Raw genomic sequence first — 109,269 nt, forward strand, 5'->3', positions numbered from 1 at the left:
ATGCCTCTTTTTTTTTTTTCACCAATGCCTCTTAAGACATTTTACTAATCTGTTCCTTTTACACAAAAATTCAGATTCCATGAAATACAAAAATGAGGAATTTATACAATTGCTCATATTGCTTTGAATATACACTTGAGAAAACAGAAACCAGATTAGACAGAATCGCCTAAAAATTAAGTAACTACAAAGATATATCTATATATCTAGATATATATATATATATAATTATTAGAGCAATCTAGATATATAGATATATAGATATATCTTTGTAGTCACCTAATAGTCAGGGCTGGGGAAGACTGTATATATATATATTCCATACATGACCTGTGTTTTTTTTTAATTTGACAGAGTTAGCAGTGAGTGAGAGAGACAGAGAGAAAGGTCTTCCCTCCATTGGTTCACCCCTCAAATGACCTCTACGGCCTGAAGCCAGGAGTCAGGTGCTTCCTCCTGGTCTCCCACGTGGGTGCAGGGTCCAAGGACTTGGACCATCTTCCACTGCCTTCCCGGGCCACAGCAGAGAGCTGGACTGGAAGAGGAGAACCCTGCGCCCACATGGGATGCTGGCGCCACAGGCAGAGGATTAACCAAGTGAGCCACGGCGCCGGCCCCCCATACATGACCTGTTAAGTCGGTACCCTCAAGTCTGAGTAAACTTTGCTACTCAGGATTACAAATCATTGTCATGGTCCTCATGGGAATTCTGACTGCTCTCTTTGCCTTCTAATTAATCATGATTTGTAGTTTTAAGTGTTTACACCAGACTGCAGCTAAGACCATGCTTCCATGGTATAGCTGCTCTATTATAAATGTGCTGTTCTTGTGTGACTCTGTGTGCCAGATGCAACAAAAGGTAACACAAGCAGGAAATCCGGCCTGTGCTAGCTAACCCGAGGTGCAAGAACACAAGGATGACACTGTGGTGGTCACGGTATACAATTGTAAGTTGACAGATGACCACAAGGGGGAACTTATGGGCTTAGTGACTGCAGGGGCCTAAGAGCTGAACGGGATCCCTGCTGCGAAGACCAGCAGCTGGCTTCCAGGAAACACGACCTTTCAGTAACTCTGGGCCGTGGGCAAGGGAACAGTTACTGTACCTTTAGAAGTAGTGAGCCTTACTTCTAGGGCCACTGTAGGGAAAGAGACTAATGACCCCATTGTTTGGCTCTCCATGCATATAGAGAACATCCAATGTGGGAATCTTGTGTACCCCCTTCTTTCTGATCAGTCATCACATCTCGTAGCTGTGAGAACGTAGTGTTTCATTTTCAATGAGGCATTCTTCAATCTTCCATGTTATTAATAACCACACATAAATCTGCATCGTATACGCCTGACTCAATGAGTATACCCCCCGTGTAAGAGAAGTGTGAAACTGTAAGCACAGTTCGCCTGTGGAACAGCCAGCTGAGGCAGCTGACTGGTTGTCCCCAGCTTTAAATTGTCAGTTTGAGCATCTGAACAAGCTTCCAACCAAACACTAATTATTTCAGTCCACGGTGCTTGTAAGATTATGTTTCTGTATGGTACCCAACTGTTTGTGTATGGAAGAAAGGTTAATTTAAATATCCTAGGCCCCACTGCTGGAATTTTGCCATCAATTTTTAAAATATATCAAATGCTTCAAAAAATAAGCTCAGGTTTTACTGCTAGGGCTCTGGATTGAATCCAAGTTGCCGAGGAAATGAGTTGGGGAAATCAGTCCCACCATTGTGAAAACTGTCAAATTACTACACATATGGATTGTACTATCAATACAGAATTTGCTTTCTCCTCTTTCTTAAGTCGTGCTGCATGCCATAAGGTCAAAAGCTTCATTCTAAGTCTAACTTTTTTCCTTTGAACACCCATTTGGTAACTAACACACACACTCACAAACTTTACTGTGGAAAAGATAATCAAGCAGCACCATATAAAATTAAACATCAATTATTTTTACTATGCAGTATGAGGAGTCTGGTGGGCAGATAGACATGTGCGTATCGGCCAGGAATTGAGCTAACTAACCCCTAGTGGGAGTCAAGAATGCTGCCACAGAGCCACCAAAACCAAAATGTCAGTTTCAACTTTACCTGGAGGAATAAGATGGCATAGCCTAGCTTCCTCTCTAGCTAGTGTGGCTCAACGCACCACAGAGTTCTTCTCACATTTAGCTTTTACCTGCAAGAGTCTGAAGGAAAGGAAACCATTTGTCACATTGTTGTCTGATACAGAATGCCCTCCTGGTACTGAATCTTTACCACCTTTAAAAAAAAGAGCCCCTCCCACCCCTCTACTGAAGATCACCCACAACACAGCCTTCTCTTTCTCTTTTGGTAAATACATCTGCATATGTGGAAACCATCTTTTTTTTTATTTATACAAATTTAGTTTGTTTAATATATGTTTCCCATCTGGTAGGTATGTTGTCCCATTAAAATAATGGAAAGTGTTTTTAATATAATATTTTTATTTAGCTATAAGTTATTAAAATATAAGTTAAAATCATTAAGCAAATATTTGGGTATAAGACATAAAGGTGCAGAAAGTTCAAGCACAAACTCTAGCAAGTTTCATATTTCTAATTGTGATAGAAGCTGACATTTGGTAACACCACAAAGGAAGAGAAAAATGTGACTAAGTCATGTGTTTATTATAAAACACTTATTGATGATTGCCTTTCTAAAGCAAGGTACACATAAAGCAGGAGCAACTACTCTGTCCCTAAAATGCTCACGCTCCAAAGGGAAGTGAAATAGATCAGGCTGTGTGAATCTGCGTTTCATTGCTATAATGAAATACCTGCTGGCTGCTCAATAAAGAAGTCCATTTTGTTTCACAGTTCTGGAGTGCAAGGACCAAACAGCATGGCCCAGGCTCCAGTGTGGGCTCCCAGTGCAGCACAGCAGTGCGGGAGCGCATCTGTAACTGTCTGCCTCTTCTTTCCCCCTCTCCCTAAAAAGCCACCAGGCTTCAATTATGGAAGCCTAATTTAATCTAACTGTGTTCAAAGGCCTCCACCTCTAAATGCCATAGTTGGAATGTGTCTCTGCCTTGCAAATAAAATGGAAAAACAACTGACAGCACTCAAAAATGCCCAAGATTAAGTATGGGATTTAAAAACTTAAAGGGTCTGGTGTTGTGGCACAGCAGGTTAAAGCTCTGGCCTGCAGGGCTGACATCCCATATGGTGATGCTATGGCCTGAGACAGCAGTACAAGATGGCCCAAGTCCTTGGGCCCCTGCACCCGCGTGGGAGACCGGGAAGAAGCTCCTGGCTCCTGGCTTCAGATCGACTCAGCTCTGGCCAGTGTGGCCATTTTGGGAATGAACCAGCGGATGGAAGATCTCTCTCTCTCTCTCTCTCTCTGGCTCTACCTCTCTCTGTAACTCTGTCTTCGAAATAAATAAATTAAAAAAAAAATTAGAAAAGGACGGGATAGCTGCAAAGAAAGCAGGGAGAATAAGATTAAAAAGATACAAACAAAAATAATTCTGCCACTTGGGATGGATGCATCCCATATCGGAGTCCCAGTTAGAGGCGCACCTTCTCTACTCCCAATTCAGCTTTCTGCCAACATGGGAAGGCAGTAGATGATGTCATGAGTGAGCCCGGTGGCGGCTGCAAAGGAAAGGTTCAGGAGTGAACTGATCGCGACTGCAGCGTGATGATGAGCGAGGGAAGCAGCCTTAGCGCTGGTGGAGAAAGTTCCAGCGGTCTGGACAGACGGCGAGACCGACCACGCCGTTCCCTGAGGCCGAGGCATAACGCAGAGCGAGGCCCAACTCCCTGCATTCGATGAAGGCTGAGAGAAAGGCGCGGAAGCTGCGGAGGAGGCACTTGGGGCTGGCAGCGGTCGGTCCAGAGCTTTAGGAGCGGGGCCTCTGGGGTACAGACGGTGAAGCCGCAGGTGCCCCCGAAGAAGCCCCAGCGCGCAACCCGGAAGGTGGAGCTAAGGCGATGGGTGAAGGCTTTTCTCAATGTGGATTTTCTCAATGTGGGCGCCACCGCCTTACGATGGAAGCCGCCATCTAGGAAGGTCAGAGCTGGAGACGAAAAGCCAGCGACTGGCTTCAGAGCTCCAAAGCACAGATGATTCTCCTGTTAGGGGCTAATGCAGCTGGCGGCTTTCAGTTGAAAATGCTCATCCGCCACGTGAAATGCCAGGGCCCTGAAGAATTACGCAAAATCTACTGCGCCCGTGTTTCAGAGACAGCCAGAGTCTGGCTGCCAGCGCGCAGGTTTAAGTGGGGTTTGCTGAATTATGCTGCTCAGGAGAGAGAAGATTGCTTTCACTGACAATGCGCCTGGTGCCCCAAGGGTGCTGATGGAGATGTTCCGTGAAGTTAATGTTGTTTCCATGCCTGGGAATGCAACATCCACTCTGCCCTCATGGGTCAAGGACTCCTTTTGACCTTCAAGTCTTCCTGAGAAATACATTTTGTAAGGCTATAGCTACTAGATAGCAATTCCTCTGATGAATATGGGTAAAGCAATTTGAAAACCTTCTGGAAAAGATTCACCATTTTTAGAAAAGTTTCATTTTCTTTATTTGAGAGAGAGAGAAAGAGAGAGGGAGGGAGAGAGGGAGAGAAGGAGAGAGGGAGAGAGAGGTCTTCCATCCACTGGTTCACTCCCCAGATGGCCACAACAGCCAGAGCTGGGCCAATCTGAAGACAGGAGCCTGGGGTGCAGGGACCCAAGGAGTTGGCATCTTCTGCTTTCCCAGGCTATAACAGAGACCTGGATTCAAAGTGGAGCACCCAGGACTCAAACCAGGACCCATATGGGATGCCAGCACTGCAGGTGGTGGCTTCACGAGCTGTGCCACAGCTCCAGTCCCAAGATTCACTATTCTTGATGCCAATAAAAAGAGAGGGGATAAGAGGTCTGAGAATTGGAAACACACACTTCACGAGCCAGGGATGTACTTCCCAGAAAAGGACCATGCAGGACACGGTCAGAAGTGGCAGTTTCCTTCCTCTTTCTAATCTTGGCTCCAGAGCCTCTAATCAAGCGTCTTCATTGGTTTGCCTATTACAGATTTCACAGCCCTCGCCAGCTTGGAGACAACATGTGGCTGTGGACAGCTCTACTCCTATGGGGTGAGTTGGGTTCAGAGGGGGCTGGAAGGACATGGGCTCTGGTTATGCGGAATCAAGATTTTTTTCTTCCTTGGGTATATTCAACCTGAACCCTTGAATATGGAGATGGCTATATCTGCTTTCATAATTTAGTGGGACTTATTATACTGAAGGGATGGGGAAAGTGGCCTTGAATTAGCATTAAACCCAGAAGCCTCAAATCAAAACAAATCACTTGTAGGCTGTTTGGTTCTGCTGGTAACTGATTTTTGGAGTAGGGGGCCAGAGAGTATTCCAGGCAGCGAGGCTGGTGTCTCTGATGCCATGCTGATTCTGTCTTCCTGGTTCTTCCTTCCTTGTCACCTGCTGCTGACCGGCTGACGTCTGTATTCTCTGGTCTCTTGCAGTTCCAGTTGGTGGGCAAGAGGGTGAGTGATTTCTTTCTTTTTTTTTTTTTTTAAGATTTATTTATTTACTTGAAAGTCAGAGTTACAGAGAGAGGAGAAGCAGAGAGAGAGAGAGAGAGAGAGAGGTCTTCCATCCAATGGTTCACTCCCTAATTGGCCACCCCAATTGGCTGCTATGGCCAGAACTGCGACAATCTGAAGCCAGGAGCCAGGAGCCAGGCAGGAGCTTCTTCTGGGTCTCCCACGTGGGTAAAGGGGCCCAAGTATTTGGGCCATCTTCCACTGTTTTCCCAGGCCATAGCAGAGTGCTGGACAGGAAGTGGAGCAGCTGGGTCTCGAACCGGCACCCATATGGGATGCCAGCGCTTCAGGCACAGGCTGCGCCACTGCGCCAGCCCCAAGGATGAGTGATTTCTAACTCAACTTCTCCCATGTCACTTTCTCACTTCAAAACATAGATCCTGTTAACCTACAGCAGAGAGGAATGAGGGAGCTGATAGAAGGGGGAAAGATTTATAGATCGTGTAAAATCCCCATATTCAGATGTTAGTTTGATGAAACTCTGAGTTTTAAGGTTTCTTGCTAACACTTTCTGACTTCTGGAATAAATGCTTAAAAGCACCTGAATTGTAAAACAAACAAAAAACACAGAAGTAGTTCTGCTGTGTTTTCCAACATCCTCCAAATCAGTCCTTTCACGAGCAAGCTTAGCTGGATTTTCCCCCCGGGAGCGAGCCAGGCTGTACTGATGGCTCCAGGGGACGGCCTGCACCTCTGTCTCCACACAGAAGCTCACGTAGCTCTGGGCTGCGCCTGCAGATTCAGGCAGGCACTATAGGTAAGGAAAGCAATTCCAGGTGGCCCTACCTTAAAGCCCTGATTCATTGCTCACCAACGGGGGTGCCTACAGGAACCCCAGAGCCCAACGCCCAGACCTAGGACTTAACAGCCCGAGCAGAGCTCTCTGCAGTAGTCAGACACCCTCACCTGCTTCTCTAATGACCCTGAACACAGTCTCTCCTGTCACCCACAGAGCTGTGCCAGGGCGTAGAGTCTTAAGGACTCCCTTTGCTTCCTTGGCTGCTTTTGATTCTGTCTTCTCCCCAAGCAGACCCCACGAAGGCTGTGATCACCCTGCAGCCTCCGTGGGTCGATGTGTTCCAAGAGGAAGCCGTGACCTTACAGTGTGAGGGGCCGCATCTGCCTGGGGACAGCTCTGCACAGTGGTTTCTCAACGGCACAGCCATTCGGACCCTGACCCCCAGGTACTACATCATTGGTGCCCAGGCCAATGACAGTGGTGAATACAGGTGCCAGACGGAGCTCTCAGCACCAAGTGAGCCCATGCAGCTGCAGGCGCACAGAGGTAAGCAAGGCCTGGAGCAGACGGCCTGGAAACCCCATGGTCTTCCTTTGTTTTCTCTTTGCTGGATGCAGAAGTGTGTGTGTTGCTTTATTCGGGTCTGGATCTCAGCCCTGTGTGCCACCACGTAAAATTAAATCAATGCACTCAAACATCACAGCAGTCTTAGCCTGTGCACCTGCAGCGCCTCAACTGGGTTGGATGTGAGTGGAGCAAGTGGAGCAAAACTCAGGCCCTGCAATTTTATCATTATTCAAAATGAACACCTGAACAGAGTAAATAACAATCCCGGCAAATGCGAATGCTGAACAATGAACATCCCCTTCCCATTCCAAAATCCTGATCCTTCGGTTACCTGCCACAGAAACAAAACTGGGAAGCTTTTTGAAACACTGAGGTTGGTAGGATGCTCTATTTACTGCCCCACATCTTAGTTTCATTCCTTGGAAAAGAAGTCTGTGTCTATCACTAGACATGTAGTGTGAAATGTCTACTAGATGAGAGAATTCACAAAGTTCATTGAAAAGTGGCATTAAAGTTAATGCAGATTTTCAGTGAGCTTTCCTGTATCCTGTTCTATAGCTGTACCATAATTAGTGTCTTCCATTCTGCATTAGGAAACTTCCCATTCATTTGTTTTATAAACAATGACGCAACATCTTCCAGCAAGTTGTCTTAAGAAGCGTTCATAGTATTCTGAATTGCTGAGACTAATGATCAGAAGCAGAAAAACAAAGCCCACCACCCATTCACATCTCTAAGTGGTTTCTACTTGTCAAGAGATGGAGAGTGCAATATTCTTCTTCAGGGCAAAACTCTTTCCTTGTTCAGCATAACACATCCCAGTGCATTACTTAGTTATTGAAAGGCAATGGCTCAAACTCCTCTGCCACTGATAATGGCCAAGTTCATCCACACTGGATGCAGAATCACATTTTGTGGACTTGGCTGCTTTAGACTCACAGGGCTGGGAATGTCTGGCCCACAGACCATGTAAGGCCTGTGAGATCACTTGCTCTAAGTCATTTGCTCTGGCCCTGACAAGGCAACCACTTGGGAAGCAAAAATTCAGTAAATCAATAGTAGGCTAATTTTCAAGTTGATAATTTTGTATGGCTCCTGAATGACATTATAAAAATCCACATGGCCTTTAGCAGAAAACGGGTTCTCACGCCTTCAAATGTGTTTTAGCTAAGGAAATGCTGAGAATGTTTGCAGGGAGGCAATGGGTTCCTCATGCATCGCTCGGGACTCTACCTTGGTGAGATGGATAGGAGAGGGGAGCTGACAGAGCTGTGCTAAAAAGAGACTTCACATCATCTGAGCAGAAACAGAAGTGTTTCAAAGTTTAAGTGGCAAGAAACAGGGACTAGCACTGTGGCAAGCATCCCAAAGGGGCCACTCTACTTCCAATCCAACTCCCTGCTAATGTGCCTGGGAGAACAGTGGAGGATGAACCAAGTCCTTGGGCCCCTGCACTCATGTGGGAGACCCAGAAGAAGCTCCTGGATCCTGGCTTTGGTCTGGCCCAGCCATGGCCCTTGCAGCCATTTGAGAAGTGAACCAACAGATGGTTTACTATCTCTGTGTCTCTCCCTCTCTGTCTGTAACTCTGCCTTTCAAATAAAAATATATATATATATAGTAAAAAAAAAGACAAGAAATCAACCAGAGCTGGGAGGATGCCATTCTCTTTACCTCTGCACAGACTCTAGAACACTTAGCGTTGATGATTCACTAAGAATAATATCTTTTTAATAATACATTTAATGGGAATTTTGATTGAAGAACAACTTACATACAGCAAACCCTAAGTGTCCGTCTCAGTGAATGTTCCCAAGTAAACAGCACCCTAATTAGGAAATACAACATTTCTAAGACCTCCTTCTTGCCCATTACTAGTCACAACCTCCAACAGTGGCTTCTAAATCACAGGGTTTTGCCCATCTGTGGACTGAATGTAAATGGCTGGCTACTTTTTTCTTGAAAGAGAACTTGTGGTTCACTTGTTCTGGATACTGTTTAGCATTCTATATTTTCTATTCTACTGGTGGACTCTTGGGCTGTTTCCACTTCTGGCCTCTTACAGATGGCACCGCTGGAAAATGTCTACATTGTTCACCTGTGTTTGGTGCACACACCTGCTGGAAGATGTGGAGGAGCCATGGTTGTTACTGTTAGCAGATACTGATACATAGGGTTTTTTTTTTTTTTTGTTTGTTTGTTTGTTTTTGACAGGCAGAGTGGACAGTGAGAGAGACAGAGAGAAAGGTCTTCCTTTGCCGTTGGTTCACCCTCCAATGGCCGCTGCGGCTGGCGCGCTGCAGCCGGCGCTCCGCGCTGATCTGAAGGCAGGAGCCAGGTGCTTCTCCTGGTCTCCCATGGGGTGCAGGGCCCAAGCACTTGGGCCATCCTCCACTGCAGTCCTGGGCCACAGCAGAGAGCTGGCCTGGAAGAGGGGCAACTGGGACAGAATCCGGTGCCCCGACCAGGACTAGAACCTGGTGTGCCGGTGCCGTAGGCGGAGGATTAGCCTATTGAGCCACAGTGCTGGCCAATACAGTTTTTCAAAGTGGTTCTACCAGTTTACATGTCCACAGAACATACATTTTGATTGCTCTTCATCAAATCTAGATGTTTTCTGTATTTTTATTCGTGCTATTCTGGTGATGTGCAATAGTATCACATTGCAGTCTTAATTTGCATTTCCCTCATGACTAAGATATTGATTGACTGTTTCTTACACTTTTTTTGTAACCTATTTGGATATTCTCTTTTGTAATATACACAGTAAGATCTTTCTGCCAAGTTTTCTATCATCTGCCATTTTCTTATTGACTCACAGGAATTAGTCGATGTGAATCCTTTTTCAAGTGTTGTAAATATCTCCTCCAATTGTGTGGCATGCCTTTTTTTTTTTTTTTTTTTTTTGACAGGCAGAGTGGATAGTGAGAGAGAGAGAGACAGAGAGAAAAGTCTTCCTTTTTGCCGTTGGTTCACCCTCCAATGCTGCTGCAGCCGGCGCATCTCGCTGATCCGAAGGCAGGAGCCAGGTGCTTCTCCTGGTCTCCCATGCAGGTACAGGGCCCAAGGACTTGGGCCTTCCTCCACTGCCTTCCCGGGCCATAGCAGAGAGCTGGCCTGGAAGAGGGGCAACCGGGATAGAATCCAGTGCCCCAACTGGGACTAGAACCCAGTGTGCTGGAGCCACAAGGCGGAGGATTAGCCTGTTAAGCCATGGCGCTTATGCCATGGCATGCCTTTTACTATCATATGGTGGTTTATTGGATTTTTTTTTTTTTTGACAGGCAGAGTGGACAGTGAGAGAGAGACAGAGAGAAAGGTCTTCCTTTTGCCATTGGTTCACCTTCCAATGGCCGCCGCGGTAGCGCGCTGCGGCCAGCGCACCGCGCTGATCCGATGGCAGGAGCCAGGTGCTTCTCCTGGTCTCCCATGGGGTGCAGGGCCCAAGGACTTGGGCCATCCTCCACTGCACTCCCTGGCCACAGCAGAGAGCTGGCCTGGAAGAGGGGCAACCGGGACAGGATCGGTGCCCCGACTGGGACTAGAACCCGGTGTGCTGGCGCCGCAAGGCGGAGGATTAGCCTACTGAGCTGCAGCGCCGGCCCTGTTTATTGGATTTTCATTGAACAGAAGCTGTTAATTTTACTGCCATACAATACATCAGGGTTTTTTTGGTGCAGTCTATGCTCTAATTTAAAAAAAGTTTTGCCCCAGTAATTCAGCAGAGGAGGATTCATTTGCAGCCACTCAGATTCCCAGTTACTTCATTTAAATGTGTGAATGCTGAGACCAAAAAAATACAGCTGAGGGTGGACCTAATCACAAGGCTTAGAATGAGTTTTCCCTTCCTACTCTGAGGTCATAAAGATGAAGTGAATGGGTTTTGAGAAGCAAATTAGTTGGTAAATACTGATAGCTACATCCCACAAGTTTTGATATGTAACACTCTGTTATCATTTCATATTAAATTTTAAATTTCCATTACAATCTTTCTACCTCTCCCACCCCATCACTGACACTCATGAATTATGTAGAAGTTTTTTGGAGGGTGGTTTTTAAATTTGGTTTCTAATTTTATGGCTTATTGGTAATTATAGCATTAGTTCTTTTGTATTTATTTGTGGCTTCACTAGAATACTCTCCATTCTTATAACTGATGGATGCATTTGGAAAGTATATGAATTTTCTCTAAGGTACTACATTCCACAAACTCAAGTCTCTTCATGTGCCATTCAAATATTTTCTAGCATTGATAGTGTTTTGACAGTGTCCGATGAAGACATGTTAAAATTTCTCATTATGCTTTTGCATTTACAAAGCAGAGATGTGTGTGTGTGTTGGAAGTGCAGGCATCTCTGGCTTGGGGGTGTGAATGAGGGAAGGAAGAGTGTTATTTATATTTAGAAGCACCATGGCAGGATCCAAAGCTGTAAATACCATGCTGCTCATAGCGCCACAGACCTGCCTCCCTTTCTTAGGTAAGTTTTGGAGGGGAGAAAAGTCCTACTGTCTCTTCTCCTTGGTCCCCAAATCACCCCATCTCCGTTTGGCCAAACCAACTGTCCCTGCAGAAGGAAGCATTCTTGGTTACGTGCAGAGATTGCATCAAGAGGAAAGGGCCTTTTCAGTAACAGCTTGTTTTTGCTCCCCGTCACTGATCTGCAGGTGTTCCTGTCAGCCTGGTAGGGGGTCCACATCTGGATGGTTGCCTTTCTGTGTGTTTGCCTCAGAATGTCTGATCCTATTAACAGTTGTGACAGGAGTTAGTGCATATTGGTTATCTATTGCAGCATTCCAAATAACTAAAAACTTAGTAGCTTAAAACAGCATACTCCCCTTATGTCCCAGTTTCCATGGGGAGGAGGTGAGGCACAGCTTGGTTTAGCTGTGGGTGCTCTGCTCAGGGTCTTCCATGGTTGCAATCAGGGAGCTGGCTGGGCTGTGCTCCTTTGGGCAGCTCTTGCAAAGCTCATTGGCTGAGTTCAGTTCCTTGTGGTTATAGGCCTGAGGTCCTCGCTTTCTTGCTGGCTGTAAACTGGGGGCCACTTTCAGCTCCAAGAGCCCTCTGCCATGTGGCCTTCTCAGGGACCCCTGACAACATGAGAACTTACTTCTTCAAGGCCAGCAGGAAAGCTTTCCACCCAATATGCTAAACAGAGTCTTATTTAACAGCTGTTAAATTTTGTCATATTCTGTTGTCTAGAAGCAAGTGTTCTACCAACACTCTGGGGGATGTACAAAGATGTGACTCTTTGGGGGTCATCTTAGAATTCTATCACATAACTTGTCTTCATCAAAACAACTTCTGAGATTTGGAAAGGTAAAGTAAGAATGGGCTGGGTGTTCAACTGCTGGTAATAACTACTTTTCTTCCTGCCAAATCTAAAGATATTTGCAGAATAAGACATGGGGTGGAGATTCAGCAGAACTCTGAGTTTTCATGTGCAAGGCAGGAAAGATAAGAGTGTCCCGGGACAAAGCGTTGGCCTCCTTGTACCTGCTCCTCCGTATTCCTACATTTTGGGTCTGTGTTTTTCAGATTGGCTGCTGCTCCAGGTCTCTGGCAGAGTCTTCACTGAAGGGGAACCTCTGACCATGAGGTGTCACGCATGGAAGAACAAGATAGTGCACAAAGTGATTTTCTATCAAAACGGCAAAGCCTTTAAGTATTCTTTTCAGGATTCTGAACTCACCATTCCAAACACCAATGTGAGTCATGACGGCATTTATCACTGCTCGGCCATGGGAAGGTATCGCTACACATCAGCAGGAGTGTCTGTCACTGTGCAAGGTACGGGTCTGTGTAGTCAGAGCTGCCAGTGGTCAGGCACACAGGGACCATGGCAGAGCCTCCAGAATCCTCCAAAGAGGCGAACTGCCCTGCTGAAGGCCACGGAGACCAGTGGCCAGGCTGGAACCAAAACCGAGGCACAGGGTCTGAGTCCATTGCTCCTTCCAGTCATTACAGTGCCTCATCAGCGATCACAGGGTCAACTCGGAGTCAGGGCACAGTCAAGATCCAGTTCGTCCTTTGCTGTTTTAGTTGCAAGGAACAGACATCAAGCTAGCTGGGAGAATAATTAGAAAGTAATCCATTTTTTTGTGTGTCTTCTTCTATTTCTTTCTCTAATATTTTGTAATTCTCATCAGAGATCTTTGACATCCTTGGTTAAATTTATTCCAAGATACTTGATTGTTTTGTGGCTATTGTGAATGGGATTGATCTTAGAAGTTCTTTCTCAGCCATGGCATTGTCTGTGTATACAAAGGCTGTTGATTTCTGTGGGTTGATTTTGTATCCTGCTACTTTACCAAACTCCTTTATGAGCTCCAAAAGTCTCTTAGTGGAGTCTTTTGGATCCCCTATATATAGAATCATGTCATCTGCAAATAGGGATAGTTTGACTTCCTCCTTTCCCATTTTTATTCCTTTAATTTCTTTTTCTTACCTAATGGCTCTGGCTAAAACTTCTAGGACTATATTGAATAGCAATGGTGAGAGTGGGCATCGCTGTCTGGTGCCAGATTTCAATGGAAATGCCTCCAACTTTTCCCCATTCAATATAATGCTGGTGTGGGTTTGTTGCAAATTGCCTTAATTGTGTTGAGGAATGTTCCTTCTAAACCCAATTTACTTAGAGTTTTCATCATGAAAGGGTGTTGAATATCCTACACAGATGATTTCTGTGAGACCTCAGAGGAAAGAAAGGGTCATCAAAGAATGAGACACTCTTCTCTGAAGGGAGAGGAGAACATCCACTTTGCTTATGGCCGCGTCCAAATACTGACGGAGTCTATGGTCACAAAAGGCTTCCGTAGCCTTGGCAGCCGATGGCAAGAGCCTCAGATGATAACTGACATCATAAAAAAAAAGAATGTTAACTGTTAAAGGGACAACAGTAGTCATGGTGCACTTGCTCCCCGTGTAGGACCTCCATCCCTGTTGGATAGTAATATGAGAAGCAACTGCAAATTCTCTCCCCAAACTGTACTCTATATGTTGTGTGTGGGTGTGGGTGCAAATTGTTGAAGTCTATGCTTACCATAGAGTTGGTCCTCTGTATATAAAGTCATACTAAAAAGATCCATAATGAAGAAGGAGATGGGAGAGGGAATGGGAGGTGGGATGGGAGGTGGGGGGGGGGGGAGGAAGAACCACTATATTCCTCAAGTTGTATCTATTTAAAAATGCATTCATTAAATAAAAATTTTTAAAAATGTAAAACAAAATAAAGATATCAGTTATACTGTAAAAAAAAAAAAAAAAAGAAGGTTATCTGATGTGTCCAGTGAACACTCCATTGAGGCGGAACCCAGGAAGACATTGGGAAATGCTCACAGCCCCGCCTCTCTCTCAAGGATGATGTGGCCTCCGTGGTCCCGCTCACCTCTGTCCCCTCATCTTTCTCTTTAGAGCTCTTTCCGGCTCCAGTGCTGAAGGCATCCTCCCCACTGCCCCTCCAGGAGGGGAGCGCGGTGACGCTGAGCTGTGAGACGAAGCTGCTCCCGGACAGCCCCGCCTTGCGCCTTTACTTCTCCTTCTATGTGGGCAACAAGACCGTGCAGGCCAGGAACGTGTCCTCCAGATACCAGATACCACGTGCCGGAGGGGAGGACTCGGGCTCGTACTGGTGTGAGGTGGCCACGGAGGACGGAGGGGTGCGGAAGCGCAGCGCCACGCTGGAGCTGGGGGTGCTCGGTGAGTGGGAGCGCCGGGGGCCGCGGGCAGCGGGGAGGGCTCCGTCTTCTCCCGCGGGGCTGAGGGGAGTCCGTGGCCCAGGCAGGAGGGGGGACCCGCCCCGGGAACGCCCACCAGTCGGTTCCCACCTCGATTCAGGACTTCACCCTTCTCACAGAATTCGGTACATCTTTCTTTTATTTTCCTTCCTGCCTCCATTTCTTACCTTGCCATCATCTTTCCCTTTTGCTTCTTCTCTTCTCTGTTCCCCTTCCCCATAACCTCTCTGTTTCCCCTCTCTACTCTCTCTCACACTCTCCCCTGCTCCTTCCAGCCCCACCTCGCCATCACCTGCTATCTCTACCAGGGTAGACTGAGTTCCTCCCCTGGATTGTCACAGATCCAGGGACCTGGACACTCTGAGCTGCAGACTTTGGTTGAGGCACTCAAAGTGTGTACTGCTGGGAGCGCCACTGTGCGGGCTGCACATCACTTCCTGCCCAGGTGTCTGTCTTACTGGTGCCAAGGGCCTGTGAGCACCAGAACAAAGGGTTAATCTTCAACCCAAATTCATTTCAGGCATTAAATAATATAGATGGCAGTCATTTCTGTCATCCCCTGCTGGGCCCCTGCAGGTGAAGTTCTCATGGGCCCAGCTGTAGCTCCCTCGGGCTCCCTGAGACTACCCAGGCCCCCATGGTGGGCGGGCACATCAGAGCTTGGCCAACCTTCTCTTCTGAACAGAATGTGGCCAGGACCCTCTGGCTTCCCAGTAGTAGCTCCTCTCTTTGTGTTTTCCTGTTGCAGGATCCCAGCCACCGCTTCATGTCTGGTTTCATGTCCTTCCGTTTCTGGTAGTTGGGATATTATTTCTGTTTGGCACCATTCTCTGTTTGAAACTACGTAAAGAATGGAAAAGAAAGCAAGGGAGGACTTTAGAAATCCCCCTGTCTTCTGGCCCTGTGAAGAATATAACTTCCCACCTTCAAAACTACAGACATTTGGAGGAAGAGCTGGGGGGCCAGGAGCAAGAAGAGCTGGAAGAAAGGGCGCCCCCGAAGCTCCAGGAGACGGAGCTTCCGTAGCCCTGGATCTGGACTCCAGGCTCAAGCCCTGCCCCTCTGGGCTAGTGCTGCCCACAAGGCTGAAAGCTGAATGACACTCAAACTGCGGCTCCCATGGCGTAGAACTCTTAAACAAAGCAATAAGTAACCTGACTTTAACTGACATTAATTTGGGGGGCCTGTGCTGTGGCATAGTAGGTTAAGTCTCTGCCTGTGGTGCTAGCATCCCAGTTTAAGTCCCAGCTGCTCCACTTCCCATCCAGCTCTCTGCTATGGCCTGGGAAAGCAGTAAAGGATGACCCAAGGCCTTGGGCCCCTGCACCCACGTGGGAGACCTGAAAGAAGCTTCAGGATCCTGGCTTTCAGCGGATGGAAAACCTCTCTCTCTGTCTCTGCCTCTCTGTAACTCTGGTTTTCAGATACAAAATAAATCTTTAAAAAAAATTGGAAGTCAAGCCTAGCCTGATAATTTGTTTGGAAAATAGTATGCTTTTGAAGACAGGATAAAAATGTGAAGTCCACGTGTGCATACGTACAAGAGAATCAGACACAGAAAGAATGAGAGAGGAGTCACATATGGGGGTGGGGGCAGAGAGGAAGGTTCCATCTGCTGGTTCGCTCCTCAAATGACTGCAACAATGGCGCAGGGTTGATCCAAAGCTTCTTCTGGGTCTCCCATGCTGGTGCAGGGTTCCAAGCACTTGGGCCAGGTCTCAAAACACTGCCCATATGAGATGCCAGCACCGCAGGCAGGGGCTTAACCTACTACACCACAGCGCCAGCCCTAAAAATCAAATATAATAAGGAAAAACTGTATGAGGAGGCTTTCCATCTTACTTTTTTCCTGAAATTCCCAAATCTCTCCCCAGACAGGCAGCACAAGGGCAGATCAGCTCAATCCAGTCCACAGCCCAGCTCACGGGAAGGGGCAGTCTCTCTGTTTCTAGGCTGTGGCTCCCTAGGCTCCCGTCTGAGACACGCCTTCCCTTTGGAGGGTCCTGAATTTCCACTGCTAGTTCCCCTCTCTCTCCACCACGCCAGTGAAAAGCTTCACTGGCCGCCCTTGCAGCATCTCACCCACACAGAGCTGACTTTGCAGATGCCCGGAGGGCAAAACTTCACCCAGTGTCCAGCTCTCTTATCTCCAGGATCTTAATTTTCAGGCCTGAATACCTGGGCAGTCCTACATGTCTCCCTCGCTCTCGCCCTCCCCATTTCCACTAAGCTACTCAAAGTGCTACTGTTTTTTAGTAGTTGTCTCCTCCCCAACTTCCTAGTCACTCTTCCTTTGCCAAGAACTAGCAAATGCCCCGAGGGGAAAGTCAAAGTCCTTTCAGTCTGCTGAACCTCTCGCTTTGGATCTGGCCATGCTGATTTGAACCCCAGGTAGCTTTCCAAAGGCTCCACACAGAATTTCTTTGAACCAGAATTCATTGACTTGTCAGAGCATGCGCCGGCTTGCTACACATATTCTCACATAGCAGAAAGAGGAAATACTCTACAAATTCCAGGTAAATTAATTTTCCTACTTTGATTTCTTAAAATTCTAGAGAATTCAAATTCCTAGAGGTGGAAAACGGAATGGTGCTTGTGGTGGAGAGAGGAGAAGGTGGCGTTGTTGTGTAATAGGTGTGGGAGTTCGCTCTGTGTGGTGGAGGGAGTGACGGTCCCACGGCAGCAGGAGCGTGCTGAGTGCCAGACAGTTCTTTTTATGGGGTGTGGATTTTACCACAGTGTTTGAAACATTTAAAAACTATCAGGCCTACCGAACCCTCAGAACTCAATGAAATAAAGAAGAGGAGGAGAAAGAACAAGCCACAGGATTGTGCCTGCCCCAGGCCACATCCCTCAACTACCAGTGGTCATGACCGTGGTTCTTCTTAATGGTGGAAGCAACAGTGACAGTGTCTTCATCACTCATACTTGGACTTAGATCAAGGAGAATTTCTGGAGTGACAAGTCAGAGTGATAGCCCATAAAACAGCCCGCAATCATGTTTTGCAAACTGTGTGAATTCGCAAAGCACATTCCTATCTGGCCGTATCCATGTAACCATTGCTGGAGATTACTTAATGCCCTCTTTACATTGATTTACTTAGGAAAAAATTACTTTAAAATTTAACTTTTATCGCTATCAAAACAGGAATGGCTGACTAAATTGTTATAAGCAGGATCTAGGTATATAATAACCTAAAACATTCAAAAGTACCAGTGAAAATATACAGAATTGTCAGAAAGTAGAACTGATTCAAGGTAAATATTGCCATTGTTACAGAGGAAGAAAATGAAACAGAAGCAGTTCAAAGTTTGACTGATATAACAGAGTCAGGATATGGAAAAAGCAAGGTCCCGCCCATGTTTATGGGATGCCAGACTGGGAAATCAGTGTCTCTGAGATTTAAAGATGTTGAATTACAGTGATTGACAAGTTGATTTTTCTAAAATAAATTTTTTAATTTTAAGATTTGACAATTTTTAGTATTTTGCCACACTCACTTCTTACGTAGATATTAATATATATACATATATATATATAATTTTTTCCTAAAAGAGATATATTAAGAGCCCAAAATGTGAGATTCATGACAATGATCATAATGTGGGGAAAGAAGTGAAGCAATATTTATAACTATATACCAAATAATCTGACATCTACACAGTTTTTATACTGCCTATATATTAACATCCACAATAAGTGAAAACTTGTGATATTTGTCTCTTTGGGTCTGGCTTACTTCACTTAGCCTAATGATCTCCAGTTCCATCCATACTGCCAATGTCAGGATTTCATTCTTTTTTTGTGGTTACATAATATTCCGCATGTATGCATACCACCTTTTCTTTGTCCAGTCATCAGCTGATGAACATATAGGCTGATTCCATATCAATCCTACAGTGAATTGGGTTGCAGTAAACATGGGACTGCAGATATCTCTTTTACATTGCTGATTTCACTTCCTTTGGATAGATTCCCATTAGTGGGACAACGGCATCATATGGTAGATCCATTTTTAGTTTTCTAAGGACTCTCCATACTGTTTTCCATAATGGTTGCATGTAATTTGTATGTAATTTTCCACAATGGTTGCATGTAACTTGTATGTAATTTTTATAACAGTTGTATGTAGTCTGCATTCTCACAAACAGTGTATTAGGACACACTTTTCTCTACAACCTTACCAGCATTTGTAATATTTTTGATTTTTGGACCATAGCCATTCTAACTGGAGTGAAGTTATACATCATTGTACTTCTTTTTTTAAAATTTTTTAATTTTAATTTTTTTTTAATTTTTGACAGGCAGAGTGGATAGTGAGAGAGAGACAGAGAGAAAGGTCTTCCTTTGCCGTTGGTTCACCCTCCAATGGCCGCCGCGGCTGGCACTCTGCGGCCGGCGCACCATACTGATCTGAAGGCAGGAGCCAGGTGCTTTATCCTTCCTCTTACTATCTGTCTTATGGTGTGCGACAGTGGCCTTGGAAAGACTGTCCTACTTGGTCCAGAGGGCTGCTCAGGTCATCCAGTGGAATGGGCTGGAAGCCTTGTCTGATGACCATTTAGAGTTCGACAGCTTTTAGTCTGTTAGAGACAAAATGAACAAGGGCATTAAAAACACACAGTCCAAAGAGAAGCAGCAAGATTACAGAAGTTATTGGGTCAATGAGAGGAAATAGCCAGGATTTCCATGACCAGATGTCAGGCCAGAAATCCCAGCCCTGCTTGGTCTGTTCCTGGAGGTGCTTGGCTTTGTCCAGGAAAGTACGAATTTGGGTTTGTGCCTGTCCAGTCTGATTGACCCAGAGACAACATTCTTCCTGGGACATGACACAGATACCTCTCGGAGCAGCAGTTAGCATGTCCAATATTTTTTTTTCATGACCTTTTGTGACTTCCACACACCCTCTTCAACTTTTCCATTCCAGTCTAGAGTAAACTAGCCATCAGGATAAAGTCATTCTTACAAACCATGTCCTTTCTCCATGCAGAGTGAAGGGCCGGGTTATTCCTAGGGCCTTACAAATCCCTTGTGTAACCTGGGAGATGAGGGAAGGCCCATTGTCACTTTGTAAAGATTTTGGGAGACAAAAGCGTGGAATAACTTCCTTCAGGAGAGTTTTGGTTACTTTCTGAGCTCTTTTAGTTTTGGTTGGAAAGGCTTCTACCCATCCAGTAAAGATGTCTATAAGTACAAGCAGATCTGTGAGCCAGTGAGAGCCCTTTTGCTCTAATAGAGAATTTATTTGATGTGATGTATAAAGGGCGATATTTTGCCCCAATGTAATTTTAGAAGCCTCCTTTGCCAGCAAGGCTGCTGCTGCTATTATCCTTAGGTAGTGAGGCCATCCTTGTGCAACCATGTCCAAGGTTTTAGAAAAGTAGCCCACAGGTTGCTTAACAGGTCCCAGATCCTGAGTTAGCACTCCTAAGGTGACTCCCTGCCTCCCAGTGATGTACAGTTGGGAGGGTCTCTCTGGGTTTGGCAGTCCTAGCACAGGGGATTTAGTCATAGCATCCTTTAGCTGAGCAAAGGCTGTGGTTTCCTTTGCCCATTTCTTAACTGGATTGTTTGTTTGTTGTTGTTTCTTGAACTTGTTATACATTCTGGATATTGATCCTTTTCAGATGCGTAGTTTGCAAACATTTTCTCTCATTCTGTCGGTTGTCTCTTCACTTGGTTGCTTCCTGTGCTGTGAGGCAGCTACTTAGTGTGGTGTAATCTCGTTTGTCTAGTTTTGCTTTTATTGCCTGTGCTTTTGAGGTCTTACTGAAAAAAAAAAAAAAAAAAGACTTTGCCTAGGCCAATGTCTTGCAGCATTTCCCCTGTGTTTTCTCTAGTAGTTTGTTACTTATACTTAATTTCAACTAATTTAGACTTAAACAGTCATATATGCCTAATAGATATGGATAGCACAGCACAGGTTAGAAATCACCATTATATTATAAAATCATGTTTTAGTTCTGTATAGCAATGAAAAGATTTACTAAGATGCCACATTTAATAGCCATACTCAGTGGCTTTCCCCACTTCCTGGCTGCAGCTGAGTGCCAGTTCATGCCCAGGGGCCGCCTCCCTTGCAGCCTTTCCTTCCTAATCACATCTTCATGCCTTCACTAGTGGATACCCCAGCCAGTCCCACTCTCTGGCGGTGGACTCCCACCTGCTTGGGTTGGTCACAGAGCCCTGCGCAGGTGGTGCCTTTCTCCTCTCCTCTCAAGTTTGACTGGCCCCGCTGTGATATGGTGTTAGCTCAAGCATGATGGGCTGCACATGCCGGGAGCATCCATGTTTTTAAAGCAGATTGGGACAAAGGTGAAAATCCAGGCTCTGACTGGTGGGAGACCACATAAGGCTATGCAGTATTTGGGTGGCTTAGGTGACATAAGAGTAATGCAATCGTGTGGGCAATGGTGGGTCACTGACAGAATTTGTGTCCCATCCCCAGGACACCAGATTCGATGTCCAGCAAGGCCATTTAACTGAATATTGCAAAACTAGTTTCTTGGTTGTACAGATTAGACTGCAGAATAGGGATGGAAGTCACAGACGCAAGTGCCTCAAAGGACAGAGAAGACAAATCATTGAGGGGAGGATTTGTGTGGTGGTGATGAGGCCTAGACCGTCAGCAGGAGCTGAATGGCAGAGCCCAGGGAAGCACTAGGCCCTCAGGTCCATTAGCTCTGCTGCTCATTTCTGCTTCAGCCCCCAGGCTCCTTCTGAGAGCTGAAGAACATCCTGGAGCAAGGCAGAGGAACTGCAGGTCTTCCAGGTGTCTCAGAGCAGGGCACAAGGAGCGAGGCCCCCAATGCACAAGCAAAGAGGTTCAGATGCAGTACGAATTCCAATGAGTGTGTAAATCATTCGCTGATGGGAACTGGCTCTACTTAAGAATAAGATGGAGCCATCTTCCAGTGGGTCAGGGGCTAAATTTTCCATAGAAGTGTCTCCTTCTCAGACTAAATTCTCACATTGGCTACAATGTGGATACAGAGGTGAATATGAGAATTACATTTAAATACTAGTATTAAATGAAAAACTTTGCATGCATTCCTTCACACAAATATACTCCTAAATAAAAAGAGCTCAGTCATTAGAATATGGTCAAATAAGCATAAAGCCAAAAGTATGAGGATACCAAAAATGACACAGTAAATATTGTGAGCCTACTTCTTGTTTTGGAAGGTTGCTCATTATTGATTTTAGTTCTTTCATATGCTACTAGGTACATATAGTATAGATAATCTACATACACAGCAGATTATGTCTCCATACAGGAGTTTTGGTAGATGGTGTCCTTTAAGAAATTGTTCCATGTCATCTAAGTTATCAACATTGTGGGCATAGAGATTTTCATAAGACTCCTTTCTCTTCTAATGTCCATGGGATCCAAAATGATGGTTCCTCTTCCATTTCTTATTATTAGAAATTTTTGCCCTCTCTCCCCCGCCACCCCGTGTGTGTGTGTGTGTGTGTGTGACTTTTTGGTGTTATGCTATTTAGAGGAGTTGACCGTAGAGAACTAAGACACAGAAGGGTTTATTTAGGTTCATTTAGAGCTGCAGCCTGGGAAAGCACACTGTTCAAGCCCGCTTGAATCTGGGCTTCAAGGTCTTGCAGGTTGTGGAAAGCACCTAAAGGCAAAGACTGCGAGTGGGGCTTGCCAGGAATTTAGACTGGTGCACGAGGCCAGCACTCGCCCTGGTAAGCGGTTGCATAACTGAGGGATGCATGAAAAGCAGCGCTCAGTCGGGAAGGGGGAAAAGGACAAGGACAAAAATCTCCCTGGGCAACTCCCTGGGCTGAGGGACAAAGGGTTGCTGATAGGACAGGAATGTTCTGCCTCAGTGAAAACTGTAGCTCCCAGCACATAGCTAACAGCAGGTAGAGTGTGGGGCCTGGCAGGGCTCATGTATGCTGGGAAGGAAAAAACATCGCACGGGGTCAAACCCTCTCAGATGTGTGTGTGGCTGTAGCCTGAAGTTCTGTGGGTGTCTCAGTCTGCTTTTTCTTTTGATCTTTAATGATTTTACAAGCAGCCCTCAATTCTATTGATCTTGACAAAAACCACTTTATTTTGTTGATTTTCTCTTTCCTATTTTCAGCTTCATTGACTTCTTCTCTGATTTTTATTGTTTCTTGCCTTCTGCTTACCAGGATTAATTTGCTTTCTTTTTCCTGTTTCCTAAGGTGATTTTATTGTGCAACCTAGCATAGGCCTAACCAGGAGAGTAAGTTTCAATAGCACTTTGGCAAACCTTAGCATATCAAGTAGCTTTTTAACAACTAACTTTTTAATGAATCTTATTCAGTTACACCAAACATAAAATACACTAAGTATGCAGTAAAATAAATGACTTTACTGGTAGAAACCCACTTGAATAACCAACTTCCAGACTGAAATATAGAATATTTTCCATAGCCCAGGAAGCCTCCTCTCAAAGCAATAGTCTACACAGGCAACTTTTCTATTCCTGAAACTTATCATCATAGGTTAGTTTGGCTTGTTCTTTGGTTTCAAATAAGTGGAATCTAAATGTCGAGTATCAAGGACTTTTTATTTTTCTTTTTTGGTTAGGAGGAACACAGTCTCATTGCTTTCATTCAAAATTCTCAAAATTATGTCCATGCAGTTCATCTATTTTTAATGGGCATAACTGTATTGAACATATTTATTCTATGACTGCTGAACACTGGAATCACTTCCAGATTAAAGCCATTAAAATGTTTATTAATAATGAATGTACATATTCAGTGCAATAGTTCATACACATATATAAACTGCATACACACATTTAATTTTGGAAGTGATTACTACTCTCTCCATACCATTGCAGACAGAGCCTCCTCTGAATTTGTAGAGGCCTAATTTGTCTGAACTTTAGAGGAAGAGCAATCCCATCAATCCCTCAGGAAACAGCTTATATTTACACAATGTAAGAATTCCTTAAAGTAGGCAGTCTAAAGGAACTAATTGTATAAAGTGACATCACTTAAAGTGGAGAAGAGGCGATGCATTGAAATGCTTTCCCGTGAGGGCAGTAAGAGGAAATGATTAAGTGTCATTAGGTGTCTGGAAAGCGCTACGATGTCTTTTTCAGCTCAGCAGGACTTTCTCAGAATATATTACTTCCTTACTTGTTCTGGAATCATTTAAAAGATGACTAGATCTTGAGTTAACTACTTTTCCGAGGCTTTCATTTTATTCTCTGGAATACAGACAGGATGCTAATTAAGTGCCTTATTGCAATGACATAAATATTTTCCCCTCCTTCTTCAACCTGATTAAAGCAGTTATAAAAGTATTAAATCACTCAAGAATTGCAGCATAGCAGGAAAGCAGAGCACTGGATTCCAGAAATTCAGTTTGTTTTCCCGGTGGTAGAGCAGTTTGTTGGAATCGGAGTTCTGAAGGGAGACTCAGTATCTCTGCAGACGGTCCTTGTACAGACACCTGTGCAATAATCACAGCTCTTGCCACCTCCTGCACCCAGAGGATCTTAGCTGGTCATTTTAGACAAGATCTGAGCCACTTCTCCCCACAGCAGGCTCAAACACCAGGAAATACCAAAAACCTCAGGACAAACAAATAGCCATCCTAAAAGCTGGCATCCACCGCCTAACAGAGAACAGGTCCCTGTTAACCACTTCAACAGAGACCATCTCCAGGTGTTCATTTCATGATGTCAGAACCAGAATTCCACACTGAGACCACTGATGGGAGAAAATAACTGACAAGGTCCCAAAGAGGGATTTAAACAAACCTGTCTAAGAACTACACTTAGTATGTACACATCAAAGAACTCCATTTCTGCTTATGGGATTCAACAGATGAACTGAGGGCATGTGAGCCCATAGCCCTACAGATCCAGTTCTACATGGATCCTTAGCTCAGGTGGATGACTTTTTGTTGAGATAGCAAAAAGCAAGCAAGCAACAAACAAATCTCTTTAAGGAAAAATATAGACATGATGTGTCAATTTGGCTAGACCTCAGTACCAAGATTTGGGTAAATGTTATTATGGATGCTAAATGCTTCTGCAAAGGTATTTTGAAAATGAGATCAACGTTAAAATCCGTATGCTTTTTGTAAAGCAGAGTGCCCTCCACAAAATGAATGGATCTCGAGCAATTACTCAAAGGCCTAGATAGAAGACTGACTTTCCCAGAGGAAGAGGGGATTCTGCCAACAGACCAACTGTGGACTTGAAATGCATTTCTCCCCTGCATCTCCACCCTGATCACCTCTCTTGCACAGTGTGTGCAAGCCTCCATGGTGGAAGTCAATTGCTTAACTATCTTTAGATTGCTAGATGTAGGTCTATAGATTGCTGGTCCTGTTTCTTTGTAGAACCGTAGCTAATACAGACAGTGCACTAATTCACCCTTGCATTTATAGAGAAAAGGGAGGAAAAACCAATGGAGTTAGTTCTCTCTTGCCTAGGGTGAGCAGCTTGGCACAAAGCTAAGAAAGAGGCCACTGTGTCTAGCCTCCTCTGACTTGGCTGACCAGGTCAGCACAGAAATCAATTACAGATATATAAAATATTGGAAGTTCAGCCTAGGAGCAGATGAGGAGATGCCCTAGTACTAACCACTATAGGAGAGATCATAAAAATTTTGTGGGAAAATCATATTATGAAAACACTATGGCCGGCGCCGTGGCTTAACAGGCTAATCCTCTGCCTTGCGGCACTGGCACACCAGGTTCTATTCCCGGTCGGGGCGCTGGATTCTATCCCGGTTGCCCCTCTTCCAGGCCAGCTCTCTGCTATGGCCCGGGAAGGCAGTGGAGGATGGCCCAAGTGCTTGGGCCCTGCACCCGCATGGGAGACCAGGAGAAGCACCTGGCTCCTGGCTTCAGATCAGCGAGATGCGTCAGCTGCAGCAGCCATTGGAGGGTGAACCAACAGCAAAAAGGAAGACTTTTCTCTCTGTCTCTCTCTCTCTCACTATCCACTCTGCCTGCCAAAAAAAAAAAAAAAAAAAAAAAAAAAAAAAAAAAAACCGCTATGCAAAACCCTTTTCCACCATAAGAAACTCATCTTTTCATTCCATTTTCCATGGATTTTGAAGTTACCTTGGATCATCCATCACACCTCCCCCAAATAGAGTCAGGAAGGTAGCACTCCCTTCCATAGAATGCCACAGATGCATGTGTAGAGAGTTTGTTGTGCTAGCAAGTAGGTAAAGAAAAGGACTCTCTGCATTGGAAAAGCAAATTGGAATATTAATTGGCAACCACCCCCAGGGAGGGCAAATTTACAGAGTTTATTACTTAACTAAAAAAAATTCTATAACCAGTATGACATAGCAATTATACTTCCAATATACTACCCTATATAATTCTTTGTATACAACAATGACAACTAGAGCATTCTTTGTGATCATAAAATCTTGGAATCAAGTGAATTTCAAAACAATATGTAAAGGGTTAGCTAATGGTACAAACAAAAGAAGAAATGCTTTTTTAAAAAATCATGCAGGGGCTTGTTGTCTTGTGCCTCTGGGTGTGCAGCCTTCTGGCCACCCCCTGCTTTCCTGCCCGTGCTCCGCTACCTGTGGCTGAACCTAACTCCACGTGGCTCCTAGCCTGCTCTCTGCCTGGTCCCCACAACCTAAGGGACATCTACCTTTCATCATCTTCCTGAGAAATATACACTGGCTGGAGAGGAGGTAGAGAAGACATGGATGCATTGTTTGATCAGAATCAGCAGCAAGGTTCAAACTGATGTCACACACCTTGCTGGACTCATGGATGCGTGTGAGATGGAATAAACATCAGCATCAAGAAGACAGGTTTCTCATGAAAGATCAATGGAGTAACCAAGAATTTCCAGAACTCTGAAAAATAACACATTTGTGAAACTGCTAATAGAGATCAAACAAGAAAAAAAAAAAAAAAAAACTTTGTGCCGAGTGCCTGTCAGAATTCTACAGAACAATTCCTAGTGAGGTAATGTTGGCCTGATGCTTGGAGATGATGGCTCTCACTTGCAGAAGTGATTAAGGTATTATTAGTGATGGACTCCAGCATGGGACCAGATAAGATCCAATAATGGACCAAGTTACTCCTGGCAACAGGGAGCAAAGAGAGCCTACCTGCAGAGTGACTGATCAACCTTGTTTGCTAGGAAAAAGGTAACAAAGGGGGAATATAGGAGTTAAGGTGGAGTCAAGCTGAAACTAAAACAAAACTTTAGAAGGAAAAGCATTGCCACCAGCTACCTGTACCCAAAAGCTTAAACTCGTGGCCTTGCCCACATCTTATGTTCTTGAAGAGGTGAAACAGTGTCAACATGTTGCTGCTTTCATTATCACTGTGAAATGATGGTGCACCTGCAAGATAAATCATGCAGAAATGACCCATGCCAAACTCCCCTTTCCCAAGGAGCTGGTGACTGGTTTTCAAATTCATTTTCCTGGATACCATCTGGGACCAGGTCTATTTTTTCAAGGAATTTTAAAATTAGGACTGATATGTTAATAATATTATTGGGAATCAGGGTTTAAAGTCATTACGTTACAGAAACTTTGCAAATGGACATATAAGCTAGCTGCTGAACAAATGCCTTTGCCTTTGGGCAGCAAGCAGCAAGGACCTGATTATTTGTCTGAGAACTATCACTGCGATTTGAAAGACTGCTGTGCTCTCGTTTGCAAAAGATTACATATTCTCTTTTCTTCACTCCCCCTCACCAGAAGAAAATAATGCAGGGAATAACCATAATGATGATCTTGAGTTTATGGATTCCATTACCCATCAAGCAATTACTGAGCCAAGTACCTTATTATGGTTGAAAAATTTTGAGGTACAAAAAATGTATTACTAACCTAACGCTACACAAGAAAAGAAGCAAGATCCCACCCTATGGCCGTGCTCTTCAGCACAGGTGACGTCAGGTTGTCACTCATCTCCCCCAACCGCATGATCTTCTGATGGATGGAAGGGTGAGAAGTACCCACAGGATGACAAGAGGGTAGGTGAAGTAGTTGCCTTAATGAAGGCTAATCTACAGGAACAACCAGAGAAGTCATCCAAAGGCTAGCACATCCCTGGGTGGGCTCCAACCACCAACTTTCCAGTTAACAGCTGAATGCGCTAACCAATTGGGCCACAGAGACACACGTGAACATTTCTAGCTGCCCAGGATCACCCCACTTTTGCAGTATGTCTAAGTAAGTTGCAAAGACTCAGAGGAAAAATGAAGCCATTAGAGCAAGGATTGAAGCTGACATGTTTGAAATTCATGCATTAGGTGACATTAGGAAGGGCAGGCCAATGACCTTTGCCCCCACCCTACCCCTTTCCTGCCTCAGAAGCTATGGCTCTGGGGACACTGGTCCTCGGCCCCATGGGACAAGATGTTCTCAGGAGGCTCAGTTAGGACTTGCTGAATTAATATATTTGAGAGACTGAGTATGCCAACAGGCAATGGCCAGGTGATCTTAACAAATACCGGCCTCATTCACAACCTACAAGCCGGGCTTGTAGGAAGTCAGACTGTTGTCTCCAAGAAGCTGAAAAAGAACTTCTGTAGCAGTTGGCTCCGAATGTGGCCAGAACATGCTAAGTGACTGACAGCCTCCCAAATGTGTGTCCTCACTTGCAACTTAGGACCAGAGAAAGCCAAATACGCACACCTAGTCAATGACTCAGGATGCCCACCAGAGGGAGCACACCTGCGGCTTTCCCTTGCCAAGGGTCCCCATCGAAGGGATACTGGAAGCCGTCCCTTGGTTTCCACTCTAAAGCTTTCCAGCTTCTCTTGCCTGCCTTGGGGTCTGCCAAAGTCCACACCCAAGTCTGGCTGGCTCCCTAGCTCTAGCAAGCTCTGAATAAGGAGCCTTTCCTTGTCTCCTTAGATTGCTCTTCCTTTATTGCCATGCAGGCATGGTTAGCTTTTAGCTTTGAAAAATTTTGAGAGTGGAAAATGAAAAGTTTTGCAAGGGGAGAAATTCTTTCCTAAAAGGCTTTATTCTGTTCCATTGATTTCTAAGCCTGTGATGTGCTCTGGGGCAGACAAGAGGGAGCCTGCAACGCATCATCTGTGCTGCTCGAACCCCAGGTACCCAACTGAGATGAGATCCGAAGGATCCACTGGGTCCGTGGATGGGAGCAGTAACCGGCACCCCCAAAAGGGAACTGTGAAACTGTGAGGAGGAGGAAAAGAGCATGGAAAGCTTGGACAAGGATAAACCTTCCCAGGAGACTTACGGAGAGACACAGGCCACATTCTCATTGAAGAAAATAAAAAAATAAAATAAAATAAAATAAAGGACATGAAAAGGAGAAAAAAACAAGAGCCTGTAGCAATGCAAGAACAAAACAGGAAAATACTGTGGGTGTCTCCACGCCAAAAACATTAAAGGAAGCACAGTGGCTGTGAGCAGGCTCGTGGGGCCCATGATCCCTTATGGTTGGTGCTCACACTTTGGGCTGCAACAACACTGTCCCAATCTGAGCTGTGCCACTGTCTGGGTTCTTTCTGGGTTAAGAGTTGCTATAAGTTGGATTTTCTCTTTTTTCAGTTCTTGAACTCTCTATGCCCCGAGTTTGTGGCCAGAGAGCAGGATTTACCACGAGTGGGTATGATATGGTCATAGGTCAAAGAACCCCTCCCCCGCCGAGTGCATAACCTACTGCCCAGTCTGAGCATGCGCAGGAAGTACCCTCAAACGCAAAGCGCCCACCCTCTGGGGACTTTGCCTGCCTCTTGATCTTGTAATGGTGAGGTCATCACGGTTTTTCTGGTTGAGATATTTCAGTTGTCAGTGAGCACTTTTAGACACAGCGACAGCGCTCTTTTTATGAGTTCACATTCAGCAGGGTGTTGTGAAACAAGCAGAACCTAATGCTGAAAAACCTAACACGAGGAAACCTGAATTCTATGCCATCCCCCACTTCACCTCAGTGTTTATGCTGCTAGTTCATTATTGAAGGATAATTACATAAAATGCAAAGATCTTAAGTATACAGCTGGATGGATTCTGGCAAATGGAACCAGCACCTAGAGGTAATAAATGTGAGAACAAGTTCATCACTCCAGGAAGGTCAGTCAGCCTTTCCAGGCAATGCCACTCGCCTGCCCCTTACTTAAGCAGACTTTGCTTTCTATCATCGCCCTCACATTAATGTCACTTTTGGAAGTTCATATAAACAAATACATTTTTTGTATCTTTTATTTTGTGCAACATACAGTTTTTGAGGTGCCTCCATGTCATGCCTTGTCTTATGTTGGTACTATTGATGGTGTTATTCCGGATGTGGACAGAGCACCACGGATGGACAATTGGGTTATTCCTACTTTTGGCTGTGAACTTTGTTGTGAACCTCTGTGATGCCAGAGTCGCAGGTGGATGTTTAAGCATCCGATTCTTTTTATTTTTTTTAATTACCAGTTGCCCCCTTGGGCTTCCTAGAAAGCACGGGGAGAGCTCTAGCCCCGCAAGGTCAAGCGCTGCTCAGCCCCCGGTGAGCAGGCCCTGCCTCCTCGTGGCCGCGGCGCCGGAGGGCGGTTGCCCTTCCCTTACTGGTCGCTCCCTGCCCGGACGTCTCCCGAGCTCCCACTGGCCCTGGACGTTCCTGAGGGCACGGGGGACCCAGGGGAGCCGCGAGCGCTGCGCGCACCGGGAGGGGCCGCAAACCCCGGCCGGCGGCCCGCGCACCTGCAGAGCCACAGCCAAGTGCAGCGCGCGCCCCAGCCCTGATGCCGCGACCACGGGCCCAGATCCCAAGAACTGAGCGAGCAGTAGATCCGAGTTGAACCCATCTCACACCTCTAGCAGCAGAATCGCTCGCCAAAATGCAGAGACCCAAACCGAGAGGGATTGTGCCCCTCGAAGTCTGCAACTAACCAAGGAGGAAACGCGATCTCCTAACTGAAGGAACGTGGGTTGTGCAGGAGCGGGGTCGAGTTATTGGTGTGAACACACACGCAGTCTCCAAAATTTCATGGAAAATTCGTGTTGTAAAAATGCATGGATTTCTGAGCTTTGTGGTTTTTGCACGAAAACACTTTTAACTTTACTTTTCCACGAAGCTTTTGAAGCGTCCTCGTATAGAATGATGCAGTTGTCGTTGACTGCGGCGCCCGCTGCTCCCCGCGCCGCCTCTTGGCCAAGGTGCAGCTGCAGGCGCTCGCTCCGGAACTTGCAGCCTCCCGGAGCTCCGCCGCCTGGGCGAGGGCTGGGGCGCTCAGGGTGCTTCCAATTTGGAGAAAGCAGGGAGGGGACGGACTTCTGAGTAATTTCCCGGAGCAGCGAGAGAAGAAACCGCAGAAGAAAAGGTTGATGAAAATTTCAGGTAGAGAATGTGAAGTTTATCCTATGGGGTGGATAAAGATAACACAATTCTGTGTGTTTCCCTGGTGGTCTAGTGGTTAGGATTCGGCGCTCTCACCGCCGCGGCCCGGGTTCGATTCCCGGTCAGGGAAGTCTTTGTTTGCTGCTAAGGGTATGTTTTTCTCTGCATGTTTGTTATCTATCAGCTACACTCCAGTTGGGAAATGGGAGACCAGCATAGCAGGCTGAGCCTGCTAGGCCACAACGCTGGTCCTCAGAGGAGGTTTTTAAAAATCATACAGAGGGCCGGTGCCGCGGCTCACTAAGCTAACCCTCCGCCTTGTGGTGCTGGCACACCAGGTTCTAGTCCCGGTCAGGGGGCTGTTTAAATTCTTTTAATTTTCATTTCAGTGGGCACTTCTTTTTGATCAGCACATTAGTGGAGGGAATCTTCTACACTTCACCATCAATCTCTCTACAACTTTTTGTCTCTCTTAAGGAAATTAATAATGTAATAAATAACAAAAAATATGACATTTCAAATCGAATACCATTCACACTGATTTCTTTTAAAGCAAAGGGCCAAACTTTGTACATGCAGTGCCAGTCTGTCATGCAGTGGTGGCTTCTGTACCAGATATACAGTCCTTGACACCTTAAAAGACATAGCTTTTTTTTGCTTTACTTTGCTTTGCTTTTTGTCCACCAGAGGATAAAAAGGAAGTGAGCACCATGAATTCATCAACACAGTCCTAAGAACGTTGCTCAGCAAGTGAGCTGCTGGGCTTGGTGAGGTTTATCCGTCTCCTAGCAGAAATCTGAGAACATGGCAGCCAGAGCTCATGAGAGTTCAGGTTCTGCCTTTGCAACCAACAGACCACGGTTTGTACAGTGAACCTTAGGCATCACAGGCTGTAGGCACTCATTCCGGATTTCAACCCTCCATTGTGGCAAATGTTAAGGGAATTGACCCCTTTAGTGCGTTTTATATGTGACAATGCCCTGAACCCAGGATCCCTTCTGATACCTCAAGCGTTTAACTCTTCAGTTGCAATCACACATTTCCCAGCTACACACTGAATGGGCTCAGAGGCCTCATTCGTGCCCTGAACCTTTTTCCCTTTCTCACCAGTTGTATCCAGGCTCTGCCGGTTGACGTCACTCTGTCTCACACAGAGCGGACACAGGCCGGGGAGCTTAACGTGCCCTTGAGGAACGGCAGCATCAGCTGCTGGGTGGTCACTTGATGGCCTTTACTGGGAGCCCAGGTCAGGCAGGGGTGTGTGGGCAGGCATGGGGTCAGCTGGAGCAGCCTGGGGGCTTCTTTCCTTAAAGTGCCTAAGTTCTGATGAGAGAAAGGGGAGGGGTGGAGACCCAGACCGGGGGCCACTCAACAAGGAGCACAGCTGTACAACTGCCCTTGGCTTCAAGAGGCCAGTTGTTGCTGTGGATTTGTTCTGAGAGGAGTAGCACAGTGGGTGCAAGAGGCGCGGAGTCACCACACAGACCCCAGGAACTGGGTGAAAACAGGCCACAGGTGAGCAGCTTGCAGACTCTTTCATTTCATTTGGTACAGCAGCTTATATAACCAAGGCAGCCAATCCGGTCAAGGGGAGGTTTATGCCCTAACCAATCACAGCCTGTTGCCAGGCAGTTTCCAAAGCCATCCAATCACAGCCTGTTGCCAGGCAGGCTCCATTGCCAGTGGCCATCTTGGCATGGCCTTCTCATTCCACCACAGCCAGCTACTCAGTTTCAACCAAATTTTAGCAACTGCTAAAGTGCCATTGTCTGATTTCAATCCTCATGTGTCACCTTTTGTCTTTCAAGGGTGCAGGACGACAATAAGACCCCTACTCCCTGCACCCCCCCACCACTGAGGGGTGACCATATGGAACTGAACCCTGGAAACCTTTGTCATGTCCCCTAACCTGGCCCACACAGTACCTCGAGTCTCTTCTCTAGGAAGGAATGGTGATGGGGCTGCCCTGACACTCAGCACCAAATTCATCCATGGGTCAGGGAATCCCTAAGCCACAGTACAACACCAAATGCACCTGTCACACTTCCATGGCCTTGATGGGCAAGGAGCGCCAAGGCACTGAGGCAGCTCATTACTCATACACATGGCATAAACAAGATGAGCGTGTGCTCAGCTCCCCACACCGTAATTCCACAGCAGAACACCAAACTAGAGGCACCAGATGACTGGGCGACACAAGTGTTGGGTTGTCCCCTGGTGAAAGAGCCAATTTGATATTGCAGCGATGCAATTAAAGAGTCTGGAGATGTACCCCAAAGAGGAGAGGCAGGTTGCGTTTTTCCATGGTGTACTGGAACCAAGAGGACAGGTGAGAAACTGCCCGCTGGTAGCCTGCTATAAGCCAAGGTGCCTCCTGCAAGAGATCAGTGAGAAATACCCCTCTGACAGCTCCTCACACAAGTGCCCACCTTCCATGATCCAGGGGGGCCCCTCTGCCAACGTTTGGTCAGTCTATGGTTATGTGCCCATGTGCAGAAGTTCAAGGTCACCAGACCACAAGAGCCATTCCTTTACCTTGAACCTTGGAAAGAGGTGGACATGCACATTCTTCCCAACAGTTTCTTGAAAATGCGGCCCTCCTGTGATGTTGCCTTGGATGTGGGTGCCTATCTGATTCTGTTGCTTCTGTAACTTACTTCACAGCACTTCCTGGACAAGTCTCAGGTGTTTTCTGTATCTTTAAAATCTAATAATGTTACTGTGATGTCACCTTGCCATTGATCGTCTGGGTTGATTTTCCCTAAAACCTAATGGGCTCTGCCTGTGTGCCTCTCACATAAGAAATCTATCAATTTTGTTTTTGTAAGTCAAATCTCCTAGATTGCTCTTCTAAGCCTGATTCCTGTATAGAGGAAATGTTTTAAAGAATAAGAAAGTATGTGTCACATTACAACTTTTATTCAAGAACTATAAAGATTCCCAAATAAGTTAAAACAAAATAGAAAACAATTCTGATGATTGAAACACAGTATTGCCAGCAGCTAAAGACTTACAGCATCATTAATTTGCAAACAAACTGTAGGAAACCGCGATTCCGGAAGAAGGAAACCTTTAAACGTGAATAAATGAATGTATTATTTAAAACAGAAATGTCGGCTTTAATAGAGGCTTAGATTTTATCTATTCGCAGCCAAAAAAAAGGGGGGGGGGGAGAAAATTATTCTTTCTCAAATGCAGTAGCACACACATTACATTTCAATTGGAATCGTTCCCAGGAGGATTCTATGCGCCAAGAGCCATAAAAACACAGAACAAGCAGTTCCCAGATCATGTAGTTCATGTTTCCTTATTTTTAAAACCTTTTGAAATTCATTGCCAGGAACGCGCAATCCTTCCTAGCAGCCGCTTGTCCGCTGAGGCCAACAAATCGGTTTCACCGGGTTTGGGGCACAGGCCCCAGTTCCTGGACGGCTCCGCGCGGGGTCCTCCCCAATCCCTGCTTCCCGGTTGGCCTCCAGGACCGACGGCTGCTGCCCCGCCCCGCGGCTCCTCCCAATCCAGAACCTTGTGAGCTTTTCTGCGTCTGCGCGGTCCGACCAGCCCACGGAACAGCCAATAGGGGACCTCAGGCTTCTTGGGAGTTTCAGGGATCCGCTCGGGAGTCCAGCAGACGGTTGACAGCGATTCTAGGACCCAACATTCAAAACTGCAGCGGACTCTTGAGTGACTGAGATTATCTTCCATTGCAAGTGGGACGTGTCCTCGGTATAGAGCCGCCTCGACCTAGGTCCCCAACGCTTACCTGAGCAGTGCAGTTTCGCAAAGTATAAGCGTAAAAACCCTGGGTAACTCAGGAAATTGAAAAACCAAATCTGCATTGGCCGGGAATCGAACCCGGGTCTCCCGCGTGGGAGGCGAGAATTCTACCACTGAACCACCAATGCACATGTAGGGCTTGGCTCCTAAAGAAGTATACAGTAGAAATAGCCCCAAAGATTAAAATTGTTCCACAAGAGGTTTTAGGTAGTGCTGACTAAAAGCTCACAAAAGCAATCAAACAGTTTTTATAGGAGATTTATACAAAACAAAACTGTACATATAAAAATAGCTGATTTGCCAGGCCCTCTCCAGTTTGCAAAACAGATCTCTATAGTAGAAATCAGAAATGCGTTCAGTTTGCTTGCTTCTCACGGTCAAGTTCAAATTGTTGCCTTAGAAGGTTCTTAGAAGGTAGGGTTAGGTAAGTAAAATTCTAACCCAGGGAAGAAATTTAAAGCATAAACAGAAAAAAGGAAGTAAACAGAGATAAGGAAGAAACAAATTTTGGTCCATGGAGCTGTACTTTGTAGTTTGTTTTTTTGTGTGTGTACCAGTAATGATGAGTCTTACAATCATTATAATAATATTGTGTCTGCTTTAGAAGGTGTATAAGATGTTTGAATGGGTATGAGGTGTAAAAAGGTCAATAATGCTTGCACTCAATGTTTGATCATTCAAGAGAACCCAATTTCTCAAGTTTGTGTGCTTTGATTTGTTAGCTACTGAAGAAGCAGACTACTTGAAAGAAATATTGATGAATAAAATTTAGCATATTGGTCTTTTGATGTAGTTCATATGTGGAGAGATTTATTTTTACCAGTTTTTCTTGAGAAAATAAAGCGAAGAGGAGGACCTGGCGAGCTGCCCTACATGTCGGGTTGGGGGCATGATGGTTTTCTGAAAGGCAGGAAGCTGAGGTGTAATCGTGCGATGCTTGCTGAGAAGCCAAACAAGGTCCACGTTGAGTCAAACACCTGAGCTCAAGCAAGGAAGTCCACCTTCACCTTGAGCTTGCACAGCTTGGCTTCTGGCTGACCCTGTCCAGCACCCAACACACACACCAGCTCTGGCCGGTCCACCCTCCAACACCGTCCATGTGTATCAACAAGATCTGTTTATCCCCACATCTCTCTCCGAACCACAAACCTGCACTTCCTACTCTCAACTTCTAATCCTCAAGGTAATGGCTCACAAGCGTGTCAGAGTCACATCAGTGAGTTCCCTGTCTGCCTGCCACACACCACCGTCCCCATCAACACTCCATGGCCAGACTCAGGCACAGACAGCATCTCCTGAGGACTAGTGCACCGTCCTCAGGGTTTCAATCACTACAACCTGTTCCTACACTTCTCCCCTCCAGCCTTCCTGCTGGCCCAATCAGGCCTTCCTATCTTCTTTAAAGCTTGCTTGCAACCTCATCCAACTATTTATTTTCAGATAATTAACAGTGTTTAAGGATAAGTGTTTGATCCAGCAGTTAAAAGGCTGTTTGGGACATCCACATCCCACATCAGAGTATCTGGGTTTGAGCCTTGGCTCTGCTCACAATTCCAGCCTTCTGAGAGGTAGCAGGTGATGGCTCAAGTTCTTTGGTCCCCGCCACCCACTCGAGAGACCTTGACTGAGTTCCCGGATTCTGGCTGTGATCTCATCAAGCTCTGGCCCAGGCTTGGATATTATGGGCATTTAGGGAGTGAATCAGCAGATGGGAGCTGTCTGTCTCTCTAAGAAACAAAGTATTAAAAAAAAAAAAATGAGGCCAGCACTTTAAAAGTAGTATTTAAATTTACTGGACTCTCCAGGCCAGTGTTGTAGCACAGTGGATTAAGCTGCCACCTGCAATGCCGGCATCCCATGTGAGCAATGGTTGGAGTCCCAGCTGTGCGACTTTGACCCAGCTCCCTGCTTGTGTGCTGGAGAAAGCAACAGGAGATGTCCCAAGACCTTGGGCCCCTGCTACCTACCTGGGAGACCTGGATGGGGGTTCTAGGCTGCTGGCTTCGGCCTGGGCTTGTTGTGGCTATTTGGGGAACCTCTCTGTCTGTCTCTCCCCCCCCTCTCTGTAACTCTGCCTTTCAAATAAGTGATCTTTACAAATTAAATTATTGGGCTGTCTACAGTCACTGCCATTTCACACTGCACCCTGCCTTCCTTGATACACAGGTACATATTCGAGATGCTCAAGTTACCAGTAGTTCCTGACAATCAGGAAGTAAGGACAAAAACAAGCCACTGTGCCAGCACATGTGGCCCGCGTACGTTTCAGCTTTGCCCCGTTGGTCCCCTGGGTGAAGGCCACCAACAGGCCCCTAGGGAGTTTTCTCGAGCCAGCATTCTGAGACTGGGTCTTGGAAGAATTTTAGTGGCCAGCACTCAGAGGTGTTCCAAGAGCACAGAGGCCTCCACACAGGGATTCCTCAGCTCAAAATGTGTAGCTTTCAGAGGGAATTAGGCCCTGACTGCTCCCAGACCGATTCCAGACCCTGCTTGAGGTACTCAGGCCCGGTGGTGTCATGGAGACCACAATGGAAAGAAGGCTGGGAGTGGGGGTGGGGGAAAACAGCACCAGGGACTCTCAGATGTGCTATGAGCTACACAGGACACCTTAACGGAAGAACATTGGCGCTTCAGTAGCAAACCTCTATAATCTCTTACCTGAGTTACCCAGGATTGATAGCAAATGACTGTCTTCTTCTCTGATCGCCTCCAGGGTCACCTTGCTTACTATCTCTGCTAAAGTCTTTATCGTAAAGTTAAGTTTGGCGGTGCTGCGGTCAGCTAAGGAGAAGGGAGAAAGAATAAGCCGGGCAGCGTTTGGGGGACACAGGCTATCCGTGAAGGGTTCGCCCTCACGTTGCCTCGGCAGCCTTGAGTCTGGGTCCGGGCGCTGATCGCGGAAGGATCAATGCTGCCAATGAGCAGCAGCAAACACGCTTCCTCCGAGGTGGAAGTGAGCGCCGCGTGTGTCTCTGGCGCGGAGCATTTGGAACTCATCTCCTTGCTACGCTGCCGTGTACAACCTTGCCACGGTGACCGTAGCTGTAAGCGCAGGGTCCTCACGTATGGAAAATAACTGCAGTGTGTTTCTGTCTTTGGAAATGAGTTTAGAAAAAAGGCCAGAAGATTTCTATTCCTTATTATGCCAGAGTCAGCTGGTTTTCTAGGGTCAGCACGCATATGAATACACCCCTGGTAGGAGACTTGAGAAACTCAGTCTTACCGTCTCCCTTAGGTTACCAATCCATAAATCTTTCTTCTACACAGCACACTGGACCAGAAAGGAGAATAGTGCTATCCGTACAGCCTCACAAATCGTCAAAATGAGATTTTAAGGTATCTTTAGGGACCTAGTATCTAAGAAGTCAATTTTTCTTTAAAGATTTATTTATTTATTTGAGAGGCAGAGTTACCGACAGAAACAGGAAGAATCAGAGAGCTCTTCTACCCGCTGGTTCACTCCCCAAATGGCTGCAATGGTCAGAGCTGGGCCAGTCTGAAGCCAGAAGCGAGGAGCCAGGAGCTTCTTCTGGGTCTCCCACATGGGTGCAAGGGCCAAAGCACTTGGGTCGTCTTCCAGTGCTTTCCCAGGCCATGAGCAGGAAGCTGGATCAGAAGTGGAGCAGTCAGGATTCAGGGGAGGCTTAACCTACTAAGCCACAGCACTGACCCTTAAGAAGTCAATTTTTCTTTTGAATACTAATTGTTAACCTTTTCTAACAATCAGACAACTGCAAGTGACTTCATAAAGAGAATATTCAGAACTTCTGACTTAGAGGGAGTAGAAGCTGTTTGGAATGCGAGAGAAGCTGAAGTGCAGGGGGAGCCCTGGGGAATGCTCCAGGCAGTGGGGAGCTCATGGGGTTTTGCTGCTGCTCACTCAGAGCTGACCTCCGCAGCTGCTGGGCCACAGCGGTCACTGTCCGCAAACGTGGCCATATTGAAGTGGAGACTGTGTCCCCTTATCTCCAGCCACTTTGTCCAAATTTGCTCGCTTCAGAAGGTTGAGGGTGCAACAGGAAGACTCTGCAGCTTTGGCGTTTGCATGGGAAACACAGGAATTGAGGTGACGCCAAAACACAGAGGCCAGGGAAATGGTTGTTACCTTCTTGGGGTTCTGGGCAAAGTCAAGAGGGAGAGAGGCCCATGTTTGATGTCTAGCAGGGTGGTTGAAACCATTCATTCTGTTCTAATAGCTCCTCCTGTTGACCGTTGATAAGGAAGGCATTTGGCAACTGAGAAGTCACACGTGGGGGTACTTCAAAGGTTCGTGGGGGAAATGGAATTAAAAGAGAAGCTTATTTTGGTGCACAAAATTTTTTCGAAATCCTGGGGCCCACATTGTTGCACAGCTGGTTAAGCCGCCATTTGCAGTCCTAGCATCCCATCTCAGAGTGTTGGCTCAGGTTCCTGCTGCTCCGCATTGGGTCCTGCTCTCTGCTACAGCACAAGGGAGGGCAGCAGACAATGCCCCCAAGTGTTGGGCCCCTGCCACCCATGTGGGAGTCCAGGATGGATTTCCTGGCTCCTGGCTGTTGTGGCCATTTGGGGAATGAACCATAAGATGGAAGATATCTCCCTCTCCCTCTCCCTCTCCCTCTCCCTCTCCCTCTCCCTCTCCCTCTCCCTCTCCCTCTCCCTCTCCCTCTCCCTCTCCCTCTCCCTCTGCCTCTCTTTCTCTTCCTTCTTTCAATAAATAAATAATTATTAAATTTTTCAGAATCCTTGTATATTTTTTCACAAAAAAAGAAATGGAAACAAAAAGGCAAATCAGAATCATGTTATTAGACAATTAGGATGAGCTATAATGCATTTTATAGTAATCCATAGCTTGGATCTCTTCGTGTTCCAACTATGTGTAAGAGCAAGAGCACAAGAATGGCACCCATTGGTGGTCACGGCATGCAGCTGAAAGTTGACAGCTGACCACAAGGGGGAGCTTGTGGACTTAGATAGTAACTGCAGGAGCTAAGTCAGCTGGGCTGCTGTCCTTGCTATGCTGATGCCCTGCAGCTGGTGCCCAGAGAGCATGACCTTCGGTGAGCCTTGGGCAAGGAAGCATCTACTGCACCCTAGGAAGCAGTGGTCCTTGTGGTTCAAGTGAGTGGGGACTCCACTTTTGCCTCTCCCTTTGGGTAGATAGCATTCAATGTGGAAATGTAGTGCACCCCTTTTACATCAACAATCAAGTTCCTTAGCTGTTACATGGTAGTGTTCCAAGGCATTCTTTACTTTTCCATGTGATTAATAACCACACACACATCTGCCACATATAAACCTGATTCAATGCGTGCACCCACTGTGTGAGACAGTATAGCACCCTTAACCAAACTTGGGCTGTGTGCATCCAGCTCAGGCAGCCCACTGGTTGTTTCCAGGTTTAAATCCTGGTTGACCAGTCAACCAGACATTGACTGTTTCAGTTAACAACGCTTTTAAAAATGTTTTATATTTTTTGTCCAAGTTTTATTTGTTTTCAGAAGGAAGATTAATATAAATATCCTAAGCACTATTGCTAGAAATGTATCATGAACTTTTAAAATATACCAAATCCCTCAAAAGAATAAGGTCATGTTTTACAGCTGTGACTCTAAACCAGCATCCAGTTGCTGAGGAAAGTAGCGGGAGTACCAATCAGTCCCACCACTGTGAAAACCCCCAGATCACTCCAAATACAAATTCTACTTTCACTGTAGGATTTTCTGTCCCCTTTTTCTTAAGTCATCCAGCTGCTGCATAATAATGTCAAAAGTTTCATCCTGAAGTACAAATTATTCCTTTGAACTCCCTGTGTGGTAACTAACACACACATACACACACACACAAAGACCTTACTTTGGAAAAGATAATCAAGTCACATCATATAAAATTAAACATTACTTTTACTATGCAGTAGGAGGAGCTGGTGGACAGATGGATGTGTGCATATTGGCCAGCAATTGAGCTAAATATCCACTAGTGGGAGTCAAGAATGCTGCCACAGAGCCACCAAAACTAGAACATCAGTCTCAACTTTACCTGGAAGAATGAAATGGCATAACCTAGCTTCCTCCCCAACTGAGAGAACACTCTGATATTTTTCAGTGTTCTTAAAATTTCTACCCACCTATAAGAGACAGGTCACATGGAATTCATTAGCAGTTTGCATCAAGTGTCTTCAAGTGAGAGGAGCAGGGATTTAAAATAACCCAAGCTGGTCTGTCACAGGAAAGTGGCTGTGCTGTCAGTGTGACTTGGAGGCATCAAAGCTCAGGGTGAGAATGGTGAACTTTGGCTTTAAGGAAGTGATAGAGAAATTCTCCATCATTTTTCATTCTAGAGCTACTTTGGTGGTTCTGATCCCACAGTTAGATAATCCTGGGATTATCTTACAAAGGACCTGAGAAATCTAACACTTGGCAACCCTGGCCATCAGCTACCTCCCACTAGTGGAGGTATTTTAAAAAGTTCAGGGAAAATTGATTTAAAAGATAAATTCAGTGAGGGCATGTGACACCATTGTTAAGCTGCTGCTTGGGACAGCTGTACCCCATATTGGAATGCTAGGGTTTGAGTCCCATGAGCATTTACCATCCAGCTTCCTGCTCATGCACACCCTGAGTGGCGGCAGAAGATGGCTTAAGTACCTGGGTCCCTGACACCCACACGGGAGACCAGGAGTGAGTTCCTGGTTATTGGCTGTGGCCTCTCCCAGCTCTAGCTTGTGTGAGGATTTGGGGAGTGAACCAGCAGATGGAAGGTTCCTCTCTCTCTCTCTTTCCCTCTCTCTCTCTCTCTGTCTGTCTTTCCCACATTCCTACTCTGCTTTTTTGAATAAATGAAAGTAAATACAGAAATTTTTTAAAATGTATTTTGGGGAAAAAATTTAAATCCAAGCATAAAAGACATCATAAAAATAATAGAAAATGCATACTATGAAAATACTATACATTATTTTAAAACCGTTTTGCACCAAAATAAACTCATCTTTTAATTCTATTATTGCATAAACTTTTTGCAGTACCTTCCTATCTAATGTGGAATCCAGGAACAGTCATTGCCATTGTTTCCTATGTGCATGGCTGTCACATTTCCTGCTTCAAAATGATATGCGTAAATTTTGGCTTGGGGCCACGTTCCCAATTTTTAGGTGGCAAGTAGTCTTCAGAGCAATCAAACTTAATAAAATACTTAGACATTGTGCTGTAGTGGAAATCATAACTTCCTAAGGAAAAAGAGTCCAATCTAGGACTTATAGACGGAGGACGGAGGAAGATCCCTCAGGCAGTGAAGTACATGGACTGGGAATCAGAAAAGGTGGGATAGTTCCTTAGGACACCAAGAATAGATACAAAGAGCAATAGAAATTATGCAAGCCACCTCTCATAGCAGTGCAGGAGGGAATCCTTGCCTTACCTAACACAGAGCCTCAAGCAATGGGGCCACCAAAGTGAGAAGTAAATTATAGTCCTTTTCAGTTCTTTTCTCACTTAGAATCTCCTGAAATTATGAAAATATCTCAGGTTCTTTTCTTTTTCTTATATAGTGTTCAGTATATACACATTTCTTTTGATCTATCTTCAAGTTCATTTCTTAGGCTAAAACTTGTGAAATAGTGGCAATTTCATAGGACTCATCCTACTCTATCAACCTATTGGGCAAAGTTCAAATTTGTTTATATCAGCTAAAAACACTTTCCGCAAAGGCTTTGCCAATTTATTTATATTGACAGTGTATGAAATTATCCATCTTCTTTCATTTTTTCCAACTTTATATTGTCATTATATATTGTATTATTGATTCTGTTCACTTTCCTTACAGCACTTACCACTACTTGATATGTTTATTTAAATTTTATATGCTCACTTTTTAATCTGTTAATGTTTTTAATTTCCCACCAATAAGTACCCATGAGAGTATGAATCCTCTAGGAGGGCTAAGTCCCGGCTGCAAGAGGTACTTACGCGGCAGCAGCACAAGTGAGAGTCCAGCTACAGGAGCCCTCATCCAAGTTACCCAGCTCCAACAGCCCGGCCTCTCTGCTTCTTCCCCTACCCCAGGCTGAGAGCTGCGTCCTGCAGTTCCTGTCCCTCTGCTGCGTCGGTGTCGCGTTTGTCTTTTCAGACCTCAACTGCCTGTCTGATTCCTTGTGTTAGGTCCTCTCTGCTAGGTCCTAATGACACAGGACTCTTCCCCAGTGACCTGACCTGCCTGGCGCTAGCCGGGGGCTAGCACGTGAAACAGCTCTGGGCTGCCCGCCGCGTTGAGATGAACGCCAACAGCAGGCTTGGCCTAGGCGCGCCTCGCATGGGGGATGGCCCTGGTGTGGCGTCTGTGCAATCTGCCCTGCATGCTCCCCTCTCAATGCCCTACGGAGTCTTCTCGCATTTAGCTTTTACCTGCAAGAGTCTGAAGGAAAGGAAACCATTCGTCACATTGAAGTCTGATGGTGAATGCCCTCCTGGTACCGAATCTTCACCACCTTTAAAAACAGAGCCCCTCTCACCTCCGTGCATTGGTCACCCTCCACAACTCAGTCTTCTCTCCCTCCTTTGGTGGACACTATGCATCCTCATATGTGGAAACTACAGCTACCTACTTAATTTGGTTTATTATTTATTATTTTAAGATTTACTTATTTATTTGAAAGGCAGCGTTATATACAAAGAGAGACAGAGTCAGAGACACAGAGATCTTTCATGCACTGGCTCACTCCACACATGGCTGCAATGGCTGGAGCTGGGCCCATCTATAGCTTGGAACCAGGAAAAATTTCTGGGCCTCCCACGTGGGTGCAGGGACCCAAGCACTTGGGCCATCTTCTACTGCTTTCCCAGACACATTAGCAGGGAGTTGGAATGGCAGTAGAGTAGCAGGGTTTCAAACTGGTGTCCATATGGGATGCCAGTGTCACAGGTGGCAGTGTTACTAGGTGCACCACAGCGCTGGCCCCTGTTTATTATTTATTTTAGTTTATTTAATCTGTATGCTTCCCATCTGTTAGGTATGTTGGGTTCATTGTTACAATTAAAATAATGGAAAGTATTTTTTTTGTAGATTTTCACTCAGTGATCAAGTTTTTAAATACAAATTAAAGTCATCCAGCAAATATTTGTGTACAAGACACATAGATGCAGAAAGTTAAAGCAGAATCTAGTCAGTTTCACACATCTAATTTTGACAGAAACCATCATCTGGAAACACAATGACTAAGAGAAGAGAAAAATGCGACTCAGCCCTGTGTTTATTAGTTTAGGGGTTTGTTTTAAAGTATTTATTGGTGATGGGGTGTCTTTCTAAAGCAAAACACAAATAAAGCAGGAGCAGTGTTTTCCTAAAAAGCGCTTGCTCTCCAATTAGGAAAGTAAAACAGATCATGTTGTGTTAGGCTGCTTTTCATTACTATAACAAAATTCCTGCAGGCTACTGTATGAAGAAAAGAAGGCGAAGGTGCAAGGAGGGTCCACGCATGGCGCGGGCTTGAGTGAGGGCTCTCTTGCTACGTCACATCATGGCAGAGTGCATGTGAACTGTCTGCCTGTTCCTTCTCCCTCTCTTATAAAGTCACCATGATTCGGCCGGCGCCGCGGCTCACTAGGCTAATCCTCCGCCTTGCGGCGCCGGCACACCGGGTTCTAGTCCTGGTCGGGGCACCGATCCTGTCCCGGTTGCCCCTCTTCCAGGCCAGCTCTCTGCTGTGGCCAGGGAGTGCAGTGGAGGATGGCCCAAGTCCGTGGGCCCTGCACCCCATGGGAGACCAGGAGAAGCACCTGGCTCCTGCCATCGGAACAGCGCGGTGCGCCGGCGGCAGCGCGCCTACCGCGGTGGCCATTGGAGGGTGAACCAATGGCAAAAGGAAGACCTTTCTCTCTGTCTCTCTCTCTCTCACTATCCACTCTGCCTGTCAAAAAAAAAAAAAAAAGTCACCATGATTCAACTGGGGGGCTCCATCCAAACGACCCACTAATGGCCCAATTCCATCCAAGCACATCCCAAAGGCTGCACATCTAAGTTTCCACCTTCTTACTACTTTTTTTTTTAAAGACTTATTTATATATTGGAGAGTCAGAGTTACACAGAGAGAGAAGGAGAGGCAGAGAGAGAGAGAGAGAGAGAGAGGTCTTCCATCTGCTGGTTCACTCTCCAATTGGCCACAACAGGCCGGAGGTGCACCGATCTGAAGCCAGGAGCCAGGAGCCAGGAGCTTCTTATAGGTCTCCCACATAGGTGCAGGGGCCCAAGGTCTTCGGCCATCTTCTACTGTTTTCCCGGGCCATAGCAGAGAGCTGGATCAGAAGTGGGGCAGCTGGGACACGAACCAGCACCCACATGGGATGGTGGCACTGCAGGCAGCAGCTTTACCTGCTATGCCACAGCACTGGCCCCTCACACTACTGTTAACATAAGACTTAGGGGACTAAACCCCTGCATAAATTTGGGGGGACAACCATATTCAAATCATAGAAACATGTATAACACATGAGCTACATTAGAGAAGGCATGATAGGCTACACCACGCTCTGTGTAAATAGGAGAATAACATAAAAAGGATTGGCCAGGCTAGGCTGAAAAAAATAAAGAGTTCCTCTTGAGCAAGATTCTGAAGAAATTTCTGAAAATGAGTCCTCCAAGGAAACAGAAGCATATGAGGAAAGTGAGCAAGATTACCCAGTTCTGTCTCCTAATATTTCTCCATCACCTCCCTCCATCTCTCCTAATCAACCCACAGAAATTGTTCTAATTGTTGAATTTTTATCTAAACTTGAAAGGGGATAGAGAGGAAGGGAATGATTTCTTTTTCAGTTAGGATCCATCCTAGCAGTGATTATATTGAAACAAGCGCGTTTGCCTAAAGAGGGAAGCTTGCAAATTCTGAGGTGAAGTCAGAAGGGGACTAGAGAGTGGACAGTGTGAGTGTGTGTGTAAGAGAAATCACCCTTGAACTCACTGGCTTAGGCAGGCAAGGGCCCCACGCATCTGCCGTACAGAAAATGGCCTTTTCCCAGGGTGAGTTTTCGGAATTGAACCAACTACAAGCTATCTGAGGTAGGAAGATACTACTTCTGAACAACGCATGAATAGTAATACAAACCTGGGAAGCCCTTGCACTCCTACACATCTTGTCTCTGTTGTTTAGTTTGGTACCATAGACGAAGGTTCTTGAAGTTGTAGACACAGAACTGAAGATTGGGCCATGGCGAGGACAGTGATGTCTCAAAGGTCAAAAGAACCAAGGCCTGGGACCAGCAGTGGTGTGGATGGGAAAGAATAGGATTGGACTTGGGAGCCACCGCTGTCCTTTCTGGCGTAGCAATGGTCACCCCCTTACTGAGGCTGCTGCTAAGGGATTCTGCTTAAGTCTTTGTGACTCGGGAGTGGGCACAAACCCAGCCACGCCCTGACTGCCAGGAAAGCCCCTTGACAGCATGCCGTGACTCCACCCTTACATTGTGGCTGTGACATAGCATCCTTTGGAATCAGGAGAGAAGGGAGAACAGGAGACCTGAACTGAAATACTGCGTCTTGAAAAGCTGTTTATTGAGTGCTGCCCAGGATCTTAAATCATATTCTTTATTTTTAAAGATTCATTTATTTTATTTGAAAATCAAAATTACAGAGAGAGAGGGAGAGACACACACACACAGAGAGAGAGAGAGATCTTCCATCTGCTGATTCACTTCCCAAATGGCCACAACGGCTAGGGCTGGACCAGATTGAAGCCAGGAGCCAGGAGCTTCTTCTGGGTCTCCCACATGCATGTAGGGGCCTAAGCACTTGGGCCATCTTCCACTGCTTTCCCAGGCACATTAGCAGGGAGCTGAATCGGAAGTGGAGCAGCTGGGACTTGAACCGGTGCCCAAATGGGATGCCAGCACTGCAGACAGCAGCTTAACCCGCTGGACTGCTGGGCCACAATGCCAGCTCTAAATTATATTTGTAAAAAGAAAAAAACATCTCCCCTGTCCCCTTTGACTGCAAGAAGCCTGTGCATACTCTGAAAAAATCAAAAGCAGACATAAAACATCTACTACCCCTACCAAGTGCTAAACCACAATGAAGATGCAAAGGCTTTATTTCTTGACTTTCTCCACATCCCTACTACAAAGGACCAGTCTTCCCCCAGGTGGGCCTGGCTTTGACCGTATTTCATCAGTCCCCTCTCTTTCCACGTGATAAAGCTGCCAAGGGCCTGAGAAAACACTGCTGAGTGACAGCGCAGAGTTAAGCATACTCAGTGTCAATTAGCAATAATCTTGCTTTTGTTAAATCTTACAACCATCACTCCTCACTAAATCAGGCTTGGAGCCACTTTGTATCTCTCTGCACTGTTTATTAACTTTTTGTCTTTATTAACCGTGAGGCTATTACTTGACCTCTGTTAGCTTTATTTATCTCATGTGCAAAAGAGGCTGTAGCTAAATGTTCTTTCGGTTTTTAAAGAATATATGAGAGGCAGTGCGTACTCCCATCTGCTGGTTTACTGCCCAAATGCTCACAAGAACCAGGACTGGGCTGAGCTAAAGCCAGGATCTGGGAACTCAGGCCAGATCTCCCATACCAGTGGCAGGGACGGATTACTTGAGCCATCACTGCTGGCTCCAGGTCTGCATCAGCAGGAAGCCGGAGTCTGGAGCTGGAGACTTACCTGCCAGGCTAACCCCCTGCCCTCGTGGATGTTCTTAGCTCAGCAAAATGTTGGAGTGTTCGAGCCTTGTTTTGATGGAAATATTTATTTTCATTTCTGTTACTTTGCCTTTCCAAATAGTTTCATTTTCACTTCCCGCTGAGAATTGGCACAGAGGCTGTGGGAGGAAGAGGAACTAAGTTTCGGTGGCAAGGAGCAGACCTGAGTAAGGGTCAGCCTTCCACTACAGGTTGGCTAAAACCCTAATAAACACAGTCCCCGTGCAGAAGTTGTCATGCATAAGGGTGACTGTGTGCACGCCTTCTGATGCCCCAAAGGATGAGATGCTGTCTTGCTAAGCCCATCAATCCACCCCCAGCCCTGCTTATTAGCAATGTGAGCCAAGGGCTCACCAAAGTTCAGAGACGTCGCTCCGGCTGCCACAGACCTCAGTCACCGAGTGAGAGTAACTGACTGCCCGGCTTGTGTGCCCGAGGAACTGCAGGCAGTGGCGTTGGCGTGCAAGCGTCTAGCTGAAGCAATACTGCACTGTAAGTCACACTCAGTCAACTGCACTTACAATGGAGTTCCTCGCCGCTCTCCAATCTGCCTCCTCCCATAGCTGTTATAAGAAAAAAAAAAATCACCACCTTTATTCAGTCATTAATCCCTAAGAATATTAAGGAATAGAATTTCATTAGCAGGCAGAGAGAGAGAGAGAGAGATCTTCCATCTGTTGGTACACTCCCCAGATGGCAGCAACAGCCAGGAATAGCCAGGCTGGCCAGGTGGGAGCCAGGAGCTTCGTGTGGGTCTCCCCAGTGTGTGGCAGGGGCCCAAGCACTTGGGCTATCTTCTGCTGCTTTCCCAGGCATGTTAGCAGGGAGCTGGATTTTAAGTGGAGCAGCATGACAAGAGCCTTGGGTGATCACTGATATCATAAATGAGAGTGTCAATTGTTAACTCGACAACAGGAATCACTGTGCACTTGCTCCCCATGCAGGTCCTCTGTCCTTAATGTGTTGTACTATGAGAATTGACGGTAAAACTAGTCTTTATATGTTGTGTGTCTGTGTGGGTGCAAACTGTTGAAATCTTTACTTAGTATAGAGTTGATCTTCTGTATATAAAGATAATTAGGCCGGCACCGTGGCTCACTTGGCTAATCATCCGCCTGAGGCGCTGGCACCCCCGGGTTCTAGTCCCGGTTAGGGGCGCCAGGTACTAGTCCTGGTTGTTACTCTTCCAATCCAGCTCTCTGCTGTGGCCCAGGAGGGCAGTGGAGGATGGCCCAAGTGCTTGGGTCCCTGCACCCACATGGGAGACCGGTAGGAGGCACTCGGCTCCTGGCTTTGGATTGGCGCACAGCGCCAGCCATGGCGGCCATTGGGGGAGTGAACCAATGGAAGGAAGACCTTTCTCTCTGTCTCTCTCTCTCTTACTGTCTAACTCTACTTGTCAAAAAAAAAAAAAGGATAATTAAAAATTAATCTAGGCCAGTGCCGTGGCTTAACAAGCTAATCCTCCACCTTACGGCGCCAGTACACCGGGTTCTAGTCCTGGTTGGGGTGCCGGATTCTATCCCAGTTGCCCCTCTTCCAGGCCAGCTCTCTGCTATGGCCCGGGAAGGCAGTGCAGTGGAGGATGGCCCAAGTGCTTGGGCCCTGCACCCGCATGGGAGACCAGGAGAAGCACCTGGCTCCTGGCTTCAGATTAGCGAGATGTGCCAACTGCAGCGGCCATTGGAGGGTGAACCAATGGCAAAAAGGAAGACCTTTCTCTCTGTCTCTCTCTCTCAATATCCACTCTGCCTGTCATAAAAGAAAGAAAGAAAGAAAGAAAGAAAGAAAGAAAGAAAGAAAGAAAGAATAATCATATAAGGATTGAAAAGGTAAAAATAAATCTCTAAACATTTGCAAATAATACAAATATCTACAAAGAAAACATAAATGAATTGGCTAGGGACTGGCACTGTGGCATAGTGGGTAAAACTGCCACATGCGGCACTGGCATCCCATATGGGCGCCAGTTCATGTTCCTGCTGCTCCTCTTCCTCTCCAGCTCTTTGCTACAGCTTGGGAAAGAAGTGAAAGATGGCCCAAGTTCTTGAGCCTCCATACCTGTGTGGGAGACCCGGAAGAAGCTCCTGGCTCCTGGCTTCAGATTGGCCCAACTCCAGCCATTGCAGCCATTTAGGGAGTGAACCAGTGAAAGGAAGACCTTTTTCTCTGTCTCTCCCTCTCTCTGTCTATAACTCTGCCTCTCAAATAAGTAAATAAAATCTTTAAAAAAAAAAAGAATTGGCAAATAAATTTGAAAAAAGAAATGTGAAAGACTTCAGTAACTTACCTGGATACAAAATCAATACTCCCTAAAGCAACTGCATTTCCCTTATACCATAGCAAACAATTGGAAAAGACAAATTTTAAAATACTATTTAATTAGAAAAAGACATAAAAACTGTTTTATTTTGCTTCCTTAATTGTATTTCACAAGTATTTCCCTTTTTTCAAATTGAAGGTTTGTGGCAACCCTGAGTCTGGCAAGTCCTTGGCATCATTTCTCAACCCTGTGCTCCCTAATGCCCCTGTGGCCCATTCTGGTCAGCCTGGTGATATTTCAGACTTTTTCATCATCATTATACCTGTTATGGTGATCTCTGCTTAGTCACATCTGGTGTTCCTCTTGTAATTGCTTTGGGGTGTTGCAAACTGCACCCACATAAGATGGCAAACTGAATTGAAAATGTCTGTGTCTGACAGCTCCACCAACCAACTGACCATTCCCCCATTCCTCACCTCCCCAGATCTCTTTGTTCCCCAAGGCACAACTATTAGGCCAATTAATAATCATACAGTGGCCTCCCGTGTTGAATGAGAGCAAGGTTCAGGGACCTCTCCCATAAAGTCAAACGCTGGAGACGATGAAGCACAGTGAGAAATGCATGGGAACCCAAGCGGGGCTGCACGCAGGGCCTCTTGCGCCCCTGAGCCCGGTGGCGGCTGCAAAGGAAAGGTTCAGGAGTGAACTGAGCGCGACTGCAGCGTGATGATGAGCGAGGGAAGCAGCCTTAGCGCTGGTGGAGAAAGTTCCAGCGGTCTGGACGGACGGCGAGACCGACCACGCCGTTCCCCGAGGCCGAGGCATAACGCAGAGCGAGGCCCAACTCCCTGCATTCGATGAAGGCTGAGAGAAAGGCGCGGAAGCTGCGGAGGAGGCACTTGGGGCTGGCAGCGGTCGGTCCAGAGCTTTAGGAGCGGGGCCTCTGGGGTACAGACGGTGAAGCCGCAGGTGCCGCCGAAGAAGCCCCAGCGCGCAACCCGGAAGGTGGAGCTAAGGCGATGGGTGAAGGCGTTTCTCAATGTGGATTTTCTCAATGTGGGCGCCACCGCCTTACGATGGAAGCCGCCATCTAGGAAGGTCAGAGCTGGAGACGAAAAGACAGCGACTGGCTTCAGAGCTCCAAAGCACAGATGATTCTCCTGTTAGGGGCTAATGCAGCTGGCGGCTTTCAGTTGAAAATGCTCATCCGCCACGTGAAATGCCAGGGCCCTGAAGAATTACGCAAAATCTACTGCGCCCGTGTTTCAGAGACAGCCAGAGTCTGGCTGCCAGCGCGCAGGTTTAAGTGGGGTTTGCTGAATTATGCTGCTCAGGAGAGAGAAGATTCCTTTCACTGACAATGCGCCTGGTGCCCCAAGGGTGCTGATGGAGATGTTCCGTGAAGTTAATGTTGTTTCCATGCCTGTGAATGCAACATCCACTCTGCCCTCATGGGTCAAGGACTCCTTTTGACCTTCAAGTCTTCTTGAGAAATACATTTTGTAAGGCTATAGCTATTAGATAGCAATTCCTCTGATGAATATGGGTAAAGTAATTTGAAAACCTTCTGGAAAAGATTCACCTCTCTCGATGCCAAGAAGGACGTCCTTCGTTTAGGCAGGAGAGGAGGCCGAAATGTCAGCCTCAACAGGAGTCTGGAAGAAGCTGGTTGCAGCCGTCAGGACTGGCTGTGAGGGGTCAGGTGCACGCAGTAGCTGCAGAGGGGGCAGCAATGGAATCAGAAGTGTATCTGGAGCAGGGACTGAATCGCTGCAATCTCCTGATGGAACCTAAGCGGATGAGGAGCTGCTTCTTACGGGTGAACAGAGTGGTTTTTCGAGGTGGAATCCACTTCGGGTAAGGATGCTGTGAACACTGTTGAGATAATACCGAAGGATTTAGTGTATCACCCTAAATGTGGCTGATAAAGGAACAGCCAGGTTTGAGAGGATTTGCAAGAAGCCCGGTTGTGGGTCAAACGCCATCAAACAACAGTGCATGCTCCGGAGTACCCTTTCCTGAAACTTCATCATTTACGAATTGGGAACGGGCGCTGTTTGTGGCCTGCCTGCGGTGCGGGCCGAGTACCGTGCCGGCGAATCCTTTCTCATGGTTCCTCCCCACGCCCGGCCCGCTCTCCACACACCTGCGCGGCTCACTCCTCTGCTGGGTTCTCGGGGCGCCCTCTGCAGGTCTCTGGAATTCTCTCTCTGCGGGCACCTTCCTCCCTTCCAGGCCTTGGCCTGTGAGCTCTAAGGAGGCCCCTCGGGTTCCTTTCCTCACTCAGGGACTCCACTGGGCCCGCCTGAGTCCCCCTTCCCGCACCACAGCCTGAAGACCCTCTGCCCGCGCCGCGCGGGAGGACCACGGGGCTCAGCTTCGCCTTTCCCGTCCCGCAGCGATGACTGGCCGTCTCTTATTGCCTGCCCCCCACTCTCGGAAAAGCCTTGTTTCCTAGACTTTTTCCATCTGTTTCAGAGGAGAGGATAAATCCAGTGTCTGCTATTCCATTTTGGTGGCAAATCTGGTGTCATCAATAATATACTAATTATTTATTTGGGTTCAAAAATATTCATTTTCTTACTGTGCATAATTAACAATAAACACCTATACATTTGCCCATTGTTTCATTTGTATAAAATATCACAAGACTTTTTTTAAGTTCTAAAGTGAAATAAAGACTTTTGTTCTTCCCTTGTGGTGGAACAAGGTCTAAGGAAGTAGGAGGAGTCTATAGCCACCATCTTATCTCCTCTGTTTTCCTGACCCATTAGCCTTCTACTGTAATTCCCCATCTTGGCCAACTTCCTCCTGTTCTTATTGCCATGGTTCTAAGGTGCTTTCCTGACACACAAAGGTGGGCAAGGGGAGATGATGCTGGCTCGAAGAGCATGAGATTTTGTGTTCTGGGATCCACAAACAACCGTGAGTCCCGCCGCAGCCTGGACGAGGGCCTCCCAGAGCAGTGGTGCTGAGTGCTGCACTTGGCGCACTGTCAAACGCTGGTAAGGTGGGCAGGGCTCCTGTGAAGAGTTCTCTAGTTATGCGAGCCATTTTGAGAAACACAAACTACAAACGTGTTGTAACTTCTCTTCCTTTTGCTGCGTGATGCAGAAAGAAAAGTCAAGATTCAGTGACCTTGCTATCTTAGGGATGACTGAGGATTATAATAAGTTGGTCACTAAAAAGCTGGGGAAGGAATGTCAAGAGCACACAGGACAATTAGACAAAGTGCTTAACGAATATACTCATGATAATTTAAAAATAAAATATACTAATGAATATTAGTGAGATTAGGGAAAGAAGAAACAGAGTCATCCCAAATAGAAATACCTATTAAAAATTAAAAACTACCAGCACAAAAAACCAACTGTAAAGATCCTTATAAAATCACAGATGAAGTTTTTTTATTAGTGAAATCACTTTGAGAATGCAGGAACCAAAGAGAGATTCAATAGGTCAAGTAGTAGAAAAAACTAAAAATAAAACATCAATTAAGTTTCTACTAAAAAAGTTTTATTAATATAAAGAGAACAGCTTTCATGTATTTCATAGATACAATTCTAAGAAGATGACCATACTTCCTCCCTTCTTTCCTCCCTCCCTCTTTCCTTTTTTTCCTTTAATTTTTAAAATAACATACTTTCAATTTACTTTATATTCACAGGCTTAATGCACCACTAACCATAATGTTCAAAAAGTAAAAGGTATAAAGACCAGTGTCCCACAGGTGTATAGACAGGGCTATAAACAATAATCAAACCATAAGATGTCAAGTTCACTCTTACACATCAGTTTTTTTGTATTCTATATTAACTACTGCAAATCAAGAAAACATGATATTTGTCTTTTTGGGACTGGCTTATTTCACTAAGCGTAATGGTTTGCAGTTGCATACATTTTGTTGCAAAAGACAGGATCTCATTCTTTTTTTATGACTGAGTAGTACCCATCATGTATATATACCACATTTTCTTTATCCAGTCATCAGGGGATGGACATCTGAGTTGGTTCCATATCTTAGCTATTGTGAATTGAGCTGAACATGGAGGTACAAATAAATCTTTCATGTGTTTTCACTTCCTTTGGATAAATTCCCAGGAGTGGGATGGCTGGGTCATGTGATAGATCTATTTTCAGACTTCTGAGGAATCTCCATACTGTCTTCCATAATGGGATTTTCTAACAGAAACTTGAAGTTGAACCAGTCAGAAAGTTTTTATAATGAGTGGTATTTGAAGAAAAACATCAGGTAAACTTTGGGTAAAGCTCTTTAAATCACTTCTAGCATTAGCAAGTGTATAAAAGTAGTATGGGGTGGACATTTCACTTAGTGGTTAAGATGACAAGATACCCATGTCGTATATTACAGTGCCTGAGTTCAATGCCTAGCTCTGGCTCCTAATTCGGGCTTCTCATTGGTGCAGACCTTGGAAGGCAGGAAGGATGGCTTAAGTAGTTGGGTTCCTGTTGCCCATGTGGGAGATCAGGATTGAGTTCCTAGATCCTGGATTTGGCCCCACCCAGCACCAGCCTCTCTCTCTCTCTCTTTCTCTCTCTCTCTCTCTCCCCCCTTACCCTGTTATCCATTTGCCTCCCTGCATTTCAAATAAGTAAATATAACTTTTTAAAGTAGTATATGTCAGTTATTTAGGAACTGCTACAACAGCACACAAAACATATTAAGCAGGGGCCGGCGCTGTGGCATAGTGGGTAAAGCCGTCGCCTGCAGTGCCAGCATCCTATATGGGTGCCGGTTCGAGTCTTGGCTGCTCCACTCCCAATCAAACTCTCTGCTGTGGCCTGGGAAAGCAGTAGAAGATGGCCGGGAACCAAGTTCTTGGTTCCCTGCACCCACGTGGGAGATCCAGAGGAAGCTTCTTGCTCCTGGTTCCTGATTGGCACAGCCAATTGGTGAGTGAACCAGAGGATGGAAGACCTCTCTCTGCCTCTCCTTCTCTCTGTGTGTAACTCTTTCAAATAAATAAATAAATCTTTAAAAAAAGACATATTAAAATTTGTGCTGTAGACCATTCTAAACCATTCTCCACCCAAAAGTAAGCGACAAGAATTGCCAGGGATGAGGTGGGCACTGTTAGGCTCTATTAATGAGACTATAAAGGAAACAAAGCTGCCTGGTTTTCGATCCAAGCTATGAACTCCCCTTGGATGAGTTTTCTCATTTACAGTGGAGATAACAATACCATCTCCTCACAGGTTATTGTGCTTGTCTGGCCTGTAATATGCACTCTACAGATACAGGCAGCAATGGTGATGATGATGATGATAAGCAATCTGCCTGCATCTATCCAAAGAAAAAAATATGGGTTTCCTTTGGACACTGCAGACTCTAGGAATGTGTCCAAAAGAAATAATGAGTCCAATACTTAAGGGTAGGTTCAAAACAGTTCACCACTGAGCTGGACATAGCAGTAAAAAATGACATGTAAACTACATGTGTATGAGGGATTAATGCTTATTTATTATCATGGTACAGCCATACGGTGGAAGACTCGGAGACTATATGGAGGGGTATAATGGATACGAATGCAGGCACTGAATGTGAATGCCCTGTGAGGAGGCCTCTCTCTGAGAACATCCGCGTTCTCCCCAGTTCCTCCTAACTTCCACCTGCATCACTCAGCTGTTGCTCTGTAGCTGTCTGAAACTCCCAGTGGTGCCACAGCAAGCTTGGATTCCTGGTGCCCCAGCTCGCGGGATGGCTGGGGCAGCTCTGCGCTCCACTGTGCTGGGCAGCCAGTGAGGGTTCTTGGCGTGACGACCGCAGGAGCACGAGAGTGAGACACAGCGGGTGAAGTCTTACGTTCTAAATTCCAGTTAGCACACTTTCTCCACATCGCACTGCCTGGTGAAAGTCGCATGGAGAAGCCACCGTCAGGAGTCAGGGAGGCTCCCTCCATCTCTCAGGAGGCTGTGGAGTCTCAGACATGGCATGTAGAGGTGTGGTTTGTTTGTGTTTGTGATTCTGGAGTTGGGCTGTGAGCTGAGCCGAGAAAGCTGGCTTTATAAAGAGACAAGGGCTGAGGCAAACAAAAACAGGACAAAAAGCGGATCGGCAGTGTTTGTGCTATTTTCCTAACAGAGATAAAGTAGAGGAGACTCCCTTAGCAGGCCGGCTCAGATAAACTCGGCCCCCATTTTAGAAATATTTTTAAATCTTCATTTTATTTGAAAGGTGGTAGGGGATAAAGAATGAGAGGCATTGACAGAGATCTTCCACCTCTGCTCCACACCCCAGTGTCTGAAACAGCCAGGACTGAGCCAGGCCAAAGCCAGGAGCACAGGACTCCTTCTGGGTCTCCCACATAGGTGGCAGAGGCCCAAGCATTTGGGCCATCATTTGTTGCCTTCTGGAACGGGCATAAGCAGGAAGCTGGGGACTGGAGCCAGGCACTCCAACACGGGATGCAGGCGTCCACGGGGTGACTTAAACCATCATGCTAACTTCCTGAACAGGTTGTGCCCTTTTGAATTGACTGATGGCCGGGTTTTGGAAACTGGCCTGTTTCAGAGCACCATTCGAGTCCGTGGCACCTAGCGTGACTGACCACACTGTTTTAGTCTGGTCTGCTGGCCCCTAGTGCAGGCACCTGCATCAAAACAATGGCCTCCAGGTGATTTTATTTAACAGGAGATCATGTGGATTCAGAGAAGGGTGAGAAGTTGGAACCAGCAGTCAATGTACAACATCATTTGTCGTCATTCTCTTTTAAATTTATTTTTAATTTTCTTAGTTTTTAACAGATGCCATATAGTTCATAGATGCAATTCTAAGAATATAATTATATTCCCTTCTTCCTTCCTTTTCTCTTCCTCTCTTCTTCACACCTACTGCCTTCTCCCTTTTTAAAAAATATTTATTTATTTATTTATTTGAAAGGCAGAGTTACAGAGAGGCAGAGAGAGAGAGAGAGAGAGAGAGAGAGAGGTCTTCCATCTGCTGGTTCACACCCCAGATGGCCACAATGGCTGGAGCTGCACCATTGAAAAGCCAGGAGAAGAAAAAAAAGAGCCAGGAGCCGGGAGCCAGGAGCTTCTTCCAGGTCTCTGGCGTGAGTGCAGGAGCCAAAGGACTTGGGCCATCTTCTACTGCTTTCCCAGGCCATAGCAGAGAGCTGGATCAGAAGTGGAGCAGCCGCAATGCAAACCAGCACCCATATGAGATGCCAGCACTGCAGGCGGTGGCTTTACCAGCTACACCACAGCACCAAACCCTCTCCCTTTCTTTTTTATCTTTTTTTGGTAGTTTTTGAGATATCATATTTTTAACTTACATTATGGCTAAAGACTTAATGCTCCACTGAATAAAAAGTTTAAAATAAATAAATAAATAAAAAGCAAAAAAAAAAAAAAAACCCTTGTTTAGTGGGAATATAGGTAAGGGCTATAAGCAATAATCAATAGGAAAGATAACCATTTCCCCTATCTACAGTAAATTTTAAAGTAATCACAGATCATTAAAACTATAGTAAATCATTTTTTCTTCTTTGTGAGATTGTCACTTAAGTCTCTTGGCACTCATTGAACTTATCCTAGCTTCTGTTTATCTTGCTTTCTCAATAGAATATCTTAAAATCTTTACCATGCTGCCTCAGGAACCAACTCACTTAGGTGATGCAGAGCTTCCCACGCATATTCTGAAACCTCCCCCCAGAGACATTTCCACACTTGGGTACGAGCTGTTTTCCTTCCCGACTGCATTGCTGTGGTTGGCACGCGGTGTGTTAGCTCAGGGGCTCATGCACTGGAGACTTGGTCCTCAGTGTGGCGCTGTGGAGGTGGTGGGAACTGTAAGAGGTGAGACCTGGTGGCCCTCAGGTCATCCATGGTGCTGCCCTCTGTAGGAGTTGAGGGTGTTCTTGGGGATCCCTGAGTGGGTTCTCAGGAGAGTGAGTTGCGATAAGAGCTCGCTGCACCCCTGAACGGCTCACTGTCTGTTCCTGTCTACCAATGTGATCTCTCCCTTCTGCACTTAATCCCACCACAATGCCACCTGCAGTTAGGCCCTCACCAGAGGCTGAACCCATGCAGTCCCCCAAACCTCTTGTCAAAGTTCTGCAGCTTTGGGCATTTGGTTATAGTAATAAAAATGGACTAATACAAGCACTTCTACTAAACATTTCTTTTCCTTGGATTTATCCAAGATAAACACTCCAAAGTCATAATGTCTTTCAGGAAGATGGCTTTTTTTTTCTTTACCCAATGGAGATGTATCTGGCCTGCATTTCCCAGAAATAGCTGTTGTGTTTGTATTAGGAGAGCTCCTGCAGATGAGTAACTTCTCCCATGACTCGCAGATGCTGATGTAGAATCTTCTGGATTCAAATGATCAAGCTTCTGAGGCAATAGCCAGGCCTTGAGCCAGTTATAAAGATGAAGGAGGCTAGGTTTTGACAAAGCAGTTAAGTCACCTTGGGGGCACCAGCATCCCATATCCTATGTCAAAGCGCTTGAGTCTCAATTCCTATTTCAGCTTCCTGCTAACAGCACACACAGGGGAGCAGCAGGTGATGGCTAATGCACTTGGTTCTGCCACCCAAATGGGAGACACAGATTGTGTTCACAGCTCCTAGCTAAGGCCTGGCCCAGCCCTGGCCAATGCCAGGATTTGGGGAATAAACTAGCAGGTAGGAGTTCTGCCTCTCTGTCTCTGTATATCTTTTTCTTGCTCTCTGTCTCTTTGCCTTTCAAATAAATTACGTAAGTAAATAAATAAAATATTAAAATGAGGTTTTGCCAAATTCTGGCCCTAAGTACACAAATAGCAGAGAAAGAGTATCATCAGAAAACAATGTCAATAGATTTGGAGAGTTCATGACCCCAAAACCAGAACTTCAACCTGGAGAGAGGAGAGAAGAGGCTCAAGAATTGGAAACACACGCTTCACGAGCCAGGGATGTATTTCCCAGAAAAGGACCATGCAGGACATGGTCAGAAGTGGCAGTTTCCTTCCTCTTTCTAATCTTGGCTCCAGAGCCTCTAACCAAGCGTCTTCATTGGTTTGCCTATTACAGATTTCACGGCCCTCACCAGCTTGGAGACAACATGTGGCTGTGGACAGCTCTACTCCTGTGGGGTGAGTTGGGTTCAGAGGGGGCTAGAAGGACATGGGCTCTGGTTATGCGGAATCCAGATTTTTTTCTTCCTTGGGTATATTCAACCTGAATCCATGAATATGGAGACGGCTATACCTGTGGTTTCATTGTTTAGTGGGACTTACTATACCAAAAGGATGGAGGAAAGAGCCTTGAACTAGCATTAAACCCAGAAGCCTCAAATCAAAACAAAGGGTTGATAACCACCTGTAGGCTGTTTGGTTCTGCTGGTAATTGATTTTGGAGGAGGGGGTCAGAGAGAATTCCAGGGAGCGAGGCTGGCATCTCTGATGCCACACTGATTCTGTCTCCCCGGTTCTCCCTTCCTTATCACCTGCTGCTGACCGGCTGACGTCTCTATTCTCTGGTCTCTTGCAGTTCCAGTCGGTGGGCAAGAGGGTGAGTGATTTCTAACTCGACTTCTCCCATGCCACTTTCCCACTTCAAAACACGGGTCCCTAACCTGCAGCAGAGAGAACTAGGGAGTGGACAGAAGGGGGAAAGATTTATAGATCGTGTAAAATCCCCATATTCAGATGTTAGTTTGATAAAACTCTGATTCTTAAATTTTTTTTCCTAATTTCTGAATGAGCTGAGACCTCTGGAATAAATGCTTAAAAATGCCTGAATTGCAAAATAAAGGAAGAAGAAACCACAGCTCAAATAGAAGCCCAGCTCTGCTGTGTTTTCCAGCATCCTCCAAATCAGTCCTTTCACCAGCAAGCTTAGCTGGGTTTTCCCCCCGGGAGCGAGCCAGGCCATACTGATGGCTCCAGGGGACGGCCTGCACCTCTGTCTCCACACAGAAGCTCACGTAGCTCTGGGCTGCGCCTGCAGATTCAGGCGGGCACTAAGGGTAAAGGAAAGCAGTTCCAATGGCCCTACCTTAAAGCCCTGATTCATTGCTCACCAACGGGGGTGCCTATAGGAACCCCAGAGTCCAACGCCCAGACCTAGGACTTAACAGCCCGAACAGAGCTCTCTGCAGTAGTCAGACACCCTCACCTGCTTCTCTAATGACCCTGAACACAGTCTCTCCTGTCACCAACAGAGCTGTGCCAGGGCGCAGAGTCTTAAGGACTCCCTTGGCTGCTTTTGATTCTGTCTTCTCCCCAAGCAGACCCCACGAAGGCCGTGATCACCCTGCAGCCTCCGTGGGTCGATGTGTTCCAAGAGGAAGCCGTGACCTTACAGTGTGAGGGGCCGCATCTGCCTGGGGACAGCTCTGCACAGTGGTTTCTCAACGGCACAGCCATTCAGACCCTGACCCGCAGATACAACATCATTGGTGCCCAGGACAATGACAGTGGTGAATACAGGTGCCAGACGGAGCTCTCAGCACCAAGTGAGCCCGTGCAGCTGCAGGTGCACAGAGGTAAGCAAGGCCTGGAGCAGACGGCCTGGAAACCCCATGGTCTTCCTTTGTTTTCTCTTTGCTGGATGCAGAAGTGTGTGTGTTGCTTTATTCGGGTCTGGGTCTCAGCCCTGTGTGCCACCACGTAAAATTAAATCAGTGCACTCAAACATCACAGCAGTCTTAGCCTGTGCACCTGCAGCGCCTCAACTGGGTTGGATGTGAGTGGAGCAAGTAGAGCAAAACTCAGGCCCTGCAATTTTATCATTATTCAAAATGAACACCTGAACAGAGTAAATAACAATCCCGGCAAATGCGAATGCTGAACAATGAACATCCCCTTCCCATTCCAAAATCCTGATCCTTCGGTTACCTGCCACAGAAACAAAACTGGGAAGCTTTTTGAAACACTGAGGTTGGTAGGATGCTCTATTTACTGCCCCACATCTTAGTTTCATCCCTTGGACAGGAGGTCTGTGTCTATCGCTAGGAATGCAGTCTGAAATGTCTGCTGGATGTGAGGATTCACAAAGTTCATTGAAAACTGGAAATAAAGGCTAACACAGATTATTCTTTGGCTTTCTGCAGCCCTCTCCTACAGCTGTATCATAATTACTGCAACCCTCTCTGCTCTCTCGGCCTGTTAATAAGCTTCTACGGCGTTCCCATTCTTCTGCTTTTACAAGCAATGCTGCAATGAACATCCTTATGCATTTAATCTGAGGAACATTCCATAGTATCCTGGACATGGAATTACTGTGAGACATTAATGAGTAGAAGGAAAAAAAAAAAAAAAAAACGAAACCCACCACCCACTCAATCTTGTATGTAGTTTCTATTTGTGAAGAGATGGAGACTGCAATATTCTTTAGGGCCAAGTGTTGTCTTATTGAGGACAACACACCAAAAGTATCTTTTAGTTACTCAGAAGCAAAGGCTCAAACTCCCTTGCCATGGATATTAGAACAGTTCATTCACACTGGAGGCAGAATCACATTTATGCAGACTTGGTTGCTTTAGAGGAAATGCGGTTTAGCTACAGAAATGTTGAGAATGTTTGTGGGGAGCCAATGGTTCCTCTTGCAGCCCTCGGGACTCTGGAACTAAATTCTTGGAAGCAGAATGCGGGGAGCTGACAGAGCTGTGCTAGCTGTGCTAGTATCATCTGAGCAGAAGCAGAAGTATTGCATAGATCAAGTGAGGAGAAATAGATCCCGGCAGGGGGGGGAGGCTGTTTTCCTTACCTCTGCACATTGTGAAATTCATGCACAAAGTTGAAGTTCACTTGTTCTTGATACTGTTTAACATCCTATGTTTTTCCAACTCTTGGGCTGTTCCCAGTTTCAGCCTCTTACTAATGGTGCTGATGGAAAGTGTCATATTTTGTACCTGTGTTTTGGTGCACATTCAGATATGCACCTGTTGGGAAATGCCTAGGGGTCATAGTCGTTATAAATTATTTAGAAGTTGATTGTAGGGTGGTTTTGGGATGTGGATTTATAGAGCTGTCAAGACACAAAGTATGCATATGATCACTGTTAGTGGATACTGCTGGATGCTTTTTTTCTTTTTTTTTCTTTGACAGGTAGAGTTATAGACAGTGAGAGAGAGACAGTCCGTTGGTTCACTCCCCTAATGGCCGCTAGGGCCAGCGCTGCGCCGGTCCGAAGCCAGGAGCCAGGTGCTTCCTCCCAGTCTCCCATGTGGGTGCAGGGCCCAAGCACTTGGGCCATCCTCCACTGCCCTCTTGGGCCACAGCAGAGAGCTGGATTGGAAGAGGAGCAACCAGAACTAGAACCCGGCGCCCCAACTGGGACTAGAACCCGGAGCGCCGGTGCAGTAGGCGGAGGATTAGCCAAGTGAGCCATGGCACTGGCCTGCTAGATGCTTTTTTCAAAGTGGTTGTCCTACTTTACATGTCCACAGAGTGTGAGTTTTAGTTGCCCTTCATCTGTCAATGCTAAAAGCTTTCTATATTTTTATTTTTGCTATTCTGGTGGACATGCAATAGTATCACAACTGTAGCTTTAATTTGCATTTCCCTAGTGACTATGATGTTCACTATTTCTTTTTTTCTTAAAATTTATTTATTATGTATTTGAAAGGCAGAGTTACAGAGAGAGAAGTGGGGGAGGGAGGGAGGGAGGGAGGGAGGGAGAGAGAGAGAGAGAGAGAGAGAGAGAGAGATCTTGCATCCACTGGTTCACTCCCCAGATGGCTGCAACAGCCAGGGCTGGGCCAGACCAAAGCCAAGAGTCATCAACTCCCTGTAGGTCTCTCACAGGGGGCAGGGGTCCAAGCACTTGGGCCATCTTCCACTGCTTCTCCAGGTTCATTAGCAGAGAGCTGGAATGAAAGTGGAGCAGCTGGGTCTCAAAGCGGCACCCACATGGGATGCCAGCATCACAGGGAGCAGCTTTACCCACAATGCCACAACAATGACCTGAGTAGTCCTTACACTATTTTTATTTATTTATTTATTTATTTATTACCTATTTTAATATCCTCTTTTGTAATGTACATGATCTGGTCTTTCTGCCAATTTCCCTATTGTCTTTTTCTTACTCACAGGAATTTCTGGATGTGAATGCTTTTCCAAGTGTTGCAAATATCTCCTTCTACTCTGTGGCTTGCCTTTTCACCATCATATTGTGATTTCTTTCTTTTTCAATGACCATGTTCTTAATTTTACTAGCATAAATCAAATTTGTGGTTGGTGCTCTCTATGTCCTGTTGAAAAAAATATTTTGCCACAGTTATTCACTGGGGGAAGGTTCAATTGCAGTTTCATTTACTCTCAGCCACTTCAAGGAAATCTGTGAATGCTGAGACCAAGAAAATGAAGCTAGGGTGGACCCACATCCCAATCACGAGGCTTAGAATGAGTTTTTCCTTCCTATTCTGAGGGCCTGGTTGTTGAGATGATTGGTTTTTGATAAGAAATTTAGCAGGAAATGTCAGCTAATAGCTGCATCTCACAAGTTCTGAAATGCAACATCCCATTATCAACTAAGGTTAAAAATTTAAAATCCCCATTTTAATCTTTCTCTCTCTCCCTCTCTCTTCCTCTCTGCCTGTTACTCATGAATTATTTAGAAGTTTTTTGGAGAGTGATTTTTCATTGTGATTTTCTAATTTTACAAACTTTTTTCAGAATTGTTGGTAATTATGGTATCAGTTTCTTAGTATTTGTTGAAAATTTCTTTGCAGCCTTACTGGAACATGCTCAATTTTTATGATTGATGCACATGTTTAGAAAGTATATGGTGGCCAGTGTTGTGGCACAGCAGGTTTACCTACCACTTGTGATGCCAACATCCCATATACACACTGGTTCAAGTCCCAGCTGCTTCACTTCCCATCCAGCTCCCTGTTGGTGTGAGTAGGAGAGCAGTGGAAGATTACCCATGTGCTCAGGCCCCTGCACCCAGGTGGAAGACCTGAAGAAGCTCCCAGCTTCAGTCTGGCCCAGCTTGAGCTGTTGTGGCCATTTGGGGAGTGAACCATTGGATGAAAAATCTGTCTCTCCCTCTCTCTCTGTAGCTCTGCCTTTCAAATATTTTAAAAAATTATAATATTTAAGAAAAAAACAAAGTATATGAATTTCCTCTAAGACACTGTATTCCACAAACTGAAGTCTATTCACTGTGTCATTGAATTATTTTCTAATACTTAGAGAGCATCTGATGGAGACACATTAAAATTTCACTTCATGCTTTGCATTTATAAGACAAAGATGTCTGTGTGTTTTGGAAGTAGAGTGTTTGAGCACTTGGGGATAGGAATATGGGAGGGAAGAGTATTATTTCATCTGGAAACCCGATGGCAGTATCCAAGGTTGTAAACATCATGCTGCATACACACAACACTGCAACACCTGCTCTCCATTCTGAGTTTTGTGGAGGAGAAGAGAGGAAAGGGAGGAATTCTGTCCTGCTGTCTCTTCTCCTTGGTCCCCAAATCACCCCATCTCCATTTGGCCAAACCAACTGTCCCTGCAGAAGGAAGCATTCTTGGTTACGTGCAGAGATTGCATCAAGAGGAAAGGGCCTTTTCAGTAGCAGCTTGTTTTTGTTCCCCGTCACTGATCTGCAGGTGTTCCTGTCAGCCTGGTAGGGGGTCCATATCTGGATGGTTGCCATTCTGTGTGTTTGCCTCAGAATGTCTGATCCTATTAACAGTTGTGACAGGAGTTAGTGCATATTGGTTATCTATTGCAGCATTCCAAATAACCAAAAACTTAGTAGCTTAAAACAGCATACTCCCCTTATGTCCCAGTTTCCATGGGGAGGAGGTGAGGCACAGCTTGGCTTAGCTGTGGGTGCTCTGCTCAGGGTCTTCCATGGTTGCAATCAGGGAGCTGGCTGGGCTGTGCTCCTTTGGGCAGCTCTTGCAAAGGTCATTGGCTGAGTTCAGTTCCTTGTGGTTATAGGCCTGAGGTCCTCGCTTTCTTGCTGGCTGTAAACTGGGGGCCACTTTCAGCTCCAAGAGCCCTCTGCCATGTGGCCTTCTCAGGGACCCCTGACAACATGAGAACTTACTTCTTCAAGGCCAGCAGGAAAGCTTTCCACCCAATATTCTAAACAGAGTTTATTTAACAGCTGTTAAGAAGGACCCCATCTCCTTTGTCATATTCTGTTGTCTAGAAGCAAATCACTGGATCCACACACACTGAAGAGGATGTACAAGGACATGGCCCATTGGGGGTCATCTTAGAACTCTGCCTACCACGTAAACTGTTTAAGCCCCAAACAACTTCTGAGATCTGGGAAGGGAAAATAAGAAGGGACTGGATATTCAACTGCTGGTAATAACTACTTTTCTTCCCGCCAGATCTAAAGATATTTGCAGAATAAGACATGGGGTGGAGATTCAGCAGAACTCCGAGTTTTCATGTGCAAGGCAGGAAAGATAAGAGTGTCCCAGGACAAAGCGTCGGCCTCCTTGTACCTGCTCCTCCGTATTCCTACATTTTGGGTCTGTGTTTTTCAGATTGGCTGCTGCTCCAGGTCTCTGGCAGAGTCTTCACCGAAGGGGAACCTCTGACCATGAGGTGTCATGCATGGAAGAACAAGATGGTGTACAATGTGCTTTTCTATCAAAACGGCAAAGCCTTTAAGTTTTCTTCTCAGGATTCTGAACTCACCATTCCAAAAACCAACGTGAATCACAATGGCGTTTATCACTGCTCGGCCATGGGAAGGCATCGCTACACATCAGCAGGAGTGTCTGTCACTGTGCAAGGTACGGGTCTGTGTAGTCAGAGCTGCAGTGGTCAGGCACACAGGGACCATGGCAGAGCCTCCAGAATCCTCCAGAGAGGCGAACTGCCCTGCTGAAGGCCACAGAGATCAGTGGCTGGGCTGGAACCAAAACCGAGGCACAGGGTCTGAGTCCATTGCTCCTTCCAGTCATTACAGTGCCTCATCAATGATCACAGGGTCAATTCGGAGTCAGGGCACAGTCAAGATCCAGTTTGTCCTTTGCTGTTTTAGTTGCAAGGAACAGACATCAAGCTAGCTGGGAGAATAATTAGAAAGTTATCCAATGTGTCCAATGAACACTCCATTGAGACAGAAACCAGGAAGACACTGGGAAATGCTCACAGCCCCGCCTCTCTCTCAAGGATGATGTGGCCTCCGTGGTCCCGCTCACCTCTGTCCCCTCATCTTTCTCTTTAGAGCTCTTTCCGGCTCCAGTGCTGAAGGCGTCCTCCCCACTGCCCCTCCAGGAGGGGAGCGCGGTGACGCTGAGCTGTGAGACGAAGCTGCTCCCGGACAGCCCCGCCTTGCGCCTTTACTTCTCCTTCTATGTGGGCAACAAGACCGTGCAGGCCAGGAACACGTCCTCCCGATACCAGATACCACGTGCCGGAGGGGAGGACTTGGGCTCCTACTGGTGTGAGGCGGCCACGGAGGACGGAGGGGTGCGGAAGCGCAGCGCCCCACTGGAGCTGGGGGTGCTCGGTGAGTGGGAGCGCCGGGGGCCGCGGGCAGCTGGGAGGGCTGGGAGGGCTCCGTCTTCTCCCGTGGGGCTGAGGGGAGTCCGTGGCCCAGGCAGGAGGGGGGATCCGCCCCGGGAACGCCCACCAGTCAGTTCCCACCTCGATTCAGGACTTCACCCTTCTCCGCATGGTCGTTCCTTTCCTTCCCCCATTTCTTTGCTTTCGGCTTTCCTTTATTCCTCCTTTTCTTCTTTGTTTTCTGTCTGCCTCCCCTGGACTCACTCCCTACTGCCCCCCTCCTGTCCTCCCTCCCTGCTCTCCATCACTCTCCCCCAGGCTCCTCCCTTCCTTCCTTCCCCTGTGCCAATCGCACCTACAGTATATTGAGTTCCTGCCATCTACTGTCATAGGTCTGGGGAAATTTTTGGTTTGAGGTGTTCACAGGGCGGATTTACCAGAGAGCCAGTGAGTGGACTGCACAGCTCTACCTGCCCAGGTGTCTCTTTCTTACTGAGGCCAAGGCCTTGTTAGCACCAAGAACAAAGGGTTAATCTTCAACCCAAATTGATTTCAACCATTAGCTAACACAGAGATGGCAGTCATTTCTGAAACCAGCGACTAAGTCATCTGGCCTGGTCCTGGCAGGTAATGTTCTCGCAGGCCGCCCCATCTGTGTCCCACACCACCCAGCTGTAGCTCCCTCGGGCTCCCTGAGACTACCCTGGGCCCCCATGGTGGGCGGGCTCATCAGAGCTTGGCCAACCTTCTCTTCCAAAACAGAATGTGGCCAGACCCCCCTGGCTTCCTAATAGTAGCTCTTCTCTCTTGTCTTTTCCTGTTGCAGGCTCCCAGGCACCAAATCCTGTCTGGTTTCACGTCATTTTCCATCTCGCAATGGGAATAATATTTTTGGTGAGCACTGTTCTGTGTTGGACAATATATAAAGAACTGCAAAGAAACAAAAAGGAGAATTTAAAAGTCTCTTTGTCTTCTGATCATGGGAAGAATGTAACGTCCTACTTTCACAAAGACAGATATGTAGAAGAAGAGCTAAAGTTTCAGGAAGAAAAAGAGCTACAAAAAGAGGCGCATCAGAAGTCCAAGGAGGGAGAGGGGCAGCAGCCAAAGGACAAAGCCAGTCCCCCAGCCCTTCCCCTCCGGCCCAGTGCCAGGGCACACGTGCCCTACAGCTGACTGACACTGGAACTCTGGGTCTCCTGTCCTGTAACTCTTCAACAGAGCAAATAAGTAACCTGACTTTAATAGAGATTAATTCACAAATCTGTTAATCAAGGATGATCAGAAATGACATCTAGAGACACCTTTAAAAACTTGGAAGTCAAGTCTAGCCTGGTTATTAGATACTTTGAAAAACAGTCTGTTTTTTGACAGCTAGGTAAAAACTACAAGAGATTCAGACCTGGAAAGAATGAAAGAGAGCGAGGGAGACAGAGAGTGAGAGAGAGAGGCACACAGATGGAGGTTGTGGGTTTCACGGAGACCAGAGGGAATCATGTAGATGGAAAGGAAGAAGACAGCACCTGCAGGTGACTTCTGAGGGCTGTGAGAATGAAAGCCCTCACAGCCCTGTGTTCAGAACAGTAATTTTACGACTCTTTTCTTTTAGTCTGCTAACAGAAAATGTTTCCATAAGTGTTGGAGGGACACATAGGGGCAATCTAGGATGAGAAATGCTGTGTTATTATTTCATTGGAGGCTTCCTTATAACTTTTCTAAATTCAGAGGCATATGTAATTGATCTTATTAAATAAATATCTTAATCAAGCAATATGATTTGTCTACCTTTATAGCTGGCTTACAGCTGTGTCACAAATAGGTTCTTGGAATCCTCTATCCTAAGCCTTGGGGGTTCTGGTCAAATCCTGGTACCATCTCACGCCTTCCCCAGGTGAGTTCCCACCTCCCAGTTTCCCCACAAGAGCTGGGTGACCTCTTCCTTCACTCACCCATACCTTTCTAAGGGCTCTCTCTCTATTACTCCACCTAGTACTTGAAACATACGTAGAAATCACTGCAGTAATGAGTAGAGGCCACAAAGCACTAGGTCTCTTCTTTGCTCCACATCGTCCACATTTGGAAGAGCCTATGCAGCTTGGCAAGGGATGGCTGGGGGAGGCTTACTCAATCTGGGGACAGGGGAAGAAAGAGAAAGTTTCCCTGGATCTGCAGCCACTAAATCCACTTGTTTCACACATAAAGACAAACACAATGACTGATGGGATTCTTCATACCAGTTTTTCTGTTGTGGAAAGGGGCAAGGCTGAAACGTCACCACGGCTGCTCCTGTACCTTCTTCCCAATACATCTCAGCACTGTCCCTGGGAAGAGCCTGCTGCTTCCTATGGCCTCTGTGCACCTGTGGTCAGCCCCACGTCTCCTCTGCTTGCCCCAGAGGTCACCCTGGAGTGGCTCTAAAGGCATGGGCTCCCCAGCTCCCTTTGCTTGCACCGAGCAAGCCAGGAGGGCTCACGAGTTGAGGATGGATACTCAAACAACAGGGGATGGAGGTTGGCAGGTAAGTGTTCCCTACTTTCTCCTCCCTCCACGGGCTGTGCTGTGTTTCACCAGCCTCTCAGAAGGTTCCCCACAGGACTAAGCCCCTTCCCCCAGGGGCAACCCTTTCCTGACTTCCTCCCCTCCTTGTCTCACTTCTCCACCCCCATGATGGTGCTCATTGCATTTACCTCCACACCCATATCCCTGTCCCAGGGCCCTTTTTTGGGGGGAACTTAAACGACAAGAGCTTGGCTGTCTTAAGTGGGCTCACTCAGAGACACCAACAACTGACTGGTCTGTAAGTCATCTTTCTTCTGGTGTTTTCCTATAACTTCAGTTGTGTGTAAAATGAGACAAATGGGTGGTCACGGTTAGCAAGTGGATTCCTGCTCACTCTTTAAATATCTCCTGCCTCGAGCCCTCTGAACCTTCCATGAAGCACTGACCCCGGTCTCTTCGTACCCAGCATCCTCGGCTCTGGAGGTACAAAAACATCTCAATTAGATTTTGCCAAGCCTCCTGTACTAGGCACTTTGGTACAGAATTAAATTCTTTTCTTGTTCTACATTTACTCCCAACATCTCCTCCACCTAAGCTGGCCCCACCGATCCCTTCTCTCAGCCTAGAACCACTGCCCTTGAAAGTGGTCTGACCTAGGGAGAGAAATGAACCAACAGGCTCGCTGGTATCCCAAAAGGTCACCGGTTCGAGATCTGGCTGCTCTACTTCTGATTCTGCTCTCTGCTAATGCACTTAGAACAGCAGAAGATGGGAGACCCAGAAGAAGCTCCTGGCTCCAGACTGGTCCAGCTCTGGCTGTTGAGGCCACCTGGGGAGTGAAGCAGCAGATGGAAGATCTCTTCCTCTGTCTCTGCCTCTCTCTCTCTCTCTCTCTCTCTCTCTCTGAACTCTGCCTTTCAGGTAAAATAAATAAATCTTAAAAACAAAATGGGGTCAGCACCATGGCACACTAGATTTAAGTCTCTACCCATGGTGCTGGCATCCCATATGGATACCAGTTTGAACCCCAGCTGTTCCATTTCTCATCCAGCTCCCTGCTAATGGCCTGGGAAAGCAGTGGAAGATGGCCCAAGTCCTTGGGCCCCTGCACGCACATGGGAGACCTGGTAGAAGCTCCTGGCTCCTGGCCTCGCGTTGACCCAGCTCCAGCCATTGCAGCCATTTGGGGAGCAAACCAAGAGATGGAAGAGCTCTCTGACTCTCTGACTCTCTCTCTCTCTCTCTCTCTCTCTCTGTAACTCTGCCTCTCAAATAAATAAATAAATCTTTTGAAAAGAAAATCAGGTCAGATCTTTCAAACAAGACTGGCAAGAAGTATAACATTAACTAGCAGAAATCTCCCATCTGTTTTGCCAGGGTTAGACCTGTCTCTCAAATAATTTTTTAAAGGATAAAAACAGAGAGAGGAGTTTCATCTACAGCAGTAGCAGAGTTAGACAGATTAAGGACACAGAATCTTGGTTAATTTATTTTTCTAAATATATTTTTAAAAAATTATTTATTTGAAAGGCAGAGAGAGGGGGAGAGGGAAAGGAGAGAGAGAGGGAGGGAGAGAAAGAGAGAGAGATCGATCTTCCATCTGCTGGTTCACTCCCCAAATGCCCACAACCACCAGGGTTGGGGCAGGCTGCAGCTGAGAGCCAGGAACTCCATCTGGGTCTCCCACATGGGTGGCAGGAACCCAAGTACTTGGCCATCATCCGCTGCCTCTCACGCACCTTAGCAGGAAGCTGGATCAGAAAGGCGAGACTTGACCCCAAGCACTCTATGATATGGGATAAGAGTGTCCCAAGCATCATAATGCATACCCCCTTTTTGTTAATTCAAATGAAACAATATTCTTTGACGTTATTTGTTAAACAATTAACTTAGCTGTCACTAGCCTTTACTTACTTTTTAAATATTTATTTTATTTATTTATTTGAAAATCAGAGTTACACAGAGAGAGAAGGAAAGGCAGAGAAAGAGTCTTCCATCCACTGGTTCACTCCCCAATGGGCTGCAATAGCTGGAGCTGGGCCAATGTAGTTAGGAGCCAGGAGCTTCTTCCTGGTCTTCCACACGGGTGCAGGGGCCTAAGGACTTGGGCCATCTTCTACTGCTTTCCCAGGCCATAGCAGAGAGCTGGATCAGAAGGGGAGCAGCCAGGACATGAATTAGCACCCATATGGGATGCCGACACTGAAGGCAGCGGCTTTACCCACTACACCACAGCACCGGCCCCTCTAGCCTTTACTTTCTATCATGTCTATAAAAAGAGAAAAATATAAGTGACTCAATTCTGATTGACTCACAGAGCTTGAAATAATTTATACTGAGAATTCAAAGATATTATTTTTGGTATTACATCCAAGGCAACAAATTATTAACACAGCAAATGGGAGTTTCAGGCTTCTCTTTACAGATTATTCTTTGAGGTAGAGCCAGATTTGCAGCCGACATGCCCCAAAGGCCGTTCTTGCTGTCAGCTAGGGAGTGAGGTCAGCAGAATCCCCAGCTACGAGGTGCTGCCTGCCTCAGCTACACACAGCAGCCTCACCATAATCTGCAAAGGCATGTTGCGAGGTATGAGATGCTCTGATGAGCAATCCTCACTCCAGAGTACCCTCCTGGGTTGGCTAAGACTTCATCCAGCCTGGATTACACTCCGCTGCTTTCTCTGCCCAATCCTGCTGCCTTCCTTCCTTCCCAGTCCTTTCCGTCCCTAGGTATTGGTCCTAACACAAATCTCGCCCCCTAATCTCCACCTCAGTGTCTGCTTCCAGAACGCACAACTGGCAATGCTTTATCCTGTGAGGGCTCTGTGAAAGCAGGGGGCAGACAGGGTTTTGGAGATGACCAATTCACCCAGCCAGCTAGCAATGAGGACCCAAGCATGGTTGGCAGGCGAGGCCCAGTCAGCGCTCGGCACAGGCGGTGACTGAGTCATCAAAACTGTTCCTGGTGGGGAACGGGGCACTGTGCAGCGGAGGAGGGAACGCCCAGGTGTTTGAAGCTTCTGGATGAGGAGCGAACGTGAGGACGATGGAAGAGGAGGGCCACAGCTAAGTGCCCTCCACGCTCTTCAGAAAGATAAGGAGCAGCTGAGGGTAACAGGCAGGGCAAGCCAGAGCACCTCCCTGCCTATCTCCAAAGCAGCTCCCATCTCCTGCAAAGAGGAATGTCAGAGAAAAGGAAAGACCAAGCAAAAGTAGAACAACTTCAAAGGAATGTTGACTGTCAGGTCAAATTATTTTGGCCCTCAATGCTTCCAAACTTTTGAGCCTGTGAAAATGGCTGGCTCTTCTCCAGAAAGAGTGAGCACTTCTTCTGTGCCAGAAGAAAATTCAGGCTTCTCCCCAACAAGGCACTACGTGCCCCCTCTCAGGGTCTGTCCCCACCCCTTCCTGCTAGCCATGACGAGGCTACATCACAGATAACCCAACAGAGGTCTGAGAAGAAAGGAAAGGGATTACAACCCCAAAGAGCTACGAAACCTAGCCTTAGAATACCCACAAGAGCCTGGAAAAACACACACACAGGAACTTCAAAAAGACTGTGGAAAACAGAACGAAGGTAGTTTCAGAATCTACATATAGTTTTTTATAATACACATTTGCATGAATTTTTTCAAAACTTCTTTTAGGTTTTTGAGTCAGTCAGAATTAGGTCATTTGTAACAATGTGTTAAACTGCCACCTGCAACACTGACATCCCATATGGGTACAGGTTTAAGTCCCAGGGGCTCCACTTTCCTTTTTTAAAAGAGATATATTTATTTATTTGAGAGGCAACAATAGCTTAGCTCATGAACTTCCATAGGGACACTTGCAAAATACTGGCCTGCCTGGAGCCATGCCTGCTCTTTCCCACTCAGCTTTCCCACAGTTCATCAGAGGCCTCTCTCTGACCTGTTCCAAATCATCATACAGTGACCTGGGGATGAAATGTCTGGCAGTACAGAGAGACAAAGGCTCTACACACCAGAGGTTATAGGTTCTTGTTCCTTCCTGGTTAAGAGCAAAGCTAGGTACTAGAAATGGGTATGCTGATATTCTGAATGCCAGGGTATTGTAGAAGGATATGGCAGAATTGATGACCATTTTCATTTAAAGATTTTACTTCTTTATTATCAAAAAATGCATGGCTGGGGCCCACGCTGTGACGTAGCAGGTAAAGCCACCACCTGTGACGCCGGCATCCCATGGGGCGCCAGTGCCAAGTCCTGGCTGCTCCTCCTCCGATCCAGCTTCCTGGGAAAAAGTAGCAGAGGATGGCCCAAGTGCTTGGGCCCCTGTGCCCACGTGAGAAACCTGGATGAAGCTCGTGGCTCCGGCCTGACCCAGCCCTGGCCGTTGCGGTCGTCTGGGGAGTGAACCAGCAGATGGGGCATCGCTTTCTGTCTCTCCCTCTCTCTGCAATTCTGACTTCCAAATGAATAACTAAAAATGTGTGGCTTCCAAGGAAGAGGCCCAGGACAGAAAGGCCAAGAATGTAAGGACGACCTATGGCAACACCCTGCGCACAGCGCTGCACCTGCTCTATGCACGTGCTCACTCTGCTGTGGCAGGACCGGCCTGCTTACCTCAACGGGCAGCTCCAAACCTCAGCACCTTAAAACCGCAATGGTCCAGGAGTCAGCCCTGTAGACTGCTCAAAGTGCCCAGGATGCGGAACACACGCCTCGCCGGGCAGAGGGAGGCGGGCTCGGCCGCGTCCCCGAGAGTCAGCCCGCGCCTCCGCTTCCACCCGCAGGGCAGACGGAGGTCCGCGGCGCGACCAGGCCACGGCGAGCACGACCAGGCTGGACACACGGCGCGAACGGCACAAAGGCCGTCACACAGTATCCAAGCCGGGTAAGGGCGAGGGCTCGCTGGCATTTCCGCCCTTCCAGTGAGCGGAAAGAGTTGCTAGCTCATGTGCCCGCTCAGTCTCGATTTCACAAGGTTTCAAAAAGGAAATGGAAACTGATCGACGTGTCTCCAAGTAAAAGCAATGTCTTGAAGTGAGTGGGCATTTTATATGTTCTCAAAAAATTGTTTTATTAATTTTTGGCCAAAAAAAGGGGGGGGGGGCGGGTGCTGTAACTCCATATTCTTACCTGTTCGCGAATCTGCTATCAGCCACCACTCAATTCTGTGCTCCAAACAGGGATGTCAGTAACTGCTGTAAATGACACCTAACCGAGGCCGCGTGGCCGGCGCTTGTCCGCGGCGGGCCGCTGGCGCCACCTTGTGGCCTCCTGGTGCGTTGCGGCTCAGCCCGCGCACGGGGATTCAGCTAAGCGAAAGCTGACCGCCCGTTCTGCGCCCTTCCTCCCGCTCAGAAACAAGCCACGAGAAATTACTGACTTTCCCAGGGCAAGCGGGAGCAATAAACGAGTTCTAGACTGGGTCAGCGGCAGGAGCGGACAGGAGAGAGCAAAAAGGCGTGCGAATGCAGCCCGCCTCGGTTTGAGGTTGGAGAACGCAGCTTACGCAGAACTCCTACTGCGAACCCCGTTGCAGGATGGGAGTATCGCGAGAAGCCGGAGTGCGCATGCCCACCTGCTCGCGGCCGCGGTGTCGCGCCACCTGGAGGCTGACTTGGAAGTTGCAGGCTTCGCGGGCGCCTCATGTTACCGGGCGCCGAGAGCCTGGCAGGTGTACAGGGCCGGCGGAGACCGCAGGCCAAAGGTGGAGAGGAGGCAGCTGGCCTCCCTGCAGGTGCCTCACTTCCTCGGCCTGCCGAGAGAGAACCAAGAACAGGGCAGCTGGATCCGTCACCATCAGAGCCGAGGAGGGACCCTAGGTCAGCTCAGCCAGCGAACCAAAGGACAGGAAGCCCCCAGAATAATTTGGGAACCTCAGAGCCGGTGGGGGGAGGGGGGGACAGGGGTTGTTCTTCACCCCTAGACTTGACAAGAGTAATATCCGGGTCCTCTTTAACCTCCCGAGGCTTCATCTGCAAGGGGCTCGGGCCCACCCTAGGATCCTCAGTGCATCCAAGCCTAAGCACATCACCCGAGTGGACAGGCGTGAAGCAGAGGAGGCAATCGGTTGGGAAGAGGGTGGGCCAGTTAGGGTCGTATCTCCATGTGGAGACCCCTAAATGCATCTGCGCACCACAGGTGCTTCTCTTACAAGAGGCCAGCCCCGTTCAGATCACAGGTGCCTAGCCTGAGATGGAATTTCCAAAGTGGGTTATCACGCTGGGGCAACACGGGAATAGCTGGGTCCATTCTGGATCTTTCCTTTAGGGACTTTCCCCTAGAAGGGGCCAAGGATTAGCCAGCTCTAGACAGTTTTTTCCGGGCAGAAAGGAGACATAGCTAGCAGCTACTTCGGAGGGCTACCGTCCTCACTGCCACCAGCCTTCATTGGAGACAGATCCCAGGAGCTCTCAAAGGGACAACGGTGGAAACCAGGAAACCAATTAGGAATTCAGGTGAGGCAATGGCAGTCTGGACTAGTATGGTAGCAGTAATGGTCACATTTGGAATTTGTAGGAAATGCCAACAAAGCTTTCAGATTGATCAGATGTATCAAACTGAGAAAAAGAATATGGAACTCCTAGATTTGGGGCCACAGCAGTAAACATGCCATTGACTGACCTGGAAAAGAGCACTGGTGGGGCAGGGGCCAAGGGGTAGCAGGAAGCCAAAGTTGTGTATGGGACCTGTTGATTCCCAGTGCACGTTATAAGTGTGACTGTCAGAAAGGCAATGGAGACATGGGTTGACCCCAGGGAAGAACCCTGGACTAGAAACAGAGGACAGTGTCTCAGTAAAGAAGCTGACCGCAGGCATGGGGGCTGTGGCAGCATGTTGGCCCAGTGGTGAAGGCATCGCTTGGTATTCCCAGTGCCGTATTGGAGTGCCTGGATTCCAGTGAGACCCAGACTCAGTGTCAGACTGGTGCAGGCACTTGGGGAGTGAAGCAGTGAATGGTAGATCTGTCTCCCTCTCTCCGTCTTTCAAATAAATGCTTTTAAAATGTTATTGGGTCAAATTCTCCTGAGAAGACAATTGGATTTGGAGTAGAACTGCATTAAATCTGTAGATCATTTGGGGGCGGGGGCAGGACAGGATTGGAGGGGCACTGGTATTGCAATGTTGACTTTCAATCTCTAAGCAAGGTGTAACTATCCATTTCTTTAGGCCCTTGTTGATGTCTCAACACAGTGTTACATTTATCCTTTAGAAGTTTCCATTAATTCCTGGGCCCTTCATAGTTGTAACTAACTGTAGATGGTATTGTTAGTGTTTTAAGATTATTACCAGTCCCACACTATAAAACCTGAATGAACTAAGAGAAGTGTATTTTGAATTTTGCAATGGAAAGTAGGATGTCCATAAAACTAAGAAAAGGGCTAGGAAGTTGAAAATTGGGGCCTCCACATGGTCTTTTAGGTGTAGACGTCTTTGTTAATGCTCACTGGCAGCAAAATGAGAGCCAATTGTTTCCTTCCTTCTCCCTTTGTTTCCATTGTTTGGGTTCGTTTTTAATGTAGGGGCAAAACCCCCCAAAAGTTATTCTCGTCTTCCTGCCTTCCCCTTTCACCTCCATATCACACTCAGCACATTCTACTCCTTAACCCTTAGTCTTGAAGAGGATAAAAATACAATAAATTTTGGAGAGTGAAAGATTCCCAGACGTGTTTGGAGTTAATGAAGATTGCAAATCAGAAGAAAAGACTAGAAACAATTGGTTTAGGCATTCGGGAGACATAAATAAGACGAACTGCCCACACAAGGTCTCTGCAAAGGTGATTTAATTTAGAAACAGCAGTGGCATATTTCCCAGTGAAACCGCACTCATGGATGCAGTCTGGCTGTGACTTTGAGGCTCACCTTTTCTGGAAGAGCAGAGACAGAGCTTGAAAAGAAGAAACAGGAATTTACATAGGCTTATCAGAATCGTTTATTTTAGAAAATAACCATTTTCCAACTTTAATTCAACCATGATCTGAAATTTCACAAGTCTTGGTCACTGTAAACCAGGATTCAACCCTTAACCTTATACTTAATAACTCCTTGAATTGCAACTGCTTATTCCAGTTCTCTCATCCCACTAGGAAACTATATCATGGCAGGTAATAACTTTATTACTATTATTTTCATGTATCAAACACTTGCCCTGCATAGATTATTTCATTTAACCTTCCTAATATCTGTTGCTGTCACTTCTTCACGATGCCCATAGGTGGCTTAATATTTTTCTATATCATGATCAATTTAAATATCATCTCCCATTAATGTTTAGTAAAACTATCTGGGCCTTGGACTTTTTTTTCTTACTATTTACTTATTTTTTATTTGAAAGGCAGAGCAGTCTTTCATCCACTGGGTTACTTCCCAAATGTGCAACAGCCAGGATGAGGCCAGGCTGAGGCCAGGAGCCAGAAGCTCCATCTGGGTCTCCCATGTGAGTGGCAGGGACTCCGGTAGTTAGGCCATCATCTGCTGCCTCCTCCTTAGTGCATTAGCAGGAAGCTGGGTCAGAAGCAGAGGTGTGACTAGATCTCAGGCACTTTGATATGGAACATAGGCATCCCGAGCAGCGGCTTAACCCACTGCACCAAAGCACCTGCCAGCGGTACTTGCTTTTTTAAATTTATTCAATTTGTTTTAGAGACACACAGGCAGGCAGAGGACTCCTGTTCACTGGTTCACTCCCGAAATTGCAGGCAACTGTGAACTCAACCCAGCTCTCCCATGTGGGGGCAGGGTCCCACCTACTTGAGTTCCCATCACGTGCAGCCTGTGAGCTGGAACTGGGAGCAGAACCAGGATTTTCAATACAAGCTGTGGGTGTGCCAACTGGGATCTTAACAGCTGCACCAAACACTTGCCTCTGTTACGTTTTTAAGGGAAAATCTGTCACTACCTTTTCAATTGCATCTATAACCAATTCTTATTCTACTTTTCTTGAAGCAGCTCTGGTAGTATGAAAAAAATCAGCACCTATTTTGCATATATATTCATATAAAATGTCTTATCTTCCATATCTAATGTTTTTAAATTTACTAAAGGATCAACCATTTAAATGCCCAGGAAACAGCCTTCGGTTTTATTAATTTTAGCAGAGTAGGAAGGTGTGATCTACTCCATCGATTCTGTTTTATCCTAATTTACTCCTACTCTCGCTTTTTGTTGTTTCTTTATTAGTATTTGAGTTTAAAAGGTTATTTTCAAGTTTACTCTTAAATGCATTTTAAAACTATGAATTTTCTTCTACCCACTTCATGTAGGTTTTAATATATAGTGCTCTGATTTTTAGAATATGTAACTTTTTGTTATCCTCTTTATCCATGTGCTTTTTCCCGAGTCTAGACTAAGGAGAGTATGATTATTTTATTGCTTTATAGTCCATGAATATATCCTGAATGGCTTAACCTTTTTCAGCACTTGAGATTTAATTTGCCCTTAGTCAATTTTTGTTAATATTCCATGTAAATTTGAAAGCAAGGCAATTTATTTTGAATACCAGATGGTGTTGGTGTAAGTATAGTTACATGATTAACCTTGTCAACCATGTTCTTCAAATCCCCTATCTCTTCAGTGTTTTAGTCCATTTGATCTAATGGCTAAGAAAGGTGTAAAGCCTTCACTGCGATTATTCACTTATCAGAAATCCTTGTATGCACACTTGTGTAAGTACATGCACACTGTATACCTGTATTCAATGAAAACAATTCATGATCATTTATGAGTGTATTACTGTTTTGAAATTCCCTCCTAGTGTCACATTTTTAAACCTACATTTTTCTAATTTCCACAGTAATAGCATCTATATCTTCCTCCTGAATATAATAACTTACTTGTTTCACTTCTCTTCACTCCTGCCCTCTCTCATCTCCCACATTAACATCATCTGGAATCTGAATCCCAGGTTAGTTGGTTTGTTTAATTTCTTAGAATTAAGCTTACTCACACTTAGCCATGTGCTGAACCAGGTACTGAGTACCTTTGCTTCTTGAATCCCTCGTCATCCCTTGCAATCTTTAAATCTTGCTGGAATGCAACTCTAACAACTCAGAGTCTAAAAGTAACTGTCTTAAATGAGAGTTTGGGCAGACTTTCGTTTCATTATATTTCTCCCTAGATTTTTAAAAATAATGCTTCATTGTCTTATATCCAGTGTACTCAAATGCATCTCATATAAACTTGATTTCCATTTCTTTGTATTTTCTGAATGTTTTTATAACTTTCTCTTCTAGCTCTTTATTCTGAAATATCACCATGTATTGAATTAAAGGTCCTTTGCACTCAGCATTTAACAGGACCTTGCAGCCCGAGATGGACATCTACACATATTTAGATCCTGGGAAATAATCCTCCCATTGTCTTATGGACTTTGGATGCACACTAGACAATGGCAGGAGACACCACTGTCAAAGATTACGATTTGAATGGTGTTCCCTGCAATGTGCACTGCATGACCAGCAAACCTTATTCCATGGATCCACACTTTATTCCTAACACTTTAATTCCCTCCTTAAGTTTCTCATCCTATTGGATGAATTTTGGGCCATCTGAATCTATTCTTCACCATCATGTACACTTGCTTTCATATTTTTAATTTTTTGATATATATTTTTATTTGGTTTCTTGGAGGGATTTCTGGCTTAAGCTCATTGATTTTCCCTCAGCTACATGTATCCTATTCTGGATTTGGCCCTTGTTGAATTTTCATGTCAATAACCAAAATTTAAATTGCCAAGATCTCTAGTTAAGTTTTCCTGCGTTGTTCTCTCCCGTATCTCCGAGGAGATCAGGTACACTCATTCTGAGGTCTTTCCTGTTAATGCCGCTTCTTGGAGTTCTATGCTGCCCAGTTTGGGGTCTCTGATTTTGCTGGATCATTCCCAGTGTTGCTGACTCTGGCTATCTGCTCACCTTTGTGTTGGGGAGCTGCTTTGCTGCAGTGCTGGTGGGAGAGAAGTTCACGTTGGGTAAGTAGCTAGTAGTCTTTTCAGGATTGCAGCTTCCCATCACCTGGTACATCTTACTGCCTCTTCCCAGATAGGAGAGGGCAGACGGGATAAACCTTACTAGCTGGTCCCACTGTGGTACCCAAACAGTCATCTTTTCTCTTGTCCCAGGATCAACTTTTGATTCTGGTATGTTGGTTCCAAAAAGTGTGAATTATTTTTTGGTCCATGTCTACTGTCAAAGTTCTCTACTTCACACTTACTCCATCTGCCACCCTTTTGGTCAATTTCTTTCTTTTTTTTTTTTTTTTAATCACCTGTAAGAGTTTGGGGTGGAGCTGGAAAGCATGTGACATAGTCATTTGGGGAACACTGGAGGTAAGAAACTTGCACAGCACTCCACAGGGCTTCCCTACTGCCAACATCAACCAACATTTTTTGAGATGTTTATTAAGTGTCAAACATTAAGCATGGCTATATGTATTTACTCAATTATCCTGCATGAGTAAGGATTAGTATTATTCTGAATTTTAAGATAAGGAAACACCTATTAAAGAATGTAGTCTAGTGGATTGTCACCACTCGAGACACTAGCATCCCCTCCCAAAGTGCCAGTCAAGTCCCAGCCACTCTGCTTCTGATCTAGCTTCTTGCTAATGTGCCTGGGAAGAAAGTGGAAAATGGACCAAGCACTTGAGTTTCTGCCACACATGAGACCAGGCTGGAGTTCCTGGCTCTCGGCTTGTGCCCAACTCGGGCCTGGATTTTGCAGCCATTTGGGGAGTGAACCAGTGGATGGATATGGATGGAGCTCTCCCTTCCCTCCCACCGTCCTTTCCTGATGCTCTGTCTTTTCCAATAAATAAGTAAACAAGCTTACGAAAAAAAGAAACTTTGCCTCATCATACTACTAATAAATAACAGAACCAGGCTGGTGCTATGGTGCAGTAGGTTAATCCTCCGCCTGCTGTGCCAGCATCCCAAATGGGCGCCAGTTCTAGTCCCAGCTGCTCCTCTTCCAATCCAGCTCTCTGCTATGGCCTGGGAAAGCAGTAGAAGATGGCCCAAGTGCTTGGGCCCCTGCACCCACGCGAGAGACCCGGAGGAAGCTCCTGGCTCCTGGCTTCAGATCAGCTCAGCTCCAAGCTTACAGCCACTTGGGGAGTGAACCAGCGGGTGGAAGACCTTTCTGTCTCTCACTCTGTCTGTAACTCTCTCAAATAAATAAATAAATCTTAAAAAAAAAAAAAAAAAGACCAAAACCAAGTTACACATCCGAGGCTCTGCATTCTTTACTCTACCACACAATGGCATAACCAGAGATTTCAGAAACACATCATCCCTCCTCACTGCCAAGAAGTGGCCCTACCGTGGCATGAGGGACCAGGACTCAGTCATGCCTGCAATCCACGCCACAACCTGTTGTTTATCTTGCTTTTGTAATCTTTGCAGCTTTTATTTTTTCCCTCACTGTACATGATTTGCATATGCTAATCCAGAAAAAAATCCGTTAAGCCTATTTTCCTCCCAAACATAGCCCCACAATCATAAATACTAAGAAATTAGTTCCCTCATTGGAGGGTGAACCAACGGCAAAAGGAAGACCTTTCTCTCTGTCTCTCTCTCACTGTCCACTCTGCCTGTCAAAAATAAAAAAAAAAAAAAAAAAAAAATAAAAAAAATAAAAAAAAAAAAAAAAAAAAAAAAAAAAAAAAAAAAAAAAAAGAGAAAAAAAAAAAAGAAATTAGTTCCCTTTAGGTAAAAAAATTTTTTTACCTTTCTTCTCTAGGCTAAGGTTTAGAATTCATGTTGTACCTTAGCTCTCTTGCTGATTCTAAAAATATATTCTACTCCATACATACTTACTATTTCTGAGAATTTAAGAACAATTTCCATTTTCTAAAACCTTAATAGTGATGTGGAAAGAAATTATGAAAATCAGAGCTTAAATACTAAACAGACACAGGGAAAATCCCTTATAAAAATGATCAAAAGGCAAAAATCATGCAATTTGCCATCATGTAACTGGGCGAAGACTAAAGGAGCTTATGAAAAGCTACTTTTTTTTTTTTTTTTTAAGATTTATCTGAAAGGCAGAGATACAGAGAAGAGGGAGAAAGAGAGATCTTCCATCCGCTAGTTTATTCCCCAAGCAGCCACAACAGGAGCGGCTGGACCAGGCCAAAGTCAGGAGCCAGGAGCTTCATCGAGATCTGCCCTGTGGGTGCAGGGGCCCAAACATTTGGGCCATCCTCCACTGCTTTTCTAGGCATATTAGCAGGGAGTGGATCAGAAGTGGAGCAGCAGGCAAAGGCTTAACCTTCTATGCCACAGTGCTGGTTTCCAAAAAGTTTCTCTCTTGCTGCAAGTGAGTCAGCACACCTTCTTCCTGCCCATTAAGCTACATCCGTGTGTCTCCATGTATGGTCGCCAGTTGGCAGACAGGCCACCTGGATGAAATACAGTCCCAGGAAGAAATGATCTGGAAATGTATCTCCAGAGAGAAATTTAAGTAATTTAAGGTCCAGCCCTAGGTTTGGGAGTTTTCTGAAGAACTCTGAACAACCATTGCCCAGGGTGACATTTGCGGTATATCTGAATTCTGTTTCACACTCCCTCCTGGCCTAACCCATTTTCCTTTGACGCCATTGAAAATGATAATCCTACAGATGGAAACTAAGACTTATACAAAGACAAAATGTCATTGCCAAGGGAAAAAGAGAGCTGATATCTCTAGGCATATTCTACCCTGAGTGTTAAGAACACTAATATCGACACTGTATTTTTCCCTGACTTCTGGTAATTTGTAATTATTACCTTTGATTCATATAAAACAAATGAAATACTTTTTTTTTTTTTTTTTTTTTGACAGGCAGAGTAGACAGTGAGAGAGAGACAGAGAGAAAGGTCTTCCTTTTTGCCATTGGTTCACCCTCCAATGGCCGCTGTGGCCGGTGCATCTCGCTGATCCGAAGGCAGGAGCCAGGTGCTTCTCCTGGTCTCCCATGCGGGTGCAGGGCCCAAGCACTTGGGCCATCCTCCACTGCACTGCCTTCCCGGGCCATAGCAGAGAGCTGGCCTGGAAGAGGGGCAACCGGGATAGAATCCGGCGCCCCAACCAGGACTAGAACCCGGTGTGCCGGCGCCGCAAGGTGGAGGATTAGCCTGTTAAGCCACGGTGCCGGCCAAAATACTTTGTTTCTTACTTCACTGCTTTGCAGCCTTCATTGTTGGTCAGACACTCCTTTTCTCTGGATGCCTTGTCCTGCTCTAGTCCCTAAATCTCTCTTTCCCTCTAAATACTGAGTCAATCCCAGGCCACTACCCCTTTACCATCTTCAGGACACTGGACTGGCATCCAGGTGTGCACACACCAAGGAAAAACCCTAAGGAACTTCAAGTTCTAGTTCTATTTTGCCGTTTCTGGCTTTAGCCACCTAAAGCAAAGTTCCCTACATCGATCAACAGTGCAATGCTCTCTAGATTCCTAAGCCTCTCTTTAATGGAACCTTATGAAATACATCATCAGTTGTGTGATGAGTTATTAGCCAAAGAAAAACAACCTGGAGGGCCTGGAATTCATCTTACTTGTTGGCCATTCTCTAGACTGTAGTTCGAAAAATAAGATTTCCTTGCATTCTTGGGAAAACTTCAGATCCGATAGGTGAAAAGAACAGGAACTTCTTAATGCTGAAAAATAATTTTATAGGCAGAAATGATCAACACAGAAGTCATCAACCTGAATCCACCAAATCCATTGTTGAGTTTCTATCTAAAACATTTTCCAAGCTATTTTCGCGTTCTCGAGTCGACTGCATTAGGTGTGTTCTGCTCTGTGCTACTTAACAGTGGTCAAGGAAATTTCTGCTCACGTGGCTTTACTCTTGTGTGAAATCCTCAAAACCCAGGGCTTTTGGCTAAATAAACAGAAAGAATTGTTTAATAAATGCATTCTCGTTTTTCTGAAAGTGCTGCTGTGAAGTATTGCCAGCATCTTCTGGTAGAAAAGTATTTGCCAAAGATTTTACAGGCTTTTGTAAAGCACTAGTAACAGACCCTATAAGGTTTTCTATTTCTTTTGTTTTTCCTATTGGGCCATAATAGCAGATACTTTTAAGAGTCTACAGAATCACAGGCTCTGAAAGTAAACTCCAGAAATGCTTTACTAGATGGTGTTTTGGAATAAAGAAGGCCTTACTGGGATGGGCACTTGGCACAGTGGTTTAAGAAGGTCTTACTGCTCTGATGTAAGATGCTTAGAGAAGTGGTCCTCACATCACTAGAGATCTATGACAGCACTGCTGTTGGAAAAAGACATGTAGGTACGACGGTGCTCCTGCAAATGCTTCCTAGAGTAACGGCAGCAACACTGAGCAAGGATCCACTGTGTCCAGCCACCGTACCAAGTGCTCCAAGTACATTCTCTCATTTAATCCCCACAGCAAGCCTAGAAGGTAGATTCATGATTGGTTCCCATTTTATAGAAGAATTGAGGAACAAAGGGGTAAAGACACTTTCCAAAGCTTATACAGTTTGTGTGGAGAAGCTGGGACCCAAAGCAGGTGCTAATCACCACTTGCAGGACTTAGGCTAGTAGAGGGCTAACGAGAGAAATGAGCACAGCTGGAAGAGCTGGAGCTACTGTTATTGATGTTGCAGCTTCAGTTCCAAGCCAAGACCTTCAAAGTTCTCTCCAACCTCAGCTGCCACTGAGCTGCCCTCGGCAGGAGATACAATGCATGGGAACAGTACACGTTCCTCCTTTCATTGCTTCTTCCACATCCAGATGGGGGCATCTTGGAAGAATCAAGGCAGATTAGATTAACCTTGATAATCCTGATTGCTGTCACTGATAAGGAAATAATTTCAAATAACCAGAAGGGACTTAACAATGCTAAATTCACTGACCCTTGGGATTTCTCTACTTATCTATGTCTTGTAGTCTTCTGTAAACTGGAGACAATAATTGCTGAGCTCCAAAGTTGCCTTTTAATTGCGATCCACTTAAAATCTCTACTCTTTTAGGAGATTGCTGATAGTTAATGTCTATACTGCCTGAGTTAGCTTTGCTGTTGATCCTTGAACATCCATGATTTACACTGTGAGGCTTCTAAACCAATTTGTGGGCCACAGTGATCGCAACTTTACCCAGAGCGTCACTCCACTGTGGTGCCTCTAGTTCAGAAGGCAGAAGATTGCAAACTCAAACATTTCTTCTTGCTACAGCCCTTGGAGCTCTGCTTCTCATTTATATGATCCCATTTCCCTCCCTCTCAGTTACTTCTTCCTCTCCTATCCATCCATTCATCCTGCAAATACTGACTGAATGCCTACTCTATCCCAGATGTAACTCTAGACGCTGGAGAAAGAGCAGGAACAAAACATTCACCTCCCTTCACAGGACTTTCTCTGGGAAGTCAGGGTTGAGATGATGTATTTGTCAGATGCAATCCAAGTTATTGTTAACAAGCATTTTAAAGCATAGCCTAAATTAAGACACAAGTTTCTCTTGTGGAACAATCCAAGGCTGATACACCAGTTCTGCTGTCCTCTTCACCTGGCTTCTGTCTCTGGGTCCCAGGCGGTTGCCTCAGTTTATGCTGTCACATCTACACGTCAGCCAGTGGTGGCAAGGGCAGCACACACCGGTTCTTTTTTTAGGGAGTAAACTAGGAATAATACAATGTTCATTCAACATCCCCTTGTTTAGCACTCTGGCTCATGGAGAAGCCCAAATCCAAGAGAAGCTTCAATTAGCCTTTAATTAAGAATCTAGACACCCAGAAAGCAGAGAGTTAAAGCAAGCAGGGAACAAGAGTTCTTATGGATATCAGTCTCTGATTCAGCAATAAACAAGTAAATAAATACATTGGTATTCAAGTGCGATTGGAGAAAAACTAAGAAAGGTATGGAGATAAAGGATAACAAGAAGTGAGGGGAAGCAGAGATGGTGAACTTGCTGTCTTGACATAAAATGGTCAAGGAAGACCTCAATGGTAAGGTCACTGAGGACTAGAAACCCAAAAGAAATGAGGAAACAAATTATGCAATTATCCAGAGAAGAGCCTTTACTAGAAGGGAAAATAGCACGTGCAAAGGTCCTTGAAGAGACCTTGGTATATTCAAGGAAGAGGCGATGAGGGCAATGAAATGGAGCAAATGAGGGAGAATATGAGGCTGGGAGGTTGATGTGGGTGTAGCATTTGACTTGGAGGGTTCTCAGCTGGACAAGAGGACATGGGAGGGAAATGATCTGACTTGTTTCAAAAAATTTACTCTAGCTATTTTGTGGAAAATAGAGGAGGGAAGAGGGCAAAAGCAAGGAGACCACTTAGAAGGTCACTGTAAATATGCAGAGAAGATGGTGATGGCCTGGGACATGGTGACAGCAGGGAAGTGGCAAGATGTACTCGGAAACTGGATGTATTTTAGCCAAGAGGATTTTCTGATAAGTTGCACTCAGGGTGACAAAGAAAAAGTTAACACATCCCCACTACTATAACCATCACATCCAAAGGAAAGACAACCTCATAGGGAACAGGAAAACCTAATCTCTGTCAGGCTAGGATCACAGGGGAAAAAGCCCTGACAGTTCTGAGGAGCTGCAAGTTGGGTCTGATGGGACTTAAATGGCTTTGGCTTGGCAGGCACGAGAGTGGGACAATCAGAACTGTTCAGTGACAAAGTAATCTGTGAAAATTTTAAAAACTCAAGGAGATATATTAAAGAAAAACAGTACAACCTGGATGAGGGATGAGGAATTAATAACTTTCAATCACAGAACAAAGATGAAATGGAGAATTCTACCTACTAAAATCAGATGATTAAAAAGTTGAAAGAAGCTCCTGTGAAAATCAGATAAAACTTCTTAAAAAGAAAAATCCCAGAGGATACTCCAGGTACCAGTCATAAAGAAAATGCAAGTTTAACCTATGGACTTGGGGAGGCCAACACTTCTGGCTCTCATCATGTGGCCCAGCGTCTGGCACACTTGGAAGCCCTCCAGGTAGAAGTCTCTTGAACTCCCAGCCAGATACAACATTGCACTCTCAACCCACATTGCCTTTGACTCCTGTTCTGGGAATAATATTGCTTGCTTGAATTAGAATGATCTTCACATCAGGATGATCTCTCAGATGCCTTCATAGCTTTTTTATTCTCTATCTCACTGCTTTGTTCACATTATGTGCTCGATATATATTTGATAATACATGATAGGAAAACACAGCCGGCTCTTTTCAAAATTTTGCTGATGTTGCCATTGGGAGATTTAGAAAATTTTATCAAGTTTTCTATTTTTGCCAAGTCATTTGCATAATTCAGCTATTGCCAAATGTAGGAAAAAAAGTTTCCCATTAAAACTAGTAATTATCCCAGAGATCTCACACTTATTTCCCATCTGTAGTCCTGTGGTCGAATTATAGGTGCCCAAATCTTTTACATCAGCATTAGAAAGTTCACCTAGTTTTAAAATAACCTGTCTAAAAATGATGAAGATAAACTGTCCTTGTAGGCTTCTATAATACACTACGATCCATTCTTCGATCCTTAAAAACATACCAATCTCACTAACATCTGACCCCACAACTTAGGCCAAGACCAAGTTTACATATGTAAAGCTCTCAAATTTAAAGCTTTTTATCCAAATGCCACAGTTTTTATCCTCTGGAATGTACCTCCCCTCTCATCCTTGTTTAAAACACTAAAAGGCCGGCGCCGCGGCTCACTAGGCTAATCCTCTGCCTTGCGGCGCCGGCACACCGGGTTCTAGGTCCGGTCGGGGCACCGATCCTGTCCCGGTTGCCCCTCTTCCAGGCCAGCTCTCTGCTATGGCCCGGGAAGGCAGTGGAGGATGGTCCAAGTGCTTGGGCCCTGCACCCCATGGGAGACCAGGAAAAGCACCTGGCTCCTGCCATCGGATCAGCGTGGTGCGCTGGCGCACCGCGCCTACCGTGGCGGCCATTGGAGGGTGAACCAACGGCAAAGGAAGACCTTTCTCTCTGTCTCTCTCTCTCTCACTGTCCACTCTGCCTGTCAAAAAAAAAAAAAAAAAAATACACTGGAAAAGCAGGACACTCCTCCAACATCTCAAACCAAGTGCAAGCTCCCTTCTACACTCATTAGTTTAACTACAAAGATGTATTGGCTGAAGGGAAGCTGATCAGTGTAGTACTTAAGTACCTACCACCCTCAAGACTTCTGAATCTGTAATAGTGATTTAAGCTGGTCACTAATTATAAAGGGTGGCTGAAAGATTATCCTGGACTAAAAGAGCAAGAAAAAATGAAGAAACGTACAGGAAAACGTTTACTGCAGTATTCGAATCTACCACCCCAAGGATCAGTTTTATAGTGTACTATGGACTGGGCAATCATCCAACAAACGTTCATTAAGAAGCTATTTTATAGTAGTCTTCGTGGAAGAATACCAAGTATTTAAAAGAAGATTCTGCCCTCTAATAGAAGACGAAGAAGAAAATGTAAGAAACAAGAAAAAAGAAATTGAAGAATAGGTCCACAACACTATACAATTAGTTGTTAATTGTGTAAGGAGCAAGGCCGTGAGAGTTAAAAAGGGGGAAGACTTCCCTCGTGAAATGGTGTGGGATGGAAAGATTTCTCAGGGAGGTTTGAGCACGAGTTTGAAGAACTGGCAGGGGCACTGACCCTGAGTAGTCTATACCGAAGCTGAACTAAAACTCGGGAGAATATAATAAAAGCACAGAAGAGACACTGAAGATGCATTGCAGGGCAGAACGCGTGGGCTAAGCTGGAAGACTGGGAAATTTAAGTTTTTGACCAGGTGATAGAAGGCCTTTAGTTGGGACTTAATCCTTTGATCAATAAATAACAAGTTCCTAGTTGAGTCAACCGGCACTGCTTTAGCAACTTTGCAAGGCTGAGACCTAACCCCGAGTCTTCAGGGAGACCTCAGCTTCAGCGTCCTAGGCTGGGACTTTCCACTGGTGTGACTGGGCATGAAAAAGACCCCCTTGGCCTCCTCACTACTTCCTCCTACTACAAAATGTGCTATGATTTAATTTCTTTTGCTGGACACGTTACATTCTCAGTTGAGTCATCTTCGTCTGGCCTCTTGTCTAGTGGTCATTAAAAAAAAAAAAGCCAGGCAAAGATGACTCAACTGAGAGCTAGAAGTCCAGCAAAAGAATGAAATCATGATGGACAGCACATTTTATGCAAATTTTAGCTGGATGTAAATGTTAATTACTGTAATAAAATTCATTTTTAATGAAAAACTATTTCCTACAAAGTGACAACTTCAAAGCTTGAATTGTCAACTAAGTTTCCTATTGCCCCAAGGGTCTGTTTTACTTAGTAAAAGAAACATCCGCCCAGCTGTTGTGGGGAGAAGTCTAAGTTATGCAAAGACTGACGTCTTGAGAAATTCCTTCTACACACCGGGTTTCTGTGAACCGCGCATCATTCCTTCGGATTCCTCAAATTCCTCCTTCGGAACACTTGTGCACAGGCCTGCGCTCACAGATCCATCTGTAGTTACCTAACAAATAGACGCCAAACACAGGCCCCTCCAAAACCTGTTAATCCAAGACTGCTTCCCCAGACCCCACCCCCGACCTGAATTGACTTGAGAAACCTAGGAAGCACCTGCAAGCGTTTAACGCGCAGCGCCGACTTAACAATGGGGAAAGTGCTACGCTAAGCGCGCCCTGCAAGAGACCCTGCGCACCAAGGGCAGAGCGGCACTGGGGCTGGGTGAAGCTGAGGGACCGCGTGGCTGACAAAATCCTGGATGAAGAGGCCTGTTCCCACATCGGGACCAACCCTACGGACCTGTATGCGTGTTTTAGGGTAGGGTGGGGGAGGGGGCGCCTGTTCTGCGTATTTTAGGATGCTCAGCAGCATCCATCCCCAGATATAAACGTCCTATGGGACCACAGGGCAAAATCATCGACTGCAGTCGCCGAGACTTGTATTAACCCAGTGCCGGTGGCCGGGCCAGGACCCCGTTAGACGAAACCACACTGCACTGATGTTGGTGTTTTAACCTAGCCTTAAGGTGTCCCAGTGAGGAGAGCTGGAACACGGCTCCCCCTCTGCACGTTAAGGGAGAAAATCTGCCTAGCGCTTTCAGAGACACAACCCGGGGGTATATGCACACTGGCGCGGCGACAGCCTGCCGAGCTTCTCCATCTTTCGTGACTACGTAGATGCCCCTTCGCCGGGCAGCGGCACTAGACCCGGAGGCTCTGCAGTTTCACCGGCCACATCCAGCCTGCCTAGCCAGCCCTGTCGCAGTGTTCACAGCGCCCTTTCCGAAAACGGGAGTGGCTCTGAAAAGAGCCTTTGGTGCCAGGTGGTTGATCTCTCGCGTCCCTGCGGACCCTTACTTGGAGCTGGTGTACTTGGTGACGGCCTTGGTACCCTCGGACACGGCGTGCTTGGCCAGTTCACCAGGCAGCAGCAGGCGCACGGCCGTCTGGATCTCCCGGGACGTGATGGTCGAGCGCTTGTTGTAGTGCGCCAGGCGCGACGCCTCGCCGGCGATGCGCTCGAAGATGTCGTTGACGAACGAGTTCATGATGCCCATGGCCTTGGACGAGATGCCGGTGTCGGGGTGCACCTGCTTGAGTACCTTGTACACGTACACGGAGTAGCTCTCCTTGCGGCTACGCTTGCGCTTCTTGCCATCCTTCTTCTGCACTTTCGTCACGGCTTTCTTGGAACCCTTCTTAGGAGCAGGAGCGGATTTCGCCGGATCCGGCATCCTTCAGGTACGCAAAACAGCAGCAGACGCCAAAACCGATCACTCACAACTGCGGACAAGCTGGGAGCTTACGCGCTACTTATAGAGCCTGTATGCAAATGAAGGCTCACACCGTGCTACGTTTTTATTGGTTCCTTTGCAATAGTGTCGTCACAGAGGGGCGGAGTCCGCGTAAAAAAGATTCTGGGAGCGCTTTCCTAGTGGTGGTTAGAACAGGAGCTTGCTAGCCAATCAAAACGTGCGTTTCACAACAACCAGCTGCATTGTGTTGGTTTCACCTGTTTGGGGCCCAGTGCTTTCAAACGTTCGCGGACTACACGCGGAGTAATTTTAAACTCGATCTTAGGCCACTAAGTCTGCTCTTTTCGGTCATCTTACTCTGCTCTGTGGAAGGCGTTTCCCCTTGCGTCTGGTAAAGAAACGCTAAGACCCGCCAGAGACTCCCTCCGAGCCTATTATGAAATACTAGAGTCCGAAATGAAATAATCCCTAAACTAGGAGAAAAGGGGCCAGAATCTGGATCGTACGCCTCTGCCTCCAGCTTGTCTCTTGCTTCCAGTTTTCTGTATTTACCCTAAAACCACGCCCTCAATCGGCCCCGATTGCTTACACAGCGCATGCGAGCTCTGCCCGGGAGCCCAGGGCTTCCAAGGGCCAGGAAACCCGCCCGGTGGAAAGCTGTTACAGCTGCTCTCAGCGACAACGTGGGTGGCTCTGAAAAGAGCCTTTAGGTTGACTGCTGTAGACGCGCGCCCTAGGCCCGCTCGCCGCGGATGCGGCGGGCCAGCTGGATGTCCTTGGGCATGATGGTGACGCGCTTGGCGTGGATGGCGCACAGGTTCGTGTCCTCGAACAGGCCCACCAGGTAGGCCTCGCTCGCCTCCTGCAGCGCCATGACGGCCGAGCTCTGGAAGCGCAGGTCCGTCTTGAAGTCCTGCGCGATCTCGCGCACCAGGCGCTGGAACGGCAGCTTGCGGATCAGCAGCTCGGTGGACTTCTGGTAGCGCCGGATCTCGCGCAGCGCCACGGTGCCCGGCCGGTAGCGGTGCGGCTTCTTGACGCCGCCCGTGGCCGGCGCGCTCTTGCGGGCCGCCTTGGTGGCCAGCTGCTTGCGCGGCGCCTTGCCGCCCGTCGACTTGCGCGCCGTCTGCTTCGTGCGGGCCATGGCGCCGTTCGGGGCTGCAGCCCGAGGGCGGTCCTATTTATAGACATGACCTCGTCTCGATTGGGCCGGGAGAATTGGGCATTTCTGAACTGGGATCCCATTGGTTAGAGTTCGATCCTGCTTGCTGCGGCGGGAGACCGTGAAGGCAAACGTTTCTCCCCTCTTCCTCTTTTCCACAATCTCACATCGAGAGGGTTTATCTTTTTATTAAGACCTCTTATGTCGCTTTTGTAAAGGTGATTTCTAGTCTGTTTTGCATACTTCATATTCTAACAGATTGCTTCCGAATACAAGCTTCTCCCTCTGTGAGCTGGGTTCAGTGTTTGGAATCACTTCTTCCTCCGCTGACATTTTAGCGCCCTGGGCTCAGCGCGTGGAGTGCACGTCATGACTGAAGCGGAATAAAAAAAATAGGCAGTTCCTAGTGAAAAAATAATAATAATAAAGTCAATTAAGGTACTTTTAAAAGTTGAACTTCTATTTCGCTGACTTCTCAACCCAGCCAAAGCCGTGTTATCCGTTCTTGGCTGACCAGTTGCTTCTCGAACCCTCGTGGTCCCTACGCCTTTTCTCCGGGGTGTGGTTTCCGTCTGTCTCCCCTCCCCCGCCCCCGCACGTCAAGGGCCGGTTAGGTCTCTGCAGATGACCGGTTTCTAAAGCAAAGGGTTAACACCGAACATACTTTCTCCTTTACAACTGGGAAAAGTTTTTAAGTAGTCAAGGCCTTATCAGCCAGGTTCTAAATTACAGTTTCAAATCAAATACATTGGTACTTAGTTATTAACATTTTTTTATTCAATAAAGGTAAAATGTCTTCTAATGATTACAAGTCTCATATTTCTGTTTTCCACGAGGAGAGTGAAGATCCTTTACTTGTGAATATTTCATATACTTTTAAGTATTGTTCATAAAAGTGCGTCAGTCAATGATTACATAAAGGCTTCTGATATTTTAAAGTTGTACTAGTTAATAATAAATGTTTAATTGTATGCTTATTTTATTGAAAAAGCATTACATACAAATCTTATAAAAACACAGACCTGAGAACAAAAGCAGACCCAAGAAGCTGACCTTGCTGTTGTCAATATGAATTTCAAAAATCAGAGTAAAGAATCCTGACCTGGAGGGGGTTTCCTGCACATAAAGCACACTGTAAGAACTTGTTGGCTTAATTAACACATTCAAGAATCCACTCCCTCGTGGGCATCATCACCTTCCCTAGGGACACCTGAAAGCCCTTCCTGTCACGCACTAGTGAGTGTTTAAGAGTTTTTCTGCATACACCATATCCTTTAATCCTAACTCTGTGACGTTATTTGCCCCCATTTTACAGATTAAAAAAAAAAAAAACAAACCTGAGTCCCAGAGAAATCGTGGCTTGTCTTGATAAAAAACAAAGCCTACATAATATTCTAGTGCAAGAGAATCAAATTAAATGACGGAATTTCCCATTTCATTAGGCTTATGGAGTCCATTAAGGTATGTGAGCATTTTCCCATCATGCAATCAAGCCATCCAATGACTCCCACCAGAAGTGCCAGTGGGGCCTGGATGACAGCTGAAGGGAGCCCACCGCCACGATTCTCTGCAGTCTTCTTTCTTGATGGTGAAGAAATCTTGATCACATGTGTGTGGTTGTGTCCATTTAAGTCATAAAGATTCTCCAGCTCTATGCGGCATCTCTCTTTATCCATTATTTTGTTCAGCTGTAGTCAGAAAATGTTAAATGCAAACTTCCAGAAATAAACCACACAGAAGTTTGAAATTGTTAGGCCGTTTGGAGGAGTGTGAAACCTCACTCCTTCCTACTTGGACAGGAATCGCCCCTGTACCCAGCATTTCCTTGCTGCACTTGCTGCCTGCCCATCAACCACTCAGCTACCGCACTGTGGAGGTCCCAGCACCGGTGATCAAGTACCCCCATCATACTTACTAATGGCCTCAAAGCACACACTTCCAGTACGGTATGTTGTTTAATTGTATTTGATTGTTCCATATCGTTTATCTCTTATTGTGTCTAATTTATAAATTAAGCTTGCTCCTTGGTGTATGTATAGGAAAGGGGTCTCAGAATGTATATTCCACAGGTTGGAGAGAACTACTGTATTCAGGGATAGAATCCAAGAGTCTTGGGATCTATTTTACTTTTATTACATTAAGAATAACAAAATCCCAAGAGTCATCCTCTGGCTTAAGGAAAATATAACACAAGAATTACTACTCAGGAAATGGGGGTGTCAGTTAAAAGGTTAAGTCCAGGGTAACCAATAAGACAGTCGGGAAGAAAATACAATAACCCCACATACAGTTCCCTTAGAAATCGCCTCCAGTGACAGAACTCAGACCCGTATTGGCTGAATTTCTACAGGGCACGCAGTGGACACCACGTCGCCCTTCCGTGACAGTTCACAATCTGTCGCTTTCTGGTGCGCAGGGACCTCTGCTTCTCTGCAGCTGTGGAGGAGGCAGAATATTTTTCCTCCTAAAATTTCTGAAGTTTCTTTCATCAGAGCTTATAAGGACCTTCAGGTTAAAGACAGAGAATTTGAAATTTACCACTTGACCCCAGAGCAGCAGTGGGGAGAAATGCATAGGAAGCTCAATGTTTACCATGCAGGAAACAAGCAAGAAAACAAGATTTTAATGCGTGACTTATTGGGAATACAATCTTTATGTGTACAGCTGTTTACGTTTTAGTGCAAAAGTAATGGACTAAGTTAAAACAGGTGTTCTGGAAAGAGAGTTTGAGTTTGGCTTCTGGTTTCCAGTGCTGTCGGGGTTATGAGCATCCCAAGCTGAGAGCAACCGAATCTTCAGCTTGTGGGTTGGTCAGGCCCTGTGCCCAATTTGGTTTCATCTTGAGTGAGTGGTCTGCAGGCCTGTGGCAAATTGGGAAGCCATAGGATTTTGAGCTTCTCCCCTTATTCCATTCGGAGATAAACACATTCCTTCCACATCCTGATCATTGGATAAAAACATAGCACCTTCTTTGTACTGGTTTTCGACACTTACTACCTACCTGTATTGTACAACTTAAAATTTATACAATTTTTGATTTTATTATTACATATTACACTGGAATTTATGAGGATCAAGTATGTTATTCACAGTATTCTAAAGCTATACAAATGTATTTTTATTCCCGTAACCATTCTCTTTGAGAACTAAGCTACATAGCGCAGAAATGTTAACAGCTATATATGTTTAAGGATTGTATTTTTAATATGTTTAATAAATTTTAATATGCATTGTAGGAGAATAACAATGTTTTCTTCAAACCCCATAAGTTCTTTTTGGAACTGAACCCTGCCACAAAAAGATCAACAAGAAGAAAACAAAGAAGTTATTACCACCTTTATTCCATAGACATGTGGGAGACACCAGGGAGTGAGTAATTATCAAAGAGGTGGCTTTGAATTCCAGCCCATCTGACAACTTCTACAAAGAGTACTTTTTTTAGAGGGAGGGGTGTTAAGACAAAGGAAAAGGACTTTGAGTCCCTAGGGGCTACAGGTTGGGGAAGGCAAATAAAAGGCAGTTGAAGGCCACTTGTTAGCCTTGTTGATGTGAGTGCCTCTACACCACTTCAGGCCAGTAAGGATCAGTACTCTCAGGCTAGTCTTTGCTCCCCCAGGGAGAGGGATGGGGCTGGCAGGAAACTTTTGGCTTCATACATCTACACTCTGCTTTTCAGCAAATAGAGAGGGCAGAGTTTTCCTGCATCGACTCAGTTGTCTTCAACAATCCCTCAGATCTGAGATGGCGTATTCTGGCCTCTCACAGTTTCTTCTTCTCCATCATTTATTTTATTTTTTATAATCAAAAATGTATATTCATTATTTCATTTAATAGTGACAGCTTTGTGAGAAACATAAACCCCAACTTACAGGTGAGGAAAATGATGTGGAAAGAATAAAGAATCCAGCCCCCATTTCTCTGACTGCCTTGAAGAATTCAGAAACCAGTGGTCTTATTGGTAAAATCAAACACCAGCATCCCACAGGGTTCCAGTGCGAGTTAACTAATTATGTAAATAAGACAACCCATGTAAAATGTTTTATAGACCAGGAGCATGTGAGCACTCACTAGAAGATAGCTATTCTGGTTAAGTATTAATAAAGATATACCCAAATTAGCATGAGAACTGGAAGAAGGAAACAACTAACTAGGGACCTGACATTCAAGCAAGAACTTAAAAAGAAATTTTACCCAGCAGAATAAAAGTACAAACTGGAGAAAGGTAGCAGCATGCAAAAACATGAGACCGGAATCATGAACCAAGAGAGCCTACTGTAGGGAACTCAGCAGAACTGTGGCAGGCTTCCAATTTCTGAACGGCTTCAGGATTGCTTTTTTATATATTCCACAAATGAAGGTACATCTTGTCTTATAATTGTGTCTGTAGGTACAGCATGGATTAATTAAATGCAAACTTGGAGAATATATAAAATTTCCTTCAAGTTTATTTTTAATCGACATAAAATTACATGTACTTCTCATTCACAACATAATGTTTTGAAGTATATTCACAATGTAGAATGGTCAAATCTAGCTAGTAACAAATGCATTACTTCACAATTATCAGTTTGTGGTGAGAAGACTTAATACTACTCTCGGCATTTTTCAACAATACAATATATCGCTATTAACTATAGTCAAAATTGTAATATCCTGTTTTATTTTTCATATATCAAGAGGCCCCCAAAATTGACTCTTACAAAATGTGACATGTGTAAAGGGCCAACACTGTGGCTTAGTGGATAAGGGTCACTGCCTGCGATGCTGGCAGCCCATATGGTCACCAGTTCGAGTTCCAGCTAGCTGCACTTCCAATCCAGCTCCCTGCTAATGGCCTGGGAAAAGCAGTCACCCATGTGAGACACCCAGAAGCAGCTCCTGGCTCCTGGCTTTGGACTGGCCCAGCTCTGGCCCATTGTGGCCATTTGGGGAGTGAACCAGTAGATTTTTGTTTTAAAAAAGATTTATTTATTTATTTATTTGAAAGGCAGAGTTACAGAGAGGCAAAGAGAGAGAAGTCTTTCATCCACTGGTTCACTCCCCTGATGACCGCAACAGCCAAAGCTGTGCTGATCTGAAGCCAGGAGCCAGGAGCCTCTCCAGGGTGCAGGGGCCCAAGAACTTTGACCATCTTCCACTGCTTTCCCAGGCCATAGCAGAGAGTGGGATTGGAAGTGGAGCAGCGGGATTCGAACCACTGCTTATATGGGATGCCGGCACTGCAGGCAGCGGCTTTACCCACTGTGCCACAGCACAGGCCCCAAGCCAGCAGATTTGACACCTGTAAGGCCCTGTACGTTGTAATGTGTTTTCAAGATTTGCAGAGCAGTTTGCTGGGCTACAGTGGGTGAGATGCATGTAGTTGGTGAACAGAGCGGGAAAGCAGACAGGGACCAAGGGGAAGGAGCCTGAATGATCTGTACAAGAGCCTCGTTAGGTTGGAAGCGCCCATTTTGAAGCACAGTTACTGAAGTCTTTCCTGTGAAAAATTTAACAAGTAGTGCATGGCACATGTGAATTCTCCACAAAGTTGTTGAAATCCACTGCCTCCTGCCAACAGCTCAAAGTGTCTGTCCCTCCCTCCCTCCCTCCCACCCTGCCCCTGACTTAGCTGCTTGGCTGTGAAAAGAACCCTGGAGCTAACGGGAGACTCTCACGTTCTTCTCTGAGACTTTGCCCCTGGATTTCTCTGGAGAGAACTGCCAATGCCAACCCTTGTTTTAGGAGGAAAGTTTATTTGCAGGGAAAAGCCACCCCAATTCACCAATAACCACGTTATTAATTCCACCAAACAGATTCAGTCTCCTGCCATTTGGTTCCTATGAGTCAGGCCTTGCGGCGAACACCTCAGATTGTAATTCACACCTGCGAGGCAACTGCTTTCTCCAGCTAAATTTTACTTGTAAGGAGAAGGGAAACTTGGAGGCGATTTGGTTTATGTAATGGTGGTTAGGCCCCTCAAAGGAGGATGAAGACGACTGAACTGTGGAGAAGGAAACAAGTCCGTTTTCCGTCTACTGTCCTAGCTTCTCCATTGGAGCCCTATAAACTAGACTGACCAAAGACAGATTAACAGGAGAAAAGCAAGCAAAAATTTATCAACAGTGCATGAGGCCCACACACGGAGCACCCCTTGGAGGTGAGGAACTCAAAGAACTGCTTAGGACTGGGGTTCTCAAACTCAAGAGGGAGAGGCAGGGAAAAGACACTTATGGAAAAGCAAGCGACATTTTGGAAAGATCAAAGATCCCTTAGGAGAACAGATCAGAGTCTTGTGATGATGCCTGTGTGGGTGTGGCCCTGATGGCGCAGAAGTGCTCCTGCGCCTGCGCTGGGGGTTAACACCCACTGCGGCCTCTAGGAGGCTGTGCTACCACACAGGTGGATTTCGGGAACTCAAATCCCATCCCTTTAGCTCAAAAGAATTCTTATGCCAGCAGTGGCACGGTTTGGGGTAGCAAATCCTGGTCCCTTCAAAAGGGAAGTGGACGGACATTCTGCCTCCAATGCCACCTAGAGTCCTGGTTCTTGTGACGCCAAAAGTCATTTTCTGTCCGCCTTGGCTTGCAGAAGTTTTTACCGTGTTGCAATTAGGTGTTTTCCTTTCCTACCAGTATTTTAGTATTTATCAAATGCAGTCACTTTTCAGTCCCTAAACAGATAAACGATGATTGAGCTTGTACTGGACGCTGAACCACATGTGAGCTTAAAAAGGAAAATAAGGAAAACGCTACAGGAAAGAACAGAGTCCAAGAGAGATGAGATGTGGAAGACGCAGACAAAATAACACGGTAGGCTCTGCAGGCGGTGCTCAAGGATCAGAAAAGAGCACATGTGTTTTTCTGTGCAGCAGCGTTAAGGGAAGGGGGTACCTGGTTGTGAATTTTAAAGTGTTGGCTTATGCATGCGGCTACACTGATGCACAGTGGAGCCATTCCGTGAGCAGACAAGAGAATCAGGCTTACCGGAAGAGGAGGGAGAAAACGCATCTCCTACGTTGAAGTTCAGATATTTTGATTTTTGGAGATTGGAGTTCATCATGACTCAAGTCTCCGGGTGAACGTATAGGTCGGAGACAGAGAAATCTGGACAGCAAGGGATCTGCTGCTCATCAACATATTGAGAGAAATCAGAGCTGAAGGAGAGAGGAAATGGCACAAGTTTAAAAAAAAAATTTTTTTTTCAGAAAAAAAAAAAAAAAAAGTTCTGATGCAGAAAGCATTTTTGTCGTAGGTCCTCCTATGGAGTGCCCTGGTAAAGGAAGCAGTGTTGAACCCGTGTGGATTGCGCGGGGCCGTTTCTGGTCCTGACTCGGTTCCGGAGCTGTCCTCCAGCGGGGATCAGCGCGGACACAATCGGCCACTGTACCCAGGCCGAAACAAGGGCAGATTTTAGAGGCTCTGCAGGGCCGAGAGGGCGTCGGCAAAAAGCGCTTGGGAGAGGCGGATGAACAATCGCCACCTCCACCCCACCCGACTGTCCACCCGCAGGGGTGCACGGCAGCGCACGGAGACTCCCTGGCCTCCCGGCTTTCCTAGTCCCTAATCCGTCCTGGGGGAGCTGAAAGATGGTGCCCCACACCAACAAAACGCGAGCCCCAGGGACGATGGCGCCCGGCCCCTCTCCTCCCTCTGAGCACGCAGCCCAGGCTCCGCGCTCTCGGGTCGCCCGGGCCTCACCGCGTAAACAGCTTTTGGGCAGTTTTGTGTGATCGATCGTGTTTGGGGATCCTCTGCGTGGATTCGATCGGGCACGGGCGCTTTCGCCTCCGACCCTGGATTCCATCTGCCCTTCCCCGGGTCCCCTCTGAAAGCCCACCCGTCCCTCCCCACCCCGGGCCCACAGCGCGAGAGACCGCGGCGAAAAGACTGCGGAACGGGAGGCTAACAGTTCCGATCAAACTTAAGAAAAAAGGTTACAGTGTGGCAAAGGGACCCGTGCAGGCGGAAGGAGGGGGAGGGGAAACGGAAGCGAGGTGACGTAAGGTCGGGAGAGCCGGGCCCGCCGGCGCGCTTTCCGTTCCCAATCCGGTCCGCCGTGCTTGTATATCTGGGGAAGCCGTGGCGGGCTGCGGCACAGTCCGTTCTCTGAACTGCGGCAGCGATGTCTGGAAGAGGCAAAGGCGGCAAAGGCCTGGGTAAGGGCGGCGCCAAGCGCCACCGCAAGGTCCTGAGGGACAACATCCAAGGCATCACCAAGCCGGCCATCCGGCGGCTGGCTCGGCGCGGCGGCGTCAAGCGCATCTCCGGCCTCATCTACGAGGAGACGCGCGGCGTGCTGAAGGTCTTCTTGGAGAACGTTATTCGGGACGCCGTCACCTACACCGAGCACGCCAAGCGCAAGACTGTCACGGCCATGGACGTGGTGTACGCGCTCAAGCGCCAGGGCCGCACCCTCTACGGCTTCGGGGGCTGAGCCGCCGCTGCAATCCGCTTCCACCCCCCACCCCAAAGGCCCTTTTTAGGGCCGACCACTCGGTCCTCGGAAGAGCTGGGCGCTCGGGCGGACGGTAATGGCCGGGTCAGGCAGTCAGACTCGGGGGGTGGGTTTAGTAGGTACCGGGGCGAGCCTGGTGCGGGTTTCCCCGGAGCAGTGAAATTTCCAGTGCTCTTGTCAAACCTGGGGGTGCCGGGCTTCCCGGGTTCCCGGGCTGTGTCGGGGGAGGTGGAGGCCAGTGAGTCGACACGAAGCCAGCCGGCGTTTGATCAGCACGATGCAGCCCTTGGCCTGCAGTTCGGCCGCGCCAAATCTATCGCCGGACCCCGCTAGACTTGGCTAACTTAGCCCCTTCGTTTTCTGTTACTGCCCAAGGAGTGAGTGAGCCAAGTGCCCTTAAGGGACGTTTTGGCCGGTGGGTTTCCGACCTGTAGTTGGTTGTTTGCAATAAAGGTGAGATTGCAAAAGCCAACGACAGTTAACTATTTAAATCCAAATAAAAGGATTAGACATAATTAGTTGAGGGATTTTAAAGTAAATTGCTTCCAGCAAGTTTTCTGGCCAGTGCACGAGAAGTTTGGTATTCTGCAATTTGTGTTAAACAGTTCTCAACTTAGCATTGCAAGGACACGGGTGGAGACAGGTTTTAATGTGTCCCTATAAATTTGAACAAACTACACAATGTTAGCCTGCAGTGGAAGTAAATCTTGCAGAAACAAGTAATTCGGGCAGGTGAATTTTTACCTATTAGGGCTTGCTTGCTTGCTAAGACACCTGCAGGAACATACCCACCATGGGTACAGAAAGCTCAATTTTGTTTTAAGTTTTTATTATTTATTTGAAAGAGTTACAGATAGAGGTAGAGACAGAGAGGTCTTCCATCCGCTGGTTCACTCCCCAGAAGGCTGCAATGGCAGGAGCTGCGCTGATCAGGAGCTTCTGGGTCTCCTACACAGGTGCAGGGGCCCAAGGACTTGGGCCATCTACTGCTTTCCCAGGCCATAGCAGGGAGCTGGATCAGAAGAGCAGCAGCCAGGACTAGAACCAGCATCCATATGGGATGCCAGCACTCCAGGCCAGGGCTATAACCCGCTGCACCACAGCGCTGGCCCCTCAATTTAGTTTTGACAAGGCAGAAGGAAATGGTTCTGTATCAGCATGGCAGGCCGTTCTGTACACTGCCATTTCTTCTAAACTGCTCCGATCAGGCTGAAATGTGGTGGGTCCACACTGCTAGTCCTGAAGCTTAATTATGATTTTGCCACTATTATGTTTGCCTGTGAGAGTGGTTTGTTATTTGGCATCCATATGAGAAATAAATTGGAGGCTTCTGTGTGCAAGATGTTTCTTTTTCCCTTTAAAATTTCTGTAATTTATAGTGTCTAGCACCCTTTTGTTTTTTAACTTCAAAGGCAATGCAGAGTGAATATATTTGATCCTCAGATGCTCTGAGAAAGGATATGAAGATTGAAGAAAAAGGATAGAGAAAGAGTGGATGGAAAACATGTCAGTTGTCTTATTGATCTCGAAACTAGCTGCATAGGAAACCTGGAGACTTGTTAGAACCACAGAGTCTTGGATCCCACCCCAGATCTGCTGAATGAGAAACTCTGGGGGGCTGCGATGGAGCAGTCTCCAGTCTCTTCTAGGTGATTTTAATACACACTGAAGTGGTTTTTTGGTTTACTTTAAAGATTTATTTGAGAGAGAGAGGTCTGAAGTGGTTCACTCCCCAGATGACCACAGCAGCAAGAACTGAGCCAGGCTGAATCCAGGAACTTCTGAGTTTCCCACATGGGTGCAGGGTCCCAAGCACTTGGGCCATCTTCCACTGCTTTCCCAGGTCATTGGCAGGAAGCTGGATGGGAAGTAGAGCAGCTGGGACTCAAACCAGTGCCCATATGGATGCTAGCCCACAGGCAGAGGCTTAACCTACTACACCACAGCATCAGCCCTAAGCTTTTTTGTTTTATCCTGAGCAGGTTACACAGGATTACAGTTCCGGCCTTCTGATGGGTTTTGTCCCTGTCCTTTAATTGATTGTCTCCCCAGTTGTGCTTAGAAGACTCTACTTCCACTGGTTTCTCAGGTCTGCCTCTAGTGGAGCTGTCCTCCTGGCTGCTGGGGCCGGAGGTTTCTGACTCCAATAAATCTTGTTTTGCTCACTGCCTTGTCCCTGTGGAAATTCTTCCATGTGAGACAAGAACCGAAGTCACCTTTCTGCATTGCCATTTGACCGGTAACAATTACAGAGTCCAGTGTGTGGCGCTACTTCCATCACCATGGCCACAGGGCACCGGAGTGTCCCACAGACTATCAGAGCTCCCTTTCCAGGCTCCCTGCTTGCCTGCGTGGCAGCGCTACACTCCTCCACACCCAGGTCAATGCTCCTGAGCACCTTTGACTGTATTCTAACTTTTCTTCCTTTGAAACCTTTCACTCTGAGCTTTATGTATGCCACCGATGTAAATATTATTTCTCTACTTGAGCCAAAAGGACTGTCATTTGTGCAGCTATTAGTATATAAAAAGTATGAGTGAATAAGAATGTTCAAATATTAAGAATGATTTATACATACATATATATGTGTGTGTGTGTGTGTTGGTTTTTGTTAACATTCATGGAACATTTCTGAATTTTTAAAATTTCTTTTAAAAAGCATGAATATCATTTCCCCAAAACAGAGAATCTGTGATGTGAATCACAGCAAATCTCAGCCAAAGTTAGTTTCTCTTATTTAGTCGTTACAGAGAATCCTGCCTTTTCTTTTTTCCTTAATATTTGTTTATTTTATTCAAAATCTGTTGGTTCACTCTCCAAATGGCCACAATGGCCAGAGCTGGGCCAGGCCGAAGCCAGGAGCTTCATGCAGGTCTCCCGTGTGGCTGCAGGGGGCCAGAGACTTGGGCCATCTTCCACTGCTTTCCCAGGTGCATTAGCAGGGAGCTGGATTGGAAGTGCAGCAGCCGGGACTCAAACGGGCATCCATATGGGATGCTGGCCCTGCAGATGGCAGCTTTACCTGCTATGCCACTGCATCCGTCTTGAATTCCTGCCTTTTTGAGGGGACTTTTTTAAGGATCAAATGAAAGGGCCAGAAGTGATAAAGGAGCCAAAAGTTATATATTTATTGCCTGCTTAACCCCAGCTAGTTCTTACATGCCCTGTAATCATGGGAGGATTACTGAAGGGAGGAGCAGCTAGAATATGGAGCAAGTAAGACCGAGAGTTAAGATGAGGTTGCAACATGCCAGACTCTTCAGGACTGGACCAAAAAAACATAAAGCCATCTTGAACCAAATGGACTCCCCAACTGACTTGACTGTTATTACTCAAGAATATTCAAATCCCTGAAAACGCTAAAAGGTAAATGGTATCACTATTATAAATGAGGAAGCTGCTGTTTAGGTGATGGAAACAACATGGCATTCTCGGGTACACCATGGTGCTCCTGAGTTTTACCAAGACATTTGTCTAAAATATCACACACTTTGCAAATCATGAATAATCTGAGGTTCTATTAATATATTTGTCATTTATTTAGTAGAACCAGAGAATATTAGCGCTAGAAAGCACCAAAAAACATCGTCTGGCCCAGTTTCCTTGTGTTTTTCTGCTGGCTTCAGGGTAGGACTCTTTCCTACCTTCCAGTGCCCATCTGGTCCCTAGCGGCGTAGGTGCTCCTCAGACGCTGCCCTCGGAGCCACCTCTCCACAGCCCTGGCCCCAGCGGCCTCCTCGGCAGCTTGCACTCCCAGGCTGCCCACTCCCACAGGCAGGAAGGCCCAGAGTCAGCCGCAGGGACCCCTCTGCCTCCGTGATCCCTGCCTGCCCTGTCCCCCATCCAGCTTCAGGCAATTTTCTCTGCGCCCCGAAGTCAAAGTCAATACTTCCCCTCCAGTCCATGGCAGGTGCTCATCCTCAGCCCCTCTCCCCTGCCTCAGGTGCTGCTCACCTCCCATTGTTCTTGTCCCCTGCCCCCAGACTCACCCTCTTCACGTGCAGCTCTGTTACCTATCTGCTCAAGGAACTGGCCTGGTTCTTTGCTTTCCTGGCTCCTTTCCAACCTTCGGTCCCAGTCTTTTTCCACCCCTGTGGAAAACCACTCTACTGTGTTTCCAGCATCTTGTTTAAATGTATGATTGCCAAGTATATTAATGTCCGTAAGAGCACTGTTTTCCACCTCATTCCACTTTATTCTTTCCCCCTACAGAGTAATAAGTCTTGAAGACTGTTTTCTTCTTAGGTGTTGCCATGGCCTAAATGCATCCCCATCGAATGCGTACACTGAGCCACAGGTGTCAGTGTGATAGTGGGGGAGGGGGCTCCTTCGGGGGCAATCAGGTCACGTGGGCCTGGCTCTGGTGGACCGGGCATGTGAGGGAGCTGTCCTCCGCCCCCATGTGATGAGAACACACATTGAAGGGCACCACCTAGGAGGAACGCCTCAGACAAGCAGGCTGCCGACTCTTCGAGCGTGGGCTTCCCAGAACTGTGAGCAATGCATTTCTGTTGTTTATAAATTATTTATGAAGTCTAAGCTACTGTGCTTCGGCAGCCTGACAGGACTAAGGCCAGGGTCTACTTGATTTCTTCCTGCTGCAGAGTGCTGGTGGACTGTCTACCATGTTTTATGTATCCATTCTTCCAGTGATGAATGCACACATTGTTTCCAATGTCCCACCATCCTGTCATGGTCCCTGATAGAGGTCTGAGAATTTCTTCTGCAAAAATATCCTGGAACAGAACCTCGGTTCCTATCATCTGTGTATCCTTAATTGGCCCAGAAAGCACCAGGCTGCTCTTCAGAATGGCTGCCCTGGTCTACTTCCCGCCAGCAGAGCACAAGCAGCTCAGCTCCCACCTTGGCCTTTTCAACCTCCCAGGATTTGCTGGCCTGTCATGTGTAAAGTGACATCACGTCATTTATTTATGGAATAAAACCTGCCCTCGCCCCAGATGAGCACTCTGGACACCCTACATGAGCTTACCCCAAAGTCCCCACACTCATTACTGGCTTTTGCTCACCCATGGCCCACACACAATTCTCCTTTTATTCTCCTGGTTCTTCTGCCTGCAGTAGACTGCTCCTGTCCCAAGTTTCCCTACAAGTGCTCCAGAGTGAGCCCTTCCCATTGACTTCCAGACAGCTCAGTTACCATCCTTCTTCACCTTCCACCACCGCATGCCTTCCATTTAATGCACAGCTTCTCACAGAGCCCAGAGACCGGTTCTCACGCCTGCAACCTTACACACCTGCCTCCAGGTATGATGAGAAGCTGAGTTTCCTATCAAACAAAACAGTAATTAAGTGAAAGGAGAGTGATAATCCTTCTGGGAACCCAGTATTCTCACACCTGGGCCACACAGCCTATCAGCTGGCTGGGTATGTGTTTATAATGATCCACCAGTTGCTTTTGTTATCTTTTTTCTTTCAAGGTTTATTTATTCAAAAGACAGAGTGACAGAAATAGATGCATCTGCTGGTTTACTGCCCAAATGGCCATAACAACAAGGCTGGCCCAACGCCAGGAGCCCAGAACTCCACCCAGGTCTCCTGCTTGGTGGCAGGTGCCAAGTAATTGGCCATCTTCTGCTGTTTTCTGCCCTGGTGCATTAGCAGGACGCTGGAGTGGAAGCAGAGCAGCCAGGACTCAAACGTGCACTCAGACATGCGATGCTGGGGTTGCAGGCAGCAGCTTAAACCATTGCACCACAATGCTGGCCCCACCAGTTGCTTCTGTGTGTCATTCTTGAATAATGTGATTATAACTGGGACTTACATCAATTAATAGACATCACTCATTAATATCAATGCAAATGATGCCATTGGCACTGATCTATTACCACATGTGAGACTGTTCCATGCATTTTGTGTGAACTACGTCTTTCCATCCTCACATCAATCCTCAAGTGGATGCAGTTCTCGGTCTTTTTTGAGCCTTTTTCTGGGTAAAAGTCAGGAGATCTGGTATATCATTCAAGGGGCTTCATGTCCCTGTCCACAACAATGAAGACCCCAGGCATCTGTGACCTGTCCCCTCTGTCCTCGGCCTACTGTTCTCCCCACTCTCCCTCCTCTCTTTAGACATACTTCACTCACTGCTGTTGATCACACCTCAACCTCCCACTGCACCCCAAAGAAATCCTACCAGCAAAGATGAATCAGATGTCTGGGGGGATATAAAAACAGACACTCTTCCCCCAGGTCACCTGCCTTCCGGAGAGGGCAGGGACAGCTGGCCGGGGCTTGGGGACAGAGTTCTGGGGACTCTTTAATGCCAGGAGCAGGCAAAGGCTAGAACTGTAGCCACTGGTGGGCTTCCACATCCCTACTTCCTTCATCTGGGAGCCTACCTACCACCTGTCCCAGGACCTTGGAAGTCCTCCCAAAACACCCAATCCAGCCCTCCTCTTGGTTTTTAAGTACAAGGACCCCCCAAAACGAGGGGCCCAACTCCCTCACACTCAGCCAAGAGTAGACAGTCAGAAGAAGCAGGTCCCTCAACAAGCTTTTCCTGAGCCCTGCAGTGTGCCAGGTCCTGCTTGCTTGGGCGCCAATGCCATGGAGATGACAGAGCCTTACCCTGAGGAGGTTAAAAACAAAGGTGTCTTTCGGGAAGATAGTGAATATGGAAGGAACAAATACATTGGGGGAAATGGTGCATAGTTTAGGAATAAACAGAGACTGAAGGGCCCATTATTTATGCAGAAGGACCTGCCCACCAGACAGTCTGGAGAGCAGGGAAATCAGTGAACACCTTCCAAGTTGCAGGGAGAAGAGATGGCCCAGAAGAGCATGGCAAACACTGGTGAGGAGGAGGCCATGAGAAGACGGAACCGGGACCTGGAGAAGGATGAGCGGGGAGCATGGGCTCCAAGGACAAGTCCTCCTCCTCCGAGGCCAAGGGCATCAGCAGGGCTGTATACAACCACATGGTTTCCCTCCACAGCCATGGCTGTCCCCCCACAGTTAAGACAAAATTACAAAGGTTTAAGATTTCATTTCTTAAAAACCCTAGGGTCCAGGCAGACTTTTTCTCCAAACAAGCTAGCCACATGGAAGCTAATTATCAGAGGAACAGCATTTACGTATGTTGTCCTCAGCTCTTTTTACTCTCATCTGAGAATACAGAATGTTAAGTACAAATAATTGTAAGAACTTACATTTTAAATAACCTTGGACTGAAGAACCCAGCTTACGCTGGTCTCCCAAACACACAGGAAGCTTGAAACGTTCTCCGAATCCAGATCTTCACAACAGAACCGTGCTGTTTCTGACTGGTACCAACAATGCCACCAACTTTCCTTTGCGTCAGGGAGACTTCAGAGAGTTTGGAGGCGCCCAGACGGCTAGTTTGGAGGAGGGTTATCTTGAGGGCCGGGCACGGACATAAGGCTTTGAGACACCCCGGGTCCCAGGGTCTGCTCACTGCAAAGGTGGTACCCCACCCTGCTCGGGAAGTCACCGCCCCTTGGATCCTCCACTGTAGGCCTAACCAGAGAACCAGGGACTGGACAGAAACCCAGAGGCACGCTTTAGAAATCGGCATGACCTGGGAGCAGGCCCATGTGGCAATCCCTAGTGCGACATGGAGCCCACCAGCACTGGGCTGCTTTCTTGACGCCTTCAAGATTCCAAATGGCAGTGCTGCAAAACTCAGCTTCCTCTGCATTACCTTGTCACACCGGTAAATTATCACTGATCTCTGCAGTAAATGCATTTAACCCGTCAACTGTGCACAGATGAAAGGAATTACCTAAATTAAAAACAAGCCCCCTCCTCCTCCCAGTACAAGGGGAGCAGGTGACATCCTAACTCACACAGCCATTTGTCCGAGCCCGGCGTCCGTAAGTCTCAGACGGAGGCCCAGCTCCGACATGGCTCCTCTAGTCCCTCCCCAAGAACTGAACGTGGGCCTACACCGGCCCTAATAGGAATCTCACAAACACTTGAAAACAAATTCCGCGTCGAAAGGAAACAAGTGACGAAAGTGCCGAGCCCGGGCGGAGTGCACACGTAGACAGCTCTTCCCTCTCCGGGCGGCCAGGCATTGCCCTCTCCCACCCCGAGCTACAGGCAAGCGCACGAAAAGAGCAGGGTTCTGCCGCTGCGAATGCGAGGGATGTCCACTTCGGCTCCCAGTGACCAAGAATTCACCGACAGCCAAGGACGACGCGGAGCGGCAGGCAGGAGCGGGCGGGACCGCGGCGGCCATTTCTGTCGCCTACGCCTACGTCACAGCCCGCGCCATTCCCGCGCACGCGGGCGCGCACCCGACAGCAAGCCCGGCGCGCACTCCAGGCGGCCGTTACCGCCCAGGACAAGGCGCGAGCGCGCGCAAACCGCCGTGCCAGGGTCGGAAGCGGCGGCAAACGGGCCGGGACCACAGGCGGTAGCGCGAGCCCCAGCGCCTTTCAACGGCTGCCAGGGGACAGCGGGGCCCGAAGCCGTCGCTCAGCACCACCCGCACCAGCCCCCTCTCCACCCGACCCGACCCGACCCGCCCGCCGGAGCCCCGGGGCCCGAGCGCACAGCTGCTTTCACGTGGTACGTGGGTGGCTCTGAAAAGAGCCTTTGGGCCGAGGATGGAAACCGGAGACGAGAGCGCGCTGCCTAGGCCCGCTCGCCGCGGATGCGGCGGGCCAGCTGGATGTCCTTGGGCATGATGGTGACGCGCTTGGCGTGGATGGCGCACAGGTTCGTGTCCTCGAACAGGCCCACCAGGTAGGCCTCGCTCGCCTCCTGCAGCGCCATGACGGCCGAGCTCTGGAAGCGCAGGTCCGTCTTGAAGTCCTGCGCGATCTCGCGCACCAGCCGCTGGAACGGCAGCTTGCGGATCAGCAGCTCGGTGGACTTCTGGTAGCGCCGGATCTCGCGCAGCGCCACGGTGCCCGGCCGGTAGCGGTGCGGCTTCTTGACGCCGCCCGTGGCCGGCGCGCTCTTGCGGGCCGCCTTGGTGGCCAGCTGCTTGCGCGGCGCCTTGCCGCCCGTCGACTTGCGCGCCGTCTGCTTCGTGCGGGCCATGCTCCCCCACCTGCGACCTCGCTCACCGGCGCGCCAACGCTATCTCGAGCCGGCCGGCCGCCGCCGCGCGCTTTATAGGCGCCGTCTCTGCCCGATTGGGCGGCAGGACTTCGAAGTCCCCGCGCTGCTCGCTTATTGGCGACGACGTCACGCGCCCAGGCGCCGCCCATTGGCTCGGGCGGAGGCCCTCCGCCCGCCCCGGGCCGTCCAAGTTTGCCCGCGGCGCCTTCCCGGGTTCTCTCTGGGTGCACGTCCGCTCCCGGACCCCGCACAGCCGAGTGGCGGTTTAGGAAGGCTGCGCGCCGGCCCCGCCGCCCAAAGGGTCGTCCCCGTGGGCGCTGCGCGGGCCGAGTGGGAGCTCAACCTCGCGTTTGTGTCCCTAGCCCGCGGGCCGCCTCGCTGCATGCCCAGGGTCTCG

General features: G+C 46.8%; 4 protein-coding genes and 2 non-coding genes across 8 annotated transcripts; 4 read left to right on the top strand and 2 right to left on the bottom strand.

Annotated features, from left to right (window-relative positions):
• The first annotated feature begins 5,063 nt into the window (after positions 1–5,063).
• Positions 5,064–15,630, top strand: LOC133759190 (high affinity immunoglobulin gamma Fc receptor I-like). The gene is made up of 6 exons (XM_062190136.1): positions 5,064–5,094; positions 5,481–5,501; positions 6,592–6,846; positions 12,407–12,658; positions 14,282–14,566; positions 15,353–15,630. Exons 1-6 carry the CDS (start codon positions 5,064–5,066, stop codon positions 15,628–15,630), a joined length of 1,122 nt encoding a protein of 373 aa, XP_062046120.1.
• Positions 15,631–30,969: 15,339 nt separating this feature from the next.
• Positions 30,970–31,041, top strand: TRNAE-CUC (transfer RNA glutamic acid (anticodon CUC)). Its single transcript has one exon. It is a non-coding gene; the product is annotated as a tRNA-Glu (tRNA).
• Positions 31,042–34,745: 3,704 nt separating this feature from the next.
• On the bottom strand, positions 34,746–34,816 carry TRNAG-CCC (transfer RNA glycine (anticodon CCC)). Its single transcript has one exon. It is a non-coding gene; the product is annotated as a tRNA-Gly (tRNA).
• Positions 34,817–50,777: 15,961 nt separating this feature from the next.
• Positions 50,778–90,244, bottom strand: LOC133760136 (histone H2B type 2-F-like). Of its 3 annotated transcripts, none has more exons than XM_062192152.1 (3): positions 89,829–90,244; positions 83,048–83,149; positions 76,316–76,401 (listed from the first exon to the last, which is right to left on the bottom strand). In XM_062192152.1, exons 1-2 carry the CDS (start codon positions 90,203–90,205, stop codon positions 83,062–83,064), a joined length of 465 nt encoding a protein of 154 aa, XP_062048136.1. In that variant the 5' UTR covers positions 90,206–90,244; the 3' UTR covers positions 76,316–76,401; positions 83,048–83,061. The 3 variants fall into 3 exon arrangements, with proteins under 3 accessions (XP_062048138.1, XP_062048136.1, XP_062048137.1); XM_062192153.1 differs by having other exon boundaries at positions 83,023–83,149; XM_062192154.1 differs by lacking the exons at positions 76,316–76,401; positions 83,048–83,149 and adding an exon at positions 50,778–51,489.
• FCGR1A (Fc gamma receptor Ia) lies at positions 58,651–67,222 on the top strand. Its single transcript, XM_062193041.1, has 6 exons — positions 58,651–58,711; positions 59,109–59,129; positions 59,851–60,105; positions 65,077–65,328; positions 65,766–66,050; positions 66,873–67,222. The coding sequence occupies exons 1-6, from the start codon at positions 58,681–58,683 to the stop codon at positions 67,220–67,222; spliced, it is 1,194 nt and encodes a 397-aa protein (XP_062049025.1). The 5' UTR covers positions 58,651–58,680.
• Positions 90,245–99,481: 9,237 nt separating the features above from the next.
• LOC133760140 (histone H4) lies at positions 99,482–102,418 on the top strand. The gene has a single exon (XM_062192159.1). The coding sequence runs from the start codon at positions 99,492–99,494 to the stop codon at positions 99,801–99,803; it is 312 nt and encodes a 103-aa protein (XP_062048143.1). The 5' UTR covers positions 99,482–99,491; the 3' UTR covers positions 99,804–102,418.
• The last annotated feature ends 6,851 nt before the right edge of the window (positions 102,419–109,269 follow it).

Source organism: Lepus europaeus, chromosome 5, assembly GCF_033115175.1.
Source record: "Lepus europaeus isolate LE1 chromosome 5, mLepTim1.pri, whole genome shotgun sequence".
Classification (NCBI taxonomy): domain Eukaryota; kingdom Metazoa; phylum Chordata; class Mammalia; order Lagomorpha; family Leporidae; genus Lepus; species Lepus europaeus.

Coding starts and splice junctions, on each gene's coding strand:
- LOC133760140 (XM_062192159.1), top strand. CDS start 99,492: ATGTCTGGAAGAGGCAAAGGCGGCAAAGGCCTGGGTAAGGGCGGCGCC.
- LOC133759190 (XM_062190136.1), top strand. CDS start 5,064: ATGTGGCTGTGGACAGCTCTACTCCTATGGG. Junction 5,502..6,591: donor TCCAGTTGGTGGGCAAGAGG/GTGAGTGATTTC, acceptor CTCCCCAAGCAG/ACCCCACGAAGGCTGTGATC. Junction 14,567..15,352: donor GCTGGAGCTGGGGGTGCTCG/GTGAGTGGGAGC, acceptor TTCCTGTTGCAG/GATCCCAGCCACCGCTTCAT.
- FCGR1A (XM_062193041.1), top strand. CDS start 58,681: ATGTGGCTGTGGACAGCTCTACTCCTGTGGG. Junction 58,712..59,108: donor GACAGCTCTACTCCTGTGGG/GTGAGTTGGGTT, acceptor GGTCTCTTGCAG/TTCCAGTCGGTGGGCAAGAG. Junction 66,051..66,872: donor ACTGGAGCTGGGGGTGCTCG/GTGAGTGGGAGC, acceptor TTCCTGTTGCAG/GCTCCCAGGCACCAAATCCT.
- LOC133760136 (XM_062192152.1), bottom strand. CDS start 90,205: ATGCCGGATCCGGCGAAATCCGCTCCTGCTCCTAAGAAGGGTTCCAAG. Junction 83,150..89,828: donor ACCAAGTACACCAGCTCCAA/GTAAGGGTCCGC, acceptor ATTATTTTTCAG/CATTAAGAAGTTCCTGTTCT.